At 41.3% G+C, this 144,179-nt stretch overlaps 5 protein-coding genes and 1 long non-coding RNA gene across 10 annotated transcripts; 4 read left to right on the plus strand and 2 right to left on the minus strand.

The window, feature by feature from the left end:
• Positions 1 to 4,509: 4,509 nt before the first annotated feature.
• On the plus strand, positions 4,510 to 34,822 carry slco3a1a (solute carrier organic anion transporter family member 3A1a). Its single transcript, XM_031861444.1, has 10 exons — positions 4,510 to 5,153; positions 10,075 to 10,531; positions 28,220 to 28,318; positions 28,409 to 28,681; positions 29,122 to 29,286; positions 29,376 to 29,574; positions 31,188 to 31,356; positions 31,698 to 31,870; positions 31,982 to 32,046; positions 32,608 to 34,822. Exons 1-10 carry the CDS (start codon positions 4,995 to 4,997, stop codon positions 32,958 to 32,960), a joined length of 2,112 nt encoding a protein of 703 aa, XP_031717304.1. The 5' UTR covers positions 4,510 to 4,994; the 3' UTR covers positions 32,961 to 34,822.
• A 4,132-nt stretch (positions 34,823 to 38,954) lies between these two features.
• Positions 38,955 to 49,723, plus strand: st8sia2 (ST8 alpha-N-acetyl-neuraminide alpha-2,8-sialyltransferase 2). The gene is made up of 6 exons (XM_031865974.1): positions 38,955 to 39,489; positions 40,931 to 40,987; positions 41,894 to 42,031; positions 42,133 to 42,390; positions 44,648 to 44,941; positions 48,231 to 49,723. The coding sequence occupies exons 1-6, from the start codon at positions 39,392 to 39,394 to the stop codon at positions 48,541 to 48,543; spliced, it is 1,158 nt and encodes a 385-aa protein (XP_031721834.1). The 5' UTR covers positions 38,955 to 39,391; the 3' UTR covers positions 48,544 to 49,723.
• Positions 48,741 to 55,258, minus strand: fam174b (family with sequence similarity 174 member B). The gene is made up of 3 exons (XM_031865987.1): positions 54,591 to 55,258; positions 53,688 to 53,819; positions 48,741 to 51,181 (listed from the first exon to the last, which is right to left on the minus strand). Exons 1-3 carry the CDS (start codon positions 54,869 to 54,871, stop codon positions 51,160 to 51,162), a joined length of 435 nt encoding a protein of 144 aa, XP_031721847.1. The 5' UTR covers positions 54,872 to 55,258; the 3' UTR covers positions 48,741 to 51,159.
• Positions 55,259 to 59,788: 4,530 nt separating this feature from the next.
• chd2 (chromodomain helicase DNA binding protein 2) lies at positions 59,789 to 82,674 on the plus strand. 4 transcript variants are annotated; one of them, XM_031868431.1, is made up of 42 exons: positions 59,789 to 59,966; positions 61,342 to 61,408; positions 61,527 to 61,597; positions 64,046 to 64,105; positions 65,357 to 67,264; positions 70,634 to 70,868; positions 71,463 to 71,549; positions 71,720 to 71,778; positions 72,223 to 72,339; positions 72,630 to 72,821; positions 72,948 to 73,087; positions 73,177 to 73,402; positions 73,493 to 73,593; positions 73,708 to 73,749; positions 73,861 to 74,036; positions 74,133 to 74,257; positions 74,377 to 74,593; positions 74,683 to 74,772; positions 74,890 to 75,080; positions 75,198 to 75,386; positions 75,499 to 75,661; positions 75,809 to 75,961; positions 76,493 to 76,564; positions 76,839 to 76,988; positions 77,066 to 77,217; positions 77,301 to 77,397; positions 77,485 to 77,577; positions 77,684 to 77,857; positions 78,040 to 78,209; positions 78,297 to 78,338; positions 78,451 to 78,590; positions 78,677 to 78,815; positions 78,897 to 79,047; positions 79,315 to 79,437; positions 79,529 to 79,651; positions 79,940 to 80,080; positions 80,313 to 80,429; positions 80,538 to 80,716; positions 80,805 to 80,904; positions 81,012 to 81,204; positions 81,517 to 81,757; positions 82,294 to 82,674. In XM_031868431.1, the coding sequence occupies exons 5-42, from the start codon at positions 67,203 to 67,205 to the stop codon at positions 82,577 to 82,579; spliced, it is 5,448 nt and encodes a 1,815-aa protein (XP_031724291.1). In that variant the 5' UTR covers positions 59,789 to 59,966; positions 61,342 to 61,408; positions 61,527 to 61,597; positions 64,046 to 64,105; positions 65,357 to 67,202; the 3' UTR covers positions 82,580 to 82,674. The 4 variants fall into 4 exon arrangements, with proteins under 4 accessions (XP_031724291.1, XP_031724301.1, XP_031724311.1 ...); XM_031868441.1 differs by having other exon boundaries at positions 61,527 to 67,264; positions 79,529 to 79,645; XM_031868451.1 differs by lacking the exon at positions 72,223 to 72,339 and having other exon boundaries at positions 59,790 to 59,966; positions 61,527 to 67,264.
• Positions 82,675 to 84,992: 2,318 nt separating this feature from the next.
• Positions 84,993 to 96,964, minus strand: rgma (repulsive guidance molecule BMP co-receptor a). The gene is made up of 4 exons (XM_031868471.1): positions 96,428 to 96,964; positions 92,417 to 92,532; positions 90,102 to 90,619; positions 84,993 to 87,923 (listed from the first exon to the last, which is right to left on the minus strand). Exons 1-4 carry the CDS (start codon positions 96,439 to 96,441, stop codon positions 87,219 to 87,221), a joined length of 1,353 nt encoding a protein of 450 aa, XP_031724331.1. The 5' UTR covers positions 96,442 to 96,964; the 3' UTR covers positions 84,993 to 87,218.
• LOC116395014 (uncharacterized) lies at positions 96,738 to 118,721 on the plus strand. Of its 2 annotated transcripts, XR_004213494.1 has the most exons (4): positions 96,738 to 97,093; positions 97,602 to 97,711; positions 114,050 to 114,167; positions 117,896 to 118,721. It is a non-coding gene; the product is annotated as an uncharacterized LOC116395014 (long non-coding RNA). The 2 variants fall into 2 exon arrangements; XR_004213495.1 differs by lacking the exon at positions 97,602 to 97,711.
• Positions 118,722 to 144,179: the final 25,458 nt, after the last annotated feature.

Consider the following 144,179-nt stretch of genomic DNA (forward strand, 5'->3'; position numbering starts at 1 on the left):
TACCACCTTGTGGTTGATTGCCTCCGTCAAGTTGCAGTTTACATTCATGTCTGTCTAAAATGTCATCACTTCATCATTTTATCCAATTAATCATTTGTGTGAAATTGTCACAATTAGCAAATATTATTGAGTCATGAGTTATGAATAACCTAACCTTTGACTGCCAAAATCTAAACGGTTCATCCTTGAGTCCAGGGAGACGCTTGTGCCAAATTTAAAGGAATTCCCTTTTGGCGTTCCTGAGCTATTGCGCTCATGAGAATGGACCTGATGAACAACCCAAAAACATAATGCCTCAGGCCACATGGCCATCAACATGTGATGGGGGTGTTGCGATGCACTGGTTCATTTTAAAGCTTCTACACACCTGTGAACCTCCCACAACGGTGTTCTCACTTGCCTGATTGGACCTCGATCATCTCAGGACTGTGTGGCTGCATACAGACTGTTTGATTGCCGTCTCCCTGACTTTCGCCTGTTGCGCCTGTTAACACCCAGGCAATGACTGAGTCCTCATGAAAAAGGCAGTGCTAAAGAACAAAGCTGGCTAATTGGACACATGTTGTGCTATAACCATGAGACTAAAACTGTAAGAACTGTACTGTAAGAATCATGGTCATGATAGTGCCATTTCAAGGTGTGACTGAGCGCTGTATACCATTATTTTTTAAGACACAGTTTCAGTATGTTTAAAGTGCCATAAACAATAAAAACATGTACCTTCTCTGATTTTTCATTGTTCACTGCACTTTTAGACCCACACAGGGTTCCACCTCCAGTAAAAGGCTCAGGACAGTCTCTCCTTGTCTGTCGTCTACCTGCAGCTGTCAAGAGTAGTTTGTATGTCTGTCTCTACAACTGAAACCTCAAACACACATTTTAAACTTGACGTGGGAACATCTGCAGCGCTGTCTTTATTCAACTCACTGAGGATGCTTCCACAGCACCCAGCTGCCTCCAGTTCGAATCAGCTGTGTAGGTGTGCAGGGCTTTTAGCACTTAAGTTAAAGCATAGCTGCCTTCAGAGGTCACTGTCCTGAGCTCACACGTCACTATTGCAGGTTACGTGGTTTAGGTCGGTTTCAAACAATTTGAAACTAGCATGTGGCTCAGACCACACTGGATTTACATTTATCATAAGGCTGTTCCTTTAGCTTCCAATATTTACATACTTCAGCTTTGGCGCATGAGAGCTCAGTGGGATTTTAAAAACTGTCAGCTTGACAGTCAATGTTTTGCTTCTCCCAGCAGGCTGAACGTAGGAAGCAGCATGCAACGGCGCAGGAAGGATTTCTGTGCGGGAGTGTGTGCTGGTCGAGAGGGAGGGAGCGTCTACGATTGATGACCATTTTGCATTGGACACATGCCAAAAACCCAGTCTGACAATGAGGGGGCCGCCCTGAATCACAGTTGACAGTTAAATCATGCAGTGATCATTTCTCGTTTTTATTCTGGGTTCAGTGGTTGTTCTAACATGAGACAGTTTCAGGTCCTCTGGTTTACTATGAACTGGAACTGTGAGTCGAATGGACAAAATTAATGTTACACAATTATATTGTATAGCTACCACAGAATCATCTTGATATTGATATGAGATATTCTTTTACTACAGTTATCACTAAATCCATCTTCATTATGTTGACTCAAATGTTGTTTTGTGATTTACAAGAGGAAAGTGATTCGTATCAGTAAAAGGATATGTTCTCATGTATTTAAGATCTCAGTATGTATCTTGATTAACTAAACTAACTCAAATGGCAAATAGATATGAAAATAGATTTAACCTCTAGATGTATAATCTTATATGTTGCATTTCTTCGGGAACTTTAGTATTGAGTATATCAATTAACAGGTCGAACAAGGCAATAAAAGACAATTAAATTAACCAAGGAGTAGTAATGGTTATATAATGAATATATTAGTCTATAAATTGTCAGAAAATAGTGAAAAATGTGCCTCACAGTTTCCACGGTGGTGTCCCCATTTGTCTTGATGTGTCCTAAATCCTTAAATATTTAGTTTACAAAGACAAAAACAGCAAACCATTATATTGGAGATGTGGGAACTACAGTAGGGAATATTTAGCTTTTTTGCTTGTAAAATGACTCAAACAGTTTCCACTTAATATTCTGTCAATTGACTAAGTCGTTAATCAACTAATCAATTCAGCTCTAAGCATTGATCTGAATCCTCCATCACCGTCTGGTACGCTGCAGCCACTGCCAAGGACAAGGGCAGACTGCAGCGTATACATTCGCTCTGCTGAGAGGGTGATTGGCTGCAATCTGCCATCCCTCCAAGACTTGTTCGCCTCCAGGACTCTGAGGCGGGCAAGAAAGATTGTAGCTGACCCCGCTAACCCTGGACTCAAACTGTTTGAGTTCCCTCCCTCTGGCAGGAGGCTGCGGTCCATCAGGACCAAGACCTCACCCCACAACAGTTTCTTCCCATCTGCAGTTGTTCATCAATAAATCAACATCTCCAGGACAATTTATTACTGTTACACACTTTTCTCTATTAATATACACTTGACACTTTAATAGTATACTTGTTTTAACATACTCTTATTTGTTTGTTTGCCATATTTTATTGTAAATGTTTATATTTTCTATTTTTCCATTACGTTATACTATTGCACTGTGTTTTACTGTTATGCACCAAATCACCGAGCCAAATTCCTTGTATGTGTAACGTCCTTGGCAATAAAAGGTTTCTGATTCTGAAATATCTAATAATAACCTTATAAAATGTCTTGCATGTTAACTTCTGACCAGTTTTTAAATGTTCAGTTTGGTTCAAAAACATATTTCATAGTTCAGCAATTACCAGCTCATCTCCTTGACCTTTACATGTCCTCATGCTGCTGTTTTCAAAACAGAGCAAACAGCTGCAGAAAACCCTGCAGCCTTTACACAAGATTTGTTTATCATCCTGAGCAGTTCCACCCCGTCATCATCATCATATTATTATGTGGTTGTATTACATCATAACCAGCACAATACCTCATCCCAGACGTGCTGACAACACGATAATCCCATAATAAATGTTGGAAACATATCGTGCAAACATCACATCTCCCGCTACAACTTTACCAAAGTGCTGTTAAAGGACAAGAGCTGCAGTTATAATTTGATTCATCAGCAACTATTTTAATAAATGATTGAATGTTTTGATAAATACTAACTCTCCTTCACTTTCTTGCCAGTTTAGCTGAGAAGATTGATACCACTCTCATGTCCCTATGATAAATATAAAGCTAAAACCAGCAGCTGGTTAGCTTAGCTTAGCATAGAAACTTGGCACATTATGGCAATAATGTGACGGGCCATTTTTTGGTTTGGATGATGGTTTGGACAGAGCCGGGATAGTTGTCCCCCCCCCCTATTTCCAGACTTTATCCAATATTCTCATCAAACTCTGAACACGAAAGCAAATAGTATATTTCCCAAAAATATTTCTTTAGAAAGTCCAAACATTCGATTGTTCAAGCTTCTCAAATGTGTGTGAGAAACGTGTGTTTTCCTTTTCTTAACAATATAGTAAATGAAACATCTTTGGGTTTTGGACTGTTGGTCAGAAAAAGCATGACAGCTGAAGATTATCCTGGACTCTGGGGAATTGTAATGGCCACGTACCACATTTGATAGATCAAAAGACTGATTAAAAAGGTAACTTTAAAGCTACCAATGAGAAAAACAAGTTGGTTAATAATATAGTTGTAGCCCTAAGTACTGTTACTGTCTGCACACAACGTATTCATTGGTGGTTTTCATTAGTCATTCATTGTCATGTTTGACTTGTTAATGGAGATACTCAGGGGTAATTTTAGCTATTGGTTTAAGTGTGTCCGAGATGACACAGACCTGTTTGTTTCAAACAATGGCGTTTCCTAAAGACATTAGCGTAGATGCTGCAGGAGCATCAGTTATATCTGAGAGAGTATTGCTTCATTGAAAGAAGAGCAAAAACAGCACCGTAGGCCTTTCTAAATGGAAAACATGTTTTTACCTTCTTCCAGACTGACTTCGCTAAGAGTTTGATCGACAGACGGTTGATCAAATCACCAACCAAGTTCATTTTTTTACAGTGCCCTTTTCCAAACAGTTAATGAGGGCTTCTCAGATCGTTCTGTGTGTCAAACCATCTGGCAGGTCAGGTTTTATGCGGCAATTACATTGGAGATCAAAACAGTTGTCAAATAATTTTGTGTTGAGACTTAGTGATCGATTTAGCGACTAGCCTCACTTATAGCTTCAGCTAAAAATAATCCTTAATTGCAGCCCTGAGACTCAACAATCATCACCACAGATAAAATCCCTGTAGTTTTGATGAGGGCAAATTATACATCAGAAAATAGCAGTGAGTCACTTTAAACACCACACACACACACCCGGTCCGCATGGGACTCCTGTAGTGATTTTTCAAGTCGGAGGCAAGTTGAGCAGACTTGTGATGCTGCCACGCAGCGCCTCTAGGGCAGTGCACGTGCTGACAGAGGAGAGAGGGAGGTGGGAGCGCAGAGACAGAGAGCAGTCATTGTGCGTGAAGGACCATGACAGTCCGGAGCGGCAGGAGTTAGGAGAGAAGAAGAAGAAAAGGAGGAGGAAGAAGCCTTCGACCGGGACCTTCCCCTGCTGCACCTGAGACCCACAAAACCTCCCGCTACGGAAACATGCGATTTGACAGAGATTTGCGCGCGCGTAGTTCACTTTTTCCTTCGCGAACACCTTCAGGGAGTTCACATGTTCCTGCGCGTCGACGAAGAGGCAATGTTTAAGCGCAGACTACCGGCAGAGCCCCGCGGAGTTTGGACGTGTGTTTACGTAGCTTGACAACGTGTGCGAAGACGAAATTAGCGACAAGGAGCACCGCGAATGTAGTCTTCAGGTGGGGAAAAGCGAATCGCTGTGCCTGCCCGGTGTCTTCCCCTGCGGTCCACCCTCCCGTGTGTTTCGGTTTCCCCGCGGGTTCCGTGTGGGTAAAGTGAGGCGAGGATGCAGGTGAAGAAGCACCGAGACTCGGACCGGAGCGGCGGGGACATGCTGGAAGGAGACGGCCTCCGCAAAAACGTCTCATGCTTCTCAAATATCAAGATATTCTTGATATCGGAGTGCGCCCTCATGTTGGCTCAAGGCACCGTCGGAGCATACCTGGTGAGTGCAACACGAGCCGAGCTCATCGCGCGGGACTCGCGCTGCTACTGTGGGTCATATTCAGACTTTTGTCATCCGGGTCTGGGCTGTTTATTTTTTGCATTTGTGGTTTCTGCTGCTCGGCTCGCTTTAGACTAAATGACACGTAGCAGAGAAACCGCGGGATGTAGAAACCTCTCTCTTTACTGTAGAGTACAGTCTGCAGGGCATCTTTCATGCTGCTCAACTGTCCCCTGTTTGTTGTGAGAAAATATGCTGCTTTTGTGCCATGATGTATTTTGATGGGCTGTATATGTATCTATTAGGCTGGCACAATTCAAACTGAGCCTTTTTTTTTCAATTAACCATCCAGCAGCAGCTAAAGGGAGACCTTACAGCTCTGCTTCGCATTGATATTGATAGTCTTATCATACTCACAAAGGCAATAATTGGCTGATTTTACCCAAAATGTCAATCAAGGTCAAGGACACCCCCCACCACATCCTTCTTACTTCCTCTTTCTTTTTGGTTTTGTTTTACTCGCTCTTTTGCTTTTAATATTAATCACACTTATAACTAATCAGGGTGGTAATACGTCCCCCTCTTCTTATAAAACCTCAAAATGTGTATTTTTGTTTTGCGGTTGCAGTGAAAACATTGAAAGATCTTAACTCGCTTGGAGACTCTAATATAAGTTTTGTGGGACTACGCTCCCAAATATTCCTCAAAGTGTCCCAAAAGGAGCTGGTGACCAACGTGAACATTTAGTTTTTGTCGTGTTTATTCTCCAAGAATAACACTGTTTCCTCGCAGTTGCTCATAATTAGTAGACTAAAGCCTGAATGCACCGGCCATATTTGGAGTGGAACATCTTATCTTCTCGGTGAGTGGACCTGCTGAGCATCAAGCATCCCGCTGCTCACGACAGCGACAGCAACTCGGAGTCAGTTAGGATGATTTCCTAAAGAGGACTTCCTCTTGTGTATTTCAAAAGAGGTGTTTGTTCTCCTTTTTTTTTATATTGCATCAGTTTTGGACACCTGTTCAACAGTTTGAACAATAAACCAGTTGAGGTTTCTAATTATTTCCTCATTAAAAAAAAAAAACACACAATGCTTTCTGGCCTCCTCTGTTCGTCAACACAACGGAGCTAATTTACACAGAGCTTTATTTACAAGCTGTTGGAAGGACATTGGGTAACTGGTTTGGTGACAATCCGGTGAACTGGCGTCGACCTACGTGGGCTATCTCTGATTGGATGATGGGACTTAAGAGTGCTTGCTGGCAGTGAACGGACACAACTCGGCTATCATGGCCCCCTTTGCTTTCTATGAGCCGCTTACTGTACAAGACACTTAGCAGCGTGCTGGGTGTCCTGATTTAGCAGCCCGACTGCAAGTGAACACACGGTCAACCTGCTCAGGCAAATACCTCAGAAGTACAGATTTAAGTGTCATTGTTTCCGGATTCATTTGTGGTTTTCTCAGAAAGTCCCTCCTCTCTATTTACCGTCCGTGAGTAAGAGATGCTGAATTAATGCTCCTGTGATTGTCAGGTTACATCTGAAGTAAATCATTTAATGAACGATTCTTTTCAGCAGTTGGTGACTTGGTCGAATGGACTTTAGGGCTGCTAAAAGCTACTTTTATCATTTCATAATCTGGTGACTATTTTGATTAGTTGATTATCGTTTTGTCTATAAATGTGGAAAAAGCAGGGCGGGAATGCCAATCACTATCTCCCAGAGCCCACAGTAACATCTTCATGTGTTTTTGTTTTTTGTGTCCAAAACAATCATGCATCAATGATAAAGATAATCTTTGGTTCATGCTCTAGCTGATCCCAGAACCATCATGCGACCGATAAGGTTTCACGAGACGTTTCCTTCACACTTTACTGCAGTAACTCCGTCAGATTTTAATTATGCTTTATACTATAAATGAAGCCCGTGGAAGCTTTATTCGGCACTTGTGTGTATGCATCACCTGAGGTTTATTTAACGCCTCCCTGATGAGAACCAATTGTGACGCGGCAGACCTCGAGCTGCGAAGTGCAACTAACACCTAAACCTGAACTGTGTTCGTCTCAGCTGAGCAAATCTGTCAAACTGCAGTCGCACTGAATCAGCGGAGCCTTGTGAGAGAAGCCCGAATACAAAACCATATCGTCATTTAAGAAAAGATATTAGATATCAGCATTAATAGATACGATTCAACACAGCACCGTCATTTTTTAATATATTACTGATTTAGTCATTTTATTTATTCATTCATTTTTTCTGCACACGCATGCATGAACTGGAAAAAAGTGTAAACTTCACTCATGCCCAAAAATTAAGGATAGAAGATAAAGAAACTTATATAACAATACACTGAATGCACATGGCATGTGTGCACTATAGCTTATTTTAGAAGCCAATAAAATAACTCTTTAGCGTATTCAGAGCAGTTAAAGCACCTTTAGCTAACCTCCAGGAGGCTTCACCTCATAAAGCTGAATGCAAATGATGGTAAATAGCCGAGGCTTCAGTTAAAAACAGCTGCTGTGCCTTCACAAACGGCACCGTGTCAGCATTTTCATGTCGGTGCTAAACCTTAATGTGAAGAAGTGAATGTTGGCATTTAGCTGCTTTTTAGCAGCTAGCTGGTAATAGAGACCCTGTCAGTACATCCTGGGAAAAAAAAGTTGTGATTCCTCGTGTTCGGATGAGACTCGTCCTTCTGTTAGCATGACGAGGTTTGTTTTGTTGCCATGCAACAGATTAAACATTTCCCCAGTTTGAGTTATGTGGATAAACTGTAACCGTGACCACTGACCATGTATACTCTATTTTTCCTCTATCATTTGTTCCTGGTGTATTCCTCCTGGAAGGCTGCCTGTTTACGTCAGAGTGGAAATGCATAAACATGGTGAGACGAGGGCTTAACTCATCCAGAGTGTTTCCACTGCTCAGCTGATGGGACGTGCTCGGATAACTCGGATTTTGCTGCCGTGTCTCTTGTCTGCGTCGAGCCGAAGCTACAGTGTCAACGGGTTATAAGGGCCCGGCATGGTTTCTAAGAGCTGATCAGATCCCAGCCCGGACGAGCGTAAACGCAGCCTGTCCAGTATGTTCTCATTTAGCGAGAGAGAGAGCCGCCCCGAAGGGGACGTCATGAATCAGCCTGACGTTTTCTACCAACTCGGCGTCACCAAAAGGACTCCGGCACGAACCGCCCCCAACAATCGTCCTCCCCGCGCTTTGATGTGTAGCGAAGGAGTCACTGCAGCTGTGTCCGGAGCAGCTGCAAGAATGACCTGCTGTCATTTCTGCTTCTTAAAAGTCACAGAAGACGACTTCTGTAATTACAAAGCAGATGGGCTGTCCAGTGTCTCCTCACTTATACGCCTGTTGTGCGTTTTAATATTGTCTCAAAGGGGAAAATACTGTAGGGAACAATGTCGGACAGCATTTATAGAAACTGATCAGGTATCAGTGGGGACTGAAGAGTAAAGGGTTTTCCACTCTGCTCAAACATAATGGAAAACTCAAAGACACAAAGTGTTCACACTGTGTGATGTCAAAAGTGTATGACACATGCTGAATGTAGTGGAAAGTGGGAGGAAACTCAGCCAAACACTAATACTAATGTTATCTCCATTTTACCAACAGAAGAAACTCTGTTACTGTTGATATTTGATACGTGGCCAAGTTTGATACTAATGTGGAAGTAAAACGAAGAAAGAGTTCTTTAGTTAAGTCACCACCACCACATTCGGCCTGCATGGAGCCTCAAAGGTCATTTCCTTGTTTAAACATACTCTGATCTAATCCACGTCAACTGTGTACATTGAATTAACATAACGCAAAACATTCTCCAACAGCAAAACCACAACTTAATTAATCACACAGTGAAGTCACTTTTTTTTTTTTTTTCAGAAAGGGATGTTTGTTTTGGCACGAGCCCCCTTTTTTTTTCTTTTGGGGGGGGGTTGAGCTCGGTCAAAACTCTGAGGAAATGGAAAAGTGTGATGCCCTTTCAAGGGCAGTTTGGGACAGATCTGAAAATAGCTTCATAACTGTTTGAATGTGACGCTGTTGTTCACATGGCACAGAGAGACTGTTCCCACAATCCTCCACAGCTCTGCTCTGCTTTATGACACCTTCATCATGGACTATTTTATTATCTCAGCCAGGAGGATCATACGATCAGTCCCGTGTATGAGTGAGTGAGTGTGCACCTCTGTGTCTGTCCACGGCTAATCTGCATAATAATTTGGGTGAGCAGAAAGCTTGGTCAGTTTAATTTTGACTTGGCAATATCTTTCAATCTCACAATACAGCTGTGGTTGTTGCAGACACACCTGGTGGAGATCTGAACTCTACTTAAGTGCACCTTTTCTAGTTTCAACTGCAAACTGAAGTGTACACACCAACTGTGCGCCGGGAGCTGCTGGTCGGCTCTAGCGCTTGTGTGCGTAACAGCTTGTGATGAGCTACAGCTTGTGATGAGCTACATGTTGCTGTGCCCGGCTAAACAGAAACAGAGGCCCGTTTCCAGGGAGGAGCCGCTGTGTGGAACATCTGAACAGCTTGTTATTCAGGATACTCCAATGGATTTAGAACTTATGCTGAACACGTGCCTCTTAAAGAATACAGGCCCCGTTTCCCCCTGATCTATTAATGTGTGATCTGTATCTGGATGATGATGACATCTGATCCACAGGCCTTTGCATCTACACCTGGCTGAGATCTGATCAGACGTGAACTGGCAGACCCGATCGCGTTCCGTAAATGGAGTCATAGAGTTAAAATGCTTATGATACTCTACATTGATAAATCATACAATGAATTTTCTTTCTAAGTTGGTGACATTAGATCGCGACATCCTTGGTTTTTGTACTTGTGTGTTTCATTTTTCATGACCATGGTTTGACGTTGTGCCCTGTTGTTGTTTTTCAGGTGAGTGTGCTGACGACCCTGGAGCGGCGGTTCAACCTGCAAAGTGCTGACGTCGGAGTGATAGCCAGCAGCTTCGAGATAGGGAACCTGGCTCTAATCCTGTTTGTCAGCTACTTCGGGGCCAAAGCACATCGGCCCCGTCTGATCGGCTGCGGGGGCATCGTCATGGCGCTCGGCGCCCTTCTCTCGGCTCTGCCCGAGTTTCTAACTAATCCGTATAAGATAGGGGACATGTGGAGGACTGACGCGGGCCGGGACGTTTGCTCCAACACCAGCAGCGCTGAAGCCCAGCGGGCTGAAGACTTTGTGTGCAACAACAGAGCCAACACCAACATGATGTACCTGCTGCTGATTGGAGCCCAGGTCCTGCTGGGGCTCGGAGCCACGCCCGTGCAACCTCTGGGGGTGTCGTACATCGACGATCACGTGAAGAAGAAAGACTCGTCGCTCTATATAGGTGAGCCACATTCCTGAAACTGTGTGACCAAAGTGTTAAAACCCCAGATTATACCTAATCTGTTGGAAAAAGGTAAATACCAAAGTCAGATAGCCAACGGCCTATGCTGAAGGATGGTTTGATAATCTTTAGCTGAATTAAATTGCTGCTGAAGATGAGCAGTGTTCAAGGAAACAGATGATTATCACACTGGAAATTAAAAATCTATTTGCTGCAGCAGACTGATTTCCCAAGGCAACTAAAACTGGTAACGCAGACAGACAGCCATGGGTGTGTTTGTTCATCAGGTGCAATGTTTGCACACTTTAAGTCAACACAGTATATATGTGTGTGTGTGCTCTTCTGCTGCACACCATATGCCTTTTTGTTCCACGAACAGGCCCGATCACGTGAGTGCCAGGTGAGCAAATGTCTGAGCGTTTTAATCTCCATTACGGCCCGTTTCAGTGGCCAGATGCGGGTTAAATGTCTCTGCTTCGCTCAATCCCATCTCAAAGGCGAGATGCTGCTGACGTGGCTTCTTCGAGGTTTAAAGATGCATCCAAAGTGCTTTCTGTGCAAAGTTCTGAATACACAATGGCTGTTTAGGGGATATGTATTTGCTGTGATATGTATATTTTTTCCCATTTCAGTATGCAGAAGGAAGCTTTAATGCGTGGCTTAATGAGGATTTTCACTTCTGTAGCTTTTTTTCTGTGGATCCACGCCGGATATTTCACAGCAACAAACCACCCAGTGAAATATGTTAATGTCACATATAGTCTGCATGGAGAAGAGCAACATATGCAAAATATGTTGGGAAATGCGTTTATTTGCTTTCTTGCAGAGAAAAGATGGACACCACTCTCGAGACAATGAGAGTGCATCAATCTTCTCATCTATCTTTTGGCCACAAAAGCGAATAAGGATTTATAAAAACCTCTTTGCTCTAATGTTGTTGAGTCGAGAAGTTAGCTGCGAAGCCTCAGCCACAAACCCATGGAACAGTATGCTTCCTTGTTTTTGACGGCGACCTGCCTGTTGGTCGTCCAGACGGCCGCACCAGCCTTTGATGGAGTAGATGAGACGCGTCTGCGTAGCGTGTGCTGTTCGTTATCAGCGTGGAGCAGAGACAATGAGAGCCCGAATGGAGGATGAATTCAGGCTGGCACTCACACAGCAGCATGCATGTGTGGCCGCCTTTTGTCACTCAAATACAGGTGTGACCTGCGAAACAAAGGCAGCAGTGTGCTCTGTAATCTCAAGCCCAAAGCTAATTTTCTTAATTGCCGTTCATTGTGTTCATTTGTCCCAAACACATGAGCGCCTTGAGCTTTTGTTTGAAACAATAAATGGCCTGACAAATTGCCACACAAAAAAAAAGGCTTTGACATTTTTTTTGCGCCACTGTAGTGGCTTGTAAGCAGTTTACAGTGGGAAGTGGACTGCGAGTGATTGAAGTTTGGCGGGCATAAGGGAGGCGAGATTTGCTTCTGTCCTCCTCTGATAAGCTGCAAAGAAAGTTGGAGGAAAAGCAAGCGGTGAGCAGCGAGGAACAATGTGGTATTGAGTGGCGCTCAGCTGATCGTTCTAATCCTTCTGCTGCAGGCGTGTCATGTGCCCCCAGCTGCATGAATGGAGTAGATTGTCTGAAATTCTGTGAGATTTCCTTTCACATACTGATAATGTATTTGTTTACGTCAACAAGAAACATTGTGTCTTTGTCCTGGCCAAATATTTCCTGTAGGTTTTGCACAAGTTCAGTCTTATTTTTAATTCACTGTAGATACTCCTGGGAATAAGTCTCGAAACATCACGTCATTATCTAAATGAAGATAAAAGTGAATGTAGCTTTATAGTGGGATTTAAAAAACACGATCCATCCTCCTAGTCGTGTTGTTTTCTCTCTGCAGACGGGTATTGCAGAAGGTTTGAAGGGGAATTTTTTTGGAGTGGTTTGAAGAAGCCGTTAAAGCTAAATTAGAGAGAACACCTTTTGGAATCTTGACAGCAGAAACTTTAATCTGACATGTGTCTCACAACAGCTGCAGACAGATGTGCTGTGTGAGCATGTAGAGTAAAAGCTCCTCTACACGTAGACTCTTGCACAGCTTTACGTGTTAAACCTTTTGCACACACTCAATGGGAGACAGAGTTAAACGCAAAGTATTCACTTCACTTTAATTCTTTAATTCCCTTTAATTATCTGATATCACATAAGCTCAGCCCAAGGTGAAGAACATCATGATGAACCCAGATACATGACACCAAAGTGTAATTGAAACTGCTATTTGTCCCGCAGACAACTGTCGCCTGCTGCTGTTGTCTGTGCCCATTTTTCCCCGGTGACGTGTTATTGTTAAAATTAGAGGCTGAGCCAAATGGCCAGGTGGAAAGTGTGTTGCCTGTTTGGCAGAGGCGAACCCCGCCCTGTACGAGTACGGCGGTGCAGGAGGAGCCGAGCCGGGTAGGCCTGGAGAGGAGCCATAATTACAGAGGGAGTGCAGGAATGCCAACCAGCCAGCCATGAGGTGGGTCCGAGTGGGCCGGGCCGCACATGCATACCACACAGGCCTGTGAAAAACAACTCCTCCAGAGGCTTCGCTGCCTTCCCTGTGTATACTGCAGTAGACAGGCTTACTGCTGTTTAAACAGCTGTAAAACACACTCTGGCAAAAGTTTGTCTGCGACTCTTTCGAGAGCTTTTTGTCTCCGTCTGGTTGACATATGTTCACTGTCGCGGTTAAGAATTTGTTTCGGAGCTTGTGCATGCTACGTGGCACATCTTCTTAAAAGGAAGCGCTTCAGCGTTTGAATGCCATCACCAAGTAGAGTTAAACGTAAACACATGTATTTGTGTGGCACGTTGTTGTTTTGGTTTGTTTCCCCGAGACGTAGGCACTGGTCTCTGGCCTAAGGAAGTAAATATGATTGGACAGATTGCATCAACAGGATCTCTATTCCCACTGCTCTGTGACCTTTCACTATCCACTGCTAATTCTGTCTCTTCCCACAGGACCCCTGCATAAATATACTGTATCGGACACACACACACACACACACAGACAGGTTTAGAGCCGGCGTCGTGTATCCGAAAGCACAGACTCCACCCTCCTGTTTCAGAAGCTTTTAAACAGCTTGGGATCTGGTCATTAAAATATAATGTACAGTGTGTAGTGCCTGTGGTAAAGTACATATACTGTATATGGTTGGGGGGGGCTGAAAGTATGACATTAATTAATTCATCGGTGTCGATACTTTTTATGCAAAATCCCACAGATTTGGACATGTGGACGTCGCTTGTTGTATAAGAAATGCATGATCAGATTCAAAAGAGTGCTAATGGAGAAGCACAATTAAAGTGCAATTTTCTAATTCAGCTTCTTGTGCTGGCAGAAGTGACACAGTTGCTGAAGTTTTTTATAACAAAGTTTAAAGTATGAGTTGCTTCTTTGTATGCCTCCGCGCCAGCAGAAGATGTCGCCGGAGGCATCGTGTTTTTAAGTTGCCCTTCCATATGGAAAAAAAAAAAAAAAAAAAAACATACCCACGAACAAGACAGCTCAGGAACACCTGGAGGGAACTTCTCCAAATTTGGCAGTAACATCTACTTGAACTCAAGGTTGAACCGATTGGAATTTGTTGGTCAAAGGTCGTTGTGACTTGACAAAACACATTTTGGGGCATAACTCAATAATTCATATGCTAATAACTACAGTATGACAAATGACTCACAACCGTGAGGCGGTAATTCTAGTTTGATTCGGCTACAGCGTTGTAAGTTAACATTGTACTGTAAGTATGTCCTGTGCTCACATGGTAGCTGCTAGGGAAGTCTGTATGTACACACTGTGGTGTTTTAAGCTAAATGCTAATGTTAGCAGCCTAAAAGGCTCGTGATGGCAACGTTAACATGCTGATTTGTAGCCAATCATTTTTACCATCTTGGTAATACCCTAGATAACACATTTTCTTTATGCTAAATATGGCTCTTAGCTGTGTAAATATCTAATGTTGGCAACAGAAAATACAAAGACACAATGCAAATACAACCCAACCTGCTTTTGTCCCTCCAAACCAGGTGGACATGACCACACCCACTCAAGAGACAGGAAGTGTTTACAATTTCAACTCATTGGCAGAGCTTGTAAACATCTTTGTTTGACATGATGAATGTTATTCTTCATTCTTCAATGCCACAGATAACGAAAGCTGTCTTTAACTTGTAACAGTGTGTTACATTGTGTCCAATGTTGGTTCGGGGCTCAGCTGTCAAGCTAACACGTTCACCAGTCGGAGGCCCAAATGCTAAAGGAGCATTTATATTTCCCCAAAGAGCCTTTTCTCTTCATTTCTATAATACATATTTTTTTTAACAACCGAATTTAAAGCCAATGTCACTTGATTTTTGACTGCGAAGAGATGATGATTAATTTTGATTCCAGTTGACTTTATGCACCAATGTCACACAGCAGCCAAAAGTATCAAGTGCTCTCTCTCTCTTTCCGTCTCTCGCTCTCACTCTCTCTCTGTCTCTCTTTGTCTGTCTGTGTCCCTCTCTTTGTCTCTTTGTCTGTCTCTCTCTGTCTCTCTCTCTTTGTCTCTGTCTCTCTCTCTGTTTCTGTCTCACTCTCTTTGTCTCTCTTTCTGTCTTGCTCTGTCTCTCACTGTCTCTCTCTCTCAGTCCAACTAGGAATGACAGACTAGCTGTGGGTAACACAAAGGGCTCTTTTTCACTTGTGGTCTGAGACAAGATAACTGCCTCTACCTGGAGAGCAGAAGCATAAAGAAATGCCTTTCATATCTGTATTTTGCTGCCAAACACTGGTTTGTATGCCATTGTCAGGCCCTAGCCCGGTGTATTTTATTTTGTACGTATTCAAGCAATTCCCTGATGATATATTGCAAAATCTGTGTTCACTTCAGCTCTGCAGGGATAAATGTAGCTTCAGGTTTGTCCGGTAAACTTATTGCAGTGACAATGGTCTCCGAGGGATCCTCGAGAGACTTGTCAACATTCCTGCAAAAATGCTCCGACTCCAAACGGTTGCTGCAGTAGGGCGTTTATATAAGCTACTTAAACTCGGCGCATGTTAATGTCATCTTGAAGGATTAGATTCTAAATGGCTTTTTCCGTCTCTGCCATAAGCTGCGTGCCGAGTTTGCCTAGCAACACCAGTTTGTTTTATCTCAAGATGATAAACGGCATTGCGGTAAACGTTCGTCAGCCAGCCGCTGCTCCTCTGCATGACTCTAATGAACTGTGTGGGCTTGTCTTTCCACCACGTGTGACAGGAAGCTCAACAGTCAGAATGACCCAGAGACGTTTTCTCTGCGCTCTGCTGCAGGCCCCCCTTCTGCTCACTTACCTCGGGTTGGTCCTAGAGGGTAGAGAAGGCACTGAGATTATCTTGTACCCCACTTGTCAACAACATGCTGCTGCTGTCTCGAAGCTAATCAGTAATTACCCCCAAATACTCCCGAGTATCGTGTAAAGGAGCCCGAAAGGAACGGAGCTGAGCATATGCTTCAAAGTGCTCTCGTTTTCGGTAAATGGAAAGTCATTGTGATTGATGGGTGGCTTCCCCAAGTTAAAGTTTCATTAAAGCTGTTTGATTTGAATCTGCCGTCCTTCCTTGAATCTAATGAGGTGATCTCTCAGCCCTGCCTGTTGATGAAGCAAAACATATGCAGCAAATTTGTCTGCTGTTAATAATTTAAAAAAAATTTCAGCGGCAGCTGTTTGCAGATGACAAGAGCTGATTGACCTGTTTGTTTAGACGCTGTGAGTCAGACGGGCGTACAAAGCTATCCGGTAGTGTTGATCTCAGAGGGGCATGGACTTGCTGTATAGTAGCCTCATAAGGACTCGTCATCTCCCCCAGTCAATCTGCTGTTGTTGTGGGACAGTATTGCAGTGACACTGTAGTTATGACAGTGCATGTTTTGCCACAGTCTGTACGGTGCTGTCTGGCTGGTCGGATCAGATAAACATCCGAAGGTTTCACAAAATTCCTCGTTTTGTTTTGCTTTTGACAGCTTACACACAAAATGGAGGAAAGCAGCTGAACATTTGTGAACCAATTTCTATTTTAAGTGTTCCGAGGACCAAATATATACAGTAGTAGAACTAAAAAAGAGCTAGCTTGGGGGTAGGGTGGATAACTTATTAGGCTTAATATAGGTCTTTATTTTTGTGTGTCTAACTTGCATCAGACTAATCTAAGAGCAGAAATCTGTCCACCACACTACGTCCAGTCTAAGATATCGTCATGAAACTGGCCTCAGCATGGCTCATCTGGAAACCCTTTAAAGAAAATTTTTAAAGTTCCACTGATGATGGGCCAACGTTTCAGGCCCGATGAACCTTTCATCCCTCAGCTGGACGATGAGGGACCTGAGAAAGTGTCAGTTTGGGAGCCAGTAAATGGGTCAGACCTCTGCAGGAAATGGATCAGTGTTGGATGACCGATATGAAACCCTCAGGCCGTCTCACCGGGGCCTGCAGAGCCGTATGTTGAAGCTCCTTGCTATTGCCATGAGCATGTTTCCCTTTTTTTTATTTCTACCAGATCGCCATCTGCAGCAGTGGAGTGGAGGCCCAGCAGAATGACAGGTGCCCCATGTGGCCTCCTGCTGCATTGTGGCTAGTTTGTTTATTTTTTTTTTTAGTACTTTTGGCCTAAACGTGCGTGCGGCACCTTTTCCCCTCCACCATGAATCCCTGTGGCTTCAGTAGACCTCACCATGCCACCACGCAGCCGTCTCGAGGCGATCTGGGTCAGGCTCTGCCACTGCTGATTAAAAAGAGGACTTTTTGTTTTGGTCACCCGTGGGGGGAGGAGCGTGGGGATAAGAGGTGGGCGGAGACGGATCATAAACACGGTAGCATCGGCCAGCCGTTGCCAGAGAAGCGGTCGGTTGTTAGGCTGTTTGTTTGTTTTTTTACTCTTGGATTGAGATGCTCAGTCCTTGTCACTTCAAACCACACAGGAACTGTGTTCCTGATCGCTTTTTCTTTTTACTTTTAGTACATACTGCAGCTGCCCTTACAAAATACATGTATTGAGACATACTTCATCTTTTTCTGGCATACTAATTAGTACGTGGAACGCACAAAGGGTTTAAAAATCACACAAATGGCTTCTGGTCAGCTCCTGTCTTGGACTTGCCAGAAAAATGAGCAGTTTGTACATCTAGACCTGACCTTGGACGAGGACTTTGCTCAGGAAGTAGAAATCCGTGCTGCGCTCGTGGCTTTGCCACAAATCCCAAGCCTCATTGATTGAGTGGTGTGTAAGTGGTTGCTCTCTGGGCTCCTAGGATTACTCAGAAGCATGTTCAGCACTTAATCCCCATATCACTGATGGCGAAGAGTGAGGGATAACAGTGCCTAATTAAATGGACTCTGATCAATAGGTGGGCCGTAATTATAATTAACCGTTTGATTGAGTCGACTGTTATCTAATCAATGTGGAAACAGAAGTTGGTCCCTTTTTTTTTTTTTTCTGGCTTCGCTCTGATCCAATAGTTCTGCTCCAGTTGAGTTTTTCCTGTGTTTCCATTCACATAGTTTTATAGCAATCATTCAATTAAACTTCCTCAGTTGCACAAAAAAAAACGTTTTTACGCTGGCGTGAGATGGCTTTTGCCTTTGTCGATTTAAAAACATGTATGCGCAAAATGGATTATGGAAACGCCTTTGCCGAATTAATTCAGATTTAGCGAACATTTAACTCTCATTAACGATCAGCTGTTTCTGTTGTTGGCATCTTCCCGGATGTATATTCATACTGTCTTTGTCTCCAGACATATGAAGCATGGCAAACACTAGCTGACATGAAAGAACAAATACAATTTGCCTGATTGAAAATAATCCTGAAGATTTTTCTTCTATTTGTCTCTCGTAGATGTTTGGATGGCCAAGACTATTTTTGTTTACGTTTCACAACCTCTACTTATACCTTGTTTACTGGCGGATTACAGCCTATAGCGTCAACTTCTGACCAAACTAGTTCAACTTAATGTCAATCGTCATACACACATGGAGTCTGACTTCTGCATTTAACCCGTCCTCAGCATTTAGGAGCAGTGGGCTGCTGTAAAGCCCCATACAAGGTGCCACCTGCCCATCGGGATCTAATGTAATGCTCATTTGCACACAAACTTCAACATGTGGACCAAAGAGGAAGGTAGCCGGCCTGTCACTTCTACACCGTCTGTCATCTTCACCTTCTGAAATGACAACCATCAGCTGTAGCTAATAAACCATACAAACAGAAATAACTTGCCAAAAGGTCAAAATGAAAGTCTCTTTGATCTGGTTTTTGTTCTCTGTTTTGTTGTACATGGAAGCACCACTTTATCATCTCAAATTCACGTTCGAATAGGGTGGTCTTATCTCGGTGGAAACCTTGTAGCTAATAGTATCATGTCAGTCATCACAATCCCTCAGCTTATGCATTACATGGAAATAATTTAACGTTTTCTGTCAACTTTTATTTTTACTCCTACTCCCACACGTGTCCCCATCGATTCTCCTCTTCCTCAGGATGCAGCACAATTACTGCCCCGTTATAATTGGCGGCAAACACGATGTTGTACAATCGTCCGTATATTGTGCACCTGCTTCTCACATGTTCCCGGAGAAAGGGGGGGCTGTTGGCATCTCTACCCTGATAATTAGGCCGAGCCACCTGCTGAAGAAGCTGTTACCAGCTGCTGTCAAAGAGTCCCAAACCTCTCTGTGCTCCTCATCTTCAATAGAGCAGCTGCGACTCTCGTCAGAGAGATGTACACGCTCTGGTCTTTTGCCCTTTCTCCTCCATCAGCCAACTGCCCCAACAATGGAGACTGTGGGTAGCTGCGTCTCTGCTCCGAGCAAACATCTTTGCAGGATTACAAACGGATCACTGTAGCGGGGCAGAAAGACAAGCCTTCGCTCTGTTCCTGTTAACTCCGACCCGTCCCGTCTACCCGTCCTCCTCTCTCTGCTGACCCGGTGTTCACAGAGCTGGCAGTCTGCTTCCAGCATTGCATCACGGCCCTGTTTGAAAACATGCCCAGTCTGTTGATGCAATCTTATGGCACAGAAAGAACATAATTATTACTGTAACGGCAGTCAAAGCGTGCATTGCTGTGATATCTGGAAACCGCTAGCCTTGCATGAAAAAGACCCGGCAGCATTGATGCACACGCACTGGTCATTTTACTAACGATGAAGATCATTTCATTGATTAGGAGTGTGGACTTTTAATCTGTCGGACGAAGAGAAATGGACTTTCAGTTGGAGCGAACGAGTACTGATGCCATTGAGGTTAATGAGGACTTCTACTGCTTCCTGGAACAGTTGGGAGTGTGATGACACACGGTTAATGGGACTCAAAGATTAAGTGACTGCCTGTCAGGTTAAAGTAGCCTAATGCCTCTGATCTACAAGGTGCAAGAAGAGCCTGACTACAGGCCGCCTGAGCACAACACGAGTACATGTTGCATGTTTAGATGAGCTACGTTTTATTTGACAGTAAGAGTAAGAAACAATACACCAATAGTTGGGTTTTTACCCCTCTAATATTATATGCTGTCTCACTGCATGCTGACGGTGAGACATCATGCATATTACCAGCTAAAATAATCATTAGTCTGACTATAAACACCTGTGTTTTTCTTACTGTGGCATGTCAAACTGTCTAAAAGCACCTATTGGAACTCTCGTCAGGGCTGTGTGGGCGTGTTCAGACGGTGCTTAATTAGCATCTCCTCCAGCCAGACAGATGACACGTGTATCATTGTGGTTACTACACACAGTCTGCTGGTAACATCAGAACATCATCTCAGTCCTCATGAAGTATAACGGATGAAGGAGCAGGACCACCTCCATGTATGTTACAGACCTGTTTAATACGATGGTTTCAGTCTGTCTTATGTAGTGGAAGAGGGCCGGATGTTGATTTTTCCAGATTAAACAACATGTATTTATACGACGGGGCTTCACTGTTCCAGCTCTGCCGTGTAGCTCACTCGATGAAAACCTTTTCCCCTCTCCCGCCCTGCTGCAGTGTGTTTTACTTAAGTGATTTTTCTCTGTATTGTCATCCAAGGAGTCATGTGATGTGGCATCCAGTGATCTGTCAGGCACAGTCAGCGTTTAGTGTTTGTTCTTTTTTTAACTCTGATATCAAACAGCTAGAATGACTATAATGCAAAATACAAACAATTATTTGCATTGTCGATTAATCAATTAAGTCTTTGATAGAAGTCCACGGTAACGTCTTCAAAAGACAGTCCAAAAAAACACAAATATTCCATTAACAATGATATGAATCGGAGAAAGAGAGAAAAGCCTCACGTTTCAGAAGCTGGAAACAGAAAATATTTGCTTAAAAAATGACTGAAGCAATTAATAGTTGCTGGTTTTCTATTCAATGACAAATTGATCAATCGATCAAATCTTTTCAGCTTTGTTTTACTAAAAATACTTATATGGCACATGATTGGGCTTTTAGCGTGTTTTTAAAGCCATGAAAGTTCAGAATATGTAGTGTGCGGTTTTAAGACTATTACACCAATTAAAATAAAATTGTCATCTGTGTTTTGCCTTAAATTACAGAAGACGATGTGTTAAAAATCAGACTAAATGTACAGGATTCTCAGTGAATGTCCTGCTACTTAGGAATAACTTGGGTTTAAGTAGTCTAGACTCATATCAGAAGTCTACATATGAAGAAGTGAAGGCTTCAGCGAGGCCCGACGTTGACCCCATCTCGGGCCGTGACCTCTCGGAGGCTTAGATTGAGCCAGAGCTCAGCTTAACGTGACCGGGTGTTGAGGGGAAGAGAGCCGCTGAGAAGCCGGCGTGTCGTCCGGTGGCCGCTCGGCGGTAAACCCGACCACCTCATCCTCACGGTCCAAATGCTAATAGTTGTAGACGTGTCCTTAAGCTGCGCTTTCTATACAGCGTCAGTGAAACACTTGTCTGCTCCGGGGCCAGTCAGGAGTGGACTAGGCGAGAAGACGACGTTTTGATGTGAGCTCACAGCCGGACGTGTGCGTGTGTGGAGGAGGGAGGGGGGGGCTGGTTTCAAATTTGAGATGGTTTGACGTAAGCGGAAGTTAAAGCAGGATGATCCTGATGTAATGGCATTTGAATGTGAGTTGAGAGCCTACTTTAAGCTTTGGCTTGTTATTTAGGTCATTGCTGTGTAGAGCCGACAGGGTTACTCTAGGCTGCAGCTGACCAACAAACCAACTCTGGAACAATAAACTGATGGTTAATTAGTCCATCAACAGAGAAATCATCAGTATCATATAATCATATAAATATATAATAAGCATTTTCAATACATCTCCTTTGGCGATTGGAAATTATATTTTCGTGCATTTTATAGACAAAATAATGAATTGGGGAAAAGAATCTGCAGACTCATCAATACAATATAAATGAACCATTAAAAACCTGTTGGATTACCCGCAAAATGCATTGCAAAGCTGGAAATAGTTTTCATAGGACCGAGAAGCTATATTAATGTAATATGAATTGAATTAACTGTATTCTATAAGACGTTGTTGTTTTTTAAAGCTGCCTTCGGTGTGAATAAAGTTGACATTGATACTAAAAGCCACTCAGGTGGGCCGAGGCTCCACTTCCTGGGGTGAAAGCAGGTGTCTAATGCTGTTAGTGCCAACTTCTGGATCACTGAAGATTTAGTCGCCGTTAATATCCCCTGTACCTTTTGCATGACTTCAGCATGAGTTTACATAACGGATGTCTGCGGGAATTGATCATCATGTGTACGGAATTTAAAGTCATTCTTGTTTAATCTCAAGAAGGAGATTTGTTTATTTCGATTGGCTCCTTTCCTCTCAGCAGGTCTGTTTTTGCTGCTGTTCACATCACGAGGGAGTCGCTGTGCAGCAGTCTGCAGGATTAGGGTGTTAGTAGTGTTGTCCAAAGAAAGAGGATGAGGAAATGGGGCTTCAGTAAGATATTGTTTGAGAAATGTGAGATAAGAATTCCATCAGTTCCCCGAAGAGTGCCTAAAGACAAATGACTTTGAGATCAGATGCGACAGCAGAAAAAGTCCAAATGAAATGGGACGTAACTTTATGGAGACTGCACAACCAGTTCCTTGGAGTTTGTTTTTCTTGAAATATATTGAGGTGTGAAGCAGATTCTCACTGTGTTATTGGCAGATGGAGTGGCCAGTCACTTGAGAGCCACTGATTATGTCATTGCATGCTTGAATAGCTTCTGAGTGAAGTACTAAGACCCAATATCTTAATGCACTTTCTAATGAAGGTCTAGTGAGAAACTGCAGCAGGTTGTGAGTGGTGAGAAATAGGACACGAGCCGGTTAACATGTGGCTGATGTGAGGTCAGAGTTAGACCAGCACATGCAACATCAATGCTGGTGATTGAACTGGGTCCTCCGCCGTAACAACAGAGCACTGATTGACAAGTTTACGACCACCAATCACTCTGATTGCTTGTGGAAATTGTAAATCCTGGACGTTTGGTCGTGGTGCAGAGCTCCGTGCATATTTACCAGCTAGCTGGTAGTCCGGAGTCGGGCTACAGTGGCAGGGAAAAACGATGTTGGTGTATTTGTGAAGAGCAATTTGAAGGTGAAGCAAAAGTGCACCCAGTTATCAATACACACTGTAAAATGTGCCAAAAGTTGGGGGACTTGCTCGGCACAGCCCTCCAAATGAAGCAATATTGACCAATCTAACAAGCTCAGCTTCCTGTCCTAAAGCAACAGAGAAGACCAGCTGACGATAACTAACAAACAAGGATGTATTCTATGACTCCATCAAAATGAGAAACCTCATTTCAAATGTGATAAACCCTCATTTTCAATATTAATTCACAACAATTAACAGACCAAAGGGCTTTTAAACCACAGATGACACGCTGTGAACCTTGTGTTTAGTAAACATGCAATATCAATGTATACCAATGTGCAATATCAATACAAATTTCTTCTGTGAAATAATGTGACCCATTCAGTCCATTTATATCCTCTATTAGTTTTTCAGGTTTACTTTTGTCATTTGCTGTTGTAATCCTGCAAATGTCCTCTGTGGGACAAATACTCATAATAATCGTATCTTGAACACAGATTGAGTCATTATTGTGCAGGTTGTTTCTGTGCCGTTGATGAGAGAAGAGGAAGCAGGAGGATCGTTGTTGGGCGCGGTGCATGACTTGGTCTGAGTCCTTTGTGTAACTGTTAGCGTGAGTGAGGCCACCTTACTTCACTGGACATGCAGGAAACGGCCTGTGCTGATCTCTGAGTGTTTCTCCCGAGTCTCTTCAATCTTCAAAACGTCTTCACGCTTCTACGCGGAGGATGTTATGGCCATGATGTACGGCCGAGGAGGAAGACGGGGCTGTTTGTTTGAAAGCTCTGTAAATCGTGCGCTCTTAAAACTTTACAGTAACCTTGAAGTCTCTGTGTCTGCTTTATGCACTTCTTCCCTTCCAAGACTCTTTTTGTTCCTGCTCTCAGTTGACCTCCTGACAGAGATGCAGAGCTGAGACACTGGCTGTACCTTCAGCAGTCGTTTGGCTCTCTCTGTTTCAGTCTGGGCCCTTGTGGAAGTGGCACCAGCTGTTTGTCTGGCCTCCGACGTCCCTCCACTCTTACGTAGCTCAGCCGACCTGGGCCGGATTAAATGGAGGAGAAGGAGTTCCCTTTGTACAGTGAGAGCGGGAAATAAACTGAGGAGGGCACGGGCTTAATGCATCCGACATTTCGATTACCGTGAGCTTTTCTGTTCAGCCTCGCGCTGCGTTGGATTACAATATCAACCCTGCTCTGACGGTCTAAAGAAATTTAACTCCGGGACAAAAGGGTTTTTTAAATGCCAATTATCTCTGCAGAGAACCTTGTATCTGTGTGGAACGTCGTTAAATCGGCTTCTTGCTGGGCTTCACCTGGCTCCACATTCGTCTCCAAAGTGTTTTTTTTTAAGAAGAGTGCAGCCCAGCGTGTCACGGTTATCATCTCCTCTCTTATGGCTTCATCTTTGGCTGAGCCAATACAAAAGACCATAAGACGGAGGTGCTTGTATGTGGCCGCGTATTTAACAAAAATGACTATAAATATAGGATTGGTGCGATGTCGTAGGCAGACACAAGACAAACAAACAAAGTATAAGACTTTCCAGCTCTTCTGAGAGAGACGCACACATGGAATGAACCCTCCTTGTAAACTCGGTGGCTCAGTGGTAGAGCAGGGTCGTCCGTCAGTCAGAGGGTCGCTGGTTCGACCCCCGACCCCATGTCCATCTGGCCCAGGTAGCCCCTGCCATCAGTGTATGAACGAATGATGACATGTAGTGTTAAAGCACTTTGAAGGGTCGGGAGACTAGAAAGGTGCTTTACATTTACCGTATTTCTGTGGAAGATACGTCAAGGACATTTCACATGTGGTAAACCACAAGAGCTTCATGTGAGGTGTTACAAAAGCATCCCTCTGTGTTCTTTAAAGGGAAGGCGTGGGTGTTTGTGTGTTCAACATTTACCTGACGTCAACTTTTCAAACGTAGTTTTTGGTTATAAGATGCATCTATGGGTTAATTAATATCCGGGAAAGCTCCCAGCTCCTTCTATTGGTCTCTAAACAAATTAGAAGGAAAGAAAAACAATAGAGCGGAGCTTTGTTATTGAATTACTTCTGACACGCTCCCCTGAGAGTATAATTCACATGATACTAAAAGGCTCGGGTGCACAACAACGTCAACAAATTAGTTTGTTTTGTGCTTATCTTGTAACCGGACCGCTGGAAGGGAAAAGGGATTTTGAGGCATTTTAGAAAAAGCAGTGTGTTACAAAGATTACCCACGGCTGTGGTCGTGGACGGTCCTTCATGGAGATTTAATGTGCTTAACTTTTTTTCTTTTTCCCCCAGCTTAATCCTGTCATGATAAATATGAAACACGTCCCTTTCCAGCTTGAACAGGTGCACGGTTGTGTTTTTATCTGTGACCCGAGTGCAAAGGTTGGTTATTTATAATAAGATCGCAGCGCTGAGCTGGATGACTAACGTTATGGCCACATGCCGTCTACCTCCTCTGGTCCGCCTCTTCCTGTACGCAGAAGAAGTTACCTTTAAAAGAATATTATGACATTTTGGGAAATATTCTTTCATTTATTCCCTCTCTTGCTGAGTTAGATGAGAATATAACTTCCCAAAATGTTGACAAATTCCTTTAAGCCAAACTGGAGAGTTTTACACAGGCGGTCTGTGTGTTTTTAACATGTAGCATCTCAGTGTTTATCTGGAGCAGCTCACATTAAGTAGATTAGGCTCCGGTTGGTAAAAAAAAAAAATACATATATTTTTTTTATTAAATCTTTCATGTTACGATTATCATCAACTTAAAACTTGTGTTGGCCTTGTTTCTGGTGCAGAAGCAGCAGATTGATGAGCAGCCATGCTCCCTCATAGATTAGTGATCTCCATCAAGGAGACGGCGTCTCTGAGAGCAACCCGGGGTCTGCACGGATCTCTGGGGAAACGTTTATACGCTCGGTGGTCCGCGGGCTAGCTGAGCTGTCGTCTCCTGCAAGGTGATTTCACTAACTGAATTTCCTCTTTGAGGTTTCCTGTGGTGAAAGAAATTGTGATGTTGTTGCTATGAGAAGGAAACACTCAGTTTCTAAGGAAACACTCAAAGCAGAGAGTGCACAGGCCTCGTTTGCAGCACCACAGGCACATTTGCTGTATACAGAGGGGCTGCAGCCCTCCCGGAAGTGCTGTTAAGCTGCACAGTTTCTTTGGTGTCTACTAAACACTCCCCGATGTACCACAACAGCTCCTTCCTGTGTGTTTGTGGGTGCGAGTCCCTCTCGTTGTCTGTATACAGAGGTGGTTAAACACTGTTGTTTGAGCTCAATAGTTTTCAACTTTGATTTCAGTCTTGCATTCGGACTGTAAGAAGAGGAAATTACATTTCTCATAGATATATATTTGTATCTTTGCTCATTTCCGTGCCGGCCTGACTGTTGACCGCAAAGATGTTTCAGCTGAATGTTTATGATAAAAGCAGTTTGTTCCAATCCCAACATGAAAGCTCCTTTTCTTTTGTTTGACTCCTCGTCTGGCCTAAATGAGTCCGTTTGTGCCCCATCACAGTTAGGGAGCCGCACCTAACAAATCGGTGAGCCATTTCCGTTACGTGAAGAATAAACTGTGGTGTGAACGAGGCAACAATTATGTGAATGTGTCCCCTCCCTTCCTATGTGGGTGGTCAAAGGCAGGAAGCAGACCGTGCGTTCACTCTCGGCACTAGCGGAGTCGTACAGAGCTTAGTCACAGTTTCCGCCCTTGTTCATTAAGTGGCTGCTCCTGGCATCCCAACAACATCTCACTGGAGACTCTGTGCTGACGGCAGCCATGCTCAGGCCAGTGGTTCTGATGCTGCAGAGATGATTTGATTTTACTTCTGATGCTACGCTATAGACAGACTTAGAACTCTGTCTGTTTTGTTGCTGTGTTCCACATAAAGTCCAACAGTGCAGCCTGGTGATGCCACAGATCACAGGACATGCGGTCAGGGAGACCGACTCTCCCAAAGTGAGCTTTCGAGTCTTCATTCTCTGCCTGCAGTCTGAGTCACAGCAGCTGACTCTCACCCCGCTGACAGCGCTCTAATGAGGATTCTGAATCGAGCTCCACGTAGCGGGGACGAGACGGCTGGTTTCTGTTGTCAGGTGTCGTCCTCACCGTGTGTGCTTGGATCTGTTTGTGCTGCAGGGCGTCACCCTGCGAGGGTGAGACGGCTGAGCCGTGTGATCATAACATTTGCAGTCACTGCTTGCTGCACTTGTCTTGAGAGAGTTGATCTTTCGTGACAGCCAAAATGTTTCCCTGTCTGCTGTCTTGCTTCACGCCGCACCTCCTGGAACATGAACGTAGAGCTGAAATGAAGCTAAAATGTCAAATATTCTGTGGGTCCAGCTTCTCAAATAACCAAGCTTTTCTGTGTTTTATATCATTTCATCTTATTGGGTTTTAGATTGCTGGTTGGACAAAGCAAAACATTTGAAGACGGCATTTTTCCGATTTCTTTTTTTACATTGCCTGGACTTCCTGAAAGTGGATGCATTTCTAAAAGTGTTCTCATCATTCAAAATAAAATGTTAATTGTTTAAAACTATTTCTACTGACACACAGGGCTTTAATATGGTTTTAGAATAAAATAAAACTTTATTGTCCCACCGCAGCAGAACATGTCTCTTTATCTCACAGATAAAGACAATAAAACACAATACAAATAATAAACACAGAGCGTATTACATTTCATCTGCAATATATGTGCAAACGTTGATGCTACTTATTGAAATCCTCCGGCATGGGGACATTGATCGCCCGCTCCTCCTGTCCACATGCCTGCGTGTCCTCCAGCGAGACACTGAACGCCAAATAGCTCCCCAAGCACCACTCCTCCTGATGCTTAGGGTGGGTTAGAGGCTAAAGTCAATTATATTTTATCATGTATGTCATGTTGTTTTGTACAAAAGGATCCCTTTTTTGTATATCGGAGGTGCTTCTCTTGATTTTGGCTGGTGACCTAAAGTACAACATTCACAGCTGCTGTAATAAAACCGTGCTTCTGTCAATATAAAGGTATTTCTTAGAGCGTGAGTTGAATATAATAAGACCAAACAAACCAGTAACGTGGATGTTTGTTTCCTTGCAGGAATCCTCTTTTCTACTCTGGTGTTCGGGCCTGCCTGTGGGTTCATCCTCGGCTCCCTCTGCACTAAGTTCTACGTGGATGCTATCTTCATTGACACCGGTGAGTTCAATATGTCTCCAGTGTTTGCGTTGCTTTCGCGTGTTTTCTCTGTGCGTTTGGTTTGTTGACCTCTGCTGGGCCTCTCCACAGATAAGCTGGGCATCACTCCAGAAGACCCGCGGTGGATCGGGGCCTGGTGGGCAGGCTTCCTCCTGTGTGGCGCCTTACTCTTCTGCTCGGCTCTCTTCATGTTCGGTTTCCCTCAGTCACTGCCGACCAGCGAGCGAGAGGAGGGGGCAGAGAGTGAGCAGGTCATGCTTCCTCCCTCTCTGAGTGCAGACTACCAGACTCCAAAGCCCAGCAATGGGGTAGCACGCAACCATGAGCCTGCCAACAGCCCCACCTGCTGTCAGCAACTCAGGGGTGAGTGTGCAAGAGCCAGTGCGGCACCGCAGTGCTGTAATGCAAGGAAATGACTCTTTAAAACACATATTCATTCATTCATTCATTCATTTACTATATTTGACAAATGTGAATAACACTAAAATGTTAAACTAAGTAAAAAAAGTAGTAATACTACAATGAAAAGTACTCACAAGTTAAGTGATGCTCTGGAGAAGTACTCAAGTAAAAGTATGAACAGCATAAAAAGTATGCAGATTGTCCAAAATTAGGAAAAAAACAAGCTTTTATCCAATGGCTATCCATCAAGTAATTGGTTCATTATAATGATATGTATTAGTATTATGTTATTTGATTGCTAAAATAAGTTAATCATATTCGATTAAAACCGACTTAAAGGCAACAAGAGGATCCAGTCTGTCCTGCTATTAATGATCATCCTTTTATTTCTTTACGACTAGTGATCCCCAAGGTGACCAAGCACCTCCTGTCGAACCCCGTGTTCACCTGCATCGTCCTGGCGGCGTGTATGGAGATCGCGGTCGTGGCCGGCTTTGCGGCCTTTCTGGGGAAATACCTCGAGCAGCAGTTCAACCTCACCACATCCTCAGCCAACCAGCTGTTAGGTGTGTGTCCAGAGCAAACAGGCCATGAGCGCACACGTACTACATACGGTTTAACAGCATCACAACAAAGGTTCCACTTTGTTTTCAAGGTATGACGGCCATTCCGTGTGCATGTCTGGGGATCTTCATGGGCGGTCTGCTGGTGAAGAAGCTGAACTTGTCGGCGCTGGGAGCCATCCGCATGGCCATGCTGGTCAACCTGATCTCCACAGCCTGCTACGTCTCCTTCCTGTTCCTGGGCTGCAACACCGGCCCCGTCGCAGGGGTGACGGTCCCGTACGGCAACGAGTAAGAGAGAAAGCTGGATAGATGGCAGCCATTTGTATTACAAACCTTGAACACAGGTTACCGCGGCACACATGTTTATCTGAGGGGTAGTGAGGTCAGGAAAGCAGAAGACAAAAAACATTGTTCTTAATTGATTGATTAATTGCACTTTACCTTCAAACAACCAAAACAAATCCAGATTCTTCAACTGGATTTATTCAAACAGATGATTCCTCATAGGACCGGTGTGTAACATGGAATATTATATTCACAGCTGTGTTTCCATCAGTGTATAGTGACTACAATGAGCTTCCAATGAGCCCTTCATATGCACATCTGGAGCAGGTCCTCCTCACAGAGCTCACCGTGTGGCATCGCCAGGATTCTACAGTTACAGTACACCCAAGAACTTCCAGTTTAGCCACGATTCAATTTCCATTACAAAGCTGGTTTTGTGACAACTAACCAATCACGTGCAGCTTGTATGTAAAATGAGATGAACCAGTTCATCCCCAGGAGGAAGTTAGTGGAGTTCCTCTAGATTCAGCAGAGAAAGTTAGACGTCGACTATAAGCAGTAAACTATAGATAAAGTGCAATTATTTCATTACATACCCTTGGCCACAAATAGTTTTTACACCCTAGATTGTGAATGTGTGTCCCATCGTGAGGACTTATTCTAATAAATAAACATGAGCAGTAAACAACATTATAGCAGTGAAACGTGACACTGCTGCCAAGGTTGGAGGACTTTATTGGAGGTGAACTGCAAAGGGTCTAAATGTGTAAATACAATCTTACCGCTGACGGTCATTGGAGCACAGTGGGCTTACTTTTTATTCTTAACAACTTTGTGTCATCTCATGGAGTCTGTTAAAAGATGTTATATTCAGAAAGTGGCCTTCTGCTCCTCCGTGCTGCATGGACTGAATATGAATGCGGCAGCCTTCACTGAATCAGTCCCCGGTCTCACGATGGAGCTGAAATATTATGCAACAGGACATTTCATTCACTTTTATATCGACGAGTCATAATGAATCATACTTCTGTCACTATCGGTTTATTTATTTTTGTCTAGAACTGGAAATTGTTGAAATGTTCCAATATTAGTGGTTATGTAATACCTGATGCAGATACCAAAAACACTCATGCATCTTCTTAAAAGAGAAATGGCAGGAAGTCTTGGCTTCCAGTTGCTCAAAAGTAAATGTTTTTTGGGGGTTTTCTCACTCTTCTGTGAAAGTGCACTGAATTTGTTGGGGGGGGGATTAACAACACACTTGACTACAGACACACTTTGGTGTCTTCCAAGAAAGTGTTTTTTCTGGTTTGATACGCAGCCACACAGTTCCCTGAATGTCTCGTTATTTCACCGTGAAGTCAGTGTTTCTCTCTGTGCAGAAACACTGACTTTAGGTCTTCGCTACTTTTCGATTCGGTAGCCTGAACCCAGCCGGCTCCAGAGCAGTTTCCATGGAGATGTTGAAAGTGAACCATAGTGTCCCTGATTTAAAAAAAAATAAATAAATAAATAAATAAAAAGTGCTTCTTCGATGTAGTTTGTGCCACATACAGATAGAACTGGTACTTCCAGTTGGAGCAGATGCTCAGCTTTCTCTCTGTGTCTCTCTTCAGGACTCTGCAGGTGGGCGAGAAACCAGACGCTCCGTGCATCAGTCACTGCAACTGCTTCACCTCCTCCATCAGCCCCGTGTGCGGCTCCAACGGTGTCACCTACCTGTCTGCCTGCTTGGCCGGCTGCACCCAGACGGGCAGCCCTCGCAAAGCCACCAACATCTCCCAGGTCTTTAGCCTTTAAGTCTCGCGGTCGCGATCAGTAGCAGTAATCGCAGAGGGACAAAGCAGCAAATTAATCACACATGATGCAAACTTTTCTTTGAACTTCTTAAAAATGTGCTTTGATATTAAAGTTCAGGTAAAGAAGAGTCCTAGTATTGCACAGTCCTGTTGCCAGCTATCACATGTTTTTTTACCAGATCAGATGCCAACTGCAGATTAGCGTCTTTTATATTTAAATAAAGAGACTTGATGCTGTAGCAGCACTTTTGTAGAACCCTGTCATTTGATTTACTGGTTATTTTTCAAAGGGTTCTTGTATGAAGCTCGGTCTTCTTCTCTTCACAGAACCTGACGGGATGCGCTTGTGTATCCTCTGAGAGTGAACTGGCCACAGCCGTTTCGGGGAAATGTCCGATGCCGGGCTGCCAGGAGTCTTTCCTCATCTTCCTGTGTGTGATCTGTGCCTGTAGCCTGATCGGAGCCATGGCCCAGACGCCCTCTGTCATCATCCTAATCAGGTATGATTGATATAAACAGATGAGTGCGTGCACTGTGTTTGTGGATGTGTGTTCTTGCAACCCAATCTAATACAACAACCAAACTATTTATTCTATCTGCTTCCCGTGTAGGACTGTGAGCCCTGAGCTGAAATCCTATGCACTCGGAGTGTTGTTTCTGTTGCTGCGACTCCTCGGTAAGGACTTCTATCAGATACCACATTCATTCCAGATACTACAGTATACTACGTCTCAATACTGTCGCAGTACCCGTTAAGTGTGTGTAGGTTTCACAGAGCTTAGATAATCTCGTCACTCCCGTCAATACACGCCTCGATCGACCTGAATATGCATTTGTTTTTCTAGTGTCATCAACTCTAATGCTGTTGTGTTGATCTGATTTGTCTCCGTGTGGGAACAAGAAACCAGCAAAGCGTTTCGGGTCGATGGAGGCCTGTAATGGTGGGAGGAGTAATGGAATTAAGGAAGACTAAATCCAGTTACCTAGAAACACGCTGGTCTAATTTTACAGATCATGAAAGAGATATTATCTTTGATTAGCTCTGTGTTGGAAGTAGAAGGAACGCATTTCTCAAATAATCCAAAAAAAAAATTCATATTTGTGTTAAATATAACATAAATAATGACTCTATCTTCTACTACTTGGTATCATCTGACTCTCAGAAAAAAGTCTGCCTAGTTATTTGATATTGACCCAAAAAGAGTACGTGGGCTCAGTCAGTGTTTCTGTTTGACAGGATTCATCCCCCCTCCTCTGATATTCGGTGCTGGGATCGACTCTACTTGCCTATTCTGGAGTTCAGACTGCGGCGATCGGGGCGCTTGCCTGCTCTACGACAACGTAGCTTACAGGCATCTGTACGTGAGCCTCGCCATCATCCTCAAGGCCGTCGCCTTCCTCCTCTACGCCACCACGTGGTATTGCTTACGCAGGAACTACAAGAAGTACATCAAAAGCAACGAGGGCTACATGACGGCGACGGAGTTTTACCCCTCTCTCACAGACGGCCCCAAACTAGTAGACAGGACAAAGTTTATATACAACCTAGAGGACCACGAGGTTTGTGAAAATATGGAGTCAGTTTTGTAGTTTGTTATGCAAGAAAAGGACAATGTTGACATTCACATTCTCGCAAAAGAACATTTTCTTTTTCTTTTCTTCAAAGGATAAAATAAAGTGTTTTAGATCAAGGCGATCTATTTAACGGCCCGTCACAGGTGACGTTGCTCTCCACTGCGATCCACGTCCTCGGTAAACTTTCACGGGTCCATTTTAGTCGTTGACGTGTCAGCGAGGTGTTTGTCCAGTGTTGCCGGAGAATTCCTGTGTTGACTCGGTGGTAGAGGACAGACTACTGTATTGTCAGGCTCGGCCCTAGCTGATTAGTAATGAGTGGACATGATGCTATTACAACTAGTTGCCATATTGTTTTAGGTCCATCATGATTCCAGTGTTCTGTGTGTCCTTTCAGTCAGTGCACTGTGTGTTCTGCCTGTCACGCTCTCAAAAAAAGGAGATTTTTATGATAAGAAAAAACGAAAGTTGGGTGGTCCCTCCGTTTTTCACATTTAAAAGTTGCCAAGTGTTTACAAACTAATAGTTCAGTTACTGCATTTTATTTCAATGCAGGAAGGTTTCTTATAAGACGAGAACAGAAACACCCGGACTGGGTTATTATAGTGGCCTACTAGATGTTTTAACTGTCAACTAACTCAGTCTAGGACCTTAAAACAAGGTGGTGTCTTCGTGTCATCATGCACTGTTGTTCCTCGTTCTCTTGCTGGAGCACAGCCACTGTTTTTGATACTGTTTAGACTAGACTGTGAAGTCTAGTCTCATAGATGCAAATGTGCAATTCATATCTGATACATCGATGTTTGTTACTAGTTTTGTGTCAGACTGCAGGTTTGTTTTTCATTATAGCAGTTTGTTTTATTTCCATACCTGCAGAGTTTATCCAGCCTAACGCGTCTTAATAAGGGATTTATTGAAATAAGAATGTTAATTATATTTTCTTTTGACTTTTGCACCGAGTGGAAGAGCAAACAAGAAAATCAAAAATAATATTTCTGTGTTTTGGACATTCAAGTAAAAGAGATGGGGAGTAATATATTAGTTTCATTAGGCGAGGAATGTTTTATTAGATTGTTTTTGAAAGGACAGTATAAATTATATATAATCGAATTGTCTGAGATGTGTATGTCTGATGTCACAGAAGATTTGGGACAATTCATAGCGATGGAAATAGTATGTTGCATTGTTGGGGCAAACGAAACAACCTTAGGCCTGTAATGTCTGGAATAGGGCTGCACAGTTACACAACATTTTATCCAAATGCCAAAATGGCTGCTTACAATTTCCAAATTGCATTCAGCGCAATATTTGTAAGAGGTTAAATCTGTGTTGAAATACAATTTCAGATTGAACATTGTCGTGCTGCAGAGATGTCCCGGCCCACATATCATATTCTACAGACTTAAGAAAGCATCTTGGTTTGGTACAGAGCCCCCGCAAAAATCACGCCATCGTCATTTTATTGTTTTTCAGCAAAAATGAGAATGATGTCAAAAATATCATCACCGATCTCGCAAATGCAATATCAGTCAAACCGCAATTAGATTTATTTTTCAAAATGGTGCAGTCCTGATCTGGGATGAAAAAATACATAAATACTACAGAGGGGTGTGTGTGTGTGTGTGTGTGTGTGTGTGTGTGTGTGTGTGTGTGTGTGTGTGTGTGTGTGTGTGTGAGGTCTAAGTGAACAACAAAGAACACACTGAATTTATTCCTGGACATGTATTTGAAGAACTCGCACGCACTGTACGAACTGTTACTCTGATGTATGTTCTCTCTGCATTTACAGTTTTGACATTGTCCCTTTTCTTACACTTTTTGTATGGCAACATATCGTTTATTTTACTCTGGAAATAAATTATTTTTCAGAAAATAAATTCAAATTTGAGTGTTTTTGTAGTCTTCTTTTTTTTTTAAAGACTTTTTGTTTTTATGTCAGAGAGCAACTTTGTCCAGCGGTTTGTTTGGATTTATTCTGTCATGTACTTGCACACAACTAACACATATTCACAAAACAAAACATCAAAACAAAAGTAAAACAAGCTATGAATATACGACAATTCATCATAACATTTAAGTTACATTTTATGATGAATACTCCGCTTTGATCTACCCTTCATGTTGTATAGAACGACATTATTTTCTATCAAACCCCCTTTAAAGAAGTGTTGAGGCACCGTAAAGGGAAGAGCGTGAAGTTCAGTCTATTCACGGCTCATCACATGTTCTCAATATTGTACTAAGTCAATATTGTACTTCAGGAAGATGAAGTATTGACCTGAAAACAGAATGGAGCTCACAGACTTGTGATATATTGAGTCACACAGCAGATTTACAGCTTCTAGTTCATCTTTTATCCTTCAGTCGCTATTCAGAAAGGAGCCACTGAGAACATAGAGAGGTTGTAAAAGATCCCTGTAATCCATCTGGATTCTAATAGGTTTTATTCAGACTGCTACTCCATTGTCTTGTCAGACAGAAGAAGAAGAAAACTGCATCCAACAGTTGTATTTTAAATCAATTTTTCTGACACACAGGAATCCAGTGTTAAGATCTGAGAACTGGACTAATCTATTCTTGGTCTTACTGATCATAGTAGCCGGGCAAAGATGCATCCAAATATTGTCTCATTTTTAAGAGTGATGACCCTTTCTAGGCAAAAATAAAAAAGTGTATTGACAAGCAAATTACATTTTCTTTCAGCTGCTATGTGACCTAATGAAGACTGCGTGATTGTACTCAATAAATCGTCATTTTGGGAGCATTTATTATTTTTCTTGAGACTGTTTTTACCTTTTTGCTTATGCACCTGACATCATGCTGGGACATTCACACACTACCTTATCAACCACACTGACATACACCGAAAGGTAGAGCTTTGACTGTAACATTTTGGCCATGAACTAAGAGATGACATTTCTTTGTAGCATTCCCAAAATATTTCCAAAGGTCACCCTCAATGTTCCAACAAAGAACCTGTCACACCTGCACACAGCCAATTAGAGGCTGACCTGAGTCCCAGCTGCAGAGGGTCAGCGGGGCGTTTGGTTTATTGTGTTGTCGCACAGCGCACATGTTATGTGCTGTGAATTTGAAGACTGATCGGAGAAGTGTGTACTTTAAATGTGTTAATGAATCAATAATAATGAAAGCAGAAGCCTCTGTGCAGCTCGAAACAAGCGAGCCAAAACTAAGCGTTCTGTTGTTGTGGCAAACATTCATCAAGGCCATGTTTTTCCTATTATCTCTTATTATCTCTAATTATTGCTTATTATCTGGTACAACAAAACCCAGTCTGCTGGACTGGAATGAATCACATAGTTTTATTAAATCAAAGAACTCTCTGGGATAAAATAAATAATTGATACCATGTAAACAATAAATAATATATCACAAAAATGTTAATGTTGGGCTTGTGTACCGAGCACAAAAATAAGCCTCTTGTGAAAACACGTCATAGTTATCATTTCTAAGTTCTTGTGAATCCAAATTCAACACACTTTCAAAAACTAGAGTGTGTTTCTGTGGTTGTAACGACTAATAATAGCACGATGCCACTCTTCAACAAGACAGAAAGCTGGCGTATGACAACAGCTACAGTATCAGCAGCATCTGCCTCGGTTAACATCACTCTCTGATACACGCCTCGCTCCTGACGCTCGCCACATCAAAGACACCCAAGATGCAACTGCGAGACTCCGGGAAAAGTGTCCTTGAGCGCTCACAGAAAGCAAGCAACCTCTAAAATAGAAGCTGCTGCAGGCGAGAGTTCTCTCTTTCAATCAAGCAGCGTCAATTAGCCTAATGGGTGCTTTAGTGGGACGAACTGTTGCACGACGACTCCAGCAGAAAAAAAAACAACACAAAGCAATACATTTGTCCGTGGGAGAACTTTGACTTATGTCTTGTTCATACTGTTGAGGGATATACTGTGTTGTGTTTCAGTGAATATTAATCTCGTGGAGCGAGTGAGTGAGTTCAGCCCGCTGACATTTGGACGTTCATGCCTGGATGCTGATTTTTCAACACGATCACAAACTGCAGAATGTGAATGCAAATGTGAGACTTCACATGTCACACATACACGCAGAATGTATGAATCAGCATTAGTATTAGACGTTATTAGCAGGGTGAATATGAGTCATGTCGTTATGCACACTGTCAAGTCTGCAGCTGCACTTTTCACTTTATGTAAATTAGCCCTTTATCCATGTCTATGAAATTTAATTGTGTCGCTAATATATGCATGTAACTTGAGGAAGCCAGAGCCAACACTTTAAATTTGCTTTAACTGATTAATGCTTCATTTGCAATTAAAGCCTAACTGACCATGTGACAACATGTGCTCAGCGATCATGCATACAGTTGAAGTCAGTAAATAGATAATAATAAACTATGATTCAGCTGAACATGTGAGTTTATTTAGGCAACTATGAAGGGCTAGCGAGACTGGCGATGATCATGAGGATGAGCAGGATGAAGAGAAAGTCCTGAAGGATGATGCTGATGATGAGCAGATGTCCAATGTAATGTGTAGTTGCTTTAAATATGACATACTCTGAAAACTGCATTATTTTTGTTGCTTGTATTTATCTATGACGTATACTGACACAATAACTGCTCAAATGTGGCCACGGTGTTCTCACATATACTTTAGTTAACTACACTGATGGCTTCCAGTGTAGTTAATATAGCTGTTATAATTTAAATGGCCATTGTGCTCAAACAATTGTATAATTAAAATCTCAACATGTGTTTACACTCACTGCTTAAGCACTAGTTAATTAAGCAGCAATTAGTGAATGTACATTGTTGCTTCAAGGGAAAGTGAAGTGTAACTCCACCATTAACATTTAAGTGCCCGAGGTGGAGGAAACATTTTAGCAGGAAACTGCAAGAAAATATGCCCAGCTAGCTTTTTCAGGATAAACATAGGCTTTGGAAAATATATAAACAAAGCAAATTGTAGACACAGCAGAGCTGGTCGTAGTGATGGTAATCCAAAGATATATGGTCCTGCACTTTGTACCAGAAAAAAAGAACAGAAATACCCTGAGCAAAACAAATGGGAGCGTCAGAGACATTTTTTGAAATGATAGTGGTGTCCAACATTCATTTCTTAGTGGCAATAGCTCAGTGAAAAGAAAGATTACTTCCTCCAAACTGTGAAATGCACCAAAAACCTGCATCAGTAGTGGAAGAAGTATTTATCCTAAATAACAACAATGTAAAAATACTCCACTAAAAGTCCTTCATTAAAAATCCTACCGAAGCACAAAAGTGTCAAGTATTGTTGCAACTAGAGCTAGTTTTAACTACTTTATATTTGGTCCAGTGGTTCCCAATAGGGGTCAGACCCCCTCCATCGGGTCACAAGACAATTCTAAAGGCTCATTGGTGATTGATTGGATTGGAAAGTAGAAGAAACACAAGTTGCGCAGCACACGTTTCTATTTACTTGCCGTTTATTGATGCTGTTTTTAGATCATTTTACATCGTTAGGTCTTAAACAGCTCTTCAAATGAAACCATCTGAGGAGTGTGCAGGTGAAACCAGTCGTTGGTGGAACTACTGGAGACAAGCTGCGTCAAGTGCTTTTTTTTTGTAAGGGTTTACAAGCAAAAATTAAAAAAAACTAGATTGGGATTTACTAGTTTAATCCTGAACAATGCATACACCGTTTTAAGTCAAAGAAAAAAGTAACTCATATCTACAGCTGTGAGATAAATGTAGTGGAGTACAAATGATAATATTTCTCTCTGAAAGTGGTGGAGCGTAATAAGGCACGTTTAGTGTATTATGTCTCATAACCACTGGTGACCAGATCTATTAAAAGATGCCTCCATTAGATTCAGTGCTCGTCTGATTTGGGGCTCACTCACATGTGCTTGGTGGCCACGTGAGCTCCATTGAAGCACTGACCTCTATTTCGTAATGTAGGCTATCAGAATACACATCAGATACGATTCTACTACTTCGGTGCAAGCGTGCCTGGTGCGCCTGTCTGACGATCTCTGTACTGCGGTCTTTCCACCTCCTCTCAGGGAGCCAACAACACCTGGAGAGTGAAATCAAACCGGCTGCTCGGGGTCGAGAGACCGAGTTGTTGGCCGCTGCGCCTTTAAGGCTGCATGTGGTCTACATCTCGCTGCTCCCATGGCAGGCTGTGTAGGTGCACGCTTTCAAAGTTTGACTGGGGAATAAGGGGGTAACACCGGAGACACGGCAGCAGCAGCGGCAGCAGCAACCCCGCCGGGAAACCGACACAAGGAAACCGTCTTCTTCCGCAGCTCGCCTGGGAGTGTCCGACTCCGGCGATAAGAACAATGAGAGAGATGGCTGAGCGCATTTTTTGATTTATAAATGGGAAACGCAAGAAGGTTAATGTAGCACAGTGTTTGCTGAAAGAAGGGACACCCCGGCTGCAGCCCACCTCCCCCTCAGCCATGCCGCTTGTATTCCGCACGCTGCTGTTCGGCTTTGTAACGCTGCTGGTTGTGGTTTTGATAATTGATGATATTGCAGAAGTGGAGAAAGAAACTGCGTAAGTAGCACCCCGTAATTTACCCAGGCGTTGTATGTATGTATGTATGTATGTATGTGTGTGTGTGTGTGTGTGTGTGCGCGCGCGCGTGTGTCCATTGTTTTCTTGTCCAGCAGGTTATTTCCTCACAGGATTGAATCTGTGAAGTGGAAGAGAAGGGGACAAAAGAATACATTAGTGAAATAAAAGAGGTTATCGTTATTGAATTGAAGTTTAGAGTTGGATTTGGACAATTGGTGGTTTGTTTCTATTTGTAACACTTGGGTGGTGCAGCAGCAGCAGCAGCAGCAGCAGCAGCAGCTGTTCCGACAGCAGCCTGGCCAGGGTCTCCAAGGATTAGGCTATTTGTCTTGCAGCAGCCTGCATGCCGGATGGGATACATTTACACTATAGGAGTAGACTGTGTGTGTGTGTGTGTGTGTGTGTGTGTGTGTGTGTGTGAGGGAGAGAAAGACTGGGGGGGGCGGCAACAGATTGGAAACAAACGAGTCTCTCCTCCTTTTTTTCTTTTTCATTTTCAGTCCTTGAAATGTTGAGCAGTGCAGAAGACATCTTCCAAGTCACGCTTATATTTGACCTGCAAAAAAAATACATTCTTAATTTAGGACTAAAATAAATTGGTCACATGTAAAACCAACCAGGCCTCAACAGTGCAACATCCCACTCTTCCACTCATCATTATCATCACCGCTTTATAGATGCTGTGCTACCTGAATCTCTCTCTCTCTCTCTCTCTCTCTCTCTCTCTCTCTCTCTCTCTCTCTCTCTCTCTCTGTCTCTGTGTGAAGCTTTTGGATTCTCACATCTGCCTTTCAGCAAGAACATTTTGCTTTGAACACAATTACTCGGCTGTGGCTCATGTTGTAATGAGGTCATATTGGTTTGTGACTGGCGGTGGGAGAAGACCCAGAACCGATTCTGCATAAATGTAGCTCAACGCGATTGTAACAATATATTTAAAGCCACCAGGATTGTGAAACGAGTGAGAACGGCCCACTAGTCTGTCAGAGAAGCACTCTTCTGTTTCAGTTCCTCACTCCTTCAAGACAAGCTGGCAGCTCGTCATTATTTTATCACATGGGAACAAGGTCAGGATTGAAAAATAGTCATTTAGTATGACTGTAAAATGCAGATTGGTTGCATGGTGTATTCAACACCTCCTTTCAGTATAATGGGGCTCCATTAAGGCCCTATTTCTCCTCATTACATCAGCAAATGGACCCACAGTGGATTGCTTTAAAAATACCTTGATGCATGCTTTCCACCCTTATTCTGTCTAGAAAGACGGAAGCACGGTACGGCTGGGATTGAATAGGTGCATTATTGGTACAGGATATGATTACAGGAAGGACTTGAAACATCAGTCCATTATCAACCAAGCCTTCATGCTGCAGTATGTGATTCATAATTCAATCATAACCATTTCTTCCCCCCCTTGTAGAAATACTGGACATTCAAAGAAGATGAACTTTCATCGGCTCATCCCTAAACCGCACAGGTCTGAAATCCAATTATCTACACACACACACACATATATATATATATATATATATATATATATGCAAATGCATATAGCTGTAGACCACCAGTGGGGGCTTAATGGTCTGTCCATATAATTTGTATAGTTGGTATTGGGCATTTGATTCCTTTGCAGCCGTGACAGTGAGTCATTCACAGTGAACGTCTCATTGCTTTTTACAGCGAGAAGGCAGCTGCTATAAATATGGTGGTATCCATGTGATAACAAAAACATCTGCCATCAGAATAATGCTGAATAAAATAGCAAATAATCTCAACTTTTAAATTACTCTAAGCCTCATTGCAGCCAAGACAATTCTTTTTATATGCAGCGGTGGAGGAATAATTTAGATTTGATTAAGTAAAAGTATGAATACCTCTGTGTAAATATACTCCATTGCATAATATGGTGCATAAGTGTTCAAATGTATTTAAAGTACTCATTATGTAATATATGGCCTCCATGACTGTTATATAATGAACTTTGTATGTCAAATCTTACTGTACAATGGAGTTAATAGCTTACGCTGGGAAATAAGTGTTGGGCAATCAAAGAAAAAGTGTAAAGTAGCATAAAAGAGTAAAATTTTAATTATTTAAGAACAAGTATCCAACATTTGTTCCTTAGTAAGTGTACTTAGTTACATTTCACTACTGTTAATATAGGCCAAAATCACTAATTTGTCTCCCCAATTCTTTGTACAACATATAACGCCCTCTGTTCTTACACCCTCGATTCAGAAATAAATAAAAAAGAACCCTTAAATTAGGGGAAAAAGAGGGAGAAATGAATACACTATATGAACCAAATACCAAGGCTTTTGTTTCTTATTGATCAGAACGTTAAACATCAACAATAGTAACACCGCTTCCCATTCTCATTTAGAAAGGCTGCAGCGCACGTGGATTCGACTGCTTTGGCACGATCGAGCAAAGACGTGAATCATCTCAGTCCGAGCTACAACACCGTCAAGCTCTCGTCAAACGACTGGACCTTCAACAAGACGCTCTCCAACCTCATCAGGCAGACTCACCGCTCACCACAATTATCTCCACATCCTTTCACACTCCGCTCAGCAGAGTCTCTTTTTATTTATAACTCGTGTGTATTTTCTCTCTTCACAGAAAGAATATTCTGCGGTTTCTCGATCCAGAGAGGGACATCTCTATTCTGAAGGGCACACTGAAGCCGGGAGATATCATCCACTATGTGTTTGATCGCCACAGCACCACCAACATCTCAGAGAATCTCTACCGCCTTTTGCCAACGATATCCCCCATGAAGAACCAACATCACAGGCGCTGCGCCATAGTGGGGAACTCTGGGATTCTGCTAAACAGCAGCTGCGGACCCGACATCGACTCTCACGACTTTGTTATCAGGTATTCTTTCTTGTCTTTCTTTAGAAATGGCAGAAGCGATTACAGGGTTGGAAGGCTTCCACTTGAAATAAATCATAACACATGCGAGTCAAAGTGGACCGTAATTGAAATGGATTAGCACATGAGGTTTATCTCACTTTACTGAGAGTGTAATTGACGTTGGAATGATAAGCACTTTCTCCAGTTTCTCGGTTTGATTCAGGTTTAGAGCCGGTGGAAATATATTAATTGCACTTTTGAAAAAGCTGGCAACGCTTTTTTTTTTAATGATTTAAAGTTGGAAATGAGCTGCCGGACTGAGAGCAATTAAATGCACGATCATACATTAGAGTGACATTTTGAAAGGTCTTTTGCATCCAGCAGAAACACATTGTGCTTTTTAGAGAAACGCCGGCGCTCTCAGGGGTCCTGCTCTCATTTACCGGAGAATTGTGTTGGTGAAGCCATCAGCCGGCTCTGTCTTGTGTTTAAGGAGTCGCTGAGTGGGTTATTTATCACTATTCACTTGTCATTGGAGGGAAATAGATCTGTCTGGGGTTGTATTATAATGAAAGATGCGAAAAACTAAATATATTCTTGTTGGGATTCTGTGTACAGCAGAACAATCTAACAAAACGTGCACTAACTGCAGAGGTAAGTACTGTGAGAAACCGCCTCTAATAAATCAATGACGTTAATGTTGCTGTATCAATGGAGCAGGAAGTAGCTGTCTGTGGTAGCGCCTCATTGAGCGGATTGATCGATGGCTGAATAGGCCTCAAAATCCTTTTGTGTCCCTTTCTTATTCTGAAATTGATTCTGTTGTCAGCGAATCTCGTCTTCCCTAAGTGCTGCGATGTTATGCTGACGAGGAGAGGTCGTGATTTCTCGACCACCGCAGCATGATAATGACGGCGGGGCACGGCGGTAATGGTTGGCTGAAGGCAGACAACAGGGAAAGTGGCATTTTTGAGAAGCCGAGGATTTTACTCTGACATTCACGTATCCGATCCGGAGATAACGCCTCGGCTAAATATAGTTCTCTGCCCTATACGCTGCGTTTCCACTAAGTAGGTTGACAGTATTTTGGGTTCGAGATCATTTGTGTGTTGTGATGATGTAATGGAATAATTTGGCGTACTTGAGCAATTTATTAGAGCTTTCAAAAATAAATTAGAGTCAGCTGCTGGTGCATGTTTGTCCTGTTTTCCTCTTGCATGTGATCTTTGAACTGTTTCCTGCAGCAGGTGCATCAGCTGTCATAGTATTTTGACGGCAAACCATTAAGCTGCAGTGGTAAGTTACTGTCCAGTGAAAATCATGCATCTATTCATCATGATTTTGGAATTTTTTTCCGATGAAACGGACTAAATTGAATGAAATAAATTGTGTTGTTGATGTTTTGGAGAGGTGGGTTTTCACTGGACGGCGACCACAAGTTTTAAATTAGTATTAATATGTTAAGTTATTAAAAGCGAGCACTCCTGGTTCGCTTTCCTTCCACACTGGAGAGAAGAGAGTCGCTTCACCGTGAAGATAATTACCGTCTTTGTGTTTCCTGGTATTTACTTGGAGGCCGAGGTTAACGGCAATAAAAAAAAAAAAGGCCATGCTGCTTTTCTGCTGAATGTCACTTGTGTTGCTGCTCTGTTTCACTCCTGGTAGAGACTTCTGCCTGACAAATGGTCTGACTAGCTTAGGGACACAAACAGATGGAGGGTAGATTTAAAGGGGGAAAACAAAATGTAAGTGTGTTCGTAATGTGTGAGCTGCCGGAAGATTGCGATTTTTGAAAAGGTACACGTCTGAAGTTAACTAACCATTGCAGTGTAGCAGTCACTGCTCATGACATGAATGACTTATCAAAACGGGTACATCAAATCATTTAAGCTCCCTTTAAGGACATGTGTGATTGAAGTGTAGATTTGTGGCTTTCATTTAAGCCCACTTGTGAGTCTGGTGACTGAAGAGCATAGCATATGAATCATTTTCATATTTATCAAACCATTCAGTGAGCCCTCACATCCTGCATTAGTTAAATCTGCAATAATGTTTCTACACTCTTTTATTCAGGTTTGTCAGCAATCTGCACCTGAGATAAATCAGAGTTTAACAAATGACAATTAAAACAAATGACAACAGTCCACTACACACAGAGAGGCCTTTCAGGATCTGTCTTACAAGTGTGAGTTAAGACAAATGTAAGAAGAAAATGTGCTCGCTCTCTGTGGAACGTCAAAGCTTTATCAGTCAATGAATCTGCTCTGCTTGTTCGAAGGTGTAACCTGGCACCAGTGGAGGAGTACTCTCGGGACGTAGGCTGGCGGACAAACTTGGTGACCATGAACCCTTCGGTGGTGCAGCGGGCCTTCCAGGACCTGGTCAGTGAAGAGTGGAGGGACCGCTTCCTGCAGCGGCTTCAAAGCCTCAGCGGCAGCGTGCTGTGGATCCCGGCCTTCATGGCCAAGGGGGGAGAGGAGCGCGTGGAGTGGGCCCTTCGTCTCATCCTGTTACACACTGTGGACGTTCGCACCGCCTTCCCCTCGCTGCGCCTTCTCCACGCTGTCAGAGGGTAAGAGACGGCTCAGGCTGGCAACCGCTGCTCCGGGTTAAGAACTCCTGTGAGCAGCATAATGAATGGGGTTGGCTAGCCCTAATCTGCATCCCAGGTGGCTATTTTTAAACGGAGCATTAAAGCTGATATCCTGGGGCAGTTGGTGTGAGAACGCTACTGGGCCTCTCTTCACGTAGTGTGCACCTGGAGTCGTTCTACCAAATATGTCTTGAACACGTGTGAAATGTCTGTGTGCATTTGATTGTGAAGTAGACATATCAGGGTTTTTATGATTTGTGTGATTTGATGTATGTGCTAGGATCAATCATTCATATCCCTTAAACTAGTGAAACATTTTGGGAAATGCACTTATTTGTTTTCTTTTAGCGAGTTAGAGGAGAAGGTCAATAATACTACTCTCATATGTGTGTGTGTGTGTGTGTGTGTGTGTTAAGTAAGAAGCAGGAGCCAAGAGGTGATTAAGCTTAGTGTCAAGACTGGAAACATGGGGTAAGCTCGCCTGGCTCAGTACAAAGTTTAAAAATATGTCTACCAACACCTCTCATTGTCACATTGTTTCTTTGTTTAACTGTGCAAACAAGCAGAAATGTGAGAAGACCAAGAGTCTCTATACTGTATGTATAACAACAGTAGCAGCTTTGTGAGGCTGAACTAAATGCTAACATTGGCATGCTAACGTGCTCATGAAAACTTTGCTTACATCCTGAAGTATAATATATATTTACTGTTTTAGTTTAGTGTGTTAACCTTCTAACATTTGCTTATTAGCACTAAACACAAAGTAAGACCGAGGCTTTTGGGAACGTCATTGGTTTTGCCGGTATTTGCTCATGACATCAACCAAATTTAGCCCAAATTTAGGAGGAAAAGTCAGGGGAGCACAAAAGTGAGAAGGGTTCATCCTATGAGGACCGTGAATGTCGGTACAAAATTTCTTAGCAATTTATCCAATAGTTGTTTAGATATTTCAGTGTGGACCAAAGTGGTGGACCAACCAACCAACAAACAGCGATATTTCCCTCCCTAGAGCCATGCTGCTAGCTCGACTGCAAATAAACACTTTGTGCTTTTAATGTGAGTTACATGCTTTGGCTATTTCTTGGTCATCCAAAGCCAAGTGCAGTGGTTTCCCGTAATCTTGTCGTCCCGGTTCAGTTATCAGGCAACCAGCAGGAACTCTACAGAAAAGTGCTCTGCAAGAAAGCAAATAATGGCATTTCCCAAAATGTCAAGCCATGTGCAAAATAACACTTACTTGTTTGCTCCAAATAGTTGTTTTTAGATATTTAGATATTGATACAATTAAGATATGCTGTTAAGCTGTGGTGTAATAGGACCTTTACATTTTGATAATCCTTATTATTTCTGATGATTTATTTTAGAACTGAATCTTTTTTTGAGGATTTTTTTTTTTTACAGATCTGTCAAATACAGCCTTCACTGCCTTCAGGCTGTTCTTAAACCCATCTGTGCAATTTGTGTTGCTGTCGTTGGTTCTCTCTCATCACAACCGGACTCTGCTCGGGATCTTTTCTGCTTTGTTGAAAGCCTAACAACCGCTGTTCAGTCACCAAATTATGTCATTTTGTCTGCCCCAACAAACACTCTAATTGCAAAAGGGTCGAACTGGGCCATTCTTTTTTCTAGTCTGTTTGGTCAGTGTTTTACAAGAGAAACGCAGTCGCCTAAAATCTTTTTGGAGATGAATCCAATGCCTTATTCCTTTTTAATGTGGTGTCTGATAAAAGCTCCCCCTGACCTCGTCATTTTCTCAGTAAGACTGGACTTTAACTCCCCATCATGTGCCCTAGAGGACAAAAGATCTACTCATATTCACTCCAACCAAATGCCACAATCGGACCATTTCGCTGATAATTAGGCCATATCCTCTGCTTGTTAAAATACTGATCACCTGCTGTAGTGTTCGGTTGCACTGTAAACCTGCCCTCCAGAGTTTTCCTTCATGTCACACGAACTGCTTTAAATAGTACAACCTCTGCATCGCAACGTGACCTTCCACTCTAACCACAGAGTGTACAGCCAGAGAAGGCAGCCGTAGCCCCGAGGCTGGAGAAATGGGCGAGTGACTGGAAAGGAAAATGAAGTTGGGGCAAGTGCACGTCTGACCGCCTTGTCCCTGAAGCTGCTTCTGAGGGCAGCATCCGTCATAGCAGCTCCTAGATCACCTGAAGAAGAAGAATGCAAGTGTGCAGAGCAGCGCCAGTGTGTGCAGCTTCTTCTTTTTTTAAACATGCTGCAAAACATATCCTCCTGAACAAGTAATAAACAGGAGTTATTTTTCCAAAGATACATACAGTAAAAGCTCTGCCAATGTGGTGAGAGAATTCATTTTTATTTTTTTACTTTCATTATTGCACGTCTTTGTCCAGATCTAAGACAAATAGATATGATTTGTTTCCTGGGCAGATGGCTGCACTAGATTCAAGATTTTTGAGCCAGGAAATGTGTGGAATAATTTTGTTATGAATAGGGCTGCATGGAACTATTATTTTTGTTGTCGATCTGAACTGATAGAAGAGATCTCCGCACTCTTAAATCTATGCAGTATGTGTGCTGATGTCTCTTGTATCAGTTTGGACTCATTGATGGTTCCAGCGCTTGAGCAAAGAAAAAGCCGGATGGAGCGGTGGTCATCCTGCGTTGTTGTCGATCTGTAAAAATGCCATTTCTTAGGGCCTAAAATGGCATCTTCTGATCGCTTATTTTGTTCAATGAACAGTACAAAGCTCAAATATATTCATTTTACAACGATGTAAAAGAGACAAAAGGTAGCTCGGAGCTGGAACCAGAGAATTCATTTTCTATCAATTTATCGACCAGCTGCTTCAGCATTCATTTAAAATCAAGATTTTCAAAATAACTTGTTTTTCGGGTGATATTTTTGCAGTTCATCCACAGAGTAAATGGAAGAAGAGGTGAAAAGCTCATGTATTGATTATCTGTGAGCAGTTAGTCTTTGAAGGGGCAGCTCGGTGGTCCACAGCGGAGAAACATCTCCGGCAGGCTCTACATTTTCACTCGAGTGACTTCTTAGGATTCAGCTGCACGCTGTGTGCTCCGGCATACTATATATATCTGGATTTATATCAAAACTCTGAGGGAGGAAGGTTTTACTGAAGGAGAAGTGTTGCCTGCTAATGAATACTGACTTAAGTGTGCTACTTAGAGCTCGGGAGAGCTCATTCTTCCTTTTGCTGTATTTCTAGGTGGCAGGTATCGAGTTATCGGATGCAGCCACTCACACACTATATGTCTTTGTCAACAGGTATTGGCTAACCAACAACGTCCACATAAAGCGTCCGACCACTGGGCTCCTGATGTACACGATGGCCACTCGGTTCTGTGAAGAGATCCATCTTTACGGCTTCTGGCCCTTCCCACTCGACCCGCAGGGCAAACCGGTCAAATACCACTACTACGACGCTCTGAAGTACGAGTACACGTCCAGCTCCAGCCCTCACACCATGCCTTTGGAGTTCAGGACCCTCAGCGCGTTGCACAGACAGGGGGCGCTCCAGCTCCACACTGGGACCTGTGAGTCAGAGAGGAGACCACAGAAGGAGCTGCGGAGCAAATAGCTCAAAGGATCTCCGTGGAAAACACTTTGAGCGGACTCCGTACAAACTGTTTTCTCGTAACCGTACTTTTATGAAATTTGAATTAACTTATTTTCATTCGTGGAATGAATTTTTTTCTATTTCAAGCTCTTTTAGTGACTTCTTTCACTGGTGTGTTTTAACTTTAATGAGATTTCTATGGCAGCCTTTAAAATAATGAGAGCCTTTTCTACCAGTGTCCATGGAGATACTGTCATCCGTTAGCCCCTTATTTTTCTTAAACAGACCGCTTTTAAAAGGGCATCACGTTTTCCAGTATGGTTATAAATTAAGCAATCAGAACATATTTTTAGATGCCATTTATTAATGATGAACAGGGCTCCATTGCAGGTGTGTTGTAACTTACCCAGCATGTCAGCGTCACGAGGAGCTGCTGAATTATTGGCTCCTGTGAGACACTTTTTGGGCCACAAGATGGAAGCACTTAATAATCAGGGAGATCAATGACGACAGAGAAATTGTTGGTCAACTGTTTAATATGATGTTGAACTTGTGATGACAAAACTTTCCTCTGATAGAGAACATTTTGTGCTTTTGTAGCTTCCTATAAAGTCGCTGGTGTAAAACAGGTTATTCATAAGCAAAGAATTCCCAAAGTCAAGTCAAGCAGAGCTGCCAGGTGATAACGTTGGAGATATACCCTGAGAGCCGAATGGAGACACGTTGCATTGTATCGAGCTTCTGTGAGCATAACGAAGGAGTGTACCAGCTGTTCACATAAGAATGTTTGCACAGACGTAGGCGGCGGTAAACTCACTCTGTGAACTTCTCTCAACGAACACCAGCCTTGTTTCTGCACCGCAAATGTTGGTAGTGAGAACTTAGCTTTTTTTTTTTTTTTTTTTTAAATGAATGTATTGGTGATATTCTTACAAATGCTGTAAGAAATGAACCTCATAATGTGCTTTAAATAAATGAATAGTTAAAGTTAGCAGCAGTGCAATAACACTGAGGAGTACAAACTGATAACGTGTATGCCTTTATCCATTTAAAATGATGTATGAATTGTACTTGTGTAGAGGGTTTGGGTTAGTATTTCAACCAATATAGGTTGATATAGATATTTGTGGATTTTGATTGAAGTTGCCAGTATTTTATGCCTGTAGTAATAATAATCAATAAATTAGACCATTGGACCATTCACAAGCCCAGAAATACAACTGGGTTCATCCAAGTTATTCTTAACACAATGGGACAGATGGACAAACAGAGTTAATTTTAAGGCCATACCAGACTTATTTGTCAAACCAATACAGCAGTTCAAAGCTAGTTTGTATTATACTTCTGCACTTTGAAGTTTCAAAGTTCAGTTCAGTTTTTAGGTTTAGGAGTTGTCTTGATATGTGCTTTTTGTCAAATGATTTGGGTATTTCTCTGCAACAAACTGCCTCTTTCAATAACAACAGACGAACTTGAATTGCTCCAAGAGCTCTGCAGCTAAACGAGCAGCCTCTCATGCGCTTCCAGTCATGTGATTTCTTCATGTTGTTTTGACAAGATGCACCAGTTGACTTGTATGTCGGCCGACGCCAAGAGTAAAGTTCAGAATAGACACACAAGTTGGACTAGACGTGAGCAGTCGGAGGCAATAACAGATTTGTGAAAGCTCCTCTGAGCTCAGCAAATTAAAAAATAATTAATTAACTAACCCAGAATCTGAAATTTACTTTCTACTGACGTAGTTTGACAAAAAACGTATGGGATGGTGCTGTATAGTTTTATTGTACTTTTTCTTTTTGTCATGTATACTTCATGTTATCGTCTGCTTGATGTCCAAATTCCCGCAAACAAATGCTGGTCTTGATACACAACATGAGTATATTTTATTTTTTTAGTTCTGAAAATATTCAGTATGACTCAAGGACTCAACTGTGCAGTTATGACAAAGTGAATGTACTTTTCTGGGTCAGAACACACAAAAGATCAGAATGGAAAAAAAAAAAAACACTTCAAGCCTCTCTCTTATAACGCTTTAACACTTCAAAGGAAGCAGTTTTATTTCAGTAGTGTTTTCAAAGAAATGGAAACAGAGGAAACAGCTGTGAGTACACACACATCTCTGTGTCAATAAACTTCCAAAACTTGTTTTTGGTTTAGATGTGGGATTAGGGAAATTAGCTACAGTCTTCAAATAGCTACCACACTGACGTAAATTAATTTTACAACAGGAACTGTCTGTAGCAGAGGACTCGGTTCTAATAAAAGCAGAGAATCAGCCTCTGTACATGAGCAGGGTTTTTCCACAGTTTCACCAACGACTAAAGATAAAATAAATAGACGTCTCCATGATGGAAGACACACTCTGAGACAAAAATCTGATCTGCACATACAGTCAAAAACTAAAATGAGACATGACACACTACTGAAATGAACAGTGGTCATATAGTCTGAGGGATAACACAGGAAATAGCCAGAAATCTGCTAAAGATCACTGTATCAAAAACATGTTTGACAGTTTGATTCACATATGATTTAAAAACATTTTCAGACATTCACACACACATCACTCAATGTCGCTTGTATATCAAACAGCGACAACAAAGGTATCCAATCTTCTGTGAATGTCAAAAACTCTGTTTATGACACACTGTTCCTTCTCCTGCAAAGAGAAAGTGGTACAAGTTGGGCATTACAATCTTTTCTGTTAACTAGTGGTAGTAGTCATTCAGACACAGCTGTAGGCTACGGTGCACTCAATCAAATAACAGTTTGGATATAAAAACAGAAAGTCACCGACAACACCATCACCCCCATTCAGTGCAGAAACCTAATCTAGGTGTATTCTGCAACGTTGTTAGTTTACTTTAATCAACTTGAGGGTGCAGAAAGAGACGGGGAAGGTTTGTGAACTCCTCTGCTGTTTATTCTGTGTGCTTTATATCAGACTTTTGGTTGATTATATATTCTGTATTTGAAATAAAGATATAACAATTTGAACTAACCAGTTGTGCTTTTAGTTGTTTTGTTTTTTAAGTAATTAACTCTATTTAGTGGGCCAAATGGTTTTACGGACTTATTCACAAGTAAAACTTCCATTTAAAACCCGCATGTCAAAACATTTCCAACAACAGTCAAAGCCAGCGTTGCTGCTTGAAACGACAGGAACACTTTTTTTTTGGGATTTTTACCAGAACCTGTATGGCACAGAGAAACAACTCTTCAGGGGGTGAAACAGTCCATTTCTAGTTAGACATTACAAGAGTCAGTGAGCCATCAGCAGAAATGATCGTGGGAGACGTTCCATGTACACTTTACTGACTGTTCACCTATATCTCAAACAAGAGATACCAGATTTTGGGATCATTTTGATGTAACATTGTCTTTGATTTAGAAAATAAGACACTGAGTGCGTGTCGCACATGTTAAATACTGTTGTAGATATCGTTGAGTGGTGGCTTGATTAAACGACATTATCACATGATTGAACACACTTAATCACAGGATTCACATTCATAGCAAACAGATGTATTTCATAAACACCTCACAAATGTACCCCGACTATATTATTTGAGCTTTTAATCACATTTGAACCTCGAAAAACGTAATTCAGCTGAGATAGCAGCAAAACTGGAACGTCTACAACATACAGTAAAAAAATATACGCTTACTTCATACATAAAGGACAGGACCACCTTCAACCGTATATATGCACAGCAAAGTGGTTAGTAGATAGAAATATATTTGGTATGAAATTTTAGTTTAAAAAAAAATCAATTGCTGTATATCAATAGATTCTTCAAAGTGTGCACATTTTTACATTTGAATAGAGTATTCTCTGCGTAATATTTGTTGCATGTTGACATTTGATGCAATGACTGGTGGTCTTAATTTTTAATATGAGTATATATCATAGCTTCAAAGCAGGCGCTGGTTCCTTTCTACTATAAAGTCCTCAGCCCGACCGACAGTAGCTCAAGCGTAGAAAATGAAATGGCAATAACTGTCAGAAAATGTAATATCAGAGAGAGTTGTGCAGGTAATTTGTGCCACATGATGGAAGCAGCCATAAAAAGCTGCAAACAATGATATCCATGTGGCTCCAGTCCTTTTAACACAGATGAAAGCCATGCACAAGCAGAATATGAAGTTGCTGATCTTCAACTACACAAAAAACAAAACAAGAAATCACTTCAGTTGTCCCGTGCAAGAGAAGGAGTTATCAAATAGTGATGTCCATGCTGGGATTCACCTGCAAAACAAAATGAAAACTCACAGTTACTTTGAGCTGTATCTGGTGCTACTGCCCATATGGTTAGGAGGAAACGTTCCCCTGCAGTCCGGTCTGACTTGGATGTCGAGAGTGTCAGGTAAACAGGACGTCATGTCTTCCTTTGAGGAAGTGGTTGTGCGTTAAAGAACAATGGAGAGGACGGAAGGGTAAAACCTAATACCAACATTAGACATACCTACAATATTTCTTCAAGAAGTTCAAGCAAGAAATACAAATTGAAATGCATGCTTTGATATTCCTATTCTGACGCTGTGGTTTTATACTGCATGGCAGTACTTCTAATTGTTGTGTGCTTAATATTAAGGACAACAGTAAAAGCAGTGAGACATCTGCTTTAGTGGCACTACACTAACTTTGTCAAAACGATGGTGCCACCCAGCAACATTTGATAGTCAAAAGAGAGTCACAAGGTGCGTTACCTTAGGGAAATCAAGGTTAACATATGTTACGACCACAATGGTTCGATAAGTAGAGGCATTGAGGAAAAGTAAGGCAAGTAAAACCAGACAATTCAAAAGTACAAAATTACTACAAAGGCTTCAGTTCTTTGAAAATGTACACTAATCTTTTATGTTTCATTTGTTTGACTGAGTCAAACCCTTTCAAAGAAGCACTATTTCTTTTGGGAAATATTCTGTACATTTCTGTAGAAATAAAGGGCCAGAGTGTGAACTAGTGTATTATACTGTATTGTAAGTGTTGAATATCTCCACTGTTACAGTCACTGTAGCTCATGTGTGGGTATCTCTCGCAATGGGATTAGGACTGCAATCGTTCTCATTTGGTCAGTAGAAACAGAAGAAAAACTAAAGTGTTCTTCGATCTGAGAATAACACTTTAAAATAAGTATTTAAAATTTTAAAAACAAACAAACCTGTATTTGATGTCAAAGAGGGTCGAGTCATCTTCATCGTCGTTCTCCTCATTAAGAGGGGCCATCTCCACACGCTCGGCAGGCGTCGTTATGATGTCATATTTCCTTGTTTTTCTCAATCGTCTCCCAGATCTGTGACTCAGAAAACGTTGCCAAACATGAGACGAGCACAAGAAATACAACCTCACCCATTTGGTCTGACTGATTAAACCACAACATCAGCTGTGCAGCTATTCTAGTTCAGATAGTGAGGATTAAAGCGGTGACATCTTACAACCTCAAACTAAGAAAAAGTGCTGGAACGATTATTCAATTGACATTAATTGAAGATTTATTGCCACCATTTGTGTGTAAATTGTGTGATTTATCAACCGAAATGCCAAATTCTATTTTATACCTTTTCAAATGAAGAATAAATATGCTTTTCCCCTTATTTTACATCTTTGTAAAGCAATTTAAAGACATCACATTGGACTTTGGGAACTTGTGATGGCCATTTTTCACTATTTTCTGATATTTTATTTACTAAGAGATCCACTGATTAACCGAAAAAAAAAGCAACAGATTGTCATTAATTGCAGCCATAATATGAAATATGAAAACAGTACACCTAAAATAAATCATATGTGATGAATGCAGAGATGGTAAGATAGGTCACAAACACATATGGACACAAAATAGCCCACATGAAGCACCATCAGGTTGCTTAGTGCCTTCACACTAGAAGGAATATTATTAACAGGCCCAGACCGAACACAACCACGTGCTCCTACAATAATCGATGAATTTACCAGAAACACTACAAAGAGCGACATTCATACCGTGGTCACCAAACTGTGACTGCATCATTGCAACGCTGCTTATTATAGAACCGTCTAATAGAAGAGATCGACCCTGACCCACCTGACCACTTTGATGACCAGGCATGTGATGAGAACAGCTGTTAGCACGCAGATGAAAATAACAATGTTTTTCAGAACTGGAAGATGCGTCATTAGAGATGAAATCCGGGATCCCACGCCGCCGGTATCTGTGACATTGTGTGTCAGCTCTTGATCTTCGCTGGCCACCAACGATGATGTCGAATTTAACTGCGTCGCAGGTGAAGACGGAGTTTGTGGTTCGCCACCGACCCGCCAGAGAGCCGCGATGAGGAAAGTTAATATTAGATTGTATGTCACCATGGTGCCGAAATAATGACAATAATAAAAAGCAAGCAGGGTGTTCTTTCAGTAGTTTCTCCGATCTGGATGAAATGCGACAGCAGCTGTCATGTTATGGAGAATCGGCTTATCACTGGCAGGTTTGGCTATTCACACAGTAATGCGAAACGCTAATATCCATCTCCCTCCTCCTCCGAGCTTCTCCTAATGGTGGACTTCTAGGCCGTAGCTTGCATTCGCTTCCAAAACGTGTTTCCCTTGAGGTGAGTGACCGCAACTCTTCCTGATAGCATTAGGGCTGTGTGGAGGGTAGAGATGGGGATTATCCGCCTCCGGAAGAGCTCTGCAGGTTGGCCCACTGATCCCGGTGCTGAAGAGGAGCAGCGTGTGGGTTGGTGCTGCCTTCACTGTAGCCTCGTACTTCCTAACACCTGCAGACCTGCTGTCAACACAGAAGAACATGTTGGCAGATTCAGTCGACTATTTCTTTTAGTGGCTTATGTTTGATTACGCTTTTAAAGCAAATAGACTATAATGTAATATAACATCATGTAGTATAATATAATGCTACGTTTAGATATCAAGTAAAAGACTTGACCCTACCCAGTGGAGGAGACTCATATATTTTAGGCTACTTTTATAAATATAGCAGTATTTCTATACTGTAGAAATACTCTGTTACAAGTAAAACTCCTGGATTCAAAATCTTACTTAAGTAAAAGTACATACGTATACCTTTTAGCATCATTGGATTATAATTGGTAATGCATTAATATGTAAGCATCATGGTAAAGTTGGGACTAATTATTATATTTATGGTATTGTATTGTATTGTATTCTTGTAAACCGCCAGGTAGCTTTAATCCATAATAATACATCAGAATGCAATTGTTGACTTGTATTTTGTATTATGGTAAATGGATTTGTACTTGAACAGCACCTTTCAGTCTTCCGACCACTTACAGCGCTTAACATTACATGTCATTCACCCATTCATACACTGATGGTAGGGGCTGCCATGCCCATCAGGACTAACTAACTCATTCATACCCCACACACACACCGAAGGCACAGCCTAAGCGAGCAATTTGGGATTAAGTGTCTTGCCCAAGGACTGGAGGAGCTGGGGACCGCTCTACCTCTGAGCCTCAGCCGCCCCATATTAATAATCCAAATCTGCAAAGTAACTAATAACTAATGGTATGCAGTGGAGTTATCTAATGTATTGAAGTAAAAGGTACAATATTGGCTAAAATGTAGGGGAGTAGAAGTATAAAGTGGAAAAACTGAAGTTTCACATACTACCAGGAATACAATTCAGGGGAATAAAAACTACATTTGCTGATTTAATTTTTTAATATCAGTGATACAGATATTATGAATTAATAGTCAAAAGTATTGCAGTAAGCTTAAACACATATGTCCAACGTGTGTCTTTCAAACATCAGGACGTAAACTTGGTGTCATCAATGCTAGACATGGCTCTATTTAGAGTCTTATATTTGGATCTCTTGCATATCACTGCATTGTTTCCTTTGCAGAAGAAGAGACACAGCTAGACATAGACGCCAGCCAATAGTGTCGTAATAGATTATTTTATGTATAATGACAAAACATGGAAAATAGCACTAATTCTTACGTCTACAAATTCTAAATACTACAATACCTTTTGACAGAGTGCGCACATCCCATCCTAAAGGCTTGGCTGTCATTCAGTCTAACATTCTCTGCACATTTGGAGTTGACTGGTAAAGGACAAATTTCCAACAGCATCTGAAGGCAGCATTTCTTTGTTTTCCCCTGGGCCACAGCAAACACAAATTTCCCAAGGGCAGCAGACTCTTGGGTCAGGGCTGTAGATCCAAGGGAAAATCTTGACCAGCCAAGATGTTGATAAGCAATCAATCGATCAGTAATGTCCTAATATATAGGCCTAACGCAAACACAAAATAGATCTTTGTCCTTGTCTCACTCACTCAGACAGAGAGCCACGACTTATGATTTATCTCCATTTATATTTCCACTGGACTCGTGGGTTTACAGTCTACATTGTCCTTTTGAAAAAGTAGACCAACACAAAATAATCCCTTCAGTGGCTAGTGGGTACGGTCTTTGCCGTTAACATTACTTCTGAAATCCCTCACAGTGTGCAAACCTTTAATCTGAATACAAAGACAGCCTGTGTAGTTTTGTCTGTTTTGATGTCTGATCTTATTTCTGTACACCTACTGTTGGGAGTGCTGGCCCCTTTAAAATCCTCTCCTGCATGTGAGAGCTGATCAAAGCCCACTAGATGGCAGCACAAAACAACAACATGCATTTTCTTTCAACGCACAGTTCAAAATTCAGCACTGACTGGTAAGAGAGGGCCTTAAGGACAGGACCTGAAGCGGGAGAGGAAGGGAGAAACATACTGAACACAAACATGCACACAGTCATATAGTACCTATGCACTATGTTGATGTATGATTTTGCAAAGAGTTTTATTTCTTATTGAGGACATTTTCCCTCGTCCTCACAAGGGGAAGATACAGATCTGAAGCTAAAGGGGGTTGTCACATTCTGAGAGGACGGCCTGAACTTTGCACAGAGAAGCAGCTCTGAATGTGACCACGGTGATCAGATTACATTGCTTTTAACTGGTTTACGCCACAGTTTGTTTTTTTACACTTCCTATTCAGTTTAGCTGCAATTAAACACAGTTAGGACAACCGACATATATTATTACAATACAAATGCAACACCTAGCAGGTTAAGTAAAATGTCTTATGTTCAATGTTCGGGTTCTTTGTGTAAAGTGCAGAGAGGAAAACGGTTAGTTAATTTATTGTTTAAGAGTGAATGTATAAGCCTTATAGTTGAAAAGGAAATCAATTAACGAGCCAATTTTTTTGTACTGAATATACCCTGAAAATAAGGGAAATACATTTTGAACATTTGAAACTGTCTGGAAATGATGCACTGCTGTGATATTTAGTATTTAGTTTAGTTTTTTGTCAATATATATATATATATATACATATATGTTTATTGTGTTAAATTCAATGAAGAGTATACTTGAGTCATTTGAAACTTGATACTCTAGTCCCTCCAAGCCATATAAGTCCTGGACATGCCTCACCATTAATCTCCGCTGTTTGTGGAACAACATGACCACACCAGTATACTGAATCCTTTGTCCCGCTAATTAAAGAAGCAAACATAAGAACGTAGCAGACCTGTTCTTATGTCAACTGTTAAAGGTAATTTGCAGTGTAAATTGACGTCTGGTGTACGTGCTTAGACCTGAAATACAACAGCCATGAATGCAACCCTGCCTGTTGTTAGTGCTGTTAAGGCACACCCTTCTGCAACAGTAAAGGCTACTATTCTTTCAACAAAACAAATGGCTCCACATCTGCCTTCCCATTCTGACAAAGACTTGTTTTGCGCTGCAGATGAGTGCCAGTCCAGAGTGTGCTTATGTGTCATTGTAAGTCATACTATTGTGTATATAAAGGGGCCAATAAAAAAGCTCTCCCTGCTGACTACTAACTGGAGTCTTCTTCTCTATAAAATGGCAACCTGTGTGTTTGTTTGCAGCGACTTCAGTTAAGTCCTAACACAGTAACATTGTATTGTATTGCATTCTTATTGATATTCACTAAGCGGTGTGCTGCAACAACAGTGCCAATTATTCCAATTCTCAATCTGTAAAAGTACAATTTGAGATTGCAACATTCAGGTGACTTAAAGGTTAAAGACACTATTTTGGGATCTGGTGGGTAAGCACTTCCCTGTTCAAACCGATCCAACCAGCCAGTCAGTACAAGACTGTGTTGACTTTACTTACTAGTCTGGAATTGCATTTGCAGAGAGGGCTCTCTTGTTGCTAGGCTGAAGCTCTTTTTAAGGAAATCTTCCTCTGCAGAGAGCATGCGCTGTCGTTGCACACATCTCATTGGTCGGTGATGGGGGTGGAGTGCATACCACAGACTCCATGGACTGTCCATGAAAGGCTGCACTGACTGAACAGCCAACGTTTGCTAATTTTGGTTGTCCCCATTAGACTGTGTTCAAACTTTTTTTTTTTAGTTAAATCAAATGATATATGCAATCTCAATTGATTTCGTCACAAGCAAGGCAGGCGTTCACGTTCAGTTATTATTATCCAGAGTCTAGAGAAGCCTTAAGGAGGCAGCTGTACAGTTTTACTTCAGATGAATTGTTTGTATAGGTTTGTAATAGAGCTGCAAACATTTTTAAAAATGGCATATTTCACTCCAAAATGGAATGATGCACGGCCCCTATCACTCCTTCATTACCATGACATGGTCATCATAGTCAGGTAGCCTACGTCACTATCAGGAACTAAGCCTGATGTCTGAATTATGGGGCTACATAAACCATAAACATGTTATTGATAATTTATTGACAGATCTGCATTTACAATACACTATCTTTCTCCTTATCAATCGTGTTTCAAGAAGGCCTTAGGCCTACTACGTTCATAATATAGGTGTTTTGAGGAAAGGCATTATTTAGTCTGAAAACAGGCACACTGGACCAGTGTACAGAGGAAAATGTGTTTTTCTAATATGCATTTATCTTCATATTTACAGCAATACCACTAAACAAGTATCTAAATATATTACTATGTATCACTGTTTTATAAATACATAGATGTTTTTCTTTACAAATAGTTTCATATCAGTGGGTCACGTGGTTGATGACAATAACAGTTTTGTTTTAATGTGTTCATATTCCTCCATAAAGTGTTGTCAATGCCACTTTTTGTTTTATGTTTTGTTATAGTTTTGGGCTCAGCTAAATGCAAGAAGAGTTTCGGCGGTTTTTTGAGGCTCAGTATAGGCTGCTGGAGTTAGCTGGATGGGGCTGGAGAGGAAGTGGAGTTTGGCTTACGTTGAGCGCAAAGTGGGCAGAGCCGCTGAAGGATATGAGCTCAGGCAGAGGGAGCGAGGAGGACACACACTACAGAGGAGCGAGGCGTCGAGAACAGAGGAGAGGAAGGGCGGAAAAGATGCGGCCGAAAGACCCACCAAAACGACTAAAAATGCCCAAAAAGACGACAGAAGACCGGGCAGATGACGGCGGGTAGCCACGGCCTGAGACATGGGTAAGAACTAACGAGCAATCAAGACATTTGTAGCTGTTAAAATACGACTCGGGTGTTCGTCAAAATGGTGGATAGGACGACAGTTAGACGCAGTGTTGTAAAAAATGGCCATGGTGTGTTCTCAGCGAAGAACACAAAAACCGGCCCAGAGAGCGTTAACTGCATTTATTTGTGTTTTAGTTCATGGAAATTGCATGTTTGCTCGCTCTACTTCGAGTTAACGTGGTTAGTACTTTGACAGGCACGTTTGTTCTCCACCTGTTTGGAGTTATTTCAACCTACGCATTTAAAATGTGCTTTGTCCTTGAAAAGGGCAAATGCTCGTGTCTGAATTTACTCGACATAAACGTCTCGTGCAGCCATCGTTTACTCTTTTAAACGCTGTATTGAGACTCGTGGCCACCAACACTTCCAGATGAAGCGTTTTTATTTAATTTCTTTTCAGTAAATTAGTTTTTTGAGGTTTTTCCTCGGATTGTACATCAAAAAAATATAAAAAAATTGATGATAATTTACATTATTTGTGATTTGAGTGTATAGCTGTAGTTTCTAACCATATTTAAGAAAGTGTTGGATGCTAAATAGTTGTTAATTATAAATAGATTATAAATAAATTGTGACAAGTTGCCAAAATGCTCTAAATATGACTATTGTCAAGAATTCGTCTATTGTAGACTCGATACTTAAACTATACTTGCTTTGTTTGCCAAATAAAGGTTCTGTATGTGATAAAAGCTTAGATGTACTTCGAAATACAAAATAGGGTGTTGGCTTTTAACCCTTTATCACACTGAATGGAGAATAATTTAAATATGTACATTCATTTTGTTTCCCATTTACATTAACATCGGCAAGACATGTAAAGGAAGACTTCTATGTTAGAAAGCCACACTTCAGTTAGAATTTGAGGAAACTCAAAATATTGTATTAATGTTAAATAAAGAAATAAATACATTTTAATACCACAGTCTCGCGGACAAGGTTGTGGATTTATCCACATGTGACGGTAGATACTAAAACAGATAACATACAATCTTTTTATAACAGATTGTTACATCTTAAGCTATATTGCTAAATCCAAAGGATTACTACCACCCTGCACATAACAAAATGTCTATCCTGAGTAGGAGGTTCCCATTTTAACACTAATTTACTTCCATTTTGTGTCGCCAAAGCGCACAAAGATGAAACATTTTTCCAACTACACATGCTACGAGTTATTTAGAATTTTCTTAATATCTTAATGAGCCCTGAAACATTCTCAAAAATAATCTTAAAACTAATAACCTATTAAATTTCACATTTTATGCTGACCCATGTTGCGATTTTTGTTAATTGCGACTACTAAAATAAATCATGTTTTTGTCTTTTGCAGGGATTCCCTTGAAGTTTAGCAAATGTCCGTCAACGCAGAAAAGGGATCATCTGATCCGAGCTAAATGGTATGTACCGTTTAACCCGACTAACCAGCTCCATTGTCCTTACTGCTTCATACGTGTAGCCAGTAGGGGGTGCTGCTGTCACGTCTCCTCTCTGAACCGTTATTTTATCTTTTTAAAGGGGGTTGACATTTAACCATCACTGAGCTGTGACTCGAAGGATGCGGGAGATTCGCACTGCAACAGAGATTTGTAAGTATATGTTTTAAAATAGATTAAATGTGCTCAGTAAATTCCTTGCATGTTATCTGTGCATTCAGCTCTTCAAATTTGTCGAATCAAATTGACGTTTTTTTTTTTACTGACTTTATTTAACCCATACATAACCAAATAAACAGAGTGAATAGTGTATATTTTCACTTATGTGTATGTCATTATTTAAAAATACAGCTTAACACTACGTGTTATTTTGTTTTTGTATTATCACGGTTTCTTTTGACTAAAAGTAATTTCTGCCCCCTAGTGTATAATGTGGCAAGTATTCACATATTAATAAAAAATGTGTAAGTGATTAAGAACCGTACCGTGAGAGAGACATTTACGTAGTTGGTTTAAAATAATTATGTAAATTAATCTAATGACGTGTACAATACTTTGACACTTGGGGTTTTGGCATATCATTAAAAAAGTTTGACGTTAAGCACACTTCTGAAACGTGATAAAAATCATAGGATGCATCCAGTTCTGATTCCTTTGTGTATTTTTTTGTAGTAAACATTCAGTTATTTAAAAATAACATTCAGATATGTACAATGTTAATGATGGTCTTTCGACTAGCTAGCTAACCGTAAAATCTTTCTATTCTTTTTATCATAACTGAAAATCATCACATTGTGCTCATCAATCATAGTTAAAACCATGACATTTTCAAACAGCACGCGGTTTCTGCACCCAAAGGTCGATCACTTGCTCGGCGAGTGGGCCCACGCTTTGCTCAAGGCAGCGAAATGCCGCTGAGGTGTAGCGCAAGCCATTGGAAACGTTGGGTTTTAGAGCGCGTTGTTTGCGAAAAGGCCATTAACTGTGACTCCTCGGCGAGAAGTAAACTCGATGCGTCCGATCGCCAGTGTGACGATACTTGACATGCGGCCTTTGACCCGGAATCATTCGTCGTTTTTAGAGTTTTACTCCAATTAAAGAATTGTACTAAGACACCTAGTATAAGTCGGCCTTTGGATGCTAAACATCGCTCATGGTGCCACATCTGTCAATAGTTTGACAACCTGTGCAAACTATCCCAATTCGATTACATTAACATTTTTTGATGACATGTAGTAAGTTAGCAAACTGGTGGCATTTTGCCAAAGTAATCGTAGAAGAATGATTTGCTAATTTGGCAGTTGCACTCTAAAAGGGCTATTTTAATTGTGACCCACAGCCGGCATCATGACAACAGCCACATTAGTTATTTTAATATCCATCTGTCCAAAATGCGTTTAATAATAGGGGACATGGGGTGCATTTATCTGCGTTGTTCATTATTTCCTCGTGCCAGTGCTTTTGATGTGACACCTGGACACCATTCTCAGACAACGCCTTCATTTCATCCAAATGAAAATCACAACCTCGTTAATCACAACCTCGTTTGCAGCTGCAATGATATTTGCTTCCAAAGGAACAGCGTTGCAAAAAACGTTTCTACTTAAATATGAACGTGAGAAATGTCTTAACACATTCTGATCAGTATGTACAGCAAAAGATTTACACTGATTCACAGTCCATTCAATCTTCTCTGAAGATGAAAAACTAAATATTTTTCTATGCACGTTCCCAAACAAAACAACAATAGAAAGCTGCTCCGAGTCTAGAAAACTAAATTATTTGGCTGCCCTCTTCAAATTTATATTTTCATTCGTTTTCTTTTTCCAATGTTTTAGAAGGAGCTGTAGAAACTGTCAGGAGTCCTTACAACACAAGACTTTCCCCAAAAAGAACATAAACGCAAAACCATACAGCTAGCAATATGATTTTCTTAATTTGAGAAAATGTATTTGGTAGATTTGAGAATAAACAAAAAACGGTTTTCATTTTGCAATCATGTGACCGCTCTGAGATGAGTTTCCCAAGAGCAGATAACTGCACCACACAGCACAAGAACAGCCAACCCCACCGAGAGACACGTTGGGTTCACGGCTGCATTTCGTTAAATCTGCTTCACTGACTTAAGTCATACTGGCATCGCTTCTTCTGTTGTGAGAAAGATTCGATTTTTAAAAAAAAAAACCTCACAATGTTGGTGTAACCCGCACAACAATAGGCTTACAATAAGTCTTTTTAGCAACAGTCATCTAGAATGTTGCAGTATTGAAGGTTTCAATAAAGTCAAAGACTTTGGTTTCTGTTTAAAAAAGAACAATGTTTTTTTTAAAATCAATTTCTAGCAAAAACATTTGCTGTATGGAACATCAGATATTGATCTATAGTTATTGCGGTGTTTTGAGATGAACTCATTCCTCACATTCAAATGGTTGTATGCTGGAAAACTTTGGTTTTGGCCGTCATCTTTAGTCGGTTGCGAAGAACATTTATAATCCGAAGACCTGAGCGCCAATCACGTTGCGTGGTCCACAGAGTGGCTCTATCTGTGTGTTGATGTGGGTTAATATGGGTATCATTAATCGTTTCTTATCTTTTCCACAGCGGATACCTGAAGACATGGTGTGAAGATTTTCGAATTTCGAAGAAAAAGAAGACAGCTCTGTAAGTTTTCTTTGTTTGAATTAAGTATTTATTAACTGAGCTCATTAATATAATGAATAGAAAATTTGACTCTCGGGGAAATGTTACCGATATCCCATTCAGATAGGTTGAGTACAACACACTGTACCCATCATTTATCTTGATTATTTATTGCTACTATTCACTTTTAGTTCTAAAAGCTAGCAAAAGACTTAAGATGTCAGCAGGTAGAGTAACAGTCATTTTGTAAATGTAACTTTATGGTAGTACATGCGTAACAATTTTCATTATGTGGCTACTTCCATTATTAATAATAATGTACGCTATTTTTACTGTGGCTTTATGTGGACATTGACTGCATTGCCTCCTGTTGGTACTTTACAGAAAGCCCACCTTTCTCCAGGAGTTTCTATATCATCTGTCTTTGCTAAGATCTCTGAAAGGTTATTGGCCTTAAAGTTAAAAGGATAAAACATGGCCGATGCTGTGTAACAACTTTGTCTTAATGCTGTATTTCAACACCTATAGCTACAAGGGTATTTATTTTTCTGATTTTGAGCAGATGTGTGAAATTGCTGTTTTGAAGGGTTGCTTTTATTGGATGCGATAATGTTGGTCGATCATGAATTAGCTTTGATGACTTTGGTAAATATTTTTTCATTTACGGCTATATGGATACTAATTAGCATACAGCGTTGTTTCCTCACATGCCAGTGTTTTGATCGTAATTTATTTGAACATTACTGTTGTTGCAGAATTATGCAAATTGCATGTTGTGAATTAGGCTATCTCTCGACTCGGCACACCCCTGTTGGTCAGTTGATGAATTTATTTGAAAATTGTTGTCGCATTTACTCAACTCGGACTTCATTCTGCGGATTTCTTTGAATCCACCAAACTGTCAATCCAGAGCCTTACAACAGTTTGACAGATCTTCCATTACCCGTACGGCTTGTTTCTCACTGTGCAACCTCGTAACAAGAATTCCTATATGCGACATCCTGCCAACATGTTCGATACGTTGTCGATGTGATGACATTTAAGAGAATAGCAATTTAGTTTCAAAAGAATTAACTGCACTTGGTCAAACTCATTTTTCAGAATGACATGTGCACATTCTTAATGTTAGCCAACGCATGTGAAATCTAGCCATGAATGTTAATGAGCGTATTAGTTTAGCGAGCCTTGTTTAACTGCTGGACAGTGAATCATTGCTGGTTTCAGTTGCACTGTGGCCTCACATTGTTTCCTTCTTGTTTTTGTCCTATCAAGACGTCAACTGGATATTGCTGAAGTGGAGACAGCGTTGTTTAACGTGAAGATGGAAAAGTGATTTGGCAGTTAGCCAAAATTTGACACGATGAAACCTTTTTTTTTTTTGGACTGGACTTTGACGTTTGGATTTTTATTTTTTACGACAACATGGACACTGTTGCTGGCTGCATAGCGGACTTTGAAAAATTACACTGTTATTTTTGGGAAACGCAAAATCCGCCTTTGTACATTTGATTTTCAAATGTTGTTTTTAAATAAAGTGTATTTCCTCATATTTTTTTTCCTGGCTTTGTTTCACTAACTAATTATACAGAAAATCACAATAGGACATTGAGCGTAATATTTGGCTAACGTTGAAGTCCTTTAGCTTGGCTCTTGGTTTTAATATTTCCGCTAATCCGTACAACAAATTAATTTGGTTAGCACTATCAATGTTTGCTAATTCATAGATTAGCATTAGCTTCGTCCTGGGTTGATGAGTCTCCTGAAGTAATGCTCTCTTATTCGAGCGTTGTTCTACGAAGAAACATTATCACTCGATTATTGAGATAAAGGGAAAGTGCTTGAAAATGAGTCTGTTCCAATCAGTCCCAACGGAAAGTCTTCGCTTAATCCATTAAAACGCACACATTTTGTATTTAGCAAGCTTCAACAAAGGATTTTGTCTGAACTGAAATGGTTTCCAAAGGCTCTCTAAAATGGCCCCTGGTTATCCTTTTTCCTGTCTGAGCAGGAAGTGATGCAATTGGTGCAACCCCAATTTATATACTTTTAAACCTCTCAGTATTGGTACTTTTTTTACGAAGTTGGAAGTAAAGGTCTCAACCTCAGGTATTGGGCTTTAAATGACCGTTAAGTTTATATATAAAAGCACATTTTAAATGTATTAAAAGGGGTGGGACTTAAACATCACCTGAGTGTGGGGGTAAATGGAAATAACGTCAATCAAAGGCGAAGCTTTCAGAGCTAGGAAGGAGCTCTAGATGGCGGCTGAGCCTTGGGAAGGGTGCCATGGGCTTTCGTCAGACCGTTTCTCTCGGCCGTTTTTCGACGGAGACCGCTCGATTCTGACAAAAAATTAAAGTGCTGTTCATACGATCGGTGTTTTATCGCGTATTTGGGCGTTTTCGCGTGTTTTTTGGGCCGTTTTGTCGAGCTGAACGAGCCGTGTGCAGAGGGAGCTGCTCGTCGTTGTTTTCCAGACTGAGCTCTGGCAGCCATGGCGCCTCCATCTTTACTGAGCGGCTCTCTGTCGTTCTCAGCCTGACAGCAGAGACTTTAAAGGCCTTAAAGCTTTTACGAACCAAAGCTTATTTTTGTTTTATTTCTAATTTATTGTTTAGTTATTCTTTTTTTCACAGCTTGCTGTTTTTATTCGAGTCGGATAAAAAAAAAAACCGATTGAATCTAATAGTTCATTTATAGGTTACAGCCTTTCTTCACATTGAATCGGTCTGTTTACATTGTGTAGTTTATAATTAACGGATTTGTTTCGTCCTTAAATGTTGCTTTTCTAACCCCTTCGTGTGATGACGCAGTTATAATTAATTGCATGCGGCTTGATCCGTGTATTGAAGGACTCACGTCGGATATTAAGCCTATTATAGCAGCATTTCTCATATTTCTTAGCTGTATTTTAAATTAGCGATACAAGTAATAATACTCAAATCTTTGGATTTAATGCCCTTTTCTTACTCGTGTCGCACCGCCTGCGGTTTTTACTGCCACTGGAGCACAGGCTGTCTTGTGGGACTTTTATGATAGTTCCTGCTTGCTCTAACTTTTTGACAGTAAATACCAGGACTAAAGATCATCCTACCAAAAAGGTTTTCAGGATACTACCATGATGAAGAATAAAAGTAAAAAACAAGAAGAGGAAGCATCGACTCAAAGCAATGCATCAAGGTATGATCCTTATACATTTTATACCCTTTTCATATCTGCTGTGATTGTTTACATGTCAGGCATGGTTGATCGTGTGTGTGTGTGTGTGTGTGTGCGACGTGGTTTTAAAGAAGTGTACCACTGTCACGAATGACCTTGCTATTGTTTAACAGCCACACCCTGATTTGACCATTTCTTACACTCAATACTGAGGTTCCAGGCCTGTGTTAAGAGATCATTGCCCTCAACATGTTCAGTGTTAGACCACAGGTAAACATCTGTCCTGTTTTATGTTCTGATGGTCCGTCACAGATGTTTCATGTAACGACCTTGTCTAACTAGTTGTTGCTGCATTGCACCATTTTATCCACGTTGTTGCTTTGGTTTTTATTTATTTCTCACACAATGTTTTGCTTTGATGTCACTCATGGTCAGTCTTTAAGATGTGTTATATATAACATAATTTGTCATTACTCCTTTGGCCTTAAATCAGGTTGCATGTTGCTTTAATTTACTTTTTTTTTTTTTTTTTTTTTTTTTTTTTTTTTTTTTACATCAATCTGTAAGCTTTTATCTGGACCTGTAGTTTTGACCAAATTAGAGAGTTTTAAGAAATCCAAGTGAGCTTATACTCACTCCAGCTCATTCAAGCCCTTCATCTCAAACATTTTAATGCCTTTTTATATAATTTTCTCTTGTTTTAGATGGATAGCAAAACTTAAAACTACTTTACTCTCTGTGTATTATGACAGTGTCAAAGTTTACATGCTTATCTAACATATGTTTTCAGGAGAAGGTTGATTTTACTTTAGTTTTAGGGCCTTATGAACTATTTCAGTCTTAAATATTTCTCTGAAATCAAATGTTTATTATTAGAATATTGAATGGTTGCTTTCACTTGTCAAGCCAGATATTTAATTCATTGATGGCCCCTAACACACATTTACTGTCATCAGATATGTTTAAAAGGCACTTCTTGTATTAATATTGGCTTTATGGATATTGATGGTGTTAGTTGAACCTGTTTGATGCCTGTGAATGTTACAGAATAACACTGTTGTGTTTAAATCTGGCTTCATTTGTATTACTTGACAGGTGGATTATATTTAAGTGCTTATGGCCAAGAGTCTTGACACTTAAATATATATATTTCACAGTATTGTCTGCTTTTCTTTTTAGGAAGATGGTAAAACTTTGTGTATTCATTATCCTCAGGTATCTGAATCTTCAAATATCAAAACGAGTGGAAACACCTCTATTTTCATCAATAAAGATGTGTTTTAAAACTAATAACGGGTGCATTTGCGTGGTGTCACAACAGTGCAGGAATTCAGAAACTGCACAAGTGGCCAGCCATTACTATTCTTATTTTAAATGTTTGTGTTTATTGCATAAATGCTGTGGCCCAACATACATTCTTAGTGTTAGGATTGCTGCCATGTTTTCACAATAAATAATGCAGCCTGATCACAATAGCCTGTTGTGTTTTTAGATAAAGACACAGAGAAGTTTGGATACTAAATGCAGGTAATCACCCTCACAGCATATTACTGACTGTACACTGCAGCAGGTTACATCGCACTTGTAGTTTTCTGTGTGATCTTGTGGCAGCCATTTTGGTATTTTCAGCTGTGTGTGTGTGTGTGTGTGTGTGTGTCTGTGTGTGTGTGAAATATGTCCTCTGCTACTGATGACAGCCTAACTTTTACAGACTGCTAGATGAACACTGTGGGCATGCACTGCAGCAGAAAGAACAGCAACTCTTTTGACTCAATGCAACATTAATTATTATAAAAGTGCTATATACATATAAATGTATATTCACATGCTCTCCTGAGTCACAAAATGGCCCTTGCTTTGTGGGCCCAGCTTGCTCACTTATCTGTATTAAAGCTCAGAACTACACGGAGGAGGAACAGGAAGAGTTCAGACGTTTAAAGGCCTGCACACTGTGCTCTAATAGGCTAGAGTTCCACCTAGTAACACGCCAGCCAATGATAATTCGAGATTTTCTCCATGTCCCGCCCACTGTTGACCTCATCTACAGCGGAAGGAGGCATGCACTTCCGAGTTAGGCAATCGAGGCTGCTGCTTATTGCAGGCTGTGAAATTTAGTAACTCATTCATAATACTTACTTTAACACCAGTCGGAGTGATTTGAATTGCATTACATTTTTGTTTTATCAATGTCAGAATACAGTCATGGTCATTCTATACACAGTAAGACACATGTGAATTATTTTGTTCTAAAAAATAACAAACAATAGATGAGACAACAATCAAAAATGTACACAAATGTGTTTCTGAGTTATACATAAACCCATCTCTCTCCAAAGAGATCCATGTGAGGCAGTGAGTTACACTGAGTGAGTGCTCCCCCATGTGTCCAGACGAGGTACTGCACACAGAGAAACCCAGACAGGAGAGCTTTTATCCATCGATTCCCCCCCATAACATTAACATATAGTCATACCAGATACAGGCTAATAGAGTTATAGTTTACAAAATGTATACTTTTGTTTCAAATTTGAACTTAATTGCATCAGGATATACCCCTCGACATGTTCCATCTTGTTTTGAGTTTTTATCTGGAAAACTCCCCATGTTGTGATGGTGGTTTGCTAGCAACGAGGGGGTTTGGAGGAGACCTAAGACAAATCTGAGGGGTCATAATATGATAAAGATTATTTTTTACTTTTTTTCTATTACAAAAATTGTTTTTCTTTAATATTTTCCTTTTTCTTGTGATACTCTGAATACGTCGTGCTTTTCAGGCCTCTTCAATCTGAATTATGTTAAATTCTCACAACACTTATTGAACTCAGGCCGTAACCTGTGACGAGGGGGCACAAGTAGACACTGCTTCAGTTTAAGGAGTCATCAGCTAAGATTCGTAGAGTCTGGCTCTTAAGTGTTAACTGTGTTGTCCTTTTCTTTCTATTTCACTTTATTATATCAATGTAGGTTAGCAGAGAGGAAATATTGTTGCACTAAGTCCCCGCTCAAAGCAGCGATGAGGTGTTAAACTCAGTTTTAACTCGGTAATTTACTGAATAAAAGTCCGTCTTTTCAAAAGGACTAAGCAGATTTGTGTGCCTTAGAGGGAATGAGCTTATTATACGTCTGTAAGCGGACTAAAGAAGATGCTGCATGATGTAATTAGGTTTCTGTTTCCTCTCAGCTGACAGCCACCATTCACTCATGCCATCAAGCTCTTCTCCATGTCTCAGTGAGAGTGTGTGCACTTTGAGTTTATTTCTTTTTAAGTTGCTGCCACAACTCTACTCACACGTGTTGTTTGGTGTACAGAATTGTTGTTTGGTGTAAAATGGAGCTCAACAAATGCACTTTTCAAAATGGAAAAGAATCAACGTGTTCTTGTTCCTGTAGCAACTCGGCCTCAGAGGAATCCAACCGCTCTGCGTCGGAGTCGGCGAGTCAGTCGGAGAGCGAGCATGGCAGTGAGAGGAGGAGATCCCACAACTCCGAGTCCAACAGCTCCTCAGAGTCACAGGGTCACTCGGAGTCCGAGAGCGAGTCTGCAGAGTCCAAATCACAGCAAACCACAGCAGGAGTGAAAGACAAGCCAGTTAGAAAGAAGGAGCGACTGGCAGATGTGAAGAAGGTAAAGGTGAAAGGTCACCTGGCTGCAGAAAGCTCTCCTGTGGCCGCTTCCTGTTTCTAAAGCTGTTTCCTGTCAACTTTGTTTGTTTAATCGGGCTCTTAATGTCATTAGGAAGGTTTGAAATGCAAGACGTTTGTAGTTTTAAGCCACGGTTCTTACTTCCCTCTTTGTGTCCATGTTAGACTGCAGCTAGTAGGTAGCAGCTGGTGGCGAGGTAGCTGCAAAAGACATAACAAGCAATTCTTTTGACAATTGATTTGTAATTTCATTGTCATTTTGTAAGCATAAGAGCCACAAAATATCACTATTTAAAGCTTTCTTGATTGTGAATGTTTTCTCTGTTTTATGTACTTGTAAACTCTAAAAAAGACAAAGTAAGACATTTAAAAATGCCACCGTGGACTCTGACTGAATGGGACATTTGTCACTATATTCCAGTATTTCATAGACTAATCAATTAATTGAGAGTCAGATAATGAAACGAGTATTTGCAGCCTGATCGCACATTCCTACAAATTATAATCGGGCATGACATATGTAAAGTGGTACAGAAAGTCAGCGGCTCTCTTGATAGCAGTCGCTCTCCGTTTACAGATGTGGGACGAACATCCAGATGTATATGGAGTCAGGAGGTCAAACCGCAGTAGACAGGAGCCGGCTCGTTTAAACATCGGCGCTGGGGTAAGCAGATGTTTTTGAAACAATAAAGATAAAGAATACTGATATTCACCATGGCCTGGCTTTTTACCATCTATTGGCATCAACAAGGCTCTTGTGCCACCTAGTGGACGCTGTGAAGAAGTGCTGCTACGGTTCATGTGGAAACAAAGCTCTTCTGACTGTATTTACAGGGGAGCAGTGACTCTGAGAGTGAGAGTCCCAAGAGAAAATCCCGAGTTAAAAAAAAAGAGTAAGTGTGAAGACTGAGAACATCTTTGGGTATTTATTATTATTTAATTTCATGTTGCAGCCCCTTATTCTTTCAATTCTGCCATGTTGAGACACTTGAGAAACTCCTTTTTTAGCAAGATTGTCTTTATTTAGCACTCGGTCCATACCGTAGTTTTGCACAACTCATGTCTGTTTTTGTCATTGTGTTCATGTTGTGATTGTTATCATGTTAAGCTTGTTTGTAAATGGGTATCTGTTTGTTAAAAATGGGCTCAGTTAGTTTCAGTCAGTCAGGCGAGGTTTGACATTTACATCAAAACTGATTGGTCCGATCATCGGCTCCTCCCTGATCAAATTGGGTTTGCGGTGAAACACCCTATGGCCAGTATTTAATGAAATTTAAAATTTGGTCAAAGCAGTGATGGGCCTTGAGGGTGAACTTGTGGCATTTCTTTGTTGTAAGAAATATCTGGAACTCAAATGATGAAGACGAGGAGGAGGAGGAGGAGGAGGCTTCCGACAGTACAGACAGTGAGCAGGAAGAGAAAAAAGTTAGATCCAGACGACTTCCTGCTAGAAGGTAAGAGTGTAGCGAGGCCTGGCTGCCAGACAGCTACCCACTGGTCATCTCCAAGTCATTCCATTTTGTGTTCCCCCTTTTACTTTGAAGTAGTTCACACCTGCAGCATGGTGTCTAAAATACAACATGTAAAATGTATTCCAATCATGATACAAACATTTTTCAAAATCGTAAAGAAATGTTGCCACACACAGTCGGCCAAAAGAGCCCAAAACCACTGCGACGATGATCCAGGAGGCTGGTTCCTAAAGTGGTTTGTGTGTTTCTGTGCTTGACTGTGTGATTTACAGACCTCAGACCAAATCATCAAGCAACAAAAAACTGTCTCAAAAAAGCAGGAAATCCAGGAAACAGGACTCCTCTGCTGAAGACGACGACGACGATGATGATGATGATGATGATGATGAAGATGACGACGACGAAGATGACGATGACACTCCAAAGAGACAGACTCGAAAAAGGGGTGCAACAAAAGTCAAAAGGTGCATTTCTGAACCCAAAGTGTTTTATCATCCGTGTCCCGGTGCAGTGAATCTTTCCACCTGGACTTGTTGTTTAGTTTTCAGCACGTCAGGCTAATGTTTGTCCCCGGGTCTGTTGTGTCACAGTTACAAAGAGGACCAACATGACTTTGAAACGGACTCTGATGACCTGATTGAAATGACGGGGGACGCAGGCGAGGAGGAGCAGGATGACGACAGCGAGACCATTGAGAAGATTATGGACACCAGGACGGGCAAAAAAGGAGGTTGGGCATTTTTTACTTGACTCTTTCTATTTTGAAAGCCGTTGAATCTCATCAAAATGTCTAAAAGTTGTTGTTTTTTTCTCCTCTAGCCACCGGGGCCACCACTACTGGGTATTCCGTGCAGGAAAACGGGGACCCGAATGAAGGCTTTGACCCCGAGAGCGATGAAGGGGAGACTCACTATCTGATCAAGTGGAAGGGCTGGTCCTACATCCACAACACGTGGGAGAGCATGGACACTCTGCTGCAGCAGAAGGTCAAGGGACTAAAGAAAATGGACAACTACAAAAAGAAACAAGATGAGCTCAATTCATGGTAAAAAAAAAACACGTGTCCTCACGTCAACATACGAATGTCTTGCTGATGTTTGAGGGTTTTCACTGTCTGTTCTGTCCTTGTTTGTAGGTTGAGCAGAGTGTCTCCTGAGGATGTAGAGTTTCATAACTGCCAAATGGAGCTCATATATGACTTGAACAAGCAGTTTCAGATTGTGGAGCGCATTATCGGTACTAATTCATTATCTGACGTATTTGCTTTTGTCTGATGGTGCAGCAGATCATCTTTTTTTTTTTTTTTTAATTACACTTAAGATTTACTAAAATTAATTTTATTGTCAACAGCAACAAAAACAGGGAAGACACCAGGATCCACTGAGTTCCCCTGTAAGTCCATTTGCTGATTTCTTACCATCACTGTTACATTCTGTTGACTTTTTAAATGTTCTGAATGTTACTTTTGTCATAATCATTTGTCTGATTTTTTTTATTAAACAGCTCACAGTCACAAGACGTCCTCCAATGAGCCGGAGTATCTATGCAAGTGGATGGGCTTGCCCTATTCAGAGTGCAGCTGGGAGGATGGAGCCCTGGTTGGAAGGAAGTTCCAGCACTGTATCGACAGCTTCAAGAACCGAATCTCCAGTAAATCCGTCCCCTCGAAAGACTGCAAGGTAAGAGTGGAATGACCCAAGATGGAAGAGTCTTCATGACTTGTTTCTGAATTTTTCTCCTCTTAGTTAAATGTGTTTTTCTAACGATCATTTCAGGTGTTAAAGCAAAGACCGAGGTTCGCTCCTCTGAAGGAGCAACCGCCGTATATTGGAGATGATAACCTTCAACTGAGAGATTATCAGCTGGATGGGGTGAACTGGTTGGCCCACTCCTGGTGCAGGTACTGTGTACATGAGTATTGTAATATAACTGGGTTGGTTTTGATTACCTAATTTGAAAAATGTGTGAAAAATTGTTTTCTTTTGTTAAAAGTGCCCCTTTTTATTCCCCCGTCCTCAGGTGCAATAGCGTTATCCTCGCTGATGAGATGGGGCTGGGAAAGACCATCCAGACCATCTCCTTCCTGTCGTACCTGTTTAACCAGCATCAGATGTACGGACCCTTCTTAGTGGTGGTGCCTCTGTCCACGCTCAGCTCCTGGCAGAGGGAGTTTGAAACCTGGGCTCCTCACATGAACGTGGTGGTCTACCTCGGTGACGTCATGAGCAGGAAATCGGTACGTTGAATCCTGAATGTCTTACAAAGTCTGGTGGTCTCTACAGAGTTGGTTACATGAAGTTGTGTTTTTGCTCCTGTTCGATGTAGATCCGTGACTACGAGTGGGTCAACCATCAAACGAAAAGAATCCGTTTCAATGCACTGTTAACCACTTATGAAATTCTGCTCAAAGACAAGGTAGGTGCAGGGATCAGCATTTCTTCACGGTTGTGTTTATGGTTTTCTTTGCCGTATGTCTGTGCCTGAAGAGATTCGGATCACTGCGGCTTACGGGAGCTTAACGTTTGTCTGCAGGGGGTGCTTGGGAACATCAACTGGGCGTTTCTGGGTGTGGATGAAGCTCACAGGCTGAAGAATGACGACTCCCTGCTGTACAAATCATTAATGGAGTTCAGGTCTAACCACAGGCTCCTCATTACCGGCACGCCGCTGCAGAACTCCCTCAAAGAGCTCTGGTCACTGTTGCACTTCCTCATGCCTGACAAGTACGTCCTGGTTTAGACGTTTTTTTACATGATACCCAAGGAAAAGCAGGGAAACCCCATCGGTTTGACTCCTAGCCGTGGATGAGTGACGTCTGTTATCTTTGTCGTGCACAACAGGTTTGATTCCTGGGAGGATTTTGACGATGTACACGGGAAAGGAAGTGACAACGGTTATCAGAGTCTTCACAAAGTCCTCGAGCCCTTCCTTCTGCGACGTGTTAAGAAAGACGTGGAGAAATCTCTCCCTGCCAAAGTAGAGCAGATTCTCCGTGTAGACATGACTGCACAGCAAAAACAGTTCTACAAGTATGATTGTATTTTTGTCTTTTTCTTTCACTACTTGAGTCTTTCATAGTGTCTTGTACAGTAGCTGCATTTCTCCTCCCCATTAACTTCATTTGTTCCTCAATATTTCCAGGTGGATTTTAATGAGGAACTATCGAGCTCTTTTCAAAGGCACCCGAGGCAGCTCCTCTGGCTTCCTGAACATCGTTATGGAGCTTAAAAAATGCTGCAACCACAGTTTCCTCATTAAACAGCCTGAGGATGTAGACGGTGAAACACAACAGGAACACCTGCAGGTATGTCTCCTTATTGAACCCTCTTTAGCTCCCAGCAACACCTCAGGATATCTCTGCAAAGGAAACTAGTCCAAAGTGAGGGCTCGGTGCTTCTTCATGTGTCCTGACACCCCGTCTTTGTACCTTTTTTTTTTTTTTTTTTTCCAGAGTGTAGTGCGGGGCAGTGGGAAGCTGGTGCTGCTGGACAAGCTGCTGACCAGACTCCGAGAAAGAGGCAACCGAGTCCTGATCTTCTCCCAGATGGTCAGGATGTTGGACATTCTGGCTGAATACCTCGCCAAGAATCGCTACCCGTTCCAGGTATGGTGTGAACATCTTCAGGGCTTCATTGTGCATCTCCGTACGACACGTCTGATTGGTTTTCTGCCAAAAGGAAATGATTTTTGGAACATAACTGTGAAATGTACTAAGACTACCTTTTTTTTATTATTATTTACTGAAAATTTTCCATGAAATGAAGCATGTAGTGCTGTCAGCTCGTAAACCATCAGATTTTCTAAAAACCTCATCATCTTATCTCCAGAAACTGTGTCTAGTCTGACAGTTTATGACTGTTGTCTTTATTGGTGTTTACAGTGCAGGGAGCTGTTGGGTCAGATGTCGGTGTTGTTGCACATGTACTCCGCCGGGCTGAGAGATCCTGTTATGTTATTTATATCAACAAGTTGTTTTCCGCTGGAGACCAGACTAACTCCCGTAAAGTCACTGGACTTTGGTTATTTTTGCTGACTTGGTGTTGACATCGGTGTACAGTGATGTGATCGGTCTGAGCATGGAGACATATGGGTACGATGGCATGTCAATTTCTCTCTCTGTCTCTCTCCTCCTTAGCGGCTGGATGGTTCCATAAAGGGAGAAATACGAAAGCAAGCCCTTGACCACTTTAATGCAGAAGGCTCAGAGGTATGTATACTAATAATTTATTTTAGTTCAATATTAGCATATTGCAAAGAGGAGTCTTATCTTTTTGGGATGATGACTGTTTCAAACAAACATACGGTTCATTTTTTTGCAGGATGTATTTTATAAATGGTGTAAAAAGGATCAAATATACAGCAGCAGTTCATTCACGATTACTATTTCCCCATTTTGCTCTTATTATTCATCGGCGTTTCCAAATGGTGTGTGGGTGTATTGCTAAATGAGATCCGTATTAACAGTTTCATCTGTTTTCCAGGACTTCTGCTTCCTGTTGTCCACCAGAGCTGGAGGTTTAGGGATAAACTTGGCCTCAGCGGACACCGTCGTCATCTTTGACTCTGACTGGAACCCTCAAAACGACCTGCAGGCACAAGCCAGGGCTCACAGGATTGGCCAGAAGAAACAGGTTCGCCCCAAATGATTCACTGTACATATGACGTAGAATGTAGAAGATAGTTGTACATCAATGCTTTCCTCTCGTAGGTGAATATTTATCGACTGGTCACCAAAGGGACAGTGGAGGAGGACATCATTGAGAGGGCAAAGAAGAAGATGGTTTTGGACCATCTTGTCATCCAGAGGATGGACACCACTGGTCGAACTGTACTTGACAGCAACTCGGACACAAACACAAAGTAAGACGTCAGAAATCATGTTGTTTAATATTTGGACACTGAACCTCTGTGTGTTCAACATTGTTGCTTTTTTTTTTTCCCAGTTCAAACCCATTCAACAAAGAAGAACTGACCGCCATCCTCAAGTTTGGTGCAGAGGAGCTCTTCAAAGAGGCAGAAGGAGAGGAGTCTGAACCGCAGGTATTCCATCAAATAATGATCTTGTGTGCATTAAAAATACATGTTACATATTTGTGGAGTTAAACTGGAATGTATTTCTTCCTGTAGGAGATGGATATTGAGGAGATCCTGAGGTTGGCTGAAACAAGAGAAAGTGACCAGGGCTCAAGTGCGACGGATGAACTTCTATCTCAGTTTAAGGTTCCTGTCACTTCTTTGTATACCGTAGCATTATTGTGAAGCATCCAAAGATCCCTCTCTTGCATAAATCTGATTTGTCCCGTCCTTCCTCCTCGTGTCGCTGCAGGTAGCCAATTTCTCGAGCATGGAGGAGAGCGTTCCAGAGTTTGCAGACCGGCCCATACGGGAATGGGATGACATCATCCCCGAAGAGCAGCGACGCAAAGTTGAGGAGGAGGAGAAGCAGCGGGAGATGGACGACATCTTCATGCTGCCCAGAAGCAGAAGCTCTAACAAGAGGGTAAGAGGAGGATTCTTACCGATGTATTTTGTTGCTTGACTTTAACTTGTGTGCACACATTTCAGCAACAGACACGATGAAGTGTTGCATCTCTGAATCCTACTTTACACGGCTTTCTGTCTTCCAGCAGCTTGTTTGAATCTGGTCATAAGGTGTTGCTCTGGTTCCTCTTGTCTTTTCAGGCTCGGGCCAATGATAGCGACAGCGATGTGGGATCCAAGCTGAAGAACCGCTCCTCAGGCTCTGAAAGTGAGACTGATGACAGTGATGACGACAGGAAGCCCAAGAAGAGAGGCAGACCCAGAGCCCGCAAAAACAATGTGGAGGGTTTCACTGATGCAGAGATCCGCAGGTAAAGTACTTACTTTTTATTTTGTACTACAGTGAAGTTCCCTTCCGTGAACACAATTTAATGTATTCATTATAATATCATTAACAGGTTCATTAAGGCATACAAGAAATTTGGATCTCCACTCGAAAGGTAAGCTTTGTTAAATGATATTAACAGTAAATGTACGGCTGCATCATTGGATCGCATGCTTTGTTAGACATCGTAATAGCTCAAACAGTCACGTGCGTCTCTCTGTATCCAGGTTGGAGGCCATTGCCCGAGACTCTGAGCTGGTTGACAAATCCATTGCAGACCTGAAGAGACTCGGTGAACTGATTCATACTAGTTGTGTGACTGCAGTGCAGGAGCACGAGGAGCACCTTAAAGAGAACCCAGTTGAAGGTATGTTGGTTTTACTTGGTAAGAGTGTCTTTGACGTCGTAGCATTTTTTCCGGGGCCCCAAAAAACACGCATGTTGTTATTTCAGCTAAAGGTCCTGGGAAGCGGCGAGGAATTAACATCAAGATCTCGGGAGTGCAGGTCAATGCCAAGTCCATCATCCAGCACGAGGAAGAGTTTGAGCCCCTGCACAAAGTGGTGCCCTCCAATCCTGCCGAGAGAAATAAGTAAGATACCGCTGCAGAGATGAGGAGCAGCACGGGCGTTGCATTACAAATGATTACATTTGACAAATGTGTTTCCCAAAGGTTCAATCTGACATGCAGAGTCAAGGTAGCCCACTTTGATGTAGACTGGGAACTGCAGGATGACGTCCAGCTCCTGCTTGGTATCTATGAGCACGGCTTTGGCAACTGGGATCTGATCAAGACGGATCCTGACCTTAAACTCGCTGACAAGGCAAATCTCTAATTTCTACCTTTATCACCAAGTCGGAGATGAATGAAAATCGAAATATTAGAAATTAAGCACACACTCGACTTCAACGCATACATTTATTTTGTACTTTTGGACCAAAACTAGCCCGTTCTATATATTGTAAAAGCTTTGAGAATGTTGTTTTTATAAGTTGTGGTCAGATAGATTCCTCCGTCCTCTTATTAGCACTTGCACTATAATCAGCACCTCTTTCAATCATCGGTCTAACAGTTACCTCCCATTCCACAGATTCTCCCCGACGATCCAAGCAAGAAGCCTCAGGCAAAGCAGTTGCAGGCGAGAGCCGAGCATCTCCTCAAGCTGCTGAAAAAAGAACAAGACAACGCAGACCTGTCTAAAGCAGGGGAGGAGGTATGCTGACTCGTCTGTACTGTTTTCACCACATGCCGTTTGCCTTTGACCTGCCAGCCACACACCGCTCATCCCGTCTGTTCCTCCAAAGGTCAAAGTGAAGAAGAGGAAGCCTCGGGTGAAAAAGGAGAACAAGATCCTCAAGGATGAGCAGGGCAACGACATCTCCTCCCCCCGCCTGTCCGACAACCCGTCAGAGGAGGGCGAGGTAAAGGTCGGTGTCACCTGCTGGTCTGGAGGCTTAGTTGTGCTTCTGTGTCGAGGTTTGATTTGAACCAAAAACTTAATTGCAGTGGTGGATAAATGACCCGCCAGACTATAAGTCAGGCCCCGTGAAGTAGGGAACTACAAAGTAACCACTTTAACAAAGACGTGTAAGTCAGCTTTATCTTTAGAGAAGCAGAGCAATGCTCCACTTGATTAGGTAAATCCAGATAAGTCCTCACTCGTAGTAAGACCTACTGTTATGTTGTTTAACACACGCTGTCTCGCGTTGGAACAGGATGATGGAACAGAGAAGTCCCCCGCCAAGAAAAGACAAAAGAAGAAGGACAACAAAGAGAACAAAGAAAAACAGGGAACTCCTAAAAAGGAGAAGGACGGGGACAAAGAGAAAAAGGGTGCCAAGCCCAGAAAAGAGAAGGTATTTCAGCAGAGTATTTATGACCTTAACGTGTGCTTTTCTCAAACTTACATGGATATAAGGTTGATGGAATCATGTTTTATATGCTGTACTTCATTATAGCATTGAAATGCAACATGTAGCTAAAGGAACATGGCGATGAAGTCTGTCACCGTCCTGTGAATCAGCCATTGACGGCATGAATGGCAGAAATGGGTTGCTTGTCTTTATGTGTGCTGTTTTTGTCTTCCAGGCTAAAGCAGTCAAAGGGAAGAAGACTCAAGGTCCAGTTCACATAACGGCTGGGTCAGACCCCGTTCCCATTGAAGGAAACGACGATGATGAACTCGACCAGGACACTTTCAGCGAAGTAAGTCTCTTCTTTCATTCCCATGCAAAGACTTCAGCCGGTGACATTTGATAAGCAACTTGCGAGCAGTGCATTACAATAACACCAGTACTTTGTACACGTGTCCAGTGTAAGGAGCGCATGAGGCCGGTGAAAAAGGCCCTGAAGCAGCTGGATAAACCAGATGAGGGTCTGTCTGACCAGGAGCAGCTCCAGCACACCCGCACATGCCTCCTGAAGATTGGAGACCGAATCACAGAGTGCCTTAAAGCCTACAGTGACCCTGAACATGTCAAAATATGGCGGAGGTAAGACGATTAGAGGTTATTACCTTTTGTGTAATGAATCATGATGCTCACCTGTTTAACTTATGATTATTTGTTCCCCTTTTGGCAGAAACCTCTGGATTTTTGTGTCCAAGTTTACGGAGTTTGGTGCCAGGAAGCTCCACAAGCTTTACAAAATGGCGCAGAAGAAGCGATCGCACGAGGAAGAGGCACGTGGTTTCCTATTTCTAGTCGTAGACACTTTATCAAGTGTTAGGAGGTAAACATAATGTATCGTACAAAACCAACGCTGAACATATCCTGTTTGCGTTTCCAGAAGGAGCAGAAGAAGAAGGAGGATTCTGGAGGGAGGTCGAAAAACTTCCGACCAGAGCCCTGTGGTTCCAGTAGAGACTCCACGGGCACGCAGTCGTCCTCGAAACCTGGATCTCACTCGTCTCAGACGGGCCCCCACGGACACCACAGAGAGTCGTACAACTCGGCTAATAAGCGACACTTTGGCAATGATGGTACGTGCGGATAGAATGATGTTAGTTAAAGTCAAAGAAGAAAACAAAGTGAGCATTTGCGAGCTTTTTAGGTGCTTGCGGGCAGATTATGTTAACGTTGGGCAGAGCCAGTCTAGCTGTTTCCTCCTGTCTTTATGCTAAGCTAAGGTAATCTAATCATGTCCTGGCTGTAGATTCATCTTCACCATACAGACACCAGAGTGGTATCCATCCTCTTATTTAACTAAATGTTTTCCCCAAAACATTGATCTTTAATTAAAGTTATTTATTAAATGAATAATCTAACTTTATTTTTGACATGTTTCATTACAGATAGAGGAGACTGGCAGAGGGACCGTAAATACAATTACCCAAGTAACAGCAACCAGTCGTGGCAGGGAGACCGACATCACCCGTACGATCGCTACAAGGATCACTACGGTGATCGACGACCTCACGGAGACTCGTACCGCAGCTCAGGCGGTTACCGCAACGACGGCTCGCCTCGGAAAAGGCCGTACGAGCAGTACAACAACGACCGGGACCACCGGGGCCACAGGCCCTATTATGACAGGTGAGAGGTACTCTGATTACATGTTCCAGGTTAGTTTTTGGGGTCTTAATATCGGGAACTATTGTGTCTTACTAGGGCTGTTCGATTGATGCAAAATCATAATCAAGATTATTTCTGCTTTATGTAATAGTAATAAATAAATAATCCCGATTTATTTAACATGATTACTCATTTCACTTTGGAAACATCATGCGTTTAAAAAAGAACATTTTGTAGCCAGCATTTTAAAGTTAAATGCATCAACCTGCTGTGTTTTGAGAGCAGAAATAAGAGGCTGGACCTCTGAAGAACTTTCTCTGTAAACAATTTAATCACAAACACATTGGTTATATTGATGTGAAAGGTGATGACACGGCAAAGAAAAGTCACACGAGACTGTGTTTCAAGACTCGCTGGGTGGGTTGCTGACTATGCTAAACTGAGGACGGTCCGCCCAGTCGACAGTCTCACTGTCTCACTTCATAATCATAATTAGTTGCACAGCCCGATGTCCTACCACTGGTTTAAAACAAAACATGCTATAAATTATATTTCAGGCATTCAGATCCCAAAAGAAGGCGTCCTGATGAATTCCGTCCCAACTACCACCAGGGCAGAGAAGGCCCTCTGCAGGACTTCCGGAGGATGCCAGAGCAGAGGCCAACAGGTCCACCTGGACCAGAGCACTATAGCCGGCCCTTCCACCCCGACAAGCCTCCCCCGCTGCTGGACCCTCGCTCCCCGCAGGCTCAGAAGTCTCCCCAGGACTCCCGCTCTCCACCAGAGCGGCCCGCAGAGCCCAATGCCACGGCAGATCCCAACTGGAACAACAGGAAAACATAAAAGGATGCCAATGCTGCTGATGGAGTCTGGACTCGCCAATCATAAGCTCAACATGTACCCTCTTTACCAGCAAAGCTGTTTTGCTCTTTACCCCCCAGTGACACTGGCTGTGAACGGTGCCCTGGAGGAAGACGTTTGTCTGTCATCTTCAAGATGACAAAGAAAACTAAAACAAGCATCTTTATTGAAATGGTTCGACTCAAATCAGTCGACCATGGTGAGACTGAGTGGAGTGCTTATGGATGCTTAGTCCCATGGACTATTTTCTAAGGAGAATTTAGGATACACGAACTGATCTCAATCCTAAAAGTGCCTGAAGGCTTTGGCCTTTCTGAATGGTAAATGTTGGGATTCTTTTCCCAAAGGAAGCATGACACGGACATCATTTTTTTTTTTTTGTGTTTAACTTGTAAGTATTGACAAACGATGTCAGTAGAAGATTTCAATACGAAAGAATGTGTAACGCGTTCGTCCTCGTCTGCACCGTGAACGTGTGGCTGAACCGAATCACCACGTGGGTTACAATGGTGACGTGATGACGCGGCCTAATTCTTATGAAGTTTGAATGAGCAACGAAGCCAGTATGTTTCCTCTAAACACTCTACAAGTCGTCTGAAAATGTTTTTTTATCAAACTCTTATCGCTCGTGTACAAATAATCATTATTTCTGTAATTGTGTAGCTCTATAAATCATTGCAATCCTCTTGCTTTGGTCCACTTTAACCACTTTTCCCTCTTAGCAGGCCCAGTGGAAGCTTTGTAAGCAGTATTAGAGCTGATAACACTAACTTGGGACAATCCTTTATTTCTGTTGCCTTTCAGTATTCTGGTGGCTAAGGAAGGTACTTCAGTGTAGTTTCATTACTTCATCTTCCCACCTCCAGTGTGTAAGTACTCAATGCTGTCTGAAAACACTCTGTGATCAAACATGTTCCTTCTCTATGGTTTGGTAACGCTGTTTGTTGCTGGTAGGTTGATTCAGGGTTATCAGGGATTTGCTGATGACGTTTCATTGAAGTTTATTACCTTTGGTCACTCTTTTCCTGTGCCAAACCTGCTCTGGCCCTCAGTTGTTTTTTTTTTATGCTTCTCCATTTGTGCCTTATTTATGTGTGTATTATCATACTGTATGTTGTACATGGACAGTACTGGGGCCTACTGAAGGCAGGGTGTAGTATTACAGTCTCATTTTAAGGAAGTTGCTCTAAATGAACTGGTTAAGGGACCACTTAGTCTGGTGATGATCACGTGGTTTCCAAAAGTGTTGATGATTTGATGAGTAAAAACCTAAATTCCAAGAAATCACGTGTGTTTCGTCCGGGGCACTTGGCCGACCCGTTACAGTGAAACCAGCGCATCTTTCCTTCCACGTTAAGCGAGCTGCTGTTGCTGTATCACATGTTCTGAAAGTCTAAATAATTTATATTTGTGACAAAGCCACTCTTCGTGAGTAAATGTGCTGTACATATGTTTGGACATATGTAATAAACTTTGTTACACACTGAAAATGTGTCTACTTTAATTTTCGTCCACCTGATTTCAGTTTCAGAACTGCTTCATCGTGTCGTCTTCTCTGCAAAGACGAGCAAGAGAGTTTCAGGATTGCTGTGTAACGATCAATCAAAGTCCGCATTTATAAATGTCTACTTATATTAGGTATTACATGAGCTGTGGTCAGTTTGAAAGCCAATAAATAAAACTGAATTCAAAGTTATTCGGAAGATTACGTCGACCTTCGAGTTCAGTTATGGAAACATTTTACAGTAGACGGCTCATTCAAAATGTTAAATATGTTTAATAGCATATATTGATCATGTCAACTTAATTGTAGGGAAAGTATTTAATACGCGTTCCTCTTGTATGCTACAATTAACACTCATATCCTGGATATCATTTCTGAATCATGAGGTATTCATGAAGCGATATCCTGGATATCATTTCTGAATCATGAGGTATTCATGAAGCAGACACCTTCGGCGTTCTGCTTCCGACTGAGTCAGTGCTCGAGTTGGGAGATTGTATATTTGACAAGCGAAATTGTATCTTCTCGTTGATGTATGTCGGTTTATCATGTTTGTTTTAAAAGAAAAGAGAAATGTGTGAAACTTTGTGGAAATTCAAAGATGTCTTTCCCCCCCCCAGACTTCAATTCAAACTTTATCTTGTTCTTTTCTGCTTTAAATTAATTTCCTCTTCTTTTTGTAACATCCTCCTTTAGAACATTTATCTGCACTGAAGAACAATGTCACTGTCAGCTCATTTATACAAAACGTAAGTCTGACTTTTGACTAATAAATCATAGTTTAAGATCCTTCTTTAGAGAAACATTTGTTCACATTTACGACTACATCTTTACAGCAGGGGGCAGTCAAACTGCAGATTATTACAGCAACAGACAAGAGGGCACCTCATCAACAAGACATTTTCTTTTATTCAATAAATAATTTACATTATAAACAGCTGGCGTGTGGCACCGCATTTGCTTTACAAACAGTTTGATCTTTCTGGCATTTCCCATTCAGCTATTTTTTAAAACTCTTTTCTGCCATCTACAAGTCTGACACAGAAATTCAAACAATAAGAGCTAAATGGAAGAGAAAACATAAAGTGCTTTAAACTCAAAAACACGAACACCCCAGAACATGTTTCTAGATGATGTGGACTGCATTCAGCATGTTTTAGATAAAGTGATGACAACCAGCATTTGATCACTTCCTCAGTACTGTATATAGTAAAGAAGATCTTGTTCTGTGGTGTTCATGTTTTTGTAAGAAATCCCTTTTCAAAAAAAAAAAAAAAAAGTTCACATTCACCAAAACATCTGATTTACAAAAACAGGAGTGATACATTCAAAACACAACTGGTAATATACAAATTTAAACTCACAAAGCATATGTACAACCTCACATTTCAAATGTAGAACCATATACTGTAAAACTCACAACACAAATTACATCTATTAACACAAGATTCAACATTACAATCATTTGTTTGCGTGACTTTTTTTTTTGTTTTGTTGTTGTCAAACTGCACCATTACATGTTCCAAATAGCAGTAGTAAAGCCTGCCAAATACTTCAGTGTAAAGGATAAATGACCGTAGAACTGTGCCAGAGTAGTAACTATCTACGTGGAGGACTTGCACATTTCCAGATATTGCAGCTGAGCGCCAAAGTTCAAAATGGAAAGTGTTCGCATGAAAACACAAGAAAAGCAAAGGTGCGACTTGCTAAAAGGAAAACCAATGCTGCTTTTACAGTGTGTTACTGTAATGCATTATTCACCAACAAACACAAGCTATATACAATTAAGAATCCCCCAAATGTGAATTGTTAAGACTGAAAGATGGAAAATTCAGTTGTTGGGAGGGAAATGTTGGCACGAGGGCTTGTTCTTTGGCAATGACTGAAGCCATGAAATCACGTCTACCGACATGTGCTTATCGTTTACGCACAAAGCCACGGTCAGCTCAGCACACTGGTCGTCTATAAAATGCTAAACTGACGTCTTTACAGCTAGTACTAACAGTATCTACACCACAGGCTTGAAATGGAGAGTTCAAGTCACAAAATGCTACCTAAGAGGCGTTTAAGTTCGACAGGTCGATCTACATTCTGTAAACGCTAGGAGTGCCCTGAACTACGGTTGTTCTTTTGCTTTTCTTGTTCGCTACATTCACATTACAGACGTAAAATACAAAACACTGATCAACATGTCAGCCCAAACAATGGAGTAAAAGGTCTGTATGATGCTGAAAAGAGACTTTTCTTTTTCTTTTTTTTTTTTTTTTTTAAATCATTTCCCTTTTGGGATTTGCTACTTGGCAGATAAGAGGTCATATTGACAGATCGTGGAGCGCCTCATCTTTTCTATTTCTGAAATTTTGGGGTTCCACACACTTGGGAAAGATTTCTCCTGGAGACCCACAAACACACAAAATTAACCACAGATGCTGAGTTCTGCACACATATTTGACTAATGCACACACACACACACACGCACACACACACACAAAATTGTATTACAATATTACCCATTAATCTCCACAGCAGACAACTGGAGACACTGCCCTGACATCCTTTTGGCTGAGTGCTTCCTCCAAAAAGGCTCCGGCTTTTCCAAAGCTGGAAACTAATCAAACATAGAGCTGCTTCTGGCCTTAGGTTAACAAAAGCCCCTGTCAGGTCCTCTCGCGTCGCCACATGAGCCACTGGCTCGGCACCAATGAGCGGATCAGGAGAGGGAGGATCAGCAAACTCTTCTTTCTGCAAAAGATCATCTTGTCCGGCTTCCCATAGGCATGCGGGCCCGGTGAGAATGTGGGATTTAATCCCAGGTGGATATCCTGAGCTCTGGAGTAGCTGGGCTCTCTCACCGCTGCTCTCATCAAAGACCGGTCCTATGAACCAGCTAAACACACGTGATGATAGGTGGGAGCACGGCGACCTCTACTTGTCATTAGACTGAAGTCGAGACATGACAATCCTACTAAAATGAGGCTCGGGCCTGGGAGGACTCTACTGGCAAGCCACCAGTCAAGTCTCAGGACCAGAGCAGACGAGAGGAGCCAATGCACGACACAGCGACGGTACTCTAACACTCACTGACAGATACAACACGAGGATACTGCTGTGACGCAACTATAGATGAACTGTGCAACATTCAACCCACAGTAAGACAGCAAGGATGTTGAGCAAGAGGAGTGAGAGGAAACCTTTGCCCCTCGGGCCGGCATTACTCATAAACGCGTCCTTTTCAAAGATGTGGTATCTCTTGCTGTTGGAGTGGAGCATTTTTACATCCTCAAAGGCGTAGTAGGCGGCCATGGTGAAGTTGATGTCTCCAGAGGAGAGGAGGTCAAACACGCACGACTGAAAGTACAGGTCCTCCACCGGGAGCCGCTCTTTGCATTTGGCCTTGGCCGACTGGTAGGTAAATCCGTGCGCCGCGGTGCCGCCCCTGATCTTGCCCACGCTGTGGGCTTCCGCCGCACGGACCTTGAAGCTCCTGAAGTCGATGCGCTGGTTGGCGGGGCAGCCGTGGAGACACAGGTACAGGTCCTGGTCGTCGCCTTCCTCCACCGAGTTCACAACTTCCTCCGGCATCCGCACGGCAAAGGTCAGGTAGCGGCCCACCTGCCGGACCACTATGGTTGTTCCGATGTACCTGGCCTGAATCTCCACGTGCTGCCCGGGAACCTTCTCCACCACGCGCAGAGTGTTCGCTCCGTGCCGATCCCCTCCGTTCTTGGAGCCATCTGCAAATGCAGCCGGCAGCTCATCCGTCTCCGCGTGGTACATCTTCTGGTCCACGCACTCCTGGAAATTCTTAAAGATGATTGTCAGCTGCAGGGGAACAGAAAGAGAAAGACATCTCAGCGTAAATCATCGTGTGCGTTTTGCCTTTCTCATAAATGCAAGTGTGTAGACATTAGTTGCAGTGCTTTTCTGGAATGCTGGTAAAATGCAGTAGATGTAAACTCTTTAAATAAAAAAAATAAATAAATAAAAAAAAAAAAAAAAAGGGAAGTGCTTATACATTTGCATTAAGAACAAGTTTGTGCTATATGTGCCATCCACCCCACTTAAGTGTCCCATTTCAGCACTGGCTCAACATGGGGGAGGCCAAGGTAAACGCCCTCAAAAAACACGAGTCTCGGCTATGTAAAATCAGGCCTCAGTTTGCAGACACAAAGACGATCCATTCATCGCGCTGAAAAACCTGCCTGTGAACCCCACAACTATGCTCCAGGGAGTGGCGTTGGGCCAGGACGGAGCGATATACTCTGCAGCTAATTAAGGGAGACCTCTCAGGACTCCGCGAGCTCGGTTTCATCGGGACACCAATGAGCCATTGTCGGAGCGGCGACACCAGGAAAAGCCGAGGGACCGATGTCTGCTCGCTTGTGACAGAGGGAGTCTACAGAATACGCTATTAGCATGACAATTTATCTGTTGCACCAGTTCTGTGTCAACTCCCTCCGCCCTCAGGGGGGAACATTTCCCACCTACATTATCTTCTGTTTTTTTTTTCTCTCACTGGATCTTTTTTGTTTGCTTTTAATGAAAACAAACAAAAAAGCCTCCATTATCCCTCCATCAGAATTAAGATGGAAATAAGCAGACAGTTTTATTTGCTGTTGCAAGAGTAATGCAGCAGCACAGAGCTCTGCTATTGCAGATCTTTTAGCAGAGGGGCCTTGTTTGCACAGGTGGCTTTGGCTCCTGCCTTGTTTTCCCTTTGTCCAGAATCAAGATCTTCAGAAAAGTTGTCTCATTTGCTTCCAAGAACAGCATTATCAAAAAATGTCATTACTTTAAAAGCTTTAAAAAAAACTTAATAGAGTATAATTAAGAAACCTTAATTGCAGAAAATTATACTTTCTACAAATGTACATAAGGACAACATTCTCTTGCCGTATGCCTCAGTCTAAATACCTCCGTTTTGAGACTCTGCCGAGTGGCTGAGGTCCAGAATCATTGCTGTCAAAACTTTGCCAACTACAAATGCTCCTACTTCTTTGTTATTGACCTCAAGTTCTACTGAAAGCCATTTCAGGGACAGACATCCAAACGAACCCATTCACCATTAAACAAAGCAACAATAACCAGGAATGCACGGCTGATAAAGCCACGAAAGAAAATATCTCATAACGGAGTGAAAATGTCTACAGTTCTGTGCAGACACAACATTTCTGAACCTAATGGGCTCAGTGTGGACGACACTCTAAGTAGGCCAAACATCAGTCTGCGCTGTCCACAGTGAAAAGTGAAAATGGAGCCTCGTGTTAACATTTGATGCAGCACCGCTGTTGTAACGCTAACATATCATTTATAAAGCTTATTTAGATCTTTGCAATGGAACTGGGTTTGGCTTCATTATCCGTCAATGTGAACCTCATCCAAACACGAACCAGAGAAGCAGTCCCACAGCAGCTCTGACCAACAGACCACATGAAAGACGACACGCGAATATGAACAGTAGGATGATCTGATGCGACTAACACGTCAAATCAATGAAACAAAGTTTTTTTTATGTCTGACCAACAGTCAAAGCCTCACACATATTTAATAAAACAGATTTTAAAAACTTCATAGGAGAAGCTAGAACAGCCATTTTTGGCACTTTTGATTTATATATTACTTCAATGATTAATTGATTGTCACAACTGTTGCTGAACACTTTTCTGTTGATTGTAGAGCTGAAACAACTGCTCCATTCATTTATGAGTCTTGCAAAAATGTCTAAAATGTCCTTGTTCCAGCTTCTCAAATGTGAGAACATGCTGCTTTTCTTTGACTTATGTGATAGTAAACTGAATATTTTGGACTGTTAGACAGACAAAACAAGATACGGGACGATGTCGCCATGGACATTTTTCATCGATTTATGGACGAGACGATGAGTCGACAAATGAAAATACCAGCCCTGAGTTGATTCCGTGTTTGATCCCCAGAGTTATTGCTTTTGAACTAAGTAGACCACATTGACATGCATACAGGACGAAGAGACAGGATCCCCACCTTGCTCGTGGCGGTGGCCAAAGACCCTGGCACCACAGGAGTGTTGGTCACCTGGACAGACAGGTATTTGTTGTGGATGAGCGGCCAGGCTCCTTCCACCTTACATGTCTGGAAGTCATCACTAAATGTTCGGAGGTGTGGATCTCCAAAGAAGCCACAGTGGGTGTAGTTGGGCGGCGCGGTGTTGCGGTGAAGACTGCGCTCATAGTGGCACACTTCTGGCCCGTCCGAGCGCTCCTGGCTGTCGGGCAGCAGCGGCGGAGGTGGAGGAGGAAGAGGGGTGCGGGCGTGTGGTTGGGACGTCGGCCCCTCCTTGGAGCAGTTGTGTTGGCTCATTAGATCCTCTATGCCATGCTGGGCGGAGTGGTACGCCAGGTCCCCCCTGCAGGTCCGCGCAGTCCGGCGTACACAGCCGTTGTACGCTCGCAGTGCTGTGCAAAACTCCTCCTCGGGGCCAGAGTTTGAGGTGGAGGCCCAAAATTCGGAGTTACACTTGAGGATCTTGCACTGCAGGCTCACTGTCAGGGAGGAACAATAGACAGTTTGAACAAAAAGAAGCAAACCACAGGACACCATGTCATTGAGAAACATGATCAAGACACAGCTATAAATACACGTTGGCTGTTATTGATGGTAGCTTTGAAGCACAGATTTAAAATTGAATCTAAAACAAGAATAATCAACAACATTTCCACACAGCCATCGTGGTTAGGCCGCAGTGCCAAATACTATACATCAAGTTAAAACACATTTTAATAATAGCAAAGTAGGAACTCTTATATTTTGTCACATACTTTTGTTTTGTCTATCATCTAGTTGGCATCTGGTCAAAATTTGAAAAACACTCAAATGCTGGAGAAAATAAATAGAAAGCGAAAGCCTCATTCTAGATTTGCTGCTGAGGTTTGTTTGTACATCATTTAAAAAAAAAAAAAAGGACAAATAACATAATGCCAATATGTATAAAAAATCTTTTCCCAGCATGAAACACATGTGAACTAAACGCAGATCTGAACATCCTCTGGTCAACCTTTCACACTCATTGGTTAATGCAGAAGTAAAAATTGCCATTTGGGAATCCTAATCATCACCTATAGTGATAATAAACGCTACTGACGGTAGATTGTTGCCTCCAACGTTATTGCCACATCCGTCCAACTCTTTACACAATGTTCTTTAAACATATCTAAGAATGCCTTGTTGTCACACCATGTGTGATTAGTATTACCTTTGACTAATAAAGCATTTATTTGAATAGGCCGTGAGAAGTTTCACCCAAAGCCATATCAACACTTTGAAGTAACACTTTAAATGATATCCCTCCTGAAAGCTTCGCCGCAGCTCTCTCCAACCCCCACATGGCCTCTCCATCTTCCAGCCATTTGATAGATGGCAATAAACTAATCTTGATCTCAACTATCAGTGTTATCCCTTTGTTGTTTGACTTAAGAGGGAAACTGATAAGGGTTTGGCAAACATGCAAAGTGAGCTGAACTAGGTATCCACACTGCAAAAAGTGAACCACTGCAATCATCCCATTTTCAAATTACAAGGATATTAAGACAATTTAAACACAAACATGTGGGAGTCAAATATAAAAGATACACAGTCACTGCAACAGTTCACTGGACCTTTTAAAAAATTGCTATTATAGTGGATTTTTGGACACATTGCAACAGGCGCATTCAAACCATAATCCCACCACCACACTCTCTAAAGGAAGTTTTAATGGCAGCAATTAAAACATCTCAAAGTGTTATTCCCTGCTTAATTAATAACCGAACTTAAAGTTCTCCAAGGAGCCACTGCAAAACACCGAGGCATGCACCATCCCCCAAACAAAACAAGAGTTGGGGGGCTGCAGCAGCTCCTAAGGGACCTCTCACTTTGTTTAGTCTTTCTCTAATAAAATAGTAAAACACTGAGTAAAGCTAACGCTGCTTGAACTACTCGCATGTTGCGCTGTAATGGCATGGCTGTTAACTTTCCAGCCTGTTGTAATATTTTCAAAAACCAGACGTCTGCACGTAGGTTTACTACAATCCCAAAATCTCAGTGATCCAGATTCATTGTTGTATTTAGTTTGAATGCAATTCCAACTGATTTGCTGCAGCGACTTATACATGCATGTATTGTTTATAGCAATTTGCGAACTTCAGCAAAAACCGTATCATATTGTGGTGTACCATGTTAAACCGTATCAGTGAAAACATGCCAGTATGTCGCTTTAAAAAAGAAAAAGAAAAAGAAAAAAAAACTTTATTTGAAAAACTTTTGCTTTTTAATTAAAAAAGTAACAAAAAGTATCATCTTACCGCAGGGGAAGAGCGAGAGAAACACCGCGAGGACTCTGCACACGTCAAGCGCCGAGGCTCTTCCTCTTTTCCCCATAACCGTCCATCCAGCTCGGGGTCGCTCTGCACTCCTCTCCCTGGTGGTCGCACCGGGTTAAGGAAAGGACAGAGGAGACGAGTTAGAGCCACACCGAGTCCTCGTTGAGAAAACCCACAAAAAGTCCCATAAAAGAGGTCTGAAGTCCCGCCGTCTCATCCCTGACTGGTAACAAGTTGTTTCTGCCCTCTTAGCTGAGAGCGAACACTCAGTGCGGGACAAGCGGCTGAAAGCAGCCAGCCAGCCAATCTGTCTTCCTTTTTAGGGAGTGTCGAGAAGGAGCACAGCGGACACACTGAACCAATCACGGCTCTCCTGTTCTGCCCTTAAACCCCCTCTGCACGTTTCAAATTACAACTCAATGTGCAGACTTGTAGGACGACGACCGAGTCTTCGCGACCCGCAACGTGCTCGTCCACAACGCCGTGTGTGCGAAAGGTCTGATCGGAAGCATGTGTGTGTGTGTGTGTGTGTGTGTGTGTGTGTGTGTGTGTGGAGATCAACACAGAGGGGAAAGAGTTGGAAAACGACAACATACAATGTAAAGAAACATTGCGTTTATTCTCACATAGCTGTGAATGATCTGCCCTTCATATCAGCACTCATTGCCGTGTTTATTAAACCTGAGATATAATAATGCATTACTTAAAATGGTGGCTGCAAGCCAAGTTGCCCCTTTTCGTCCTCACAGACCCACTGGTAGGCCAACTAACTCACACTGTGCAGACAAAAATCCACATAACATCATTCTATGTTCTAGTGGAGACCCTAAAGGTTCTAAAGATGGCAATTTTGTCAAACTGAATGTTGGATACATGTGAACAAAATGATGCAGAAGACACAGAGAACATTCCCATTTGATGAAATGGTGAAGCCAAAAGAATTTAGGATTGAATATTTCACTCAGCGTAAACATCACGTATGGAATTTGAACAAGCTGTTTTGTAATATTTATTAGACCTGCCCCCAACAATTATTTTCATGATCGATTAATCAGCTTATTGTTTTATTGATAATTTATTTTTTTACATAATAAAATGTGAGACCATAGTGAAGATTGGCAATCTCACAGTTTCCCAAAGCTCACATATTCACATTGGCTGTTTTGTCCAGCAATCTGAAACCCAAAGATATTTAGTTCACACATTAAATACAAAAACATCAAATATTCATGTTCGACAGGGTGTAGCAAGCGAATATTTAGCACTTTTGCACCAAAAAATGCCTTAAATGATTAACCAATTATCAAAAAAGTTGCAGAAAAAATTTCCGTTGATTGACAAATGTATTAATTGCCAAATAGTTTCAGCTCTATGTGTCAGACATACTGTCAGACAAACTGGAACTTAAAAGGGTTCTAATGGAATTCAACTGCCAAAACATAAAATCAAACTGAATATTAAAGGGTGGAAGTAAAGGAAGCACAATTAGAATCCATCCAGCATTTAAAAACCCACTTTGTGAAATATGCCTGTAATTATATGATAGTGACAACTCATCCTCAGTTGTTAAATTCCCCGAAAAAACTCTTAAGAACATGAGCGGTGTGTTCTCAATGATACCTACTGCGTTGGACAGGACATTGTACTCTTTACTGATGGCACTAGTTCCCCGTGACCCAGCATATAACTACAAACCATGATGCCTTGCTGTAGTTTAAATCACCCAACAGTACATGAAGTAATCAAAGCCATAACTGCAGTACATACGCAGGTTACCACATCAGCAGTGAGAAAGGGACCACAAGGAGTGCGTTGATTTAAAGTAAAACTAAGAATGCAGGACTTGTAATAGAGTGGGCTTATTTAATGCATGCCAGTTTGAAGGATTTGAATACATTTCCACAAAGAGCAGGCCGTGATCCCCTCCTCTAAAAGGCGTAGTACCACCTTCTTTGATTATCTTATACACATGACACATTCCTGCTGTCTTTTACTGCCATTCACACCAACATACTACCACACAGATGGCAGCACACTCAGGTTATGGCTGGCTGTACGGTATTTTTCCATAGTACGGTGAACGTCTTTGTGAATGCTTGCTGTCCCTCTCGTGGATGATGGATACGTTCCTGCACAATGAGGTCTGAGCCTACACATGTTTTCAACAAGGGTGGCCCTGTGCAGACTGATTCCCAGCATGTATTCACATCTACAATGAATGACTAACTGAAAGGTAGACGTTGCTCTGTGATGTGTTTTGATGAGTTGTGGAACATTTTGGGGCTTTTAGCAGTGACAGTGTGGATGTAGAGGCAAACACAGGAATTAAATTGTCCTACTGTTGTGCAGATATCTTTAAATGTGAGTGATTCACACGTTAGTGGATTGTTCACATCACATCCGGAAAATAGATGGTGCAGATTGTAGATTTGAAACCTGTTGCAGCAACTTTGCAGACAATGGTGTCTGTATATTACTTACTATCAAGATGTTAATGATATCTTTTGCTCTGCTCCTCAATTATTGGTCTTTCATTTCTTGGTTGAAATCTTTAGATCTTTAAACAATCTTTAAACAATTTATTTTGAAGTCTACAATCCATTTATTCAGTTAGGACCTATATATTCCTTATTCTGTATTAAAATATCTGATTTTAATTACAGAGTCAATGTTTAGTCGATTAACAGATTAGTCAATCGTCAGCTTCACAAATGCAAAGATTCACTAATATTCTCCGTTTTATATCACTGTAAGAATGAATGTCTTTGTGTTGTGGCTGTTTGTTGGAATATAGACGCAATATGAACTCATCATCCTGAGCTCTGACACATTGTGATGCCATTTCTGACTCATTTTCTGAAATGTTATAGACTGCAGCCCTAATTCTCATCACAAAGGCATATCTTATCAGTTTGACTACAGCACCAATCAAAACGAGGTCAGGTTTCTTCTCCCCAATATGGCTTTTCTCATCAAACATTTGCTATCGGCTATACTTTGGCCTTTGGATGATATTTTAGTCTCTGATCAATCAACAGACTGTTTGATTGCTAATTAATTGAAATGAGTTTTTCCTGGGATTTAACATCTCCATAGAGAAATGACACATAAGAAACAGCTGTCATGTGCGCCACATGCTGCGACAGGTGAAGGTGACATCATTTAACAATAAAACATCTCCATAAATCCAGTAGATATAATCCTATCACTTTTAATGGTGTGCTTTAAATCTTTGATATCACCTGTCAAACCTGACAGCGTTTCGACATTTTCATCCACTGAATATAGTGTAATGTAAGTAATACTGGTGAAGCGCTTCATCTCTTCTTCAGTGTTGAATTGCGCACTAAATTTTTATATGCGTCTGTATCGATGGTCACAGCGGACTGATCCTCTTATCCAACAGATGGCGCTTGTTATGAGCTCTGATATGAAACCTCAAATCACGACACAAACGCACATGGCATTATGAGGACAACCAAACCTGTCATTAAATCTGAGCTATATGGACAGCTCGTCTATTGCTCTAATTACAGGCTGTCATGCAATTGGGATTTAAAAAGGTGTAAATCTGCAGCCAGCAGGCGCATTTGTCCCGTTGCACTGCCTGGAAGAAGATCCTTCTTGTCATTCCATGTCAGATAGAAGTAATAGCCTCAACGCTATTTCTGTTTAGGAGCTGATAAATGCTGACAACGTGAAGCATTAAATAGTGCTGCATACTTCAATATTTAAAAATGCAGTGAGGTGAAGTGAACCCAGTTTTTATGCGTAATTCTTGAGTGACACTTGCAAAATGGTTAACGTTGTTAATATTGCAGAAATCGAGCTCTCCTGATTTGTACATCTGAAAAATATACATATTTTAGGACACAGAGATACAGTTTAAAACCCCTGCCAGCTCGGCAAAAACTGGCAAGACTCCTGCGTAAAATATACTCCGATAACATTTATTACAATTCTAAATAAGTCTCGAACTAAAGATAAACCAACCTTGGCGACTGCATGGGCTCTCCACGACTCTGGGAGTCTTGCAGGAACCCGAAGGACAGCGAACAGGAGCGAGAGAGAGAGAGAGAGCAGACTCCTAAAAAATCTCCCCCTTCAGAAAAAAAAAACCTCGTCCTGTGTGTCACTGTAATCCGAAATCAAACGCACTCAGTGGCTTTCTGAGTATTAAATCCGCAAATCTGTGCATGATGTCCACCGATCTTCTTCTCGGTGAAATGAAAGTTTTTTTTTTTTTTAGTTGGGATTTATTTAAAAAGACACTTCTCGCACCCGGGGGTGGGTGGGGGGGGGGTCTCAAATCTCTGCAGCCATTGCTTAACTCATTTGACTATCGGTCGATCGGAAAGGAGACATTAAGTCCAGTAATTGCCCCCATCCGCGCTTTGAATCCAAATTGTGAGTTATGGTCGACGTCAGGGAGAAAAAAAAAGCCCTGAGGGCGAAGCTGCTTCTGCTGCTGCGTACGGCCCGATGTGCTGTCTGGATGTCGTGAAATGGCCAGTTAGAAAGTGTGAGAGAGACAATGATCGGCTCTGCATGACGCCGCTGGGAGCCCCAAATCTCAGCTGTGGACCCCCCCACCCCTTTTTTTTTCCAATAGTTGTTCTCTCTGGGAGATAGGACTCCTCAGATTACGGTCGAAAAACAGTGAGTTGTACAATGTTATTTTCTGTTAAAGCAACTGGAAGTAAATCCATGTAATGTCAGCTTCCACTTGAATTGTTATTTTCTTCATAGTCATATATGCCCTATTTTCACCTTTTGATAGTAGGCTGCATTTAGAACTGGACTGAACAGCGACTTCATTTACACATCTTTATTATTTTGTGTTTTTGTGTTTAAATACCCCCTAACTGATAGATCCAGTCCCTCAGATAACCTTTAGCAGATCCTCATCTCTGCAAATCACAGGTTGGAAAAAGACAAATCCATAATAATCAGGATTTAAGGAGGATCAGATGGACAAACACTTTGCATCAGGGAGGAGGGGGGGGTGGGGTATGCTCAAAGGCAGAGAGGGTTGCATGGAGGCTGCACCTGTGTTTTAGGATCAGACTGCATGCAGGAAAATACCACAACCCCCGCCCCCCCCCCTTTCCTCTTGAGCGTTTCCAGTCTCCACTCTGTAAAACATAACTGGTTCTCTCTGCTCCAGTTGTCATCTGATCAGGAAAATCCATCACACCAGGGAGTGCAAAGACCTACAGCATGGCTATCTGACTGAAAAAGCAGAGTGACCAGTCCAGTGCTCTTACTGTCTGCCAGGTTTGTAATTGACATGCACAATCAAACAGAATAGCAGTGCTGATAGTTAAAACCCCTGTGATTTCACCTTCTATTGACGCTGATGTCGCAGACGTTGTTAGCATGCAGCTACAGGACAGAGCTAATCCCTTTGTGCAACCAGCAAGAAACTGACCCCTGTAATCCACTCGTTTACTATCACTGCCCAGTCCGGCCCTCTCCAGATGGCCACTGAGAAGCAGCATATTTTACATTGATGTAACATAAGAACATGAAAGAGTGACACCCCGGTGTGTAGAGAATGGCTTTAGAGGTGCCGGATGCCGGCCACATCTCAAACACAGCTGGCGTAGTCGCTGCTCTTGCTGAGGTAATATGGCGAGTTAACACAACAGATCTGCTTTACATATCACCAGATTAGTAAAAGACTTTGATTTTCTTGTTCAGTGTCTGCTTCATTTTACAGTAGAAATCAGTGACAGTCAGCCATGTAACTATATTACCGGCTCAAATGAAAGAAAAGTTCAGTAATGCCTACCCTTGGGGCTCTCTGTGATTTCCCGTCCATCATAAAAATCTGTTAAACTCAGGTTGCAACAGCAAATAAAACAGAAGCTATATAGAGGTAGAAACAGAAGAAAAATCTGCCAGAGAGCATAAAATTCCTGTGAGACCGATGTAAAACAGACTTCAAGGTTCTTGATTCTTGATATGAATATATATATATATATATATATATATATATTCAGAAAACACTAGCTTACTTATTGATTTTACACAAACCTTCCTCAGATACTGAAGTATCTGAGGAAGAAGTTGTAAGAAGTTGTAGGTCCAACCAACGCATTCAAATCTTGCTTCACTTTCCGGTCATCAGATCATCACATGCTGTACTTCCCCAGCAGTGTGGGATCAAAAGTTCACTGTTGTCTTCTTATTACAGGTCATGATTTCAGAGAACGATGATTATTTATATGAGAAATGTCTCTTAACAGCTGACCACATGTTGAGATGACATTATGAAAGACATGCAGGAAACTAGTCAGCGATTGCATTATTTTTGAGTCACTAAACTCACAAAGTGTGCTCTTACTGACCTTCCAGTTTTCTTCTGAACTCCCGCAGCATAATAATTATCTTGTCACAGTGCGTTTTGTCTCTGAAGCTCCCAAAAGATTTGACAGCGGCTGTTCGAGATTATAGACACATTATCTTGAAATGTTTTTGAACATTATCTCTTTTTGTTAATTGTACACCGTTTAAAAGATATTAATGTGGAATTGATCAGAATTTCATGTAACCTGTAAAAGAGCTAAAAAGATTGCTGCAATTATTTTGATAATCAATTATCCGTTTAGGTAATATCTATTTACAATTTCAATCTTCTGCTTTTCTGCTTTTCTTTGCGTTATCTGATAATAATATAATATAATAATGTGTGTCTTTATGTTTTTGACCTTTGGTCAGAAAAGACATTCAATGACTATTTTCTGACATTTATAAACCAAACAGTGAATCCAATTTATTGAGGAAATAATTGCTACTTGCAGCCCTAATCTGCAATCATAACAGCTGATTACATCTGAAATGTAAAGAACCACATTTTTAATTAGTTTTCTTCATAATTACAGCATAAAAGACTAAAAGAGTTTAGACGTTATTTAGCTTTAAAGGGATATGTCAGAATTCTCTGAAACCTGTTGTGTTGCAAACAAAAGCTGCATTATCTGTTTTCTTCTCAATGCTGCAAAATTAATGAGGTTTTGAATAAAAAATACAAACAGTATATAACTGCATACAATACATGTTCAGCATTTTTATGCTTATGTAACTGTGCCATAACATACTGTAGATAATGCTTCGAGTGTGATTTATCAGAGGAACCGATCTGCCATGTTGACTCAAAACAGGTTCGCTAACAACTGCAGCAAATGCTAATGTCTATCTGCTGCCTTTATTGTATTCTCCACACATCATACTATGCGTGACATTATATCCACGCATACTGTATATGCATATCCCTCGGTGTGGACTATTGTATTGCTGGCACGGTATTATGAACTGAAACATATCTCGTAGACCCCACTGAGATTATCAAATAGGACTTAAGAGCAATTTTCCGTGTTAAAACTGACCTTTTTCCGCCAAAGGTTCCTCTTCTTCGAAAGGCTGTTAAATGAGAAAACAGAGTGAAGCAGTGAGAGTCCCTTGATATTCAGTGAAGAAACAAATAAGAGGGGGTAGTGCATCAACCAGCACCGTCTTTGGTAATAAGGTGTGAGCATGAATTCAAAACATTTTATTAAGAGATGATATATGGGGCTCTGATACTGTGTGGAATTACTTCCACAGTCAGTAACAATATGAATGCTTGCACATTGACCCGTTCGTGCACACAGAGGAATGGGCTTGAATGTTCAAACCCTCATTACGGAATCTCCTTTCTCATTTTAAGCAGAAGAGAAGAGGTTTTTTTTTTTCTGTCTTTCTAAAGCCAGACTGCAATCCAGCGAGAATTATGCACTGTTTAATTCCAGACATGGACCGAACTAGACAGAGTGTGTACAGACGGCAAGACAAATAATTAGCTCCGCCGCTAAACACAACTGATCTCAATGAAAGACACAACACATCAAGCCACATTTTGGGGAGCACCATTAGTGAATAAATAACCGCTTTAGACCATGAACGGTCATTACAATTTATTCACCTGACAGGGTTGAAAAAACAAACAAACATGATGTTGGTGAGAAGCCATGTGAGACTCCATTATCATGCAAGATGCCATGAATGCATGCAAGACCACTGAGGCTTATCTTAATACAACAGCTGCCTTTTTAATTTCCTGCTTCTGGAATTCTGTGCAAAAAGTGAAGGACTCAGTTTGTGAACATAAAATTGGTTGTTGTTATGGTCTTCTCCATACAGTGTGAAACGCCTTTCCAGCTATTTCATTTATAGTAATTCACAACTAATCAGTCTCAGAAATAATAAGCAATTTTGGAATTAGGCCTCCATTTGTCTTTACTGTCATAAAAACAATGTTTTTTTTTTATTATTTTACACAATGGAAATAGGTGATCCAATTTTTACTTCAAGTAATTAAAAATTTAATTCGGAAATTGCATGGATCTTTTATTCTTAAGACTATTTATTTAATAATATTTAACATTTCTTTGTTAGGGAACCTATTGTACTCTTCACTGTCACAGCTGTATTAGCAGCTTTCAGTTAAGTATTCTTCTAGTAGAAATATTTGGCAACTCTCTGTAACTTCCTATCAGACCAGTATTTCCCCTCCATCTAAACTCTGGTTATCCATCATTGACCCATGTCACTGACAGAAATAGGAGCACAGACAAAGTGCAGACGTAATAACAACAAACTGAGTCACAGTCTTAGTCGTGCTATTTGTATTGTGTGTCCATTTTGTCAGCCAGCCGGAATTCTTCACAGCTCTTTTATGTCTTCGCTTCTTCTGCTCGGTGGTTGAACTTTACTAGAGTTCTGCAGTGTTGTCCTGTATACACAGCTGCAGGTGCTACGTCCTGCCCTTCCCTTTGTCCCATCTTGTCACAATAGCTGCAGAGGAAAGCTCAGGTTTTTGTAGTTGCCAGCAAATTGTCGGCAGCCCCAAAATCACTCTGCTGATAGTGAGAAACAGGAATCAGGCTGCTTCTTTAAGCTGCATGGAGAATCTGAAGCATGGAGTGTTTGCTGTTGCCTTAACATTTATCATATAAATAAACTTTAGAAAACATAACAATGCTGAAATCTAATAAGACACAATCTGAAATTTATTTCAGCATTATAGAACTCTTGGCCCGCAAGCTTTTCATCGTTCACCTCTAGCCCCGACTGCTTCTCTCTCTCTCTCCCTTTATTACTTTGACCACACACATTGACTTTAAAGTAGCCTTCCCCAGCCAGGATAGCTGCTCCTACAGATCCCTCAACTCGCTGCATTTCACATTTTAATACACTAATTCCTTTCAAATGTGCATAATTTCAAGCAAATGTGATCATTATTGCATGTAAAACGTTGGAGTCATTCCTTCTAATATCTGTGCAGTAACGTATTTCATTTGCAATATAAATTGTCAGTCCTATTTTAGTTTTAAACAATTTTCACGGGTCACTTGCTCGATAGAATTTTAGAACAATCTGTCCAACAGCGTAATTGTATCCTCGGCGGGTGGAGGGAAATTAATTTGCAATTCTAAAGCACTAGAAAAAGATCATTTTCATGCTGAAATATTTATAGTCTCCTTAAAACTGTTGGAGAGTGGAATTCAGTGGTGGCTGAAAGAACAGATGAATCTGAGACTCATTAAGATGTATGATATCTCCTCAGCAGGCCAAAGAGGAGCTATTTCCCATTAAATGCTGCAAAACATTTGCAAATGCCTCTTGTATTGTTACCGAAGACAGCAGAGCCACAGCAGTACTAAATGTCACCCATGTTCATATCCCTGTGCAGCTTTGTAGTCCACTTCATCTTTGTAAAGTGTGCTGTTGTTCATTAATGAGCTGCGGAAATGTCAGGGCTAGCTTTGGGTTGAGATTAATTGAAAAGCCCACGGACGTGTAATTACAGGAGAAATACTTACAGATATCCTCAGCCCTCAGAGACAGTGGATCTCCCCCCCAGGGCTAAATTATGCTTTTATTGATCGTCATATGTAAAATGATACAGTAATTTCTCCGTCTCGGCTGTAGCAATAGAAGCAGGTTAATTGGATCAGACCCTGATCACCCTGAAGGGGTGAAAAAAGAAAAACATTGGTGCTGAACAAGCTATAAAGGTTTGATTTGTTACGCCTTAGCTCGAGGATTGTGCTTTATATGCAATGAGGTTAATTAGCAGCTGAATGGTTGTGGAGCTCCACATTCCTTGTGGCTGTGATGGCGTCTGGTGTTTGGTCAGGTGTTTGTCAAACAGTGGAATGGAGATGGAGGCTGTTGATGTTTTACTGACGGCTCTTCACACAGCAGGGCTCGCCTGAAAAGTTGTGAAACAGGAGGAGACCCGAGGCCCCCCACCCCCACCCAGAAAAAAAATCCCAATGCCAGAGCCAAAATAACATCAGTGAGTCTTAGTTGCCTCCAGGCCACGTTGACTTTATCTCGTCTGTCTCAACACGCAGGCCAGTCCTCTCACCAGTAACTTTAATTAAAGCTAGAGTCACCACATATTTAACCTCATCGTAATACGTCTCCACAACTGTACAATTGGTGATCCATGGCCACCTTGCCGAAATTGCATCGAGAGTTATAAGTCAAGATTTAGATTTATGTGATTCAAAATTATATTCCGATAAGGTGCAACTATTGTATGAATACAACTGAAATGTTTTAAAACCTCCCTTTGTCACGTGCCAGTTAAGTTACACTTCGTAGAAAAGAGTGAAAGTGAATGGTGGCTTTCATGACTAAATATAGGAAAAGTCTGATCAGTCTGTATGCCTCTACTTGCCCATGTATTGTCTATATTTCCTTTCATTTGCACCAATCAAAGCAAACCAAAGAAGAAACATACCTTTGGTAGATGAAATGATTTGATAAATGACATATTAGGTAAAATAGGTTACCTTTTATGAACAGCTATCACGTGTCCTGACAGACACATACATCACCTAAACCTTTGGCTGTAAAAAGAAGGAAGAAAGCAGAAGAGTCTGAATCAGAAGCATTTTAATACCCATTTTAAATTGGCTGTGCAGAAGGGTATGATGTACTTTGGAGTCAGCAACACCAGTATTATCAAACAAAAAAAATCCCTGTGCTGCTATTAGACAGCATGCACTGTTCTTGACCCTTGGAGCCATCGAGACATTGAGCTGACAAATTAGCTTTGAGGGTAGAAAAAGCCTCCAAAAAGGCATGTAGGTGCAGTAACTGAGAATATCCATGACAGGAAACTGTGATATCCTCGCACCATCAGTTAAAGGCACACAATGAATAAAGTAGCTCACCCCACGTTTAAAGAAATCCAAGATAATTTTTTTTCTTTTTTTAATAAAAAACAAAAACAAAAAACAGATCAAGTGCAAGGAGACCAAAGTCCGGATCAAGGAAGTAAAATTACCCTGAAGCCTCAGTCGACAGGTCTTCGCCAGTAGCAGAGCCCAAAGCTGTGCTGCTGCCTCGTGTTAGTCGGCTTGAAGCATCCAGCCATCCACTTAGCACACAGCTATTCAGTCCAGCACCCTGATAGGAGCTGGAGCTGCCACTTCAACTTTACTGCAGGTGTGAGGAGCCAGGGAAGGGTCTGTAAATGAGCTCTTTGTACTTCTGAGGCGCACATTCGTAAGGCAAGCAATTTGTTTTCTGTGCACGAGCTGAAAAAGAATATGAAAACAAGATTCCTTTTAATCTCTTAAATATCGTATCCCTGTGAGTTAAGCAAGACTAGGGAGATATTGCATTAATAATCTCTGTGATTAGCAGGAGATGACGTTGTTGTGCTTTCAAGTGTATAATGAGGGTTTCTAGCTGCCATAAACGGAACAAACAAGCAGCACAGAAGAGAGGAGCTGGTGACAGATTAGACTATACGTTCCTGCGACAGAGGAAAATAGATGGCCCTCCTGTTCCTTCTAAATATCAAACCACACCTGGATGACCTCAGTCCAAGTATAACTGGTTTCCACAGCCTCAGGGCCATTTACACTCTGGCAATAACACTGGCATGCAAAACGCTGGCTTCCTTATTTGTTTTAATGAGAACAATGTTGAAAAAGCCTTGGGCAAAAGAAACCCTCAGGGTGGCACACCTGAAAAATTACAAAGCAGTGCAGTGTCATCGTTCAACACACTGCCCTGAATACCGGTAATACCTCATGGTGCATCACTTGTAGGTCCAGATATTATAGACTCTAATTGCACGTTGCAGTAACACGCCAACACCAGTGCAGTACCTTGGGTTGTTTTGCCGTAGTGAAAGTCGAAGAGGTGAGCATTGAAGTGAGCATTCAACCTCAATCCTCACAAATGGCTTTCAGCAGCCTGAGGAGTGACTTTCATTGCTACATTCACACAATATCGTCAGAACAGGGGAGACCAGGACAAAAGAAACGACCCTAAGTTTGGAGTGGTCATGCAATATTCCGAAATAGTCACCCCACTATTAGCCTCGTGACATTAGCTTATTTTGTTGTGTGTCACATAATTGCAGCAGTTCGTTAACAAATGAAACAAGATACAATTAATTAGGGTTTTGCTCCTTTCAAATGTAATTAATGAATTGATTGCGTTAGTGTTTAAATTAACTGTCAGTGATGGAGACTTTACTGGCATGTTGCCGGGGTTTGTTGGCACTGCTGTAGTTTCTTTCTCAAAGTGGGAGATATTGTATAGTTGTCAGAATTACAACTTGGAGACTTGGGTGAATGTTTTTTCCCACTTGGATACTTAGCATTACATGTCTGAACAATATAACCTGAATGCAATGCACGTTTAAGTTTCTCTGAAGAATGGTGGTTGTGGTCATGGGGGAAGTTTGATGCTGTCGATAGCTTTTATAACCGAGCAAGTGTTGGTGTTGTGTGGCATGTTTCTAGCCAGCAGCTGTTCACTGTAATGTTGTCAGCATGCTTCGACTCAAGTGCTTGTTGGATGGTCAAACCCCATTCCACTCACTAGGGTCGGGCGATATTGATCCCCTATCTGGCGATATTGCTTTTTAGAAAACAGCGATATATGAAATTATCGCCCAAAAAAACTTGAAGAGAGAGACCTGTCTCACGATGGTCTAAACCCCTCTCCTGCATTAGTGGGTGAACAAGCCAACGCTTGATGAATTCTGCTTCACAACGATAGGAAGAGCCGACCAAAAAGCGACGTCGGTATGAACGCTGTATTAACGGCATGGAAGAGTTTGAAGCTGTTTCCAGCTTGGCCTGAGAAACGCACATTAGCTTCACTAGTTATTATAACCTGCCAAACTACTTTTCATCTCAACCACAGCAGGTGCAGCTCACTCGTGGTGCAGTAGAGTCTGTAGGAAATGTGAAGGCACGTGGGCCAAAACATTTGAACTTAAGCACCAATGTAAGAATGTACATGTTGTAAGCTCGTTGAACGTGATAATTGATGTGTGAGAGACTTAAAGGTGAGCTAAATCTCAAATTTGTTGCATTGATTTTGTTGTAACTGACTAAAAAGGATCTAAAGTTGTCTGCTAAATCTGCAGTGGAAAAAGGGGAACAAGTCTTTTCCTAAAGTAAAATGACTCCTTTGTCTCAGCACAGAGGATGCATAGTGTTTTGGGTGACTTTTCCAGATGGCTGACACATGCTCATTTGCTTTCCAGCTGCTATCAGTCTCTTTTTCACAGTAAGGTGATCCATACTCGTGATCCCAGCTGCATCTTTGCAGCAAATTCCAGGGTATCAGCAGTCAAACACTCAGCATCTCTCGGCTAAGACCCAACTTTACCCCTTTTGGAAAGCACTACCACAACCCACACACAAGAGAATAAAACAGAGTGTGGGCCAGGCAAATGTGAAGGTGAAAAAAATAATCAAAAATGAGCCTATCTCAAAATGTAGCGTGTTTCTTACACATTGGCTACCATCAGTATGTGGAGAACTGGAAAGAGCAGGTCGGTCAGTGCACCCTGTGCACTCTTCACTTTTCATATTTTAGATAATACACTGAATTTCTGTCAGATCCCAAAGCCAAGAATGAATTCTGCAGCGCAAAACCCAGAAAATCTGCTCGTACTTGTCCTCTGATGCGTTTCAACAGTATTGACTGTTTCTCCAAGTACATTCAAAGCAGTCGTAGTAAGAGCTGTTTGACAAAATAACCTCATGCATTTCTCAGAATCTGACCAACAAACAATAAAATACCCACAGGGCTCTCTTAGTTATTCTGAAAGAAATTCATTGTTGCTTGGTATTTTACTTCCTCCTGCATTCTCTCCCTTCTCAAGTTCTTCTTTCTTTTACATTTGCACTCAGACACATACCTTTCCCAAAATATGTTACTATTCATTCACCAAGTCCTTTTTCTTTTACACCTGTGAATCTTCTTCACAATGCAGCAGGCTGACAAAGAACTGAATACTGTCAGCCAGTAGTTTTAACACAATGGAGGGCAGAGAAAAAAAAACCCCTCTTCTAAAACATCCAATTGAAACCACACAGGCAAACGACTCAAATAAAGCCAAGGCGGGGAGACTGAGACAGAAGCAGAAAGCATGAAAGGTCTATGAAAAGAGAGCTAGGATCCAGAGATGAGCATAGACAGGCCTCACAGCGATCTACGGCGGCGCTGACATCCATGCAGTTGGATTCGTGCTTTTATCAACACAACTGAAAGCAAAGAAAATACGTTGGAGGGAAAGGTTCATTTGGCATAGACATTACAAATCATCCATTACATTGACAGCCATGCAAGTAGTGGCAACATCAGTATTTACACCTGCTTAATCAGTGCTTTCATGCCATGTTTCACCTCTTTTTCCCCCCCCCAAGCTCCTCTTGCAAACCCAGCAGAGGTTGATATACGATCAAGCAGAGAATAATGGATCTTCCATAAAACTGTGAGAACAATTGTTTAATTTCGTGAACAAAAAAAAGCTTTTGAGGCCGAGACTCAAACACCCTTCAGTTCCAACAGATGATTGGATCCCGGATAAAGAAAGTTTAGTCTAACCCCGTTTCTACAAGTATCTTTCTAACTCCCTCAACATGGTTCAGAGGCCATAAAATCCTTTCCTGCTGCTCTCAGTCCGGCTCTCTGAATCTCTGGGTTGTGACATAAGAGTGCAGCGCTGATTGGACTTGATGGCTCGTGCTGTTCTTTGGTTGAAAACCTGTTAGGAACAACTGGGTGTCCTTTGTGCTGTGCCGAGAGCTCAGCAATAAAACCCTTAACTTGTCAGGCTAGTTAAATTAGTTTTCGACAGGCTACTTTGTTTGCTAATAACACGACGGATTATCGGTTGAACCATTTTCCCTCGTGGCAACTTCCACGCACTGTAATTAGATTTCACTTTTTAAACCCTGACATCATCGCCTGCCGCTGATACTTTCACTGCTCCACGTGGGACAATCCTGTATCGTGTTCTCAGGAATTCATTCAGCCAGTTTCAAATGGAGGGTTTTGTGAGAAAACGAAAGCAGAAACTTTTGAATGTGTCTCTCTGTGGCAGCAGCGTATCTGCTCTCCTAATCCTCGACACAAAGCCTGGATGAGCAGCACCTTTGTTGTGTGTCAGAATGGCAGGCTTAAGAAACAGGCCTCGGCATGCACGCAGCAGCAACACGGTGGAAACTTAGCTGACACTGAGAACATCTACAGTAACATGGTGGAATAATGTTGGCAGGGATGAGAACATATCCATACGTACACAACAATATTTGCACACGCGACAAATACATATCCGTATGTTTTTGTAGCCATGTTCTCCTGCTGTATATTCCGGAACGACAGAAAAAGAGGGATTCATATTAAGTTGTTATTGGCTGTGTTAATGTCTGCGTGAAATTGTGAGTGAATGATTGAGGGTACAACTTGTATTAAGTTTGAGGAAGATTTATTTAGGTATTTGTACTTACTTGTGTATCTCCAGTTCTACTCCTTTCTACTCCTGCTTAGCCACATTTGATAAGTAAATATTATACTTTTTACTCAGCTATACATTTATCACACTATAGTTACTTTTCAGATATGGATTTTAGATAAAAAAAAATACATTGTTTCAGATGAAACCAACTTCTCCCAAATGTTTTGACTAGGTATTTGACTTGAACTACAATACACCGCTGGAGGCGGACTCCTGTTTATTCCTATGGAAGTTGCTCAGTGGCGCATAAGGCTTCACAGTATAAAATTACCTGGATCTTTTGGTGATCTTCCGTATCTATGGGACTATAGAGCAAGCACACTAGCACACTAGCACACTTGCACCCTTGCACCGAGCCTCCCAGCCCTCAGTCTCGGGCTCATTCCCACGAACTGCTGCACGAATATAAGTCTGCTGGAATTGGTTGTTAATGCTTTTTACAACTTTTAAGACCCATTTCTTTACATAAGGGCTCTTTAATTCTTTGTACTCGAAGGTTTACTTACCTCAAAAAAATTATCTGATGATTTACAGATGTCTCCTTCCCAATGTAAGTCTATGTGAAAAAGCTATTTTGGGTCCAATGGCATCACATGATGTACCTGGAAGTTCTAATTGCACGGTTCGGCTGCTCCATAAAAATTAGCTCCAAAGCCCAGAGCTCTTCCTGGAGGCTCGTTCAAGGTTGGAGGCAGCTGCAGGTTTGCATTCATAAAATCAATCATTACACCAGTGGTCGTTGCAGACACACCTAGCGGAGACCTGCTCTTTGCTGAGTGCACGTTTACAGTTTATTTTGTGACCCAAGAACCACTGAACTAAAGTATCAAACTGTAAATAATTAAAACTAGCTCCAACTTGACAAACTACGACAGTATAATGCAGCTCACGCATCAGTATTAACAATCAAATACTAATAGTTAATCAGTCCCCAGGGGCATTTTTTCTGCATAGTGAGTAATAATTATATGCTTTTGGTTTTTGAATGACTTTTACTTGTGATGGGATGATTCTATATGGGTGTACTGGTACTTTTGCTTGAATAAAAGCGCTGAGCATTTCTTTCAACACTCAGTATCAGGGAGCGTTTTTGAGAAAGCCTTTCCTTTTAAAACATGTTCTTTGTGCGTTTCTGTACTTATGTGTCAATCTTGAATAGCACCTGGGGATGTTCTTTCTAGAAGCTATGAGGTATTCAGAGCAGCTCCCACAGAGACCAAAAAAACATGTAGGGGGGAAGTTGTAGCAGCCGCTGCCGATTCACAGGAGCAACTATTTGACATTTAATTTTTAACGACAGAGCAAAACTTTCTGCTGAAAAGCAGATTTGGTTCATCTACAAACACCAAAGTGAGTCAAATATGAACGTCGAGGACTTCTGCTCTAACCTAGGATTCAGTTGAATCACTTTCAATATACATCTTATGTTATTTGACATTATATTCAGAAAGAGACCAAGACAAGAGTTGGAGACCTTGACTAAAAATTGTTTCCACTGAAGTTCAACGCAGTCCAAAAAAAATCCCTTTCATCCATGCTATTCATGAATCTCTATTTCAGGTAATGTCAGACTTTTTATTTTCCACTATTCTAACCTTGGGATGTGCTGTTGTGGAGCGTAACACATTTAGATGCTGCCATTTTCATTAACACTGTCGTGTTTCTCTGGAGCTCCCAAAGGCAAACTCGTTTTGGCAGCCTGGCGTTGGATCAGGCCAACCACCTGTCATCCTAATTCTGCACATGGCCTCTTCTGTCAAACACTCCCTCACATTCTTCCCTGCGCCCCACACAGCACCTGTGATTGGCTCGCCTATTGCCATCACAGCTGTCAGGCTCACCCTCAGTGTTAATTAAAGTGATAGACCTCCCAAAAAGCTGTTTATTCCAATAGCTTTAGTGTTTTTTAGTCGAACCTATCACAGCAAGAATGTTACGTGTGAGCATACCAAATATTAAGGATTACTATCTGCTGCATGTGTGCTCTAGTTATAAATACTATTATATTATATTATATTATATTACAAAATACGGCAGGTTCTCAGTGCCATAGTTTCTGCCATTCATCAAATTAAAATGCCAAACATTCACTGGTTCCAGTTTTTCTTTGCCTTATATGATATTTTTCTGGTTGCGCTGATAAAACAAGTAATTTAAACATGTCACATTGCACTCTGGGTAGTGACTTAACTTTTCTTTTACTATTTTCTGACCTTTTTTCTCACTGATTAATCGATGATGATAATAATCATTAGTTGAAGAACGTGTAGAACAATTTTTTGATGGAGAAAGGACCTTTCACACACATTTTTCTGTCGGAGCTTACTTGACATTACTCCAACGTGTTGAAGTTCCAGTCGTAGAGATACAAATCAGCCACAGCTGACTGGATTTGTGTCAACTTCATCTCCAGAGACTTTTGTTCCCAGAAACCCGTAATATTCAGCACAATGAGAACGACGTCACTTGCAACACATTGATCCAATTCATCTATTAGTCTAGGCACTAGAGGCTCATTTAGTAGTAAACACCAGCACATCTTTACTGTAAATCACATGCGCAACATAATCTCACCAAGAGAAGTCTGGACAGGGAGCAAAATAAAGGTTTGTGAAGTGAATTTCTCAAAAATATCTCTTTAATTAAAGAGTATGAAACTATTTTGCAGAGAATAAAAATAGCTTCATTACTCATTTTCAACATCAACACTATTAATATGTAAAGTGGTTGATCATGCAACAGGCTCACTGAATATGCCATCTCTGAATAAGCCTGAACGATGTCATTGGAATTGGGTGCAGAGCAAAATTGAGTAGCCGGACGGAGGGGAACAAAACAGACGAATCTGGCGACAACAGAGACAAGATAGAGTTTGAATTCAAAGCCGACTTCTTACTGTCGTCCATAGCTGTGCCTTAGTCGACATTATGGACGGCTTCTACATCAATGTTCACCTCATTATGCTGCAACAGCAATGCCTCCGCAAATATCATCCTTTGATCCATTTTGTAGTGCTAATGCGTCACTGAAAGTACAATCTGTGCGTCCGCAGGAAATACTTCTTTTCTTTTTATGAGGTGGAGTGTGTGCATCTTTTTAATGGAAGAGAACTGCAAACTCCAATAGCAGCAAAACAGTTGTTCAATTGTTCATGAAAATGTGTGCAAATCAGATGCAGAAAGGATGCATGTGAGGTTGCATAAGAGATTTATATGATAAATTATGTTCTGTACCACAGGAAAAGAAAAAAAAATCACATAAATTATGTTTTAAAATTAGAGTAACAAATTTACCCCAAAACCATTGAATGCAATGCATTATTCATGTGTGTGACAGTTGAACTGGTCCCCATGAAAAGCCAAATTCGTTGTTGTGTTTAAAAGGACTTCTGAAGTTTTTTCTCTTCTGTGTCCCTTTTTCTGTGATTCGACTCTGACGGTGACCGACTTTGATGTTTTCAGAAAGTGCAAATGGGAGCAGAGCTGAATGAAGCGGCTGGGTATCACTGTGTGACTGACTTTTCTTTTCATTTCTGAACACCAGTAGCTAAGCAGAGCCTCGGCTGTGGATAAAGCATCTGATCTGTGCCCTCCAACATTGTCAGGTCTCTAACGTATTTACCAGATAGGCTTGTTACAATTATTATCCTGATAAGACAAAACGGAAACAACATAGGGAGGGAAAGACTTTAATGAGGCAAATCTTTTATCACAATGACACTCAATCAAATTAGCGAGTAATGAAGCTTTATTTTTCCTGAATGGCTGCAGTGTTTTGTTCAGTTGACGGAGGACGAAGCCTGAAGGAGTTCCTGAAAAAACGTCTGGTTTTTTGAAATGCCCCCATTCAGGCCAAAGGAAAGGATTTTCTTCCCAAGTCCAGTGTTCTCACACTTGTGCTTGCATCTCAAATAAACCTCCTATGGATTCCTAACTTCACAGAATGGCTGTTGGGGGAGGGGAGTCAGGGGTGGATGGAGTTAGGAAGCGGGGGGGGGGGGGGGGGATGTGTGCCAATAGAGCGTTTTATAGAGATGCTGATTTCTTATTCAGTGGCCCTCTGTAAGAACAGAAACCCAGAGGAATGCACATTGAAAGCTACAATTCTCATTCAGAGGCCATAATGTGCATCCGTCGTATACGAGCTGAAAAAGAGTTCTCGGTGGGAAAATAGTGACCCCCCCCGAACCCAGTGGAAAGATAGCTGCTGTGCGAGGGGCTCGTGCTGCAGAGGTGCATTGCAGAGTGAGCGCTGCCTCTCACCTGCACTGAAAGAGAGTGAAAGCCCTCTCGAGGTGTTTACACCAAGCCCTCTTCTGCCTTCCCAGTGGAGCGAAGGAATAACAACAGAAGTCCTGGCTGAAAGTGCGGAAATGCCGCTGTTGCTAGATCTTAATCAGGCCATTCACGAGAGGCAACGATGACAATTCATTCTGTGTTCCCACTTATTTTGCAGATATTTTCCCTTTCATCCAATTTTTTTTTTTTTCGGTCTGAGGTAGATTACGTCGAAGACACCATGACGCATGTAGATCTTCACCACAAAAAGAGCTGTCACACCGGATAAGCATCATCCAATCACCAACTAAATCTAAGAAGTTAGTATGGAGTATACAGGCTGAGCAAACAAATGAGCAGATAAGACTTTTAAAAGTCTTACAGCCATTTCGACAACATCTGAAGTAACCGACAGCCTAGTGGCTTCAAAATAACTAAACATGGTCTCACCTAAAAATAACATTTCAGCCACTGAATTAAATATGAGCTTTGCTGTTTATGTTTTGGACTACTGGAGGCACACAGTGAGACTGTAAAATTCAGATAGGGCCCACCAAATGCATAAATAAGAGCCAGTTGCAGTTAATCTATATCTTGGCAGAGCTGCTTGGGTGTGCATATATTTTCTTATTTTCCTCGCATTATTGGAGCCAGCGTTATGCATGACTCGTGCCACATTTTGAGGAATTAGAGATTATCCACTGTTCCAGCTGACAGGACTGTTAAACAGATGTTGAATTGGAGACAAATATCCTCAGAAGAGTGAAGCCAAGAATACCAAACTGCACTGATGGACACATGACATTTGGGTTTTGTGCGTGTATATGTGTGTGTGTGTGTGTGTGTGTGTGTGTAACAAAGAGAGAGAGTACATGTTTTACATACGAACAAAGCACCCAAACAACAAGGCCGTGAATGCAGCGGGCAGACTCATCCTGTAGTCTAGTTGGAGAGCAGTGGCGACTCATTGACAGGTGCACAGAGAATGAGTTTCCTGGGTGATATTACTATTTGCGGTGAGTTGTGCATGGTGGTCACATTAGAGATGGTCTCACTAAAAACAAACTGAAGAACTTCCGTTCAGTGGGTTCACAGTCTGGGGAATGCTTGGTAGACAGCCAGAGGTCAGGGCTGTTCTTCCGCCCCCTCACCTCCCAGACCGCGTGGACTTGTTGCCGGGGCCATATGGTACATTTGCACTGGAGACCTCCACGTTGTTAACATTTTAAATGCTATGAATACACACATACATATATTTCTGAAATGGAAATCTACGCTACTTTACAAATCATCATATAGTAATCAAATATTATTTAGAAGGAAATTCAATAAAAACACCCAAAGCAATGTTTCTCTACCCATTGATATCACTGTCATCATCACGACATCATGAGTAACTGTCTGCACAAACATTTTGCGCCTGCTGAAGGCTTTTTGGATGATACACCCCTTTAATGTTGATAGTGTATCACACTAAATTAACCCCACATCCTCTATGTGTTCCAGGGTATATGCTGTTGAAGCTCTACAAGCAAGTCCAGGGGGTGGAGACCGACCTCATTAGTCTCAAAAAAGGATGACACGCGAGTAAACTCGTTTTCTCCGACTCCCCTCATAGATGTAGGTGAGTGTTGAAATCCACATGTTAATTACTTGACAGTAATTAATGAATATTTGACATTTATTCTTTTGTCCAAAGCAATGTGCATGGCTCAAAGAGAAGCCATTTAAATTAGGTGCCATAATGCTCTATTTCAAATTCCACCTGACACAAGTTCCACAAGGTTGCAGGTCCGAGCAGTTTAGGAAATGACACTGATGGAGCTAAAGTTTATAATAAAAAAAATACATCCTATCTTGCACACAGTGGTCTTTTGAATAGATAGAACAGTGGAACAATATTCCTGGAGTTTAGGATGCCCAGGTTGTTTTAGATCAAACTTTAATTCAAACCGTACAACAAAAAATACTAGCCTTCTATTTCTTTGAACAGGGGGTTGAGTTCTAACTTGTATTAAGTAATTCTGTATTGCATTCCATTTTTATGACTTGTTTATGCACACACTATTTTCCTGCTCCAATAAAATAATCGCATAAAATGTATTTTGCTTTGCTTGGTGACCCAGTTTTGTTGTGATAACACGGCAACTAGACGTTACAAATATGTGTTGTGAATTCCAATCTTTAGCTTTAGAATGAGGCCGTCTACATTCATCATAAATACTGACCGCGGAAATCTTCCAATCAATAAGCAATTCCGACTTGGAAATGGTTTGAACGTGGAGTTGCAAATGTTCATTCATCTTATAGCTGCTCAAGCATCACAGGCTTCATTTACTGATATGTTCTGCTGAAACAGTAAAAAAAAGTGTGATTGTGTCATAGTGTGTCGACTATGTGGGTGGTCTGGCACCACTAACACTTGTTGCAGGAGTCCACAAGTGTTTTTGGTCTGTTTTGAACAGTCCAGCTGTCTTTAGATGAAACAGCTGACTTCAGTCATTGACGTTTTGTTTTTGGTACTCTATTGCTATTTTGTATGTGCCCTGATTTATTATACCATGTAAGGTAGTGTGTTTGACGTGTTATTTGTGCCAGATGATGTGAATGTGTGTAGAATATATTCGTTTTAAATACGATGAAACGTCTCCTCCCTTTTGACAAAGATGCTGCTACAGCTGAGCCTGGCATGGATTTAAAAGTCATAATTGTTGAATACAAACATTTATAAAAAAGTTATAACCATATTTTGTTTAGTTTCTGTATTCAGCATGAGCAAATGAAGGTAAAGAGGTAAGTTATAAAGGGACAAATACAAATAAAAGGAACTAATTAAAAAAAAAGGGTTTGCCAATCAGACCCGAGCAGCAGAAGTTTTCATGACAGCAGCGTCAACAGTAAAATAGAGCTCGATATCAACACACTATATGCTTGTTCAGATAGAAAAGCCTGTGTTATTTGTGGACGACCAATTAATCAATTCAGAGACAACCATAGAGAATTAAAGTATTTAGAGTCCCAGAGTGACAGAGAGTTGCTAATGATTTCAGCGCCCATGGCAGTGCTTGGCAACTGACTCCCCAAAACACAGCAGAAAATAAGCCCTCGGGGCGGTCTCAGACCTCTAATTGGGCTCTCACCAGTGACAGCCTTGGCTAATACTGAGCACTGGTCACATACAAATAGAGAGGAGAGAGAAAGTTTATTGTTCTTAGAGACTGAGGAGAATGAAAGGTGGCCTCCTTTTTGGAAGTACCTCGACGGGATTTGTGCCAAACCAGAAATACATCCGTTCCCGGCAGAGACACACTGACAACAGCGCTCATTGTTGAGACGTTCCAGTGCTGCTGGCGTTATTGTCTTCCCAGGCACACACTGCTTTATTCTCTAATAAACTTAGATGAACATGGTAATCATACCAATATGTCCTTCTTGGAAAATTGAGAATAAATAAAAACAGATATTGGCAATGTACCTTCAGTTTCTGGCTCAGTGCTGTTGTTTGGAAATGACTTTTGTCTTTGTCAAAGAGTAAGCAGCGACATTAGAGTTTAATAGAAAACAAACTTTTTTACAGGTCTACAATAATTTATGGACTTATGCACAAAGAAAGAAAAATACATATTAATTGGTACCATGGCCTCATTATTCAGTCAAATATGTTATTATGTAAAGTTCAGGGTTTCCCACCCTGTTGGGCCACCTCACCTCAAACCAAAAAAAATCTCCGCTAACATCATCAAAAAAACAAAACTCACTGTCTCTCAATATCATGTTTCCTTTAGCTCGCAGGTGCTGTTTTACATATCAAAAGCTATTATTTATATTTAGCATGGCTATTGTTATCTGTCATCGACTCATTTAATTCACCATTACACAATGCGTCAGGATATGAGTGGTTTATCACTTTAGCTGCAAGTTACCATTATTCATTATAGACTACTACAATATTCCCCCCTAATTAACATATAACAAAATGAAACTTATCAGTTTTTACTGTTCATATATATTGACATGATATCAGATCTGTGAATTGAGGTGGCTCTTGGTGACCAGGTGGTTACTGGTATAAAATAATGCATAGAAATAGCCGTATTCATTCATGTGAGTCGTTATTGTGGTGTTTTTGTATGCTGGTGGTCAACCCTCACAGATGCAGACGATTCCCAAATTAAATCCATTCAGTTTGTTGAGGTGAAAGACCAGTAAGAGAGCACAGCAGATGGTCTAATACCATACCTGTCAGCAGCCATGAGGGACAGCAGGAAGCCCCGCTGTGGAGCAACTGAGCACGCTCAGACCTCCCAGATTTGTTTGGAGTGGTCATGTCATTAGCAAAGAGTGTTTGTGCTGCAAGTGACACACTCACCCATGTGGGACACTGACAGGTGGTCAAAAGGATGATTCAAAACAAACAGAAACAGAACCCCTGTTATGTAACTGGCATGATCAAAGCTAATAAAGTTAAACTTTCTATTAAATTTGACTGAATATTTGTTTATACTTAACCAGTAATTCGGGCAAACAGTCAATGATGCAGGTTAATGTCCTAATGTACTAATTGCACAAACTAAAATCAATGTATGCAGAAATATATATAAAAAGCAGCAATAATCAACAACATACAATGTCTATATACAAGTCGAACTGTTTCTCTAGTATCACTGTGACTGTGTCTCGGTGGTAGAGCAGGGTCGTCCTTCAATCAGAGGATCGGCGGTTCGATGCCCGGCTCTGCTCGTCCATGTCGATGTGTCCCCAAATTGCTCCCGCAGGTGTGTGAATGGGTATGAAGGTGACACCTTGCATGGTAGCCCCCGCCCTCAGTGTATGAATGCATGTGAATGATGACATGTAATGTTAGAAAAACGCTACATAGGTACAAGTCCATTTACCAATACAATAGTGCAGAGTGCAAAGAGTACAGCAATAAATATTGGATGATTATTGTAATATATTATTTTAGATACATGAAGTAGGTGGTTATGTACAGTATACATGTCATAAACAGTATATAAAGCATGCCTGGATTTGATAATGATGATATGATATGTACACTTTAATAACAGTGTGTATTTAAATTGTAAAATATATACTTTAAGTATAGTTGATGTTTGAGTGTTATGCAAGAATCTAAATCATAACCTGATGACAGTTGTCGGGTTGTTTCTTTGTTAAGGTTGGCAAAGAAATAGCACTGTCAATCAAATGTAATCAAACCACACCCGCACAGAGTTATTATTTGTTCAACATTATAGATTTATGTGCGACACGTAAAGAAATATATTAAAAAAGTTTTAAAGTCTGGTAAAATGTTCCCATCACAAGGTTTACTTACTTTGCTTTTCACAGAGCTTTTGACCATGATGACACCTGAGCTCCATGCGCTGAAGAAGACCTGGACTCATCGAGAAGCCAAGTAAGTGAAAGTTGAGTTGTCTTTTACCACAGATATGCTTTTTTTAAGATTAAAAAATAAAGCATAATTCTTCAAGCATTTTAAGGGGTTTCTGAAAAAAATGCATGATTCTAAATCATAAAGTCATGAAATTGGGATTTAAGAATCTCTGCTGCTAAAGACAATTGTGATTTTGTCCAATCCAGTGTAACTTGATATTCATACACTGAAAGTGAAATAATAACTTTATAAAAGCCAGTAAAAGTACGGGAGTGGAAGGAGAGACATTGTTTTAGGGAAGATGATGAGATCGACAGGAAATTATGCTGGAAACGTTAAAGTCTCAAATTAAGTTCAACATTTCTTCTCTTAAGCCAACACAGCACCCAGCTCTTAGACTCCGGGTTCAGTGAACCTGTTCTTATATCTTTCTTGCAAAGCATTTTCAATTAACCTACATGCATGCAGATATAAATGTAGACCAGTGATGTGATAAAAGAGACACAGCTGCAAAAGATCACAAAAAACGTTGCTTTCACTGTGAAATTTACTCACAAAAATGATACGGTCCGTTCTATCCTGAACTCCTCACTGAGTAAGAAAAGGGGTCAGCCATTTGCCTGGAATTCATCAAGCTAACGTATTGTGTTAGGCGCTGGTGTAACTGGTTGGGTGACACAGACAAAATAGCACAAATCTCTATTCAAACCAGACATTAACTGCTTCGTACAACGTCTTTTTAAAAAAACTGCCTGCTCTCTCAGCTTGTGTCAGTCTCATGAGTTGATAGATGAAACAAAGGCAGGCGAGGAGGTGGCGGTCCAGAGGCGCAGGCCTCAGGTGTGAACAGGTGTGTGGGTTCACTGCCATGCTGGAATGGGAACAGTTCCAGGTGCACAGCTGCGGGGTGTGGCTCACACTCATATATATATATATATATATATATATATATATATACACCCAGCCTCCCGGCTTGTGTTGAAATACTGAGTCCCTGGGAAGGAGGGAGAGGCGGGCTGGGTGGGGTTTCTGTGTGAATGTAATCTTGCATTGCCATAACTTTGAACAAGGAACTTTGAGGAATAATAGAGTGTATGTTCAGAGCTGAGGGTTAGAGGGCGATAGAGGTGAAAATCTGTGGGAAAACAAGGGGGAAGCACAGGTTCTTAATTCTATGTGTGTAGGCGGGAGTGATCTGTGTATATTTAAGAAACAGTAGGGCCGTAAGCAAACAGAGTGGCAAAGAATGACGTTTGGGAGGTTGCATGTCTGGGAGCTAAATGCTTGGTAGTCTGGTCTCCTAGGAAACTATTGTTCTTATCAATCCATGATTAAACAACTTTGGTAATTTGCAATCCTGCTGTAACACATCCTGGTGAATTCCTGTTGAAAGGGCATGTCTGTATTGAACTTCCCTAAGCCCTGGACGGCATCACTCTCAGCCTCGGGACAGATTAGGTTGGAGACAAGCTCTCTGTCTGCAGGGTACATGATCTCTAAGTCTTCTCCATCAAAGGTCAGAGCTGCCGAGTGAAGAGGAGCATCGGGGCGTTGCGTTGGCTGGGAAATTTGAAAGGAGAAATGGATCACTGGCTTCTGTGGATGGGCTCACTTGTGCCGCAAATACAAGCCCACACATGCTGTCGGGGGACACATATCTATGTGGACAGTGATGCAGGAAAGCCATCACAGATTGTGTGTATGGATTTGGAGTTTACCATTCTGCAGCTTTAATCCCAGATTTTTCTTGTTCAATGTAGTCCCACCAGTCCCATTGACTACTAGACAGTGTGCCAGACGAGCAGTCTGACCTTTCCTGTCCTTGGAACAGTTGATGCTGTGTAATATATTCTGCAGTTGATTCCTTTTTTCGTCCTATGAATTTTAACAACTTTGTTTCTCCCCTCTTTGATGAAGCACTGAGCCTTTCGCTCTGCGTCTGCACTGCAGGATATTCCTCCTATTACCTTTCAGAAGTCCAATCACCACATGTCCTGTGGAGAAACAAAGCTGCGAGACGCAGTCAAAGATGGAAACAGCGGAGAGAATGTCAATTTCCTCCAATCGGCTCGGAGGAGGGTTTTTTTTCCTGCGGGGTAAGATTAGGTTAATGTCAAATCTGAGATCCAACGAGCTAAAATGTGCTGAGGACAACTTGTGCTGGGACAAATGGCAAAGGTGGGAATGAATACCAAAATGTGCTGAATGTGCTACCAGACAGCTGCTTTAAAATCAGTGTCAACCTATTTTAATTCGGCTACAATCCCATGATATGAATACATTTGTCAATCGCAGCTGCCATTGATATTCCTCTTAGTATCAAATCAGCTGGATAAGACTGGATGCCAAGAGTGTCCATCAGAATCCATTAGTGGTCTGTTACTAATTACCAGTGACTCCGGGGTTGATTAAAAGAAATCACCAAGCAGCAGCACACACCATTATGCTAATAAAAACTCATTTGGAGAGGCAGAGTGGGGGCGCCGGCATGTATTTGGACAAATCCACTGTGCAGCCGGGCTGGCTGGAGTAAATGGCTTCTTGGACAGCATATCATTACAGGACTGGAGGAGAATGAACCCTTGTGATGATGATGATGATGTTGGCAGAATGTTAATCATGTTTATCTTGTCCAAAGACTTCACTGATGGATTTATTCCCGCACTGACTTCTCATCAGCATATGTATTTCTTGCCTGTACTTGCCTTGTGGCACTGACTGTGAAATATCTCGCTGGAAAGTGCAGATACGACATGTTTGGTGTGATTTTAGGCATGATTGATTTTCTTGCCTAGTTAGAAACCCTTCAGGGGAAATAACAAGGCACCAAAACAAGTTCCGAGTTACCAAACAGCCATTGTTTTGATGGCAGCAAGTTTTGATACAAAGATGTCAGAAGAAGTCATGCCGCACTGACAGGCTTTATCTATCTATCTATCTATCTATCTATCTATCTATCTATCTATCTATCTATCTATCTATCTATCTATCTATCAGTATCAGTATAATGTTGCATGAAATACAAACACTCCTATAAAGTACAGCTACCTCAAAACTAAAGTATTTCAGTAAATGTACTTGGTTACTTTCCACTTTTTTCATTCTTTCATCCAAAAACATAATTTTCTTTTATTACATTTGACATCCGGCAAGAAATCCAGTGGACTTTATTGTAACAGCCCTGAGCCTAATCCTGCTTCCTTTGTTTGATGAAAAACAGCCCGGGGCTTTCCAGAGGTTCATCCTCATGCAGTTTAGCTCCAGACCCACCATCCAGCCCCTGAGCACCTGTTAAATGCCGCTTCTCCTCTGCATCTAATAAACAACTCCGACTCTTTATCCTCTCGTATGGCTTCCAGGCCACTTTTCATCCCTCACATATGTGATTCCCCGAGCATTTCCCAAAAATCCCCTTGGCAGTTCAGTGATCTTTCTCAGCTGTTAGCGTGCCCTCGGGCCAGGGCAGCCTTGCTATGTGCTCCAGCTGCAGGCTTTGCTATGGTCATGGGGCCCCACTGAAGGGCACTATTGTCCATTCATGGGGTTCACTGTGTGAGAGGTCAGATGAGGGAGAGCCCGCGCTGGGGCCTGGCAGGAAATGAAGGTGGAGTGGCAGTTTGGGCGATATGTGGGGCTTGAGCCTGAATAAATAATAGTCCAAATAAGCACAGAATAAGTTGAGTCACTATTTTATACTGCGAGTGTGTGTAACACTGAAAGCTATGAGGATTGATGGATAGAAGAATCCTTAAAATGTGTTCTTTGTCTTAAATCGGTGTACTGTCGACTCTGTGCAGTTTGAAGTTCAGACACACTGTGTGACTGAGAAGCCAGAGCGCCTCGCAGATGTGGAGATAAATCTTCATTTCTCACCTAGTTAAGCAATTCAGTCAGCTTCAGAGGCTGCTTCAAGCCAAGGGCAAACACTTAGGATCCAGAGAAACTGCAGAACAAATTGGAGAACAAACAGTCACACTGGGTCATTCACATTATCCTTTATCTGAAAAGCCAAAGGACCTCAGGAGGTGGGCTGGCTGCAGCCAACAATGAACAATAACACACATGTTGTGATACTCCGCTGACATTTTTTAAAACTGCTTTTCTCACATAAATCTTTTTATAAGTCCTGCTCAGAGCGCCCCCATCCAGAGGCGAGCTAAAGTGGTTTCACAGGGGACAAAGTCAAAAGGCTTTGTGTAGAGACTGCAAATATCAGTGCAGCCTCAGTGAGAGTACAGGGCACTTTCCAAATGTCTTTGGCTGCGCTGCCAATATGGACAAACCTGTTTTTGTCCAACATACTCCAAGAGCCCGATCAGATGGGCTCAAGTACCCCTTTGTCTCACTCCTTTGATAGATTGGATAGCCTTTATGGAAACTTTCAATACTATTTCACCTTTACGCTCATTTGAATTCACACAAGACAAAATGATTGTGTGGAATTTTCTCTTCACATACTTCTGGAATGGTAGAAGCTAGACATTTAACCATTTATTCAAGTCCATTTAGACTTTTCTGCTCACTTGCCAACTACTTTCCAAGTATTCCTAATCGCAACATTTGGTCTTGAGGTGTTAAAACTGACTGAGGTTGGTGGAAAACTGAGACATGTCCTGTGCAGTCATCATAGCAAGAAAGTCAGCACCAATTTACAATCCGGTTTGTGCTTTTGTTTTCCTCCGAAACACAAACTTGTGGGTAAACAAAAAAAGAAAGAAAAAGAAAATCTGAATTTGTGTTTTTTAAGCTCATCCAGAGTCTTTGTAGGTAACTCCTGAGGACTTTAGAAGTAGAAGTAGTTTTAATGGGGTGTGGATATAAAAAAAAATGCATCAAGTTAATATAAAACAGAAGGACGGAGGCAGTGTTCACACTTCACAAGTAACCGGTTAATATATTTATTCCCAAATATCTACTGCAAAAAACATACTTCCATGGTATTCTGCTGAATATGCAGATATACATATTCAAACAGGTCTTAAACAAAGCCAGTGAAATAATATCAAATTATCTCAGTTTGCCTCACACTCTGACTGAATTCTCCGTCTATGTAAATCCCAGAATGCTGACAAGCTAAAGTCTAGAGATACAGTATATTGCACCTCATGAATTAAAATGGATAGGAAGATTTTCACCTCAGAAGGGAGATGCATATATCTCTACACATAATACAGCTAATTATTTCTATACAAGCGGCTCCTTTTCAGCAGCAAACAAAAGCTGGAATTGAAAAAAAAAAAGTGGAGGAATCCCTCCATTACGGGGAAGAAGACTGAGGAGGCTTGAGGGAATTTTTCAAAGCCCCCTCGAAGCTTAACGAGAGGCGAAAATGAGAAAGAGGAAAGAAGCAATTGCTTTCAAACAATGCATCATTGCTATGTCTATTTTCTTGTGGTACCAAACAAGGTCACATATGTTCTGCCAAAGATAATTAGAGGCCCTTTCTGAAAAGAGAAACACGGACCACATACATGGAGGTAATGCTTCGACATCAGCTGCAGTATTTCTTTGTTTTCTGTTTTCTATCCACTGAACAGCAAAGGGAAAAGAGTAACAATTAGGATTCAGACAATAACAGACAAAAGTGATGATCCAGATCGCACTCCGTCCTCAGAGGTGTGGAGGTTTCGAGGGGGGAGGGGGGCGACACAGACACGGGGTGTTGAGGGATTACGGGCCAAAAGGGTCTGAACGGCAGACCAGTTGACCTTTCTCTACACTGCACTGGCAACTGGTAATCAGGGACAATTATAAAGGCCTCTTGGCCACAAATCACCTAATCCTGTTGTGGGAGTGGGAGCCAAATGTAATTACGGCACTCTGGTACACTGACCCTGCACCTAGCGGAACTAAGTCCAGAAGCCAACCAGAGCGATCCTAACCGCCAACTTTAGCTCAGTCAAGGCAAGACCAGACGACCAGAGTATTCTCATTTGGTCTGAAAGCGAGAACCACCTGTTTCCTGCAGCCTCTGCTTTGTTATTCCCCTGACATAGAGCTAATCAGCGCCCTGCATAATGTGAGTACATATAAATGTGACATGGATGGCACCTTATGTTGATTCACAGCAAGATCAAGTTAAATCATTTTGTACGTGGCATAAAGTGTTTGTGATTTCTGTCTTTATTGCCTTCATAGAGATTTAATATGCTTTTTTTTCCCACTACTCCAATTAGGACCCAGTCACATCAGCATTTAGAGAGACATTTCAAAACCAATTAATTTTAATGCATCACAGAGCTTTGAAGAGTCATACTGAATCTATACAGAGCTTTTGTGTAGAATTCAACTTTGGTGAACTTTAACACGCTAATTTGTGGTGTTAACCTAATTGCAAACTGTCTTGACAGCGCTGACCTTTCAGAGATGGAGAGTTGGAGAGTTCTAAATTCAGGAAACTGATTTGTAGTCAGTCAGTAAACAGGAGACGATGGTACAAATGCACTGCGTGAAAAACTTTGTTTTATACAATTAGGTTGGCCGTACAAATTTTTTGTTATTCCTGACAAATTCCACAAAAACACCAAAACCAACAATGAATTGATCCTACTAACAAGTAGCCAAAGCGTAAGCTTATTGCTCTGTGCCGTAAACCTTCGTCGTTGTCTAAAAACGCATCACTGACACGTCATGTTTAAGTGCACAACGTGAGGTCCGTTTCTTCAAGGAGATCATTTCGTATTTTTTTTAAGTTGAGAGTATATATTCACAAACAGTTTTTAAAGATTTTTATCTTCAGTAGGAACAGCAATTTTTATTTCCTCACTGACTTCCTCCCACAGACGGCACGTTTCTTTCTTCAAACAAGAGAGTGAAACCAAACTGCGACTTCACAGCAGATACCAAGTAGATTAAGGTTTAGTACATTTATATTTATCTTTACAACAGCAAGTCAGTCTATAACCAGTGTAACTGTCTCATCAGCATGTCCATGCACTTAATTTTACATTTTATTCCACAAATGAACCTCATGATCTATTGTATGTTTTGTAGAAAAATGTGCATTTCCCATATTCCTCTCAGGCGCAATTAAAGAGATCGGGATCATTTTAGAGCAGCAACAGCAGCACCACGTTGGATTAGATTAGAACTGATTCCAACATCACACTGAACACCATTCATTTAATGCACCTTTGACTTAACAACATCATTTACTTAACACACCATTGATTTTACTTCACAACATAATCATTTGATTGATTTCATTGGCATTCCACCTGGAATGATCTAAAATCCTGCAACAAGTCAATATTGGTGAATTGCTATTCAGTTTCTCTGATAATAATATGCAGAGCGGGTGACATGCTGCAAATAAGAAATGTTTCTGGTGTTTTAATAGATTGTCTCAGGACATTTTTCTTATGTGGCACTGAAGAGAATGTTCTTGATGCTTTAATTTCATTCTGTCAACAGCACCAGGCCTTCATATTCCTGAAATCGAAAAACTATACGAAAAAAATGACAAAGTAATACTTATCGCACAAGAATTACACATCCATCTCTATTTCCCTGTTTAGCAGGTGCGTTCGGTTGTCATCTGTGACAAAATCAAACTGAGCCGAGCAATAGCGGGCGACACAATAATTAATTGTAGTCTATCGGTTAAAATAATGTCGGGGTATTAAGTGTCAGTCAAACTGTGATAATTTATACTCCGTATTCAACATCCCACTCTTAGAATAGATGCACCCACCCACAATGAATTTACCTGCTCTTCAGCTTGGCTCCTGAATGAAATAGAAATAGCAATCAATCATCATGTAGCAGTGGGAAAGCCTCTGGGGACAGACCAGGCTGACTCTTTGAGAAATGGAACAGATCAGGCAGTAAGTAGAGAAACCATCAGCCGGGCTGTTGAGGTTCAGCTGTTGGTGCAATCAAACTGATTTCTTTAATCAGATGTAAGCAAAGCAAATTCTACCATGACTGTAATAGATTTTTTTTAACTCTCCATGACTGTGGTCACATCCTTTATTTGGAATAGGAATTAATGAAAGGAAATGTTCACAGTAAGACCAATGAGTTTGGACACGAGAAAATGTTTTCATTAAACAGACCGGCCAGTGATAGACAATCATAGTGTAGCTTCGACCAGCTCTGACCGGGGTCCCACAACTAACCGGCTGCTCCATAGATTCTCATGCAATCGTTTCAGATTTTCTTCACTTTTTGAGCAAAGCATGGTTCAACGTTGTGTTATAGTGATGCTTGTTACCTGGAGAAGTTGGAAAGACGTAGAAACCTGTGCAGCTAACATTAGCAGAGTATGTTAGCGCATCATTAACTACCGTTAGCACGTCTATTCTACACTAGCTACTGAATGTACACATGCTGTTTTGCTTTTTAATGAGGTAGGTCCTCATGGCAGCAAACTTTACATTTCATTTGGATATGATGAACATGTTTTGCCTTTAGAAGCACCATGCTTGTTCCAAAATAATTTGGTCAATATTACTATAAACCTGCAACAACTCCTTTTTGGGGAGTGGAGTTGTTGGCAAACTATTGCTTTTTATCCAACTATCAGATACAGAGCAACATTCGCATTCATTTGGAGTTGTATTTCTGGCCATCGACAAATGCAAGTCCAATATTTGCTCTCTTTTAGCTCTGTCTTTGTTCTCTACCAACTCCTGTGGGAAATCTGGCAGTGATCCATTTCTTTTAACTGAAATTATTGATTATAGCCACTTAAACAATCACAATGTAATTGCCTATAAAAAGAGATCATGTCTCTCTGAGCATCTTAGTGCAGAGAGGTTTGTATTTATTTGATATTTCACTATTAAACAACAAAATCTGTTGTCCCCATTTAAAAACATCAAGTGTATTGACCATCGGGCGAGTTTATCAAAGCATGTCTCGACAGAAAATTAGACAAAACCGCTCACAGTGTGACACAACAAAGAGTTAAACCTTCCTTTCAGATTGCAGCATCTCCTGTTTCCAGCGAAGGTCTTTGAGGGGTAAAATAATGAGGGATGAAGATGCAACGGATGCATCTAGCATTACAGAGAAGTGCTCCCCTGAGCGAGCAGGGCAAGAGGAGAGGGACCAGGACATGTGCAAGTACAGGCAGAGGGCAAACTGCCTCTGAACTCAGACTGATGACTGCAGGAAAAAACCTGATGAAGCATTTACATACAGCTTCACATTCATCAGAGGATTACAACCAAATTAAAAGTAAAATGTTCCTAACTTCAAACAATCTTTATCTTATGTCCTAAAATATGGGATTTTAATTTTCCACACGCGCTCACTTAACTACCAACATGATTCATCTGATGATCATTTATTGTTGGCAGATTTATTGAGGAAAGTCACCGAGATGTCAAAAGAACGTACAACACTGCCATCAAACAGTATATAGTCAACAAACTCTATTTTGAATGTGACTTCCGACAATATAATCAGGTGTACTAATATCATGACACCTTGGGGAAATCAGAGGCTTTTTGTTCTTGCTGTCTCTAAGAGGATTTTGAATGAACTCCTCTGAAAGGGAACCTGGATGTTATCAGATGACTGCAATGATTTTCCTGCGAGAATTTCCAGTCAACTGACTCCTAATGAGTTTTCTGCAGAAACAATTAGATATCAGCCGTGCAAGACGCAAGAAACTGGGCATCATGCCACATCGATCCAGCGCAACAATTCGTAGTCATTACATTTCTGATAAATGTCATTCTTTTCTTTCACGCTGACAAATAATGGGCCAGTTTACCGGACATTGTGTTGCGTTTTTGTATGCGTGACACGAAGCACATGAAGGTGTTCAAATAACGGTCATCACCTATGAGATCATAGCTTGATATCCATTAGCTTGAGGCTGAAATATGTCACAAATCTTGTGGAGGTGAACGTTGGAGACGTATGCTTTTTCAAATGCGAACACCCACTTGTTGTCTGCTTGTTGTCTTTGTCCCTCCTCTGCTTGGTTTGTCTGTGGTGCTCCTCTGATACCCTTTTGAAGCTGATGTCAGTCAGAAATTTAGACGATGTCTTCTGCTGTGTGTTTCAGCCACGCTAGGAAGCAAAATGGCTCATAGGACTATTTGTGATGCTTCCGAAGCTTTTTTCGAAAAGAGACCGCGTGTTCATCAGAGGAGCAGAATTTATGAGGCCTCACAACCTGGCAGCGTTTTTGCAATTACTGTACCACCATTGTGTTTCAGCTGGCAGTTGGATACTCTTCCTGATATCATTCATAAAAGACATTCAGCCGAGAATTTACACTTTGAGATGAAATATTGATAGTGTCTAGCTGCAGCATATGTGAAGGTCAGGTCTTTTTCTTTATTACAGTAGTACAAAGGCAGCTATCTTACGGAAGACTTTGTCACTCTGAGCCAAATCAATATTCTCTGACATTCGTAGTGAGGTGCAGGGCAGCAGGGGTGAGACTGGAGCAGATCGTGTACAAAGGATGGGCTTTGGAGAGGGCTGACAGGCCCCGGTGTGACCATTAGCTTTGTGAGACACCCTGCGGTGCTCGAGGAGCGGGAGGTTGGCGAGGCGCTGTGGGCTTTTTATTTAGGAGACACGACAGGAGACCCAGATGAATAAGTCAGCTGGGGAGCAGAGGATAATGGTAGGTTTCAGTCTTCAATACAGAATTCAACGGGAATAAAACAAAACAAGGCTTAGTGATGCATTTGAATTCAGGGTAGAATAACCATGTTTTCTGCACCACAGTGCTCTGGCTCAGATCTACTCAAGGCGATCCAGTGTAGACTGTCAGGCATATGTGTTGTTTGTGTTGTAATATAAACGCTTAGAGTAATGGATTCATGCTTCGTTTGACTCCAAATGCATCAGTCACGGAAACAATGTCTCTGAGTGACACATTGAGTGACGCCTATACAGTTGATGCCATACTGATGTGAACAAAGCACATTAAATGAATAGCGCTAAAAAAAAACCCACTGAATCCCTGAACATAATATGTAAAGTTCATTGTTTTAACTTTTGTGTCAAATAATGTTGGTTTTTTTGCTTTGTTTATGCTACAATAGGGATGAAGCTTTTGTTCTTATCTCTCCTCCCAGATGAGTATTGACAGGTTCACATTTAAAATTCATTAAAAACAATGAATTGGTGATGAGTGTAGCAACAACAATGGACAAAACTGCTGTTTCCTCCAATAGAATCTGCATAATTAGATGGCGCAACACAGATAACAAGACAAATTACAGAGGTGACACAATTCAAAATATGCTTTCTTCAAAGTTCGGAGAAAAGGTCAGTTTTCATCACATTCACCAAGATGATGCAATGACAAGATATTTGGAAAAATCTTTGTGAGACTGATTGAACCTCAGAAAAGGACATTTTCTTTCTGTACCTCGTGTCTAATTCAAGAGGGAGAACTGCAGGAGTGAATCAGAATATTGATTTCAGCTGAACAGAGGTGTCATCATCGTTATCATGCACGACGCGTCTCTGTGAGCCGGTCTACTGTGAAGTCTCTGCCGTCACGTCCTCAGGGACCGGCTCCTAACGGGTACTATGAAATAATGAGGGATTTGAGCCAGCGGATCAATAATTGAACAGGTTTTTTTGTTCTCTTTCGCTGTCGTCGTCTGACTGCAAAACGTTGCTGTATTAACATGTTGCAGTGATGCTGCTGTCCGTTTGTTCCTCCCACTGTAAATCAGACCACAGAGCAGCCGCAGGGCAGCAACACATGGGATGACTACATTTCCAGTTATACTATATCAGTATATTGTGACCTATACAAACCTGGTATTACTTGCTGTTTCAGGTCTATTTACCAACACAGCACAAATGAAAGGATTAAATCCAAACAGATATTTTGTATCACTTTGCACAAGCGATTTGTTTTCAAATGGATTTAATTCTTTGTGTGCAAGACTGTTGAGGCTACAATATTTCTCTCCCGCCAGTGAAACCCAGGAGATAATCAATAAAACATGCCAAACAATAGAACACAATGATTTGAGTTTAATACCCTTGGCTCGGGAATCACTAATGTTCATGTTGCCGAAAATCGATCTCCTCCACACCGGAGCGGCTCAAACTGAAACGCACAGGAGTGAAAGTACATCAAACGCACGCGGTGCTAACGGTGTGCTGCACATACAGTGCGACATCAGCATGCCACACGATATTTGTCATTTAGCGTCTGTCTGGTATATTAATGCTGCACCTGAAAATCACAAGCTGAACAAAGAATCTCTAGTATTTTTTTAATACTTTTAATAATAATTTGAAATTGCAATTTGATCAAACACAACAACACGTGTGTTGCTTTTTCTTGTGTTTCACACAATCGAAAAACCGTGCCTCAAACAACAGCTGAGATATTAACATTTAATGAGTTCCAATAGATCTACTTGTACACCTGCGCACAATACGCTTACACCCATACACACACACACTCACACTTGTTCATGTAATTCATACACACTCCACACATAGACACACGCATATAGACATGACTATAATATAATGTATCAGTTCACATTGTTTTTAGACATGCTAGTGGCCTAACTGTATGAATCGTGGCCCTTCTGACTCACCAGGACTCGTATGGACATGTAGCGTGCAAATATTCAAGAAAGCGTCAATATTTGCAATGTGAATCCTCCATGATCTGACTGATTTGTTTACCTTGGTAACGCCATAGAGACAGATACAGTGCATTCGTAGACAGCCAAAGGAAATGTTTAGGCTGCTGTGCGTCTTCTCAGGATTTGGGCTACATTTCATATTCTCTCAGATGAATGCAAACAGTATTACCCCGTATGTGACACACTGGCAGAGTTGGGATGAATGTGAAATAACGTTGAGAGGTTTGCTCAGAGAGTTAAGTGTAGAGGCTAACGTGTAATTAATTAACCATGTCCCAGAGGCAGAAAATGACAGCCACATTTTAGGGCTTCCATTACAGGGTGTTGAGTTGCAGGCCTCGGGGGGGCTGCCACATCTCAGGAATCTCTCCCCCTCAAATCAGATACATGATAAATATTCAATGACACATGGGCTTATGGGTAACAACGGGCTCCGTTTCCCTGAACTTGATGGAAGAGGGGCTTGACGGAGCAACGTAATACAGATCCTCAAACCAAAGCGCAAGTCTGCATCAACACCCCCTCGGGATTCACCCTATGATCTCCAAAACCGTAGACGCCAGTGTCAGTAAATGATCCCCGCAGCACACTCCTCTCCTTACAGGTAAAAGCACACTGCAGGACCAACCCATGTTCACACAGAGTGAGGTAGGCGTGATGGTATGAAAGCATATTTAATGTTTAAAACACTTAAATGTTTTTTTTATCGTCGGTGTAACCGTTATTTGTCTGTCTCCTGTGCCTCAGTGTAAAGGGTTAATGTTCGCTGTGTTTGCTTTTGCAGTTACTAAAGTCCCTCTCTGACAGCATGATCAATACAACAGATTACTTCACACTGTCAGCTATCACCTTTCTCTCACAGCAGGGTAAATGAGCTCAAAGCACCAGCGATGGAGAGGGCGTCTGCGTAAAATGTTATAGATAATGTTTTGGACAATTAAGTCACATTGTAAACCTTTAAGGCACCACAAAACAAAATATCCAATTACATAAAATCTCAATGGAGCCTATTTCAATACACTTTGGTATAATTAGAGGTGTAACGCTGTGAGCCTGATTCACTGTAAATTATTGCCTCACATCAGCATATTGAACAAAGAGGTATGTTAATGAGGCAGAGGGTGTGCTAACTGTGCTCCCAGCCTGTGACCTTAATTAAGTCATCAGACTCGGCTACTTGACCAGCGGTCAGGATGCTCAGTCACACTGTCCTGCAGCTCTAACAGGACACAACATCTGCTTTCCCTGGAGAAGATTCCTGGTGACGTCATTGCTTATGTTCACTAGCAATGTTTTTTAGCCTTTTTTGTACTAGAGATGTAAATTGCAAATCCCTTTGCTGATTTCATCCTTTTGTTCAGTTCATTTAAAAGATTCACAGTTGTCACATAATGATTGTTTATTTGGCTTTTGTGTCTGTTAGTAAGCTTGAAACCAGGAAGTAATCACAGCTGATCTTACAATGGTGCTTTTAGCAGTGTGGTTAGTTTAGGCAAGAAAAACAATGAATAATATTCATATATTTTAAACCAAGACAACCATCTTAGTCCAGTCAGTGCCTAAACATAACTATGCAAATGTCAATCATGGTGTATAGTTGTTACAAGTGGATATTGTAGGAAAAACAAATTGTTTCCATTGAGTATTTTTGCAAATATGTTGATGGAAAACTATTCTCATCATGTCAATACAAAACAGAATTGGGGCTGAATTACATTGCTGTTGCAAATGCATCATATATGCACAATTTCAAAGAGACAGGGTTGATTATAGACATAAAATAATGTACAAAGGTATTATTCATAAAACAGCAGTGTTCTGATAGGTACATCAAAGCAGCTTGGAGCACTATGCTGTATATTAATGAAAAGGATATTCATATCTGTGCTGCTGCACAGTCTCATGCACAGGTAGTGTTTTCACTCCATGTTGTTTTACTCGCTGACAGCAAAATTAGCATTTGCCAGCGGCTGAGGTGCATTACGCACAAACTCAATTTAGTTTTCAATCTTCCAGAGACTGATTGCTGAACCACAGCAGAAGAGATATGATGAAGGGAAACAACATTTGTAATGACTCTGCATCATTTTGAAAGTTAATTAGTGCGGTATGATTCGATTGGCTGGATGGCGCTGACGTGGAGCTCACAAGGCTCAGGTAATCGTGAGTAGACAACATTAGCTCTTCAGCCAAAGGTTCAGACATTAAAACTCAGTGGACACACTGCTGCTAACACATTAAGAGTCCTGGTCCTCATACAACATGCCTTAATCCTATTAAAATAGATCGCTTACATACTGTATAACACCAAGTCAATAGAGATACATGTAATCTCTTTGCTACTGAAAAGGAAAGATTGCCCTAAAGATACTTAAGGTGGTATTAATTTCACTCTATTGATGGGGCCCAGGGAAGGCAATGAGGCTGATACTGTGTCTCTGGTGAGACATTTGACAGGGGGAAACGGGTTTCATGAATACTTCATGGGCTTTGGGTGAATATTCCCACACATGCACAACCTGTTTGTCCTGCTGGAAATGACACGTTTTGAGTCACAAGCGCGCAGCAATTTAGAGGAATGTCATATTGAAATGGTTAAAAAGAATCAAGCTGTGTTACTTCTTTTAAATATAGATCAATTTCCCGTGTGACATGTTGACACTAACATTAAAAGCTGGAGCCTCGCCGGTCCCACCTGCAGCATCGAATCTACAGCTGTCTCCAAGGGAACCTGGTGACACATGCAGAGTATCAATAACTGAACTGTATAAATTAAACAAGAATATGGGATTTGAATTCATTACACACTGATAAGATACCCTCCTATTCAAACTACAGCCAATCAAAGAGCAGAGGATTATACAGTCAAACCATCACTCCTCTGCCCTCACATCATTATTGTGAGAAATAAACAAACTCACTTTCAGTGGAGCATGTCAGCTTAGCTGTGACCTAATTAATACTAGAGAGCAGTGCCTTGGAGAGTATAGCGCTGCAGTGCTTAACCATGTTAATGAGTTCAGCCTCCTCATCTGAACTAGCAGTGACTTCACCGCCTTGTAAGTTTGGTTTTATTTATGAAGTGATTACAAAGTCAGTATTTGCATCAACATGGAGAAAAAGCTTTGTAACAGTGTAGTGATGCAGTATAGTGGGAGAGTTGAAAGGGAAACTACCAGTACAGTTACAGATAATCACACGAGGTGTCATTCATATTCTGGGTTGTGAATTTGACTCCTGTCAAGGTGTTAAGCTGCAGCTGACAGCCGGTAGAAGAGGGTGAAAATAATTGCCATATTCGCGTTGGAGAAACTGAAAGCTGCCTCAGTGAGATTAAGGTATAATTTCCCAGGAAGTATGAACAGTGTGATGAGGTGGAGGTGTGCTAAATGTGGAACACGTGCCCTCAGATTGGAGGATCTGCTTTCCCCATTAGCCTACATCCAGTGTAGCATCAAATGGATCTCAGCATGCGCTGAAACGATCCCTCAGTGGGTGTGAATACTAGATCAACATCAACATCAGCAGTGTTTTTCATCAACACTATTTTCAATGCTTTCATAATACAACAAGGCGGCTCTTTTAATCTTTTTGAAGTGCCCTCCAATCTTAGCTCGACCTTTAAGAGCTTCGTCCGACAGTCAGGAGCGCAGAGCCGACTATTATTGTGCTGCTCTGCTCCAGCAGGCAGAGTGAGATGCAGCCGCTCGAGATGAATAACCAACCGAATATACTGTATATCTGAATTTATGCGGCTCCTGTCGTTTGAAATTTACAACGTACTTGAGACAAAGTGCAAAACAAAATGACAGAAAATAACTTGTTTTCATGCCGCTTTGAAGCACAACAGAGGATGAAAACAGACAGCAACAAGCTTTCATCTGCAGGACAACATATGCTTTTGAAAATATTTAAGGATCACTACGCTAAAGAACCCTACACTTTATATTGTTCTGTGACAGGCCGGGAAGAGTCGGAGGAAAAACTGCTGCAGTGTCAACAAGAGATTGTGTTAAGTGTTTAGTCATGATTGTTGGAACATTTCCAAAGATGCACAAATCACAGAAACAATATATAATTATTGAGCCATGCTAGTAAAAAGAGAGGTTCTTCATAGTGAATTTCATTAATCAGTCTCAACGTATGTCAATTATTTAGGAATAAATAGTATTTCTGCTTATAAGTAATAATGATAATAAATATTACCTGCACTTAACTGTAAGTTGAGTTTATTTTGAAACGGTCTCGTCATCTCATCGCTGGAGATTACAAATAATAGCAGATACGATCAGTCATTCTGGGACTTCGGCTCTTTAGAGTGCAGACGCAGGTAATTGCAATCAGTTGTACAAAATTGCGTAGGTAATTGCTCGCTTCAAGGGTTATTTTGTAACTTTGTAAAAATGTTCAGTTCACAGAATCCAGACTTATATAGAGAGGTGATTTATTTTCATCTCACTTAGAGTAAATAAGGAACCACAAAAAATGTGATTATTATTACACGACTCAAAAATGTACTGCCTCGACTAAATCCCTAAAGCCAGTAATGATGATGTATATAAGAAAGATCTATATTGTGGATTTATGATTCATACTGTGTACAGCTTACATTATGACTTTGACCCCCAAGCTTTCCTCAGTGCTTGTGACTTTCCCCAAAAAACTCATTGAAACAGAGGATTTATTATTCCGCTGACACTTGTACAAGATGAGCAATTCTCCATTTATTCTTGAAAAAAGGCACTTTAAAATGTAAATTACTATTTAACGCTGTTCTTCCTCCTGGGAGAGTTTAATAATGTGAAGCAAACACACTGCCTTATTTCCATACAGCAGAAGAAAAGACATTTGTGCTGATGTATTCACATTACACTTCTGGCAGACGACTGTTTGAAATTGCTCTCCGCCTTTTTATGCAGAGCTGAGTCATGATGGCATTCAAAATTCTAATGTGGACATGAAGTTGGACAGCCTAAAATACATCATTTGTGATCACAGGAAACCATTTTGAACACCACAAAATCAGGTTAAAACATTGGTTTTGTGCAGCCCGTCCATGATTCTGGGAAAGACTGATTCAGCAGCTTGACAAAGTGTTTGTTGTAACTCAGTGCAGCAAAAATAAAATACCCCGGATCCTTTTACAAGGTAATTTCCCTAAAACACTTATCATGAACTGGAAAACCTCCTGTGGGTTTTGTCGGTATTAATATTTGCCACAGTCTTTTGAGCATACTGAGCAGAACAACTGTATTTACTAGCTGCTGCCGACCCTACCATACATATACACACCCTGTAGACATACTATGATATATCCACTGTTATCTATTGCAACTTTGCCTGTACGGTCATATTTTAGTTACATTAGTACTGCACAAGGACATTGGATTAGATTGAATTTACATGTAGCTGTATGCTGTTTTATGAGAGTTTTTATGAGTGGCTCATTGATCTAGTATAATTCTCACTTCGGGTGTGTGTGAGGTTCTGGGTTCAAATCCCAGACAATGATTTCGGAACTGTGTCCTTTGCACACCGTTGCATGATTAAAAGGAGTAAGAGACATAGAGAAAGAGCCTTTTGGTCCTGATAACCACCGGCAATATTCAAACCCTATTCTGAGATAGAAAACACGGCGTCTGAAATGCACGGCAGGATCATTAGCTTGGGTCCTTATCTCCCAGAGAGAGAGAGAAAAAAATAGATGGAGATATTTATCTCTGAGTGGATTTCTGCTTTGATACTCCTTTGCAATAAATCTGTCTCCAGTCTTCAAAGAGACAATACAGCCTCTGAGGAACATATTCTGTCAGCATGAAGCCTAAAAACCTTCATACAGGCTTTGTCTGACTTAGTGTCTTAGCGTCTTTAATTGTCTTTGTGCGATAAAGTAAGTAAACTACCCTTATTGTCGTATTCAGGCACTATAATGAACAGGTATTTAATGTCAGAAAGAGAGAGGAAGCAGTATTGCAAATCAATCATTTCTATTCTCTCTGAACAGATTCACTTTCCAGAGAACAAAGGGAATCCCACACTGTGATGAAGGGTAGATATTCAAGAACCATGCATTGGCTTAAGGTTAGCTAATTACTTTTCAAACTGACCCATTTATCTTCATCTGAAAGATAAGACGATTATTTTGCAAAGCAGTCCTGACGATTCTTTGTTATTGGCGGACAATGGATTCAATGGATTCACCTTTAAAACACATAATTGTATGAGATAAAAGCACGAAGAGACAGCTCGCTGTCAGCCACGGGCACATAAAATAACCCTTTGTTGGGGGTATTATCATTAGAATTCAGCCTCTGTGTATTATATACTCAACTGGACTTCTTTTGTATTTCTTAATCATCAATGTCTGCCATGATGTACATGGTCTCTGTTAATATAATATGTACGTCAGCTGAGCAACCGATGAAGTATGTTAGTGGTTGTAACAACTGATTTCATTGTAATAGAAGGTTCTTTCATCTGAAAAGACAAATAATGTTCAAATTTGGTGATGATTGGGGCAAGTTTCCAAAAGAAACCATTAACTTGACCACAAAAGGATTATTTTTCCCAACTTTTCCAATTTACTAAACTACTATATTTTCTATTTTTAATTATATTTGAATACTGAGGCTAACCCATAATCACTGCATTTAGCACCGTTTGTTTATTTTCTATATTTTCTACAATCTGTTGCAGACATGGCACTAAAAATAATTAAACGCATTGTTTTTTCCGAAGCTGATTATGAAAGTAGTGAGCAATCTCGCTTCCTTCTCATATCTGTTAAGAGTTGTACACAAGAAGCACAAGCAGGCATTTCAGTGATCCTGGAAACAGGAGTTTAGTTGTGTGGCGGTAAAAGTTGTACGGAACTCCAGATTAATTGATTTAAATAAAGATTAAACATGGAAATTAACTTATGTCTTTTTTTAAAATTTGATAACCACTAATAAATGTAATTGGAACGTCGGGATGATCAGTAAAAAGTCTGCTGAAGCTCCAGAGACGTTGCTCCCTGAACGATCCTGCACTTTCGCATTCAGTATTTCCACGTGGTACCGATGCATTACAGTAACGCACATAATAATGAGTAGACAAAAGCTAAAGCCACAGAAGCGCTAAGGTTTTGGTTGAGAACAGGCCTGGAGCTTGACATGGACTTTGCCAATTGTGCAGACAGGCTCATTAAAGGCTGCCTCCCCTTGTGTGACAGCAGCCATTTGTTTAAGAGCCTATCTCCTCTCCAGCCAACCCAGATGCGATAAGTCAAAGCGTAAGAGCGTTCGCAGAGACACCTGACAAATGACAGTGTGTACCTGCCTCCGATCATAGCGGCATCTCTTAGGAAGAGTAATGTCCGAGAGAAATCAATTTCCTGCAATGAATCTCAGCCGAGACAAAAAATCTTCAAGATGTTTGTAGAAATGTGTGTACACACACGTACACATATGGTCTGGTGGGAAGACATCCTTAGATGTAGAGAGAATGCAATATGTGCAACAACAGATGTGGGTCAGATTATGTCGTTCAATAAAATATCTACTTATTTATTACTGAAAGAGTTTATTTAAAATAAAAACAGAGTGGTAGCGCAGCCATTTTTATTCCTATGCTTTAGCTCACTGCCTCAATACATACAGTATTTGTTGACTCCTTTCGCAAACAATCTCTCCATTTAAAAATGTAACATAGAAGCAGACTCTAAGGGTCAAATCTTTTGGGAGGAAAAGTATCACATGAGCTAATTAGAACTGGTGAGAAATCAGTGTGAAGTGTTTTAACTGATATCATGTGATACGATCGAAAGCTAATGGACCAAGAGGATCTGTCAACTGCTGTACAGAGGTCAAGGATAAACTTTTAGGGTCAATGAAGTTCTTAATGTGCTCCACAAAAATGGAAATTCCTTGAAAACGTCATCTGCTGAAAGTGATTGTGTGATATGATTGAAAGCTCCAACTGCTTGTAGTGCAAACTGGTTAAAAAGAAAATATTCTTCCTTTTACATGGTTCATAAAAAAATATATAAAGTAAAAATGGTTCTTTAGGCACTGGTGCCAAGATACTTCAAATAAAATAACGTTTAAAATTCAAGAAAACTAAATATTTAATGCACAGAACAACAACATACCGCCTCTCTCTGTGTGCTGTATTTCATTCTCTGTATATCTTTGCTCAACGACCTCCACTTTCTTTACTTCTTGAGAATATTCTGCCTCAAAGCGATTCACGCAGCATGACCGTGTTTACCATAAAACAATGTGAGGCAAACTACGCTTTAGTAATCTCGGTCTCATCTAATAACCCTGCTGGCCTGTTTTTTTCAGCAGTCTTTTAGACGCTAATATCACAGTAATGTTACACGTGGTAGCAAAACAAAAATTGAGTTCACCTGCTTGGGAAAATAATCCATGTGTGTCAATACTGCAGTATTTGAAGTATGCATATTTGGCAGCTTTTAGTCAAAAAACATTTATTTCAGGAGGTATAAGGAAACCATTTTTGTTACAACCTCCACATTCTACAACTTCATATAGGAGATGACAGCTGTGAAATGTGGCATTTATAGCACATCATTGAGCTTCGAAATGCTTTTGCTTATGGAGACTCATCTTCATAACCATAAAGTCACAGACCCCTGAGCCTCAAATGGACCCACCGCATGGAAATATTCCACATGAAAACACCCGTTTTCTTACTGGAATACATCACATATGAATGGCACTGTATAATATCCACCTTGATTATTTGTAATATATGTTTTTCAGGAAAAAAGACATCACTGCTAATGTTGACCCATATATTGCTGAAGCTGATCCCCACTCACTATTTTACACTTTTCTCTCAGCCATTTAATACGACATTAAACAAGTGTTGGGAGCTGTGAAGGGTTAAGCTGCAGTAGCTGTGTGCTGTCTGTATTTCACTTCCATTATAGCAGTCTCCCTCTGGCTGTATCGAGTGTCTGCTGCTCAGGATGTGGTGCAACAATTAATCCTCAGATTGATTCACTTCCTATTGAATTGCCCCCAAACTCAAGCTGTAATTCAACCTGTCCTTGTTAATCCTAGACCCTGCCTCACTCACACGACTTTAAAAAAGGGAGCGAGACATGTAGCAACTGTTTATTCATCAATGTCGACTCTATTGAAATCACTTTTGTGTAACAGCGTAGAGTCACTGGCATGGTAGTATAGCTTTTAAGTGTAGACAGTTAAACGTTTTCTATTTGAGGACGTTTTCTACACGGACCCTGTGGTGAGATTATTTTGTCATCCCAAAAATCTTGTTCACTCGTTGTAGTTTTGGGTGATGATCAATACAACATCTGCAGCATCTGTACAGGGTGACTGCTGGTGAGAAAGTCATTTGCAGTAGAGGATGAGCTGTTCTTCCATACTTCCTTTGTGTGAAACTGAAAGGAATCCAAAGAGCAGCAAAAGATAATCTGATCATAATATTCGAGGTGAGAGAAACAAACAACCACATGTCTTTCATTTAATTCAGCTTTACTGTAGCTGCAGGATTTAAAATGCGCTGCAGTCTTAGATTGCTTCTGATCATGTTTCCATTGATAAAATGTTGGAGCAGCATTTTTCCGAGAGAGATTTCATATCACTGTTAGGAGATAATATATTTATATTAAAAGGCTCTCAGTGCAATCAATCTTTCCTCAGAGGCATGAAAGAGAAGCTTAATAAGTTTTTATCAGCGGCAGCTTTTTGTGCCCTATAGAGGTCCTGTTCATTATGATTATAGTGCAGCACTATAGGGCTCAAGGGGCCACTTTGAAATTGTGAGAACAAATATTTCACAACTGGGAAATTTGTGTGGGGTTCAGTTGGCCACATAGTTTAAACCAATGACTTCTGGGGACAGTAGTGCAACATGAGACGGTAACAATACTAATCGTCTTCAAAGGCAATGTGCTCGTCACAAGTCCTTTTAAAAGCTCACTCTCCCAGTCAGAAAGTTGCCAGAGGGGAAACCGCTAGGCTGCACTTTGATCTTGCCAGGTCTATCACTTTTGATAAGAGCTTCTGAAGCAAATGAGGAAAAACTTTGTCATTCAAGAAGCAAGCTCGGCTGCACGGCACGTCAATTAATGTCAACTGCTGGAAGCTCAAACTGCACGCAGCAAGGGGTTGAAATTATGTGTTTTTCGTGTTTGTTTTCTTCATTTTTTTTGGCAAAGATTAAAGAAAAACATGTTAGTTTCTAACACTGCTTTAAGATAGCAGGACTCTGAACTCATTTAACCTTTTTTTAGCTCTTTACATTTCTCAAAGAAACTTTCAGATGATATGCAGTTATCAAAACTGCAGTGTAGAATCTATATCCTGCATCTGCTATTCATTTGCAGCATTCATATTCCTTACCCGTCCCTTAATGTGCAATGCTAAAGTAAATGGCCTTGTGTTTGCGGTCCAAGAAAAGTCTCAAGAATTCCAAGATTGCAATTTCTACAGATTCATGTATTATGTGTACAAATTGCAATTCTCTGCAGATTTTGTTCAATTCATCAATGCAAGTTAAATACAAAAGTATAAAAGTAAGAGCTGCTTATGTCTTCATCACTGCAGACCGTATACTGTCACATGAATATGTGAAAGTGGATAAGCTGATAATCCTCAGCAGAGGTTGTATTCTTAAAACACCACCTGCACTCGGCTCTACCTGTTAGGTAAGAGATGGGAGCTCGTATGTATCCTGAGAAAATATTTCTCTGAGCTCTTTGATGCGTGAAACCGTTCAAGGCTTTTCTTTAGCTTCAAACCACTTTAGCACCTCAGACATTTTCTGCTCCTGACATTATTGAGAGTAATGGTATCTCACTAGATTGTAGCCTGAAGACAAACATTATAAAAACAGCGTCTACTCTTATATCCTTTGAGGCGTCGTGTAGATAAAGAAATGCAGAGGGCAGTACATACTGGAGAGACACAGTTTTGAAGAGTTGCTCTAACTGTATCAATGAATACGGCTTTGGTGATTACTAGTGTGAATACTAAACAAAGCATACTAACTATAAATAACTGCTTCCCTTATTTTGAGAGAAAAACAAAACTGGCATTGAAGTGACATTCCCCAGCCAAGATGTAACCTGAAATAAACAGGAGAGGCTGTGAGAACATTTACAGCTCATTGTGCTCATGCTAATGAGAGCCCGCTGAGTCAATCAGCAGAACGCTCACATGCCGAGGGGCGTCTCCTGTGGAGGCACCCCGCTTCTGCTGAGCCCCAAATCTAAATACTCTGGAGTTGTTGACTTATTTAAATGAGACGGATGTTCCTCTCATGCCACATAGCAGTCCTCAGACATTTGCAGGATGATTTGAGACACTTGTTTGGGGAGTTTTGCTCGCATGCTCACATTATGGGTACAATTTGGAGTAATTTCCTGCTGCTGTTTGCACAGCGAAGCGCTTCAGGCTGCATTTGGAAGGTTTTTGGTGGAAAGCTTACAGTATATCCATCTCATTGAGAGGGAGCTGGGTACCATTACTGCCACTACTTTCACGTTAAATATTAAACTACCTACAGGGGCAGGTCTAGATGTATTTAGAAAGGGGGGACACATTTGTAAAATAATACAAAAGTGTGTTGTATTGCTCTGGTTCTTGGCAATAATAAACTGTACATTGTTACTAGTTAGATTATTTAATTAGTGTAATACATAAATGCCAAATAAAAACATAGGAGGACATAGGAGGTGGCCATTCAGATTCCAGGGTAAGCTATGTGAGTGTACATTTTGCTCTGTCTCTTTGAACCACTGGAGTTACAGTTTTTCTCATTTGCTTGAATACATTTCCATTTCCATGTCCATTCATTTTCAAAACAGTTCATTCACAGTTCATTCACAGTTCATTCACAGTTCATTCACAGTTCATTCACAGATCATTCACAGATCATTCACAGGCCTAAACTGAATCCTGCTCGCCAAAATGACACATTTTGTTTGCAAAAAGCTCTAACACTCACAAAATAATAAAAACATGCAACAAAAGCACATATTTCAATCAAACAACACAACCTGTGGTCAAATCACAGTAACATATTTTTACATCAATCATTACTCAATAGACAACAAAAACACAGCTTACGATATCAGCCTTAATTTGCCGTGTTGAAATACTGTAGGAAAAAAAAGAGACATTTTCTCGGAAAGTTTTCATCATTCATTTTTTTCTTGTGCGCGTGTATTTTCATGCCCATCAACTGTAGTTGAGTACAATCTGCAGCAAGCACATAGACAACACACATGGTTATCGTACAGCATGGGCTGCATTCTCTCTTTACCAAAGAACCAACAAACTCAGAAATGCTGTCGTCTTTTATAAATGCATAGATGGATGCATAAGGACGGATTGCTGATTGAGGCAAGCAGTTTATTAGAGATTCATAATTATGCAAATATTTCTATCAGCTGTGAATAGAATAGAAGTGTTTCCCTTTGGTTTAACACAGTTGATTCCATAGAGGTTTGTGTCTTTCTATTGGATCTGTATTGACTGAAAAAGGGTGTGAAACCAATGAAAACGTGTTGACACATCTGCAATGACTTCTGCTGGTGCTAAGAAGGTGATGATGAAGATCAAGTAGATCCCAGTTTCATTAAGTGTGTCTTAGCAATCGAAAGAAACTGTAAATGAAAAGAATTGATCTGTGAAGTAAAGATATTTATACTTCAGAGTGTGCTCAGTATCATAGTGCTAATGTTGTTATTGTTACTGTAAATCATTGTTGAAGATCCTGTTTTATTTTGCAGTCTTGATGCCGCACATATCACTGTGCAAAGCTCACGTAAGAGTGATGAGGATACAGTAGGAGACAACTAACTGTGAACATGAGACGCATCAGCCTCTGATCAATAATGAGCTTATGACAGTGATGGACTGCAGGAATTGCAGAGAAATTGGAGAGACGAATCGTCCAGAGCTCAGAATACACAGCCCCACCTTGTTTCAAGGTCAGTGCTTTGTAGCTAAATGTGAAGTGATTGCTGTCAGACAAGAGACATAAGTTCCTTTCACTGTATTAAACGTTTCAGTAGTGACTAATGTTTTGTAAATGAATAGTTCATTGCTTGTTTCTAGCTGTAAATGCATCTTTTTCTTGTGTTTAAAAACAAAATGCCATGATTCTTATTCAAATGACAGCCATGTTCATTTACGTCAGCTAAGTGGAAGGCTTCAGAGCAGGTGAGAACATTTAATGGCAGATCAAGACGATAGCAGATGATAGACAAAACATTTTTTTAATGCACAAATCAAAAACTATGCTACATTTATGTACCGCACTGGAGGTCAGGATGGATGGTGGGCGCACAAACCGCAGGACTTTGTCTCCAGAGAGTTAGGTTTAGGCAACAAAAACACTTTGAATTAGGTTAGGCAAAGATGGCTGAATAAGAAAATAAAGTCTTGTGTTTTAAGTCACTGCAGACATTTTCTGTAGTAAACCAAGACCATGATATTTGCCTAACTTCAACAAAGTGCTGTGAGAGACTAAATATAACCATAGAAATGTAGAATCACACTGTCGACACGAGATACTAGACTAGATATCATGTTGCGGCATTGGATATTTTGGTGAAAAGAAATGAAGTATATTGTCAGTAAACATTTTACTGAAGCGTTCA

Source organism: Anarrhichthys ocellatus, unplaced genomic scaffold (genome assembly GCF_004355925.1).
Source record: "Anarrhichthys ocellatus isolate YVR2014 unplaced genomic scaffold, GSC_Weel_1.0 scaffold2, whole genome shotgun sequence".
NCBI classification, from domain to species: domain Eukaryota; kingdom Metazoa; phylum Chordata; class Actinopteri; order Perciformes; family Anarhichadidae; genus Anarrhichthys; species Anarrhichthys ocellatus.

Coding starts and splice junctions, on each gene's coding strand:
- slco3a1a (XM_031861444.1), top strand. CDS start 4,995: ATGCAGGTGAAGAAGCACCGAGACTCGGACCGGAGCGGCGGGGACATG. Junction 10,532..28,219: donor AGACTCGTCGCTCTATATAG/GTGAGCCACATT, acceptor GTTTCCTTGCAG/GAATCCTCTTTTCTACTCTG. Junction 29,287..29,375: donor CTCAGCCAACCAGCTGTTAG/GTGTGTGTCCAG, acceptor TTTGTTTTCAAG/GTATGACGGCCATTCCGTGT.
- st8sia2 (XM_031865974.1), top strand. CDS start 39,392: ATGCCGCTTGTATTCCGCACGCTGCTGTTCGGCTTTGTAACGCTGCTG. Junction 40,988..41,893: donor CTCATCCCTAAACCGCACAG/GTCTGAAATCCA, acceptor ATTCTCATTTAG/AAAGGCTGCAGCGCACGTGG. Junction 42,391..44,647: donor TCTCACGACTTTGTTATCAG/GTATTCTTTCTT, acceptor GCTTGTTCGAAG/GTGTAACCTGGCACCAGTGG.
- fam174b (XM_031865987.1), bottom strand. CDS start 54,871: ATGGTGACATACAATCTAATATTAACTTTCCTCATCGCGGCTCTCTGG. Junction 53,820..54,590: donor CTGGTCATCAAAGTGGTCAG/GTGGGTCAGGGT, acceptor TCTGAGTCACAG/ATCTGGGAGACGATTGAGAA. Junction 51,182..53,687: donor CTCTTTGACATCAAATACAG/GTTTGTTTGTTT, acceptor TTCTCTTTGCAG/GAGAAGGAACAGTGTGTCAT.
- chd2 (XM_031868431.1), top strand. CDS start 67,203: ATGATGAAGAATAAAAGTAAAAAACAAGAAGAGGAAGCATCGACTCAA. Junction 76,989..77,065: donor GGATTGGCCAGAAGAAACAG/GTTCGCCCCAAA, acceptor TTCCTCTCGTAG/GTGAATATTTATCGACTGGT. Junction 78,591..78,676: donor TAAAGAGAACCCAGTTGAAG/GTATGTTGGTTT, acceptor TTGTTATTTCAG/CTAAAGGTCCTGGGAAGCGG.
- rgma (XM_031868471.1), bottom strand. Junction 90,620..92,416: donor TCTCTCGCTCTTCCCCTGCG/GTAAGATGATAC, acceptor CCTCCCTGACAG/TGAGCCTGCAGTGCAAGATC. Junction 87,924..90,101: donor TGGCCACCGCCACGAGCAAG/GTGGGGATCCTG, acceptor GTTCCCCTGCAG/CTGACAATCATCTTTAAGAA.